Source organism: Scleropages formosus, chromosome 5 (assembly GCF_900964775.1).
Source record: "Scleropages formosus chromosome 5, fSclFor1.1, whole genome shotgun sequence".
Classification (NCBI taxonomy): domain Eukaryota; kingdom Metazoa; phylum Chordata; class Actinopteri; order Osteoglossiformes; family Osteoglossidae; genus Scleropages; species Scleropages formosus.
Genome location: NC_041810.1, coordinates 19,654,070 through 19,775,965, shown reverse-complemented (window position 1 = coordinate 19,775,965; position 121,896 = coordinate 19,654,070). Strand labels below are relative to the sequence as shown.

At 43.5% G+C, this 121,896-nt stretch overlaps 3 protein-coding genes across 6 annotated transcripts; 1 reads left to right on the top strand and 2 right to left on the bottom strand.

Moving 5' to 3' along the window:
* Nucleotides 1–204: 204 nt before the first annotated feature.
* srgap1a (SLIT-ROBO Rho GTPase activating protein 1a) lies at nucleotides 205–75,633 on the bottom strand. 4 transcript variants are annotated; one of them, XM_029251969.1, is made up of 22 exons: nucleotides 75,014–75,633; nucleotides 44,126–44,321; nucleotides 35,788–35,950; nucleotides 33,675–33,737; nucleotides 29,727–29,909; nucleotides 27,738–27,866; nucleotides 24,855–25,076; nucleotides 24,147–24,248; nucleotides 22,336–22,533; nucleotides 21,126–21,210; nucleotides 19,489–19,516; nucleotides 18,542–18,575; nucleotides 17,856–17,916; nucleotides 16,574–16,651; nucleotides 15,689–15,823; nucleotides 13,555–13,660; nucleotides 11,837–12,061; nucleotides 11,367–11,440; nucleotides 8,038–8,218; nucleotides 6,305–6,463; nucleotides 2,484–2,766; nucleotides 205–1,304 (listed from the first exon to the last, which is right to left on the bottom strand). In XM_029251969.1, the coding sequence occupies exons 1-22, from the start codon at nucleotides 75,087–75,089 to the stop codon at nucleotides 933–935; spliced, it is 3,153 nt and encodes a 1,050-aa protein (XP_029107802.1). In that variant the 5' UTR covers nucleotides 75,090–75,633; the 3' UTR covers nucleotides 205–932. The 4 variants fall into 4 exon arrangements, with proteins under 4 accessions (XP_029107802.1, XP_029107803.1, XP_029107804.1 ...); XM_029251970.1 differs by having other exon boundaries at nucleotides 2,484–2,763; nucleotides 75,014–75,632; XM_029251971.1 differs by having other exon boundaries at nucleotides 6,305–6,439; nucleotides 75,014–75,632.
* A 3,003-nt stretch (nucleotides 75,634–78,636) lies between these two features.
* On the bottom strand, nucleotides 78,637–84,266 carry rxylt1 (ribitol xylosyltransferase 1). The gene is made up of 6 exons (XM_018754995.2): nucleotides 84,035–84,266; nucleotides 82,904–83,110; nucleotides 82,228–82,330; nucleotides 81,126–81,440; nucleotides 80,762–80,929; nucleotides 78,637–79,677 (listed from the first exon to the last, which is right to left on the bottom strand). Exons 1-6 carry the CDS (start codon nucleotides 84,165–84,167, stop codon nucleotides 79,275–79,277), a joined length of 1,329 nt encoding a protein of 442 aa, XP_018610511.1. The 5' UTR covers nucleotides 84,168–84,266; the 3' UTR covers nucleotides 78,637–79,274.
* A 30,145-nt stretch (nucleotides 84,267–114,411) lies between these two features.
* Nucleotides 114,412–117,085, top strand: LOC108935966 (arg8-vasotocin receptor-like). The gene is made up of 2 exons (XM_018754970.2): nucleotides 114,412–115,451; nucleotides 116,415–117,085. Exons 1-2 carry the CDS (start codon nucleotides 114,548–114,550, stop codon nucleotides 116,696–116,698), a joined length of 1,188 nt encoding a protein of 395 aa, XP_018610486.2. The 5' UTR covers nucleotides 114,412–114,547; the 3' UTR covers nucleotides 116,699–117,085.
* Nucleotides 117,086–121,896: the final 4,811 nt, after the last annotated feature.

The window sequence follows — 121,896 nt, the reverse complement described above, 5'->3', positions numbered from 1 at the left end:
GTTGCTTTAGACAAATCATGCGCGTAGTACAAACACAAGTAGTGCAGGTGTAAAAATAAGTGAAGTACAAGTTGCACTAGTTATACCAAGTAGGTAAGTAGAATCAGGGGTATAAACCAGTAATTTATTCATTGTGTAAGTGTACTTTAAGATTTAAGATTCAGACTGTATAAGTTTATTATAATATTTTAATGATATATTATGATAGTTTAATGACCATCCCTACAGGGTTCACATATTTTCAAGCTGCACTGTAATATATGTTTGTAACGCATATTAAGACAACAGTACAAGATATATCTTATTATATAAGATTACACATAATATATATTCATAATAAATATCAATAAGATGTATGCCTTAGTATATAACATTATGTATAATCTTATGTATATATATATATCTCTATCTCAATAAATATTAGGATAACAAGACATATCACTTATTATAGTAGATTATATATAATCTTATATAATATGTATTTCCCACAGTCCCCAAATGGACTGACACCAGTAAACAAACTCTCTTACAACTTTCCAGTACTGAGCTACTGTTAAGAAGTTACCTTATCTAACCACGCAGGAAGCCTTTGTGATTTGTTGCTCATAATATACGAACAAGAGCAATTATCATAATGCACTGTTGCTTCGTATTCTAACTCGGCTAAATCTTTAACTACGTCATTGGTTTTCAACAGACTGTTATATGACTACGTCTTACACCTAGGATAAATGCTGTCGGCACGGCGGCTAGCGGAGCAACGTGACGACGCCTCGTCTAGGCTAGCGGATGCGGCAATAACAGCGAGACACAAGTTTTCTACAAGTCTAGAGAGCTACTACAAAACACGTTAAGTGTCAAAAGTTACGCCAGTGTCCCATTTCACCAGACGTCATCGTGTTCTTCTCCGATTTGTCCCAGCGTGGGCGGGCTCACATGGTGCAGGTCTTGTCCAGCGGGCCCTGCGGGGAGGAGGATGGTGGCTGGGCAGGAGCAGCTTTGGGCAGCACCAGGGGTTTGGGTCGCAGCACGGGGGGTCGGGCCTGCATTCCCATGCGCGGAGCCACGGCGGGCTTGAACGCGGCGAGGCCGTCCACGGGTGAGCCGGGGCCGGGGGGCCGACGCGTGGGCAGGGCTGCCTCGTTGGGCCGCGGGAGCAGGCCGCGCAGAGGGCTGTGCGCCGCGGCGCCGCCCTTCACCTGCTCCAGCGCGTCCAGAACGACGTCCGGCGCCGGCTTGGCCGAGCTTTGCCGCTCCAGCTCCCTCAGCTCGTTCAGCGCCGTGTTCATGGTCTCCTCAATGTCCTGGAGAGACACGGACAGCGACGTACTCGTACACACGTACATGTGCGCGCGCGCCCGTACAAGCGACGCGCACATATACGCACACGCTGTGGAGCTCCTTATATTCACACACAGGGGTGGAGACGCATTCTGGGATCTGCTTCCTCAAGGATTTCCCGCTAAGCACCTGGAGCACCGCGTACCACAAGGGATACTGATCCGTAGCTCATTATATATGAACAACAACAGTCGCTATAATGGTTTGTTGCTTTATATTTTAATAATAACTACTAAGTACTGGTGGTCCTCCACTTATGATGGGGTCATCAGACCGGGCTTCGCTGTAAGCTCAGAATCCACCGATGCTATATTATATGAACCATAAGGTCATATGAACAGCATGCATGAAGGCTGTGCTGTATAATGGGACTTTGTAATATTTTTTACTCTAATTTCACATGTTCACAACTAAAACACTAATATATACAAATACAAAATAAAAACAAATACAGTACAGTAACTATGAAAAAATCCAGTACAGGTACTTATGAATACTGTATAGTGTTCATTAATGAGTAGCGAACACTCACTTGTTTGCTTGCAACTATTTTATGTAAAAAGCAACTGAAAGGGAATAAAAAAAAAAACATGTTTTGTAAACAAATGCAATCGCTGCTAGACACCCAAACGCTGACTGAGAGCCAAACAATAAGGAATACGGCGCCTTACGGCAGCGCGACCAGCCTGTGTTATCGTGTAGCGGATGGAGCAGTCGTCCTTAAACGCTCCAGCCAAATGCCGTGAATCAAAAATAATAGCCATCGTAAGTTTAATGGGACGACCGCCATAAGTCCGGGTAGCCCGAGGACCACCTGCACCTCACTGATTTTCAACAGACTGTGTCTTCAAATCACTGTCCTACTCTCCTACTCTCTTTGCACGATGGCTAACTGAGCAACATAACACCACCCTTTGAATGGTGGTGTTAAAGTAATTAAAGTATTTTTTTATATATAGTAATATAATAATAATATAGTATAATTTATTATAGTAATTTTTACACATATACATTAACATGTCTATAGGTTTTATACAACAGATATCAGACCCAACGGAACCTATAATTTTCACCCGTGTCTACATTTAAATGCTCCGATGCGCTGTGAAGGTACGTGACCTCTGAACCCTAACTCTGCTGACCTGAGCAATGACCTCAGGGTCCAGGGCCTTGGTGAGGCCGCAGTACTGCCCGGAGGAGGCCGAGCGGGGGATGGGCGGGCTCTCCGTCTTCCTGAGTGACTCGTGACGGCCGATACGGTCAGAGCGACGATGCCGTTCCGGGCTGTCGAGGGCAGGGAGGTGGCGCTCGCGCAGGAGGTCCCGGGGGCTGCAATGGCCCCCGCTTGGCGAGCCCGTCCGCAAGGGCGAGGGGTGGGGCCCAGGGGGCCGGCGAGATGGGGGCTCCGCCCTCTTTCTGTGTCTGCTTCAGAAGACCAAGAAAAAAAAGAGATACATCACCTCCAGGGTACAGTGACCAGAATAAACCGATCAAGGCTGAGCACCAACTTCATTTAGTGAAATACAAGGGGCAGCAGGCAGCCTAGTGGCCTTCAGAGCTGCTACTTTTAGCTCTGAAGGTTGTAGGTTTGAATCCCACCTGCTGCTGCTGTGCCCTTGGTCAATGTATACACCCTGAATTACTCCAGTAAATACTGTCCAGCTCTATAAATGGGCGAATAAAAGTAAACACCTCAACAGTGTAAGTTAGTTTGGGGGAAAAGTACCAGTTAAAGAAATAAATGAATAAACATGGTCCCTATGGCAAAGTGAGTCAGATCCATTTGCATTTCCATCTGCTGACGGCATGAGAACTAAATTTAACTTGACACACTTCTCCACGCTTGCAGAAAGGGGGTCCAGCTTTTCGGCAGCATGATTATTCTGGGTTTTATTTTGCACTTTTCCATTAAAACATAACAAGAACAAGAGAAACAACAAACAAATAAGACCCTCCCTACCCCCATCTGAAAGCTCCAGACACCAGGCAAGGAAAAAACAAAACAAAACAAGGGGAAACAGCTCCCCAGGTTTCTGAGACAAAGTCACGGCATCAATGGTAAGAGGTGGCGAGAGGATTGCAATTCCCCTCGTGAGCAGCAGGTGACGCTCAAAAACAGGACGATGAGCTGAAGGCCAGGTCATGGAGGAGGTACTGAATGAATGAATGAATGAATGAATGAAGACATCAATAAGCAAGAAAGAAATTCTGTTTCGCTGCAGCAACACATACACACAAACATACATACAGACACACACTGAAGACAAGGATAAGACACCAGCTCCACAGTGAAGAAAGCCCACCAGTGTCTCTAGTTTCTGCGAAGTTTGAGAAAGGCCCATCTCTCATCCTCGTCATCACCACATTCTACAGAGGGACTATCGAGTGCATCCTGAGCAGCTGCATCAGTGCCTGGTTTGGTAACCGCGCCGTTTCGGATCGCAAAACCTTGCAGGGATAGCGAAGACAGCTGAGAAGATCACTGGGGTCTCTCATCCCTCCATCACAGATAGTAAAGCCACCAGCTTTGCTGATGACCCCACACACCCATCACCCTCCTGCCATCTGGCAAAAGGTACCGAAGCATTCGGGCCTCACGGCCAGACTAACATTTTCTTCCCCCGAACCATCAGACACCTCAGTACCCAGGGACTGGACTGAAGCCAACACACACACACACACACACACACACACACACACACACACACACACACACACACACACACACACACACACACAGCCCCTCATACTCCACTGAACACCATTCCACTCCCTTTGCAATTTTTTTGCACTGTTCCATTGTACTGACCAACTGTATTTTTTGCTGCTAATTAGTATATCTATATTGTAATATCTCTTTTTTTTGTTTTCTGTAGGTAGCTTTTGTGTTATGTCGCACGGTCCCGGAGGAACGTTGCTTTGTTTCACTGTATACTGTACCAGCTGTATATGGCTGGAATGACAATAAAGCAACTTTGATAAGTAGATAAGTTATGTACATTATATTTACGCATTGATTTAGTTGTCACCTTCTCCAAAGCGACTTACAGTGTTAAGCTACTTACAGTTATTTACTCATTTATACAGCTGGGTAATGTTACTGGAGTGATTTAAGGTAACTACCTTGATCAAAGATACTACAGCTGGAAATGTGACCTCTGGGTGCAAAGGCAGCAGTTCTGACTACTATGCTACCAGCCGCCCCCCATAGAAAAGCATAAGGTGTCATTATGAATCATAAGGTAAATGAACTGGGTAGATCAATCGAGTGAGAAGAACTACGCCACTAGTATTCTAACTTTAAGCTGAAAGTGACACAAAAATGGCACAAAACATTTCTTGCTAACTTTCCAGGTACAGGGGGGCGCGGCGGGCTCGGCTGGGTCCTGGTCTCCGGTGGGTCTGGGGTTCGAGTCCCGCTTGGGGTGCCCTGTGTCAGACTGGCGTCCCGACCTGGGTGCGTCCCCTCTCCCTCCGGCCTTACGCCCTGTGTTGCTGGGTTAGGCTCCGCCTCGCTGCAACCCTCCTTAGGACAAGCGGTTTCAGACAGTGCGTGCATGCGTGCGTTTCCAGTTGCATTCAGTTCTATGTCTATATGGCTCAAGGCTGGATTTGCATCAGTAGTCCCTGGGCGCTTTCGCTCCATAACGTGCAAGCGCAGTAAACGTTAGTTGAATTACACTGATTGACACATTCAAATGCTAAACCATGGGACTGACAGAGCAGCCGAAGAAAGGAACTTTATCAGGAAATGCGCCGAAATTCTCAAATTGTGTTTCTCAAATGCAATTTTGACATTTTTGCTGCATATAAGTGTTTGCACAAAATGTTTCCCTTCATTTTTCCTAACTTCACTTTTTTCTAAATTTTCCCCTCCTTTGAAGGCCCTAGAAATTTCGTGGGCCCCAGGCACCGCGTGTCCAGCCCCTAACGGGAAATGCGGCGTCGTCCACATCCACCGCCAATGGTTCTTTTCAAACTTGACGACTGTTTCTATATCAGGACATCCCTGGTCTGCGTCAGCGCTTGACGTCCTTCCTTGTGGCACAACGGCGACAAAGTTAACATGACAGGTGAAGGTGAAGCAGAACAGAACTCAGCAGAGGATCAGATGGAATGAGGTGAGAATAAGGATCAAAGTATGAGATTACATGAGAATAATATCCATCCATCCATCCATCTGTCCATCCATCCCTCCATCACCACAGTAATCTTACCTCCACCCCCACATGTGTATTCAGGGACAGCAGCTGAGGAGACTGTGACAATTCTACTCTTTCTACACACACTGTTGAATAATTTAAAAAATTCAGGGCTCTGTGTCAAAATCCATATGAGAAAGGATGACGTTGGACTTTTGAATCTCATATCTTGCACCTTTCCAACACAATCCATTCAACAAAAAGTTGATTTGACTTTTCACGAATATGGTTTCTTTCATCTTATCGTCATAAGACGTCAACATATCCTCTACACTGGGCATCTGAACACATAAAATTACTGATCGCTACACCTGGGTTGTGTTCGGTTACATCTGACTAGGAAATGAATGGGTGGAACTACAGTGAAGTTGAATCATGTCAGGTAAATCAGGTCTATGGACCATAAATTCCAAAAAGAAGTGTAGTGACACTGGGTTAGTGTTAGTGTTAGAGTGTTAGGGTCACTGAATGAAAGTTGGTGCAATGTTGTAACATCATCAGGTGATAATGCATCTTTTATAACTGCTTTATGAACAGTTACAATAGACTGTCATGTTTTGGGTGGGAACACTGCAACACTGCACCATCATTAAAAATGAAGCTGCTGCTGAAAGTGGATTTTTTCAGCTGAGCGCAAGGTTCGGGTGTCGGCAGGAAGCTTAGTCACTGCGGGCCGCGTCCGAGCAGCCAACGATCGGCGAGCGGCAGCAGGTGACGGGGAGACTTTTCCGGGTCGGGAAGAGAGCCGTTGCCTTACCCACCTGCTCACATAGGCCTCCGCGGGTCTCTCTGCGGGGGGGCTGATGTCCTTGGCCGAGCCGTTCTCCTCCACAGCCAGCCCGCTGCCGGCTTCGCTGTCCGCCTTCTGGCTCAGAGTGTCCGAGAACGCGTCGTCCCTGAGGCACAGGATCAGGTCAAAGCTACCAAAAGCAGCAAGAAGCGCAGGCTAAAGGTGTCAGTCCTTTGAGCAACCTGTCACTCAGTCCAGCTGTTCTCCATCTTTGTGCTAATTTCCCTTCTATCATGCACCAGGCGCATCTTCAGTGGAGAATATAATACGTGTGTCTAACCCAACCTTGCAAAAGGTCATGTGATCCTAAAAAACCCTTCATGAGGTGGATTCTCATAACTCCAAGACAATCATCATCGTTACCAAATCTACGCGTTCTTGAAGACACCGATTTGTGCTAAAATATCACCAAATCACATAAAAATGGGCATAATTAGCACTTAATATTAGTAATCATAACACAAGACAACAAGGCGGTTTCCCTTTATCAGTTACTCTATGATGTTATATGCGTGTCTACTTGCGCCTGTAGCTATTATGTCCTGTACACTTAGCAAAGCGCTGGTTTCCTCTGGGTGCCCCGATCTCGTGTTTCAGGTGGATTGGTGAATTGCCCGTAGTGTGTGAATGTGCGCACGTTACATTACTGTGCTGCTGACATCATGTGTGAAGTCAAAAACCGTGTCTAACCCTGTCACCACAGAAATCTTATGGGATGTGTGTACATAAAAATTAAACACTTACTACTAATAATCTATAAAAATACACAGTAATCACAATTAAATATAAAGTAAGACATTGCAAAAACAGCAACATACGTAGAATAAATAAACTTTAATGCCCCCACCCGGAAATAGATGCCTTCCATTTTATTGCTACATGATAACTTTCATTTGCCTTTTATTTTCTTATTTCTAGGCCAGTTTCTATTTATTCATTACTCTGACTGACACTTTTCCATGAAACAACTTACAGTGTTAATCTATTTACAATTATTTACCCATTTATACAGGTGGGTCATTTTACTAGAGCAATTCTTTAGGGTAAGTACCTTGCTCAAGGGTACTACAGCAAAAGGTGCGATTCGAACCTGTGACCCTTGGATCTAAGGGCAGCAGCTCTAACCGCTACGCTACCAACTGCCCACAACTTCCCAGCATTCCACTCTTCACTAGTCAAGCTTTCTGTGTCTCCTACTAAGAATTCCACCGCTGGGCTGGAACTCCCTTCTCCCCTTCAATTAGCTAGAGGAACATTGGTTGTTGGCAGCTCCACCGTCAATTATTTATGCACGTAGTACAGGGGCGGCTGGAAATAGCTGTGTCACAGCGGAAACATGCTTTCGTACCCAGCCGCACATAACCCAAGCTCTGGCACATTTTGATGCACTGAGTGACCAGTGAGGGTCACTGTACGCCACGACAAGTGTCTGCTGCTGCCAAAACAAGACCCTGTGCCCGTCAAAATGCTTTATAAAGACTCCAGAGGACAATGTGCCGCACACTCGTTGCAAGAGGCGGGTAGGAGAGCTCTGCGTCAGCGCATCTCAGCCACCGCCTCATCCAGTAAGCAGGAAACGTGGTAACTGGTCCAAAGGAGGACTCCCACGTACAAGGATGCCAATATTTTTGACCACGAGTGTTTGGCGTGTATTTTAACACATGTGCCTGGTGTCACTTGAGAAATACACCGGGCTCCACTCACACATCCTGCACCACGATGTACTGGTGCGGCACCAAGCCGTCGACGCCGTTGTGTCGGCCTTCCCACCAGTCATCCGACGCTCTCTGGTACAGGAGCAGGGAGGCGCCCTTCTTGAACGAGAGCTCGCGGGCAGAGCGCCCAACATAGTCGAACCTCGCAATGGCTTCGATGGGTTCGCATTCTGAGAGAGAGAGAGAGAGAGAATCTGGCACAGTCCTAGAACAAGAATGTCATGCCAGGTCGCAGTGGATAACTTTGTTCATTTAATAAATGCAGTAAGAGTTTTGTTCTTTTTTTTTTTTTTTTCCCACTCAGGTGCTGTTTATCTAATATTACATCTTAGTTAAATCCTGAAAACATTTGCAGTCAAAGATTTGAAATACACACACACACACACACACACACACACACACACACACACACACACACACACTTAGAGGAAATACCTGTCATGGTACTGTAATCAAACTGTTTTATTCTATATAAGGTGTATTTAGTGCCCGACCCCACTAGGGTTGCGATCATGCATTTCACTTATTGGGGTGTACCCCTACGTAGGATGTGCATCTGCACCCAGACTCATACCAGACTGGGGTATCTAACCAGTCCCTGGGGCTACTCGACGTACAAGTCATCCCTTTATTTTGATTTTGATCGCCTTATTGAAGTAATTATTTGGATATCAAGTAATATCACCTTTCTCAAGGTTGTGTTTATTGCAGCGGCTAACGGACTGGTGCAGAGCCAACAACCTGCCCATGAAAGTGGACAAAACAAAAAAAGGTGGCGCAACCGCTCTGCGCTGAACATCGACGGTTCCTCCGTGCGTGGAGATCGTCAAGAGCGCCAAATTCCTCGGTGTTCACCTGGCGGAGAACCTCACCTGGTCCCTCGACATCACCTTCAAGTCAAGAAAGCCCAGCAGCGTCTCTGCTTTCTGCGAAGGCCCCCCCCCCATCATCACCACATTCTACAGAGGAACTACTGAGAGCATCCTGAGCAGCTGCATCACTGCCTGGTTTGGTAATTGTAGTGTTTCAAATCACAACACCCTGCAGGAGACAGTGAGGACAGCTGAGATCATTGGGGTCTCTCTCCCCCATCACAGACATTTACACCACAGACGGCATCTGCAAAGCCACCAGCATTGCAGATGACCCCACACACCCCTCACACAAACTCTTCACCCTCCTGCCATCTGGCAGAAGGTACCGAAGCATTCGGGAGCCACGGCCAGACTGCTTAACATTTTCTTCCCCCGAACCATCAGACTCCTCAATACCCAGGGACTGGACTGACACCAACCCACACACACACACACACACACACACTCACTCCAGTGAACACTATTCCATTCCCTTGCCAATTTTTTGCACTCTTCTTTCTTAAATTACTGCTAAAGACCTAACTAATATGTTTACATTTACAGCATTTATTGTATATCCATCCATTGACAACAACTGCTTCTCCCAAGCAGGGTCACGGTGAGCCAGAGCCTTGCCTGGAAGCACAGGGCACAAGGCCGAAGGGGGAGGGGACACACCCAGAGCAGGACACCAGTCCATCGCAGAGCACTCCAAGCAGAGCTCAAACCCCAGACCCGTCACACAGCGGGCGCCGGCCGAACCCGCCGCGCCACCACCTCCTCCCATTTTATTGTATATTTACTCTTTTTATCTATTATGTTTATATGTATAAATAAATATATATTTGTTTATTGTGTAGGTAGCTCTGTGTTGTTTTATGTAGCACCATGGCCCTGGGGAACGTTGTTTCGTTTGACTATGAACTGTAGCAGCTGTATATGGTTGAAATGACAATAAAGCCAATTTGACCTGAAACCAAAGTATAATAATAATAATGATGATGATGATAATAACAACAACAATAATAATCTGTAATACTACACCTGCCTGGGTACTGTTCAGTAATATTTAAAGGAGAATTTCAGAAACAACTACTTATTATGGCTTGTTACATAAATCAGAGAAAAATCATCTCTTTGCTCTACTCAGCGTTTCTGTTTTCCTCTTCTTTACCGCTACATTTTCTGAAACACTCTGCTCATTAATGCTGTGGCGGCATGCGTTTCCTGCCAGCGAGGCTCTCGGACATGCGAGGGCTGCCGTCGAAAGGAAGGCGGCCGTCATCCACACGCAGGGTTGCTGCGATTCAAAGAGGGGAGACCACTGCGGAGGAAGACGGAGCGACACTGAACGAGGCGGGACTGTCACAGAGAGAAAGGAACGATGGGAACGGGAGCAAAATCGATAGGAGCGTCTCCAGTCGGGGCAGCGGCAGGAAGCAGAACTTCCTTTAATGGACAGGGGTCGCGCACTGGAGCTCATACTTTAATGCGTACCCACAGCTCCGGGGGTTTCGTATCGCTCTTTTGATGGAAGATTGCATTTCTGGGATGACATTATTGCTGTTGTCTTACATTATTGCTACATTGCTGCTTTACTTTATTGTTGGGGCGGCACAGTGTCCCGGGTGCTTGGGTGTAGGTTCCATCTGGATATCAGTTTGGATACTAATGTGGTATGTAGACTATATATTTGTCATTTTATCAACCACATGACAATACAGTTACTGTTAGACACACACTGCCCCATAAATGAAATTGAAACAAATTATTTTTCAGTTGGGGGTGCGGTGGCGCAGTGGGTTGGACCGCAGTCCTGCTCTCCGGTGGGTCTGGGGTTCGAGTCCCGCTTGGGGTGCCTTGCGACGGACTGGCGTCCCGTCCTGGGTGTGTCCCCTCCCCCTCCAGCCTTACGCCCTGTGTTGCCGGGTAGGCTCCGGTTTCCTGTGACCCCGTATGGGACACGCGGTTCTGAAAATGTGTGTGTGTGTGTGTGTGTGTATTTTTCAGTTTAGACATTCAAGTATGTTACTGTGATTTTTACACAATAATGAATGTGACCCTTGGACGAGAAAGGCTGGAGAGCTTCGGTGTAAGAGATGAGAAGCTTTAGAGAACAAATGATGCTTTTATTCCTGGAACCTGTGCTGTGATCCCTCAGCAGAAGGGAAGGATGAGCCGGGGTGCACCGTAGGAGGAGGAGCAACCTATGCCGTTTAAAGCTTTCATGGTGTCTTTCTCTCTCTCTCACACACACAAAATACCACATATATTGTGTACCAGTTATATACCCACTTACCACTTACCCAGGAGCACAAACAAGCACAACCAGGCAATTAAATTTCAAGACCCTTACAAGCTTCTTGGAAAACAATACACACCCTGTGTTACCAGTGGTGCATATACAGTAGAACACGGTGAGGCTGGTGGGGGTACCGGTGGTGGTACAGGTGGGGGTACATACCATCCTCACTTGTGTGTGTGTCCCCATCCTGGTCCAGCTCCTCCAGGGGCCCATGCTCACTGTAGGGACTATCACTGTGCAGCACACACGTACAGGGGAATCACACAATTCTCAGCTTTGGGCCACTTTACTATCTACACAATCAAAAAACAGCTTAATAAATTTGTGAAGCACATCTGAAGCATCAGCTATAACTCCCAGCCCTCTATTATTTCCCTGCTGCCATCTGACTGAGTGGAGTAATAATCACAATTGGGCCAGAGTAGCACACACTCCTGTGTGGTACACGAGTCATATGACTTATTACAATATTGAACAATGCATCTCCTGCTTGTATGTTCTTTAAAATTTTTTGAATCGCTCATATAAAACAGCACTGTATGTATTCCAAACCAAAGATTCTTCTACCTCCAAGTCCATTTCCTCCCAGTCCTAGATTGCCCTCCCCCAGAAGTCTCATAAGCACTCACCAGTAGTCACCCCCCGTCATGCACTTCTCATATACGGGCCCATCAAGCTCTTTGGCGTCTGGGAAGATGGTCTCGTGGTGAATGATGATGGTTTTGATGACCTCATTGACATGCGCCTGGCAAGACACTTGGTCCTGGATGTCAGGTGTGGGCATTAGTGTGGGTCCGAAACAGATGGCAAGGTTATAGGGATCCATCATATTCTCGTCGCTGTACTGCGACAAGCTGCAGAAACATCAGGGCACAGGGGTCAGTAACTAAGACTATACTACAGATTAACCTCACAATTAACCGATGGGTTGTCACTTCCACGTGTGCCGGAAATCCATTCGCTAATGACCCTCTTTTCTTTCTTTAATCTGATTGTATATCAAAACTTTAGTCTCGAGGCACTGCAGCCACTCTAACTGCAGTCACTTCAGAAACATTCAATCAATCTAATGTTTTGTGGTGAAGTGAGTCACACCCCAAGACTGCTGTTGCTACATTTATAAAGGTGCACATACATATATAAGAATAGCAACACATCTTTTTTTTTTTTTTTTTTTTTAAATTATCTTACATGTAGCCACATACAAATGTCAAAGAATGAAATTTATAATTTGAATGTATAGGTCACTTTCTATGTAATACCTTATAAGACCTATGTGAACATCATACATGGGCAGAACACAAATTTATACTTTAATGACTGGAATTGGACTCTAAACTAATCTGATTTTCAAGACAAAAGTTTGTTAAGGGAACAAAGAAATTATTTACTGTGTAGACCAAGAGTCTGTTTCATAGAAAATCTCACCTACAAAGTCGCAACATTTTAAATGCACGGGACAGCAATGTGTCATACCATGTTAACATTTACATTTATTCCCTTAGCAGATGCTTTTCTCCAAAACAACGTACATCTCAGAAAATACAATTTGAAACACAGTTGCAGATGTGCGATTCTTAAGTAAAGTTAGTTTGTTTCTTTCCACTTTATGCACCGATGTTCATCGCATGAGTAGGTGCATAAAACTCAGAACAGACTATTCCTGATCACCTTCCGACTTTTTTTTGAGATACACAAACATTTACGTACAACACAGGAGTAAAGGCTGTGTAAAGGCTCATCTGGGAATGATCATAAAGTTACGGTGCATGAACATTTACACCTTACACGAGCTTGAGAGATCACGGGCAAAGTGAGTCTGGAAGAGGTGAATAAACTTACCCGAAATATGACGAACTGCAGCGACAGACCTCCAACGCAAAATATAATGGACATTTACATCTTATATAAAGAGGCAGATTTTAGATTCTGTAATAAATCGTCTATTATTAAGTGAGGATTTTTATTAATTCTTCCCAAGATTACAATTTATTTTTTTTTTTATTTCAGTTGCAAAATTTTGGTGGCCCCTATGCCATTGCTTAGGTTGGCCTAGTTATAAAACTGACCCTGTTTTACATACAAATTAAATCAACAGCGGCTGGTTTCCAGCGGAGGTCAATTAAATGGGTGTAAGTCGTTCCAGTTCTCTACGGTCATGTCTCATTAGTCGCGCAGCATCATGATATTTTCCTTCCTCTATTTAAGGCCATCATGCTGAAAACACAAAGTTAGCGCCACCTTCTCACCCAACACCTTGTCAGAACCCACTTCATACACATGATCCACGTCATATGTGGTGTTGTACCTCAACGGGAAGAGTGTAGGACGTCTGCGGGGGACTTACTGGTTGAGGAAGGCAAAGAGGTAGCGCATGAGCACGAGGACAGACCTCGGCAGGGTGAGGAGGATCTTGCGGATGTACAACGCCCTCTCGTAGAGGTTCTCTATTCCTGTCAGAAAGGAAGGCGAGGGCCTGCTGTTAGAGACGGAGGCATCGAAGACCACATCCAACCCCCTGACAGAGGTTCTGGCTCGGTCACGGACCTGGAACTCATCGTTTGACATTTCTGGGTGCATCGGTGAATAACTGAATATTAATAAGTGGGCAAGTGAGAGAAACGGTAAGTGACTGAGTGTAGGGCAGCTTGTCTGAGCTGATGATCAAACGTGGAGTGAGTACATCCTTTCCCTACTGAACGGAGGCAACGTGTTCCCAAAAAACCCTGTGTAAGGTCAGTTCTCATGAGTTGAAGATGTAATCTCATCTTACATAATTAGTTTTGATGCTAAATATTTCACCGTGTTCCCGAGTCACAAAACTGACATACGTTTAAGGTAAAATATTTTAAAAATCTATTAAAATGGACACAACGCCTCAACAGCTGACATCAGTAATCAAAACATAACAAAGCAGTTCTGTCACAGTAGACATATAATGGTGTTTGCTGAATACTTAGATAAGTCACTTAGTTGCTTTGGAAGAAAGCAGCTGGTAGCATAGTGGTTAAAAGGTTGAATTTCACCTCCAGCTATAGTACCCCTGAACAAGGTACTTACCCTAAACCTAAGCTGTAGTAAAATGACCCACCTGTATAAATGGGTAAATAATTTGTAAGTAGACTGACACTGTTTGTCATTTTGGAGAAAAGGGTCAGATAAGTGAATAAATGTAAACGTAAAGCAAAGACGGAATCCAAATTCGGTCTTGTAAATGCAGAGAAACGTGTCCTAAGTTGAACGGGGGTATGAAACAAAAGCCCTCTTAATGTCGAATTCTTGTAACTGGAACGGGCAAATCTCAGGGGACAACCGCATGCGCACGTGTGCTGATGCTGGAGTGAGAAATGGACCGACAGGGTCGGCAACACGTAGAGCGGATTCTCCTCAGCCAGGGAGTTACATGGCTTTCAAGGGTGATTTATCAACCCAGCTCCTGTACGGCTGTTTGACTGACACATCACTTTGCCGGGTTGAATATTTAATGATGGTTATCTGTCGACAGCAGACCTTTCACAGAGACCCATGGAGTCCTCGTCCGCACCTATAAATAGCGCAGGATGTTGAACGGGAAACCATTAAAAACCAGGATTGGCTCTGGAGATCCCAGACCAAAGACTCCAGTAGCAGAAACGAAGGTGTTTTACCACAAGTATGAACTGCTGTTTGACAGAACTCAGCTCATTGTTAAGAAAGGGTGTAAAAATTTCATTACCAGAAGACAGTGACATAAAGTATCAGGACCGTCCAAAAGTGACATGTATGTTCACGTATGGTACTTAAGTGGCTAAATCCTGTCTGTCGCAGTATGTGTCCGTATGCAGTCTCATAGGAGATGGTCATCTAATCATATCTCTGAGCAGATGTTCAAATATTAAGGTCCAGCACGTGCTGAGGTAGCAGTGCTTCTTAGGCCATCCATGATGGGTTTTCCAAGTTATGCCAGGCATTGGTTATACAATAGGTCTCAACATCCTCAAGAAAGGTCTGTATTTATCTTGTTACAGATTCTGCTCTGTGATTTGTTAACCGGGCAAACTTTCCACATCATCTGGTCTGGTTGAAACAGAGGGTTAGGGTTATATATACTAGGGAGAAAGTGTTTTGCTTATATAATCTGATTATACATTTTAAAAAGCCTGCATAATAAAACCTAAAATCTTGCAAAGGCTTTGTAATGACATCTGTGTAGCAAGGACTGCAGCAGTTAGACACACTTGCTTGTATCCTGAAGGGTGTTGGTTCATGCCCCCTTTCCTTTTTCCCTATAGTGCAAGGTCAGATACTTTAAATAAAAGAGCAGCAATGGAAAAAATGCATAAAAATCATGATCATTACCTTGTAGACCTTTAGGACTGATGCTACAGTGTGAGACACCACTTCCCCACACACACCCAGTCAGTTCCCAGAAAAGTTACAGGTGATTCCAGATTTCCATTTGAAAAAGGAAGGTAAAAGCAGACAGTGCGGACGCCACTTACTGATGCAGGAAATTAGGTCGTTAAATCTTTCCTTGGGAAAGAGGGGGTTCTCCAGGCCCCGGAAGTAGAGCTTGAGGACCCCGGCAACCGAGTTGATGTCATGATTATTCTCATCATCAGTCAGCGGGTCGTTACCTGTGAGACAAAGCGGTCTGGTGAGACCCAAAGGGGTTTCTGCATCCTACCCATCCCCCATTAACCCTTAGTTCCATTTTGTTACAGCGTGATGAAGTTTAATTTAATAACTTAATCTTATTTAGGTTTGGTTTTTGTTTGATCGTGTCTCCTAAAAAGACCTGTAACAACCCCGAAACTGCAGGTTGCTTCGGAAAAGGGGGCAGGTCCGACAGACAGACAGAAAGAAAGAAACAAACAAGTAAACGGATATATAGATTCTTTTGAGGGAAGCTCCTCACTTTAATTACAACAGATACACCTTCATGAATGGGCAACACAGATAAACACATTAATGTGAAAGTAAGTGTTCGGTAGCTTAAAGTGTCTGCCAAGAAAAGCAACGATGGCATTACGCATGAGTCTCGACAATGGAGAGCACGTTTCATACAGGCACTATTATTTAACAGAATTATGCAGTAACCGTTTGATTTGCCTGTTGTTGTGCACACGTTTTGCAGTAGTTATGTCACCGGCTCTACAGTCCTGGAGCTAAATGGCATATCAACTTCAAACGGCTGAAAAAAATTCACCCTCTCGCTTTATTTCCTTTATATCAATGCCATTACAGAAACCATTACTCAATATAACTCCTCAAACGGTCCCATCAGTCACACTGGTGAACACTCTGCAGAGTACAATACCTCATAGCACAAGAGCAGGACTTTACGGCCTCTTTGTACAAGTGGAAACCCGTTTGCCTTCGCTCACCTCGCTCAAAGGAGTTCTTGATGTCATTGACTTCCAACTGTGACCCAGACACTCGGAATATCCCCTGGTGCTGGAGGCCTGAGAGCAAAGAACATGTGGTGAGGGTGCCATCCCGATGGACCGCTGGACGCACCACTCTGCACCACTCAGAGCCTCCTTGCTAAGCCACATTCGTTGAAATGTCCCCCCACTCCTTAATTTAAGGTAATTAATTAGGAAAGACAGCACAATCACATCTGGCAATGAGGGCGGTCACGGTCAATGCTGACCTAAATTAGCCTAACCCTTCTCCGCTGCTGTCCTGTTCACCGAGTTAGAGTGGTAAAGGAGCTTACAGCACGATGTTGCAAGTGTCTTCACTGCAAATTATAAAAAGATTCCCCTTGTATTTTGTCTTAGCTACATGTAACGAAGTGAGCAGCGCACATCTTTCTGCCTATTTCTGGGGCCGGTTCAATCATAGAATTGACCACGCTATTATTACTTACGGAAAAATAAATAAAATACGTAAATAAAAACCTTAGGTAAATAAATTTATTTTTGAACAGTATCACTATTCAAAGTCGAATATATACACAATGTCCAAACTTTACAAAAAACATTTTTTTATTTTGCATTACGCAATGCTAAGGCATTAATGACACACATAAAAAAATAAATGAAATAAAAAAGTGCATTAATCAGAGTGTTGACATTTAGCTTTGTGCCGTCAGATGGCAGAATTATTGAATATAGGTTCCTAGCAATGGAAAAAAGTTCCCTCTAAGTCGAGGATAAATATACCAATAAACTTAAATTTTATAAATATTTATATCAGTACTTGGGTTCACCTAAACTGAGCTGGCCACACATTTTTTACGAAATGCCCACTCGTGGCGGTTAGCCTGTGGGTTTCCCACTACTGACATATAAAATAGCTATGAATAGTCCACCATAATTTGTGTCTTTTCTTAGTAATTCATTCAACTTCTTCAATAGTTAATATTTTAAGCTAGTATTTTTCTGAGGCTTTTGTACACAACAATAAGCTACTTAGAATTACATGCTTACCCATATTTTAAAACAATTTAAAAATGTGTGCGCACACACACAAAACAATTTAGATTAACCAATTCACCTGTAACATGTCTTTGTAATGTGGAAGGAAACCAGAGTACACTGAAGAAATCAGAAGCCAGATCTGAACCCATTACCCAGGAGCCACAAAGCACCAGCGGGACCCACAATACTGCCCACATGCATAATCATAATCCCACAACCCCGGAAAATGTACATAACTTACCATAGAGGTTTATGAATCGGATACAGCTTTCAACAAGACGAGGGATGGCCTGACCAGAGTCCTTCACAGGAACAGATAGATAAAGTGTGAATAACTGCACTGACTCCTCAATTGACAAACACACTTGGGACTCGAAGTCTATTGATTAGTCAGTCATCTGTAACTCCAGAGTCAGTTTCACCTCCAAATACAAAATGAATAAAAGTGACATAACATAGATATGATATACAGATAATATCACTCCATTTATTTCTGGATTACATTGTGTGAAGACTTTATTAAAGCTGTAATAAATTTTAAACACATCCAGTCTAACTCTTGATAACACTTCCTTCCATCCATCCATCATCTCAGAAGCATTGTGCATAAGGCGAGGTGTGTCCTGGATGGAACACCAGTCCAGTGCTACTGTTAATTCATGATGTTTTATGAAATTCTCTCTCTCTCTCACACACACACACACTTTCTGAACCGCTTGTCCCATACGGGGTCGCGGGGAACTGGAGCCTACTCGGCAACACAGGGCGTAAGGCCAGAGGGGGAGGGGACGAAATTCAAACTACATTAAAATGAAAGATCATTTAAAATGCAGCACATCCACAAGCTCCTATTTAACATTTTTGAATGTTCACCAGTTCACAAACAAACAGTGTGTGTGTGTTTCCTGAGCCAGAGCTCAACTTCACCTGGTTTCTGGAATGCGAGTTGCGTCGTCCACGACTTTGTGTGTTGAGGTAAGCAGCGAAGAAGGAAAAAGGGAAAAAAGGAAAACATATCAGACTTTCTTTTCATGCCAACAGGGACTGACTCAGCTTTGCACCCAACTGAAACATAATGTTCTCATGAGTGGGAGACACCAGGCTTCTCCTCGCTGACAAGCAGTCTGGGGTCTAGCAGGGGGTAGACGATCAATGCACACAAACAGAAATAACACCATGCCTCAAGAAATCAATAGACATAAACAAAGAATAAGCAGCAAATCCATATGGATTGTTGTCAAATGATGAGCGAGACAACAGGAAGTATGACTGACGGCCCTGTCTCACTTCAATCACTTTTATTAGATGATCAATCATTCATTCTAGGCCAAGGAACATTGACTGCAATATCATTTTCATAGGAAATTGCACAGCCTCACAATAAACAACTATTAAAACCAGGACACACAGAAGTATTGCCTTGGAAGCGGTTCTGTGTTCGTGCCCGTTCATGGCTTCGTGACCATTTAAAGGCCAGATACAGGTAGAAAATATCTGGCCAATAGTCATATGTTGAATCAACTCTTATTTGCTATGCACAATGACAGAATGAATTTAGAAAAAAAAAAAAAAAAAAAAAAACACGCACATGTTCGCTATTTGCTCTCCCAGTATCTGGTTTTGCATTGTTTGGTCCAACATTATTAACAGCATTTATTGTCGAGTGGTCCGTGTTTTCATATTTATGGTCTGCAACATCCTTTCTGGGCCGCGACGATAAAAGGGGACCACATTTGAAAATGGCGCCAAGGAGCTGTGGGAGAGACCGTGAGCTTTTGGGAGAGGAAATCCCACGGCTCCTCACTAGGACCGCATAAACGGTCTTTGAAATGAGTGACTTTTAAAGCTTTAAAGAGAAAACAAGCGGTGGTTACCTGGTAGTCATGTGCTCGGGTCGGTGACCTGTGGAGAGGAAGGGTGAGATGGAGCGTTATTTGCGACAGAGAGAGAGAATGCAGAGCGGAACGCAGCCCCAGAAAAATAGTCGTTGACAATCACGTTTGCATGGCCATACCAAATAATCGCACGCTGTATACACGCAGTGATGCATACACACACCGGAACACACACTCGCACAACGGCTTCTGTCAACACTCACCTGTATACCCAATTACTCATTAAGTGAAAGAAACACTTGTACAGACACCCCTCGACTTATGCGGATAGACTGTTCAACCTCTTACGTAATTCAAAAGTCACGTATGTCAGATTCCCCCCTCCTCCCCCACCATTCAACATAGGCTGGCCTACTCTACCCTAGGCATTTGTTGCAAACACGGGTATAAAAAAAATTACACAAGATATTTCTTGAGTAAATGTCAGACATATTAAAGGTCTGTCACATTATTATTCTTGTTTTCATGCTAGCTGTTCCTTTCACGTGCTCCTTTATACGTGCAGCATCTTTCACTATCGTATTCACAGTCGACAGGGCTAAGCTTGGTTCCCGTGCTATAGACGATAATCTTCTTCCATCTTCATACTTCCTTATTATTTTCAATTTCATTTCCAAATCAATTACTGTAGGCTTGCGAGACGGTTCTCGTTTTCCTTCAAGTGCACTTTTACCACCAGGCATTGTGAATAACAAAACACACAGGAACTGGGAAGATGCAGCATCCTCCCTTGTCTGGCTACGCTGACTTGCGCTTAACGTATTTCAGATGTTTTGTGTAAGGGCTGTCCGTAAATAATGTGGATGCTGGGAATTTTAAGTAAATCCGGACTTACGCAAGTCAAATTTACGTAAGTAGAGGGGTGTCTGTACATCCCAGAGAAGTTGTAAACTCAAATTACAATATATAAGTGGTATAGTTCTATGCAGTCAATAATTCTGATGTTAATTCTGGAAACATTACTTCTGTATTAAATTATTTGTTTATTTAGCTGACACTTTTCCACGATATGACTTACAAATTATTTAATATTTATAATGATTGACCCCTTAATAGAGCTCGTTGAATATTTACCAGGGCAGTTCAGGGTAACTGCCTTGATCAAAGGTAATACAGCAGGAGGTGGAATTCAAACCCAGGCCCTTTCAAACACAAAGCAGCAGTTCTAACCACTACCCAACCTGGTGCATTCAGCAGAGGAACATCTTTGCAGGAAGCATAAGAAAGTTGAGTTTTATGTCACCGCATCCCTAATCAGCATTGACAATAGATCATTAAAAGACAAAGAACACTGTCAACAAGACAAACAAAATAAAGGCTTTTCACAATGAAGAGAGTTCCTTAAAAAGGACGAGGCTGAGGTTCGAATGCCACCTCCTGCTGTAGCACCCTTGGGCTAGGTACTTACCCTAAATTTATTTAGTTAAAACTGGTTAAATAATTATAGGTAGCTTAACACTCCAAGTTGCTTTGGAAAAAAAGCACTAGCTTAATTAATGTAAAGGCAAAATATGCAAATTTAAAAAGACAGTTATTATAACCTGGCACAGCAACATGCAGCACAGGTGCAGAATACAAGGGAAAGGCATTGTGGAGAAGAGGAAGACGACAGCTACCTTCTCCTAAAGACTTCTTTAGAAGGTCATGCTTGGCCTGTAGTTTGGAGATGAGATTGCTGCCCTCCAGAAACTCACGGAACTTCTGTTGGGAAGTCATACAGTGGGGAATGAGGAGCGCCACAGCATTGTCGTCAAAGAAATCACAAACACCAGACCCATCAAGGACGTAGGGAACTCTGTTCAAACCTTTACTCAAACAAATCCACTCATCAGTTAAAAAAAATAAATGAATAAAATGTACCTTGGAATACCAAAAAGCTTCCCCTAATTATAGCTAAATTATAATTGGTTCCCTACTTACAAAGTTAACTGGGGCCAAAAATTGGTTTGTTACTGAAAAATTCTGCAAGTCTCGTGTGACACGGAGCAAACGAGGGCCTTGTCATCAGTTCTATAACCAGCTACTCATGTAACGCGTGCCAACAAAAACAGTGGTACTGGACTCATTGACTGCGCTTTATGAACCACGTGCCTGTATCTCTTTGTCTGTGGGTCAAATGCACTTTCATTTAGTTGGTGTTGTGTGTCACTTTGGAGAAAAATTAATACTTGTAATGTAGATGTCAGTGACCCAGTCAGCTAGCAGCACAGCTGAATGGCTCTTTCTCTCCCAGCTCCTCCATCTGGGGAGCTGGGATGCCTCATGCACCTGAATCCCCTAACAAGGGTATTAACAACACGTTGTACACGTGAAAGCGCAATAAAAACCATGCCCAAAGCTAGACTAGGGTGTTTGTGCCCATCTTCAGGTCCAGGTTTCCTTTTTTTTTTTTTTTTTTAACCCCACTCATAACATAAAATCCACGAATGCTCAATAGTATCGTAATGATAAAAAAGCATAATTTTTAGGAACTGAAAAATCACTGCAGGTTGTTTGTTATTTACTTGATGATGCAGGATAATTGAGAGTGGGCACCGCACTTGTTCACCTGTGGTTTGCTTATTTTCCACCTTCTCCAGTCTTTTGAAACACTTGAGGCAGTGCTTACTATTTGTAATCACTATCTGTCGGTACATTGGGTGGCGTTTGGGCGCGCAATTCAAACTGGTATGCCACCTCTCTTTATGCAAACATACAAACTAAATACCTCTCAGGAAAGTCTGTAACGGCAAGAAATGTGTTACTCAAAAATTCTTCAGTCGGGGATCCACTGTATTACTGAAATTTTGATAATGTGACATTGAAGCACCACCAGGGAGCACCCACCATGAAGTAGAATTGCTCTGTCTCCTGCTGGTTGGCTCGCCTCTTGGCCATGCTGGGTTTACTGAGGTAGGTCTCCGACACGCTCGACTTGACCGACTCGGTGGAACGGCTGTGCTGGAAGCTCTCCGACACATCGTAGTCTTCCACAGCCACCATGTCCTGGACGGTGGTCAGCGTAGCTTCCAAGGTCTTTTTGATCTGCAAGGAGATCAGAGGAGCAACAGGGGAAGAATAAGCCTGTAATTGCTTGCTGGCCACAGAAAAACCCACTTTACAATTTATTTTACTATCCATTCCTATATGCAGCTCAGTGCTCTGGCACCGCAACTTCCAAACTCAAACAGGGCTGGGAAGGTGGTCATAGCTGGTTTTGTTTGTAACGCCAAAATGAGATTTACCATTAAGGCACAAACAGGAAAAGCTTAATAGATGTTCCTAGATTTATTAGGTGGTTAAGTTCAGTAAAAATCTTTGATATACAGTAGATACTTTGCAACAAAACCAAGACTTTGTGATATTTTTTCTTGTAATTGTTATTAGCTTTGAGCTACATAAACATTAAGATAAATTTAAAATGACTGGGACTAAAAACATGTTAACCCAACAGGCTCAAACTCAATCCTGACTGTTGACTGATTCATCACATAAATATGGACAACATTTGTAGTTATTATTTTAATCACGTGAGGTGAACCATACAGACCTGTTCTCTTTAATAGCAACAATACTTGGTCACAGCAACATAACATAACAGCAACATGACCTGATAATAAATAAATAATAATACTATAAAAAAAGGATTCACTACATCCTTGCTGTCTGGGCTTTATCCCAGAGCCCACCAACAAGGACACTTCTCTCAACCTAATCTCTCGTAATCATGACCATCTGCCCGCTGAACAGCGGAAACAGCGGCAACCCTCTGGCAAGCGCAGCCTGAATTTTTAAAACATTTTTTTAAAGTTATCTAGAACGTGTTAGTCGGTGCACTGAGGCGGGATGGCAGGACACAGATGAGGAGTGAGGTCAGGCGTGAGGTGCCGGTTGTTCCAGGTAGTTGGTGGCAGGATACAAGCCCTACTCAATCTCCTTAACTAAGCATTCAAGTACAAATTGGTCAGATTAAACTGCTGGACTCAGCATTGAAGTAAAGGGTGAGAAAAGTTGTACTAAATTATTAAGATTTCATTTTGACAGTTACTTTGACTGTCCTCAGTTTTGGATGACTGGGAAAGTTCAAGTCCGGTATGGCTCTCCCTATTTTGACAATATATTTAGTAATAATATTTACAATATATTTATTCACTTAGCTTAAGCTTTTCTCTAAAAGTGACTCATAATTCTCCTTACAATTATTTACATATTCATACAGCAGAGTGATGTCAAAGGGAGCAATTTGGGCCATGTACCTTGCTCAAGGGTACTGCAACAGGATATGGGATTTGTACCAGCAATATTCAGGTGGGATTTGAACCTGCAACTGTTCCAATAAAAACAGCACACGCACCCACACAACCGATTGCCCCGAGTGGGGTCACGGTGAGCCAAGGTTCGGGATGCCAGTCCGCCACAAGGCACTCCAAGCAGGACTCGAATCCCAGACTCACCTTGGAGCAGGCCCCGGCCAAACCCGCTGCACCACCGCGCCCCAGTAAAAATATCTTAACATTGTAATGTGCTTCAGAAAAAAGTGTGAGCTAAATTAATAAATATATTTGAACATTTGTAAAAATACCTTTTAAATGATGCTAAAATGGTAGATTGGGAACAAACAGCCGGGTTTGACTCCAACCTTACAGAGTACGACTTACCTCCTCATTCTCGATCTTCAGCGTGGCGAGGCGAGACTGCAGCTGCTGGAAGCGCAGCACGAGCTCGGCCTGTACTGCGGGCTGGGCTGTGATCTGAGACACCTGACAGCAAAAGAAGATCCGATGATCTGACAGGAGTTGCTAAGCAAATTATATTATTTTCCACAGCTGTCAAACGTTCCTCAAGTGGCCGAGTCCATTTTTTTGCTATTATTGCTAGTAAATGCTGTTTGGAAGAAAAAATAACTTCAAAACAAAGAAAGACTTGGTGTCCTCTACCACTTAGTGAAGGCACATGAAAGCATTTTCAGCTCAGGTGATAAGGGTTGTGTTTTGACATTTATTCAGTTAGCTGATACTTTTTCGCCAAAGCAAATCTATTTACAATTAGTTACCCATTTGTACAGCTGGATAGTTTTTAATGGAACAATTATTGCTCCAATTGCTCAAGGGTACTACAGCTGGAGGTGAGATTCAAACCTGCAACCTTTGGGTCCAAAGGCAGTAGCTCTAGCCACTACACTACCAGCTGTCCTGCATAACAATATACTTGGGCAGGAGGAAAGCCTCATTAGTCTTAGATGATACAAGTCAACCAAAAACCCTTAGTTAAATTATGTTAGAGCAAAATCAAACAAAAATAAAACAAGGCAGAAGTAAGGTACGAAAGCAATGTCTTTGGGCATTTAGACAGTATTAGTGACTGACCTCATCGCCCATGTGAGGCTGGAAGTCAAATTTGGTTGGTGGGCAAAAGGCAGTGGGGTACATTTCCATGAACCTCTGGCGGTCACTGCGAGGGTCCAAGCTGTCCACTGCATTCTCAAGGATGTCCAGGCCCTCGTGGCGTGACGTCTCCAGGTTGTATTCCGCTGAGAGGTAGGTGCGTAGAGCTCGGTTCAGACTGGCATGGTAGCCCAAGTCACAGCACTGCCAATACAAAGAGAAGCTTCAGAGTGACACCCCGGGACTCAGCATTGGTCAACAAAATGAGAACTCAGCCCATGTTTAGTGCTACCAAACACAATGAGGAGGTACAGTGTGGAAACCAAATCAAATCATCAGCACATTTTGATTTTGACAAATATTTTCTGCTCAAGGAACCTTGGTGCATTTGGTCTGCACCAGGCCAAATATGAGACTTTGGTATCTTTTCCAGCAATGGGACATGGAAAAATTTAGCAAGGGAAAAGGTAAGGCAAAACCCCAATTTACTATCGTAATTCTAATTTGGTTTGTCCAAGATGTGCTGTGTATACATAGGGCCTTTACCAACCTCCAGCAAATATATTACCACACAAAGACAATGAGAGCAGGAACCTATATGTCTCTCATATTGACTACTGACTCCCACATGAGTCCTGTGGTCGAGGCTTGGAAGTTTAAAGCTTTTACATCAACTATGACTGCAGAGGGGGAGGAGCTCCTGATGAAAAACACAGGTGGCCCCTGAAGACGCTCTGAAGATTTCTGACACCTGACCAAAGAGGATCTGTCCAGCACACAAAGACCTTGACCATCTTCAAACTCCTAGGATTCGGCAGGAACGACCTCCATCTGGAAGCCAAGACTGCTCTCTGATGCACTGCAGTAGTAAAGGCTTGGGTGAACGTTAACTAATGAAAACCCAGATGATGTCAGTGCTCTCATCCCTGTTGGGAACAAAGCAGCTAATGTGTAAGTAATGTAAGAAAAGGCATATGTTTCCGAGGTGGAGAGCAATGTGCTGGGATAGAACCCGTTTCCACTGACCTATTTATTGGGCCTGGTTGTCTAGTAGTGAACAGAGACCCCATCTGGGACTTCGTCTCTACAAGGCAAACCATCGTGACCAGAAACATCATACCCTGAGCAGAGGGTTTTCTGGGCCAAAGCTTATTTTTACTGTAAGCGAGGGAGAAAATTCCAGGTAAAATAAGAGCACTATAAATTACCCATGAACACCAAAATCAGGCTCTAGATTCTTTCACGGATGAGTTTGTCACTTCTGAGCTCCACTGCAGGAGAGGTTCTGGCAGATACCAGCAAGGAGTTCAAGAACATTTCCTACATTTGACTGCTTTTCCTTCACTGTCCTCATATTTTGATAATAGTTGTAAATGCAGATACTGAAAGAAATGTAAAGTCTTTCAGAGTCTAAATGCTGGAGTTTCAGGGAGAAATTTTGGACATAATTAAGTTTGATTTATTGTAATCACTTGTTTTGCAAAGTTATTGATTATTGTCAGTAAAGGGGGTGACACTAGTTACTAAATAAGGGTTCACACACTTATGTCAGTAACCTTTTATTTACTAAAGACATGGGGATGTAAAATGTGTGTGTAAAACATGACTACCTTTATTTATTATTACGACTGATGAAGCAGATGACACTTCAGGAGATTCATAAAGAAATGCAAACAATTCCAAAGGCATCCTTTACTTTTTCCCCCCCTCAGTCGTTCTCTTCATCCCCAGTAACCCTGGGGGAAAGGTAGCACACGATCCCCTCCTTCTCCCTATATTCCTGTTTCAATAGGGATAAATCACCACATGCTGCTCCTCATCTATTCATCGTACTGTAGATCCAGCAGTTGAAGTTAGATGCTACGACCAAATTTCAAGACTCAAAAAATAAGTTAAATGGAATGTGGTCGTAGGTTGAGGACAACCTGTACTAAGAAAAGTAGCTGTAAAGAATTAATGCCAAATATACATTTATTGATTCAGCTGAGGGGGTGCGGTGGCGCAGTGGGTTGGACCGCAGTCCTGCTCTTCGGTGGGTCTGGGGTTCGAGTCCCGCTTGGGGTGCCTTGCGGCGGACTGGCGTCCCGTCCTGGGTGTGTCCCCTTCCCCCTCCGGCCTTGCGCCCTGTGTTGCCGGGTAGGCTCCGGTTCCCCGTGACCCCGTATGGGACAAGCGGTTCTGAAAATGTGTGTGTGTGTGATTCAGCTGATGCTTTTATACAAAGCAGCTTACAGTATTAAGCTACTCAACTATTTATACAAGTGGGTAATTTTTACTGGAGCAGTTTAGGGTAAGAATCCTGCTCAAGGCTATTAGAACAGAAAGGGGGATTTGAACCCAAGTCCTTCCACTGGAAGGACTAAAGCGCTAACCACTAGACCACCTGCTGCCACAACACATAAGAAACACACGTGACCGTCATATGCAAATGCCCAAACTCATTATTCCTCTGTCACTGAGAAGCTCTGGCAAGGTTAACAAAGGACCCTTTTCTCTAGAATAAATATTGCTGAGTGACTCAGTTTCAGGCCTCTAAGTTATGCTCTGAGTTGGCATAATCTACTGGAATCAGTTTAGGTACGTGATGAAAATAGAACGGCGCTTTAATGAAGCCGCTGTCCATGTGGCGTAGTCACACTGAAACTTCCCGTGAACCGAGAATCTGTAGGGGGGGGGGGGAGTGTGTAGCGAGGAATTTTTAACGAGATTTTTAATTAACGAGACATGCAGCGGGCGCCCCAGACGGAAGCTGCCGGATTTCTGCCTTCAGCAAAACAAAGGCGTCAACGGAATAAATAAGTGCTCTTCTTTGCTGCTCCTCCGAACGTGAAGGCGGCGGCAGCTGGCGTCCCGCTCCATACTCACGTCAATCAAATGAGACAAGTCGTGAACGTAGTACTTGAACACGGATGAGTTGGTCGCTTCCAGCGTGAGGAGGTACTCATTGCGGGCTTTGATCAGCTTCAGCTTGTTCTCGGAGTACTTGGCTTGGCGCTGATGAGAGACGGAAGAGAGACAGAAAGAGGGTGTGTGAAAATCAGACTAAAAGCAGAACAAACAGCAGCTGTCAAGCAGAGAGGCTCACGGGTATCAAAGCGTTGATGGGCCGTTGAGCGTGATGTTGGCCTGCTGAACGAAGCTTCCCGAAATATCGCCAGTACAAAGCAGCGATCCGGGGGCAGAGGAAATACTTGACCACCACATGTGCTGCTGTCGAGCTCACATCCTGCACAACGTGGCTAAGTTTGTTACTCACCACCTGAATCACAACTCGAGTGGTCTACGGTCGGTGGAAGGGGCAGAACTACTGCTGCCGAGAGACTCGCACACAGAAATGTGGAGGGCAGAGCTGGTGACACACAGCACCTGCACGGTGCAATTGGACATGGCTTTGATGCCCACAATGTCTACGTGGAGCTTGCATGTTCTCCCTGTGTTTGTACAGGCTTCCTCCGAGCGCTCTGGTCTCCTCCCACAGTCTGAACACACATGTTGCAGATGAAACAGTGAATAATTAGCCTAGAGTGTATGTATGTGTTTTACATTGCTCTGGTGCACAGATGTGTGAAAAACTATAGGGAATTCAGTGCAGTGTATTTAGCACCTTAAGTAGCCTTGGATAAAAAAAAGTGTCAGTTAAATACTATATGAGAATCACGGTATGTCACTTTGCAAAAAGCATCTGCTAGAGAAATAAATGTAAATGTAGTGTCAGCATAGAAGAAATTGCTGGGAAGATCTGTGAACATGTGGCAACTATAACCATAAAAAAAAAAAAAAAAATGCCTGCTGGAGTTCAGCAGAACATGCCTGGCTGCATCATGATGAGTAATCCAGACTTGCGCGGTCTTTTAACGTGACGTCGGCGCAAAGCAACTGGGCTGCTAAGTCAGGACCGTTTCATATTTTATCTGTTAAAATACATCATGTACGACTCTCCTGGGATGAAAAGGAGCAACCGTTCTGCTGTAATGCCAGTATATTGCTCTCTCACTAACTCCCATCATTCACTTCACCATCGAGGCATTTATGTCAGCAGAAACTCGAGCCTAATCATGAACTTCTTAATGTGTTTGAGACACGATGGACCCCACTCACTTTTCATATTATTTTCCTTTATTATTATCATTTACTATTTATTATTGGGGGGGGTGTAGTGGGTTGGACCAGGTCCTGCTCTCCGGTGGGTCTGGGGTTCAAGTCCCGCTTCGGGGGCCTTGTGACGGACTGGCGTCCCGTCCTGGGTGTGTCCCCTCCCCCTCCAGCCTTATGCCCTGTGTTTCCGGGTTAGGATCTGGCTCCCCGCGACCCCACTTGGGACAAGCCGTTTCAGTCAGTCAGTGTGTGTATTTATTCTTATATATTACTGTGAAACTGCACACAGAAAGTTCTGGAATGCAGAGCACTTCTGTAACTTGGTGAATTTCCACACACAGCCTAGCTTCCATCTGAATAAGACACTGATAAGAAGTAGGTTTCACGCAGTAGTAAAAGACGGAGCAGAGATGTGCTGCCATGTGAGCACACAGGGAACACGCATGAAAAGCATTAACACCAGAGAGGGTGTAGATCCATTGCAAGTCTTCACAGACATCCTTTGAGAAGTGTGTACATACATCAGTGGCAGGTAACACCTGGTGAAATTCTGCACAAGAGTAATAAAACCTTTTTTGGGGGGGGGGAAATCATGCCTCATCATTCAGACTCCAAAGAACCTCCAACTGTCTGAAGAAAGATGAGTTCCAACAAAACACCTAAGAATTTCAGTATCACGCGCCCCAATATCGATAACTCTACAGACAATGCAGGCAAGGGAGAAGAGTCAGGTTGCAAACTGTCCCCTCTCTGGAGTACCTTCTCCTTCATCTTCTCTATCCGTTTCACAGAGCTTCGTCTCTGGTACTTGTCCTCCATGCGGATACTGAAAACGGGATCCCCGCTGCGACCCGCTTGCTTCTCCTCCTGCTTCTCGGCCTCCTTGAGCTTGAACTCCGCACTTGTGCTCTCCGTGTGGTACATGTGGTAGGTCTTCATCACCTGTGGGGAAAGGTGGCAGGTCACCGGGGAGATGTAGAGGGTGCAGGGGAAGAGTTTGCCTTTAAATCCTCTTTCTCTTCTGTCCACGTGGCAAAATTCAACAACCAAATCCAAAACAAAAGACCTCATAATGAGGCAGAGCGTTCTCTCTCTAAATCAATGATACTATTTGGCATTTAAAAGCACAATTCAGCGCAAAGTTATTCTGCCAAGGACAAAATTCTACTTCCACAGTTAATCTATCCCTGACTTAAACTCCCTATTATGCAGAAGACGACAATGCCAGACTGAGCACAAGCAAAACCGAGCTCTTTAATGGGCCGCTGAGGGAATTCGATCCACCTACGGACCCCTCGTGGCGAATCCCCCCCCCCCCACGCAGGATGGGATGGCAGGTGTTGACGGATACAGACTGAGCAGCTTCCACACATTTCCTCCTTTCTCTGATGCTTGAGCTTCTACGGCGATGCACCGTAGAACTGATGTCGAACATCGGGGAGCACCTTGTGAAACCAGCCGACTCAAAGCCTGGTCATTGACATGTCAAGCAATAGGCTTGCGCTCTGTACGGCTACAATGTCATCACGCTTCTTTCTCTGGCTGACACCAGATGGACTCACGAAGGAAATGGATAACTCTACAATGTGGTTATCACACCGATAAAAGATATATAAAGCCCAAGTGAATTACTCACTTCCAGATGACCTCAGCATGCTCTACGAAGTGACTACGAGAGAGCAGCAAACAGCAATGGCAGCATGATTTCATCGCAGTTGGACTGGAGTTTGCACTTCAGTATACAGGTAGTTCTTGACTTGCGATTTGCAACCACTCGGACTTACGACGACCGCTCCATCTGCTGTACGATGACAGTGACTGACCGCCCTGCCAAACGAACCATATTTTGTTTTTCTTGGGTCTCCGTCAGTGTTTGGGTGACTAGCAGTGGTTGTGTTTTGTTGGGAAAACTTCTCGTTTGATTTCCTTCATGTTGCTTTTAATGTAAAATGGCTAGAAAGCGAGATAGTGAGTGTTCTGATGGTGAAAATAAAAAGCAAAAGACAAAAGATTTAGAACCGAAAGTGAAAATGACAGAATGGCATGAAAGTATAATTAAAATACTATACTGTTCTCATAATATTATTCTTCTAACTGTACTCTGTGTGGAATGGCAAGACAGCATCTTCAGGAAGACAAGAATTCTGGGAATACTTTGCTAGCCTCCCTTCACCTACAGCGACAGAATGAACATGTCTGAGGAAATATGGGAAATATATTATTGCTAATGTACGTAAGAGCCACTAAATGCGTAAATAGGCGGAAATGCACTGAAACCATTTGTGTGCAACAGCACTTCCTTTCACTTCCATTTGGACTGAAGACAAGCTGTTCAACCACTGCTCTCCCTAAGATCAAAATCACTAACCTTTTCTAATAAGTGTGCTCCCTTTGATGCGTGTGCTTTTATTTTTTTTTTTTTTTAATAAAGTCATTTCTAATTCGGGGGGCTGGGCCAGACGTCCCGCTCACCCAGGGAAAGTGCACGTCCAATACATCATCTCTGCTTCCCAATCGCTGCGTGGCCACTGTCAGGTTCACCAGTGGCCTCTCCTACACTACTGCGTCCATAGCAACACCTTCTCGTCGCTCCCCCCCATTTCCACAGAGCTTGCTACGTCATGGCGCGACCGAGTGTCCGGCGGTGTAACTGGATGGGTAGGCCAGACTCGTTAGCCTTGGCTGGCAGCCAGCCTAAGAGAAGGACAACTCTGACTCCAAGTCCGGGGAGATGAAGCTCGTTAGCCCTGTCAGGCCATCCATCTAGGAGAAGGACACTCCGACATAACACTTACGACCCGGGGACCTCGCTGTCACCGTCGCGGCTTGCTCGGCCACAGCAGATGAACCCCCGGTATAAAGGGTGGGGTCGGTAATGCGCACACTGCACTCCGCTTAAAAGCTCCACTGTGCAGGTTTGAAGGGCATGCCCACGGACTTTCCCGGCCGGACCTGCCTGTCCCACATTGGCCTCGTTAGCCACCAGCGAGCCTGCAGCAGACGTGGGCAGCCCCTTTCCTAAATCTTCATCTGTGAAGCCAAGCCATGATTTCTAAGTAGTCAAAAACCAAGATATACACCATTCAATGATTGCAACTGTACCTCCCTCTGCTGCAAGGGCTGGACGTTCCAGTCCACAGAGCGTAGTGGGTGGGGGAAACGCCGATCTGGAAATTGCTTTCATTTTGCCCACAGGAGCTTCCAGAGGTCATGGTCCATGTTTGTCGACTTTGCACTATTGACTAGAACCATATAATTGGACAACAAAGTGCTACAAGCTACAACTAGCGGTCATCAATGATATGAGTTTCACCATTCTAGCCTTTTCAGATGAACCAATTCAGGAAGGATCTGACCTTTTCCTCATCTGGAACAATTTCTCTGTGATACACAACCTATTTGACTTTGTTCACAGACTTAAATTAACTCAGTATATATGGACAGAGGACAGGAGTAAGTACAAACTGAACTGATTAGTTCCATTAATTCACTCAATCATTGCACGAATATTCAATATGTTCCTGCAAAGCACCCTGATACACTGCAACTGGCAAGACAGTTACTACTTGAGAGTAACTATTTAATAATTACTACTTCATTATTGCTTACATTTACTTTTACTCATTTAGCTGATGCTTTTCTCCAAAGCGACTTATAATGTTAAGGTACCTACAATTATTTACCCATCCATATACCTGGGTAATTTTCAGTTGAGCAAATTAGTCTAAGCACCCTCTTCGAGGGTACTAGGTACAAGGATACTACAGCCCACTAGGATTCAAACCTGCGACCTTTGGGTTCAAGGGTTTGACCAACCTTAACATGTATCCTTGTACATTCTCTTCATAGTGCTATTTTAGTAAAGCTTGTTTTGTTGTGGCATCCGTCCGATGCCCTACCGAGAAGGTAATTTAAAAGATTCATGGAAGCTTTGCATAGATTCCCTGGCATGAATCGGTGATTTGTGTGAACGTTAGTCTCAGGACTTCAGTCTCCCCAGACGCAAAACCTCATATCTTCTAGCAAGGCATACATTAGCATGCAATTATGGGTCATGGTGACACATGATGAGCGTGAATCTTCCTTGGCGCTGTGCCACGTCAGACAGCAGCAATTAAGGCCATGGAATTAATTATTGATTCGTAATTTAGGCACCCATTTCTGACAAGGTCATAGATCTGTGAAAGTGTCTGCAACATGGAGAGGGATTTACAAGCCTGATTATTAGCCGGTGAAGACAGTCTAGGGTCAAAATTATAGTCCCCCCGATATGCACATCCTCCGTTACCTGTCTGTCATCAATATACAAGATGAGCTTCAATTTTGTTGGGAAAAATCAATCCAGCTGATTTATTCAAGGCTGTTGCTCTGACAAAGGCAAAACTTTATATTGCAACACAAACTTCTTAGTGGCACATAACGTGTTCAGTACTTCATGAGATCTGTATGTAAGTGAAAAGTCGAATGAAACATAGTCCATCCATCCATCAGCAACACCTTATCCAATCAGTATTATGTTGTTCTAGCACCAATCCAACCACAGGGTTTATGGCACGCAACACCAATCTTCTTAGAATACTAAACCCTATACATTGAGAGCTAAGGGTCACAGTAAACCTACAAGCCTTGAGCTTTGAGGCCACAGCTTTGCCCACAGAGGCACTGTGACCCACATCACAAACAAACAACTGAAATGACCACACTTACAGTATACAGCTCATTCAAGACCTTCATCAAGTCTTCCTGGAGTTGAAAGATGATCTCTTTGCTCTGAGGAAAAAGAAGAGGTTACGTCATGAAGAATAGCAGATCAAGACAGTATAAATCATTAGAAAAAATAAAACACTCGTTTGTAAGAATAAAATATCACTAAGCAAAGCTTTTAACAGGAAGTATGAAAGATCGGGAAGTATAATTAAAAATGTAGAACTCATGCACACAAGCAAACCTTAACCCCAGTAAACAGAGGGCTGGAAACTGCTGGCAATGGTCTGTCTGAGAAATTGAGATGTATCGGAGATGTGTGTGTCAGGTTTTTAATCAGGCTTTTGACAAAAAAGACCTTTCAAAAATAAGTGACTGGTAATCCTACAATGGCTGACAATGACCATCCCAAACATCAATTAACCAAGTGGTTGAGCTTTTAACCGCACCGGTCTGTGTGGCAATACACATTATGGCAATCATTCCACATAGATTTATCAGAAACTAACATCTTTACACAATAACACAAGCATAATAAACAGTCCATCAACAGCTATTAATGTCTCAGCATTTATTACGCTGTGATATTTTGTTCCATTACAGTAAACTAGCTGAAAACCAGCCCAGTTACAGCAGTCATTGTCAGTGAGAATATCAACTCCGTGTGCAATTAAGGCTAATGAACCTTTAAAATCCATTATTAGGAGTTGCCATGGAGCAGAAGCGGTGCCTCCTTGTAAAAGACTTGATGCCATCAGTGTCACTAGGAGAGGAGACTACTGTGATCGGTCTGCTCCAATTTTTTTTTTTTTTTTTTTTAAAAGAATACAGCTATAGAATGTATAACTGTGGCCGCTATGCCACTTTTTCATTTTTTACATTTTTTTTAAACAATACAGAATGTAAAATACAGATATAGGATGTATTAAATAAGGTTTCAGGAGAACAGTCAGCGTCATAAAAAAGAAATTCTGTTCAGTCGGTATTAAAGTGGCTGGTGTCATTCTGGATGGGGGGTGTGGCTGAAGGGGTCGGAGTTCAAAGTCAGGTATGTTAAAGGAGACAGGGAGAGTTCAGGATCCTGACAGCTTGGGATTTAAGCACCTTTCACGTAAACTGTGAGCAGTTCATAGGATTGTTTAATAAAAGCTAGGCTTGTTAGGCAGTCAGCTGCCAGCGTGGCTTCGGGAAAGCTCCGAGCATAAAGGAACCACAAGTCACAGAAGATTAAGACACTGACAGCAATGGGAAGTAGACGATCTCTTAATGGAGAGGAAAAATACATTCTCTGGGGGAAAAAAAAAGGCACTGGGAGGTGTGTGAGATAATTGCACTAATTGCCTTTCACACCTTTACATGTGTCACATGTCCAAGGCTGTTCAAAAGGCTAAACAATGAGTAGAAACACTGACACGCTCAACCTTAGCAAAGACATGAAACGAGAACTGGTGGAGGACGGGGTTGCTGTTTGGTGTTCTATAGGCCCTGGGTGCTTTCACTCCGAAATGTGCAAAAAAAAAAAAAAAAAAAGGGGGTAAATTATGAATTATGTTAACTGACATGATGCAATGTAATATGTGTCCAGCCAACACAGAAGCTGGCCTGCGGTCCATTAGACACACTCTGTACTCTTGCTGCAATAGGAGTTCCGCTGAGGACAGGGAGCACAAAGCAAGAGCATACTGTCCTATAGATGCAGCATCCAAGAAAGTGTCCTTAGCACAACGCAGCAGGTATGAGCATGGCTATGATGCTGTGTGTCATACAACTTTTCACTCATTAAAACTCAGCAAGGACTTCAGGCTCAACTAGTACCAATATTTTGACATCTCTGAAGACTTTGTTAAATTTCTTTGTCCGTTTGCAGCTGGTTTGTCCTGCGGGATAAATTTTATGACTCTGAGGCGGTGTTGTGTGCAGGATGAATAGTGATGTCAAGGTGATGGGGTGGGAGCTGTTAAGATCTTTCTCTTGGCTAAACTGAAAGCCTCCTGAAGGGACAGGAAACAGTGACATTTTGGTCATAAATCTAGACGTTTAGTTCATACTGCACACAGACAATGGGGTTTATTTGTTTAGGGGATGAAAGGGCAGGAAGTAAATAACCAGCTCTCACCTTCTTGAGGAGTCGTGTGGAGTCCTCACCAATTTGCATGAAGCGTATGATGACATTGTTCAAATAGATCTCGCTGAGCGTGGCGTGATCCTTGCTCTCCCGTCTCACCTGGTTCAGTAGCAGGTACCAACAGTTGACAGGAGACAGCAGGTTCTGGTCCTTCCTGAGAAAGCACGAGGGCAAGAGAGACCGACCGATATGACTCATTGTTTGCCTCATTGGCCCAACAATTTGAACCCAACCGTGATGACATCGCAGACGAAAACCCTGTTCCTTCCCCCTCTGTTCCAGCTCAGTATGAAGAAATCAAAGATTCATGAGTTGATCTTCTTGGAGCAGGATGCTAAAGTGCCTGATGAAGCAGATCAGCACACATCTCAGAAGCATTAAGGGGGTCTCTTTCATCCCTGCCCAATGAGAGGCAGCCTAAATCGCAGTCAGAAGCTGCAGCTGCCCTACAAAAACACTACAGCGTGGTGTGTCACAGATGTTTCTGGGGCACAGATGCAGAGATATTTGGGGTCAGGGAAACTTCTAGCAGCCCAGAAACTTAACACAAAGTCATTGCAGGGTGTGTTGGGGAGCTCCTAAACTGTACACCTCAACAAAACTCAACTTTCGCACTCCAACTTCATATACGACATGCAAACAAGTTTAAGAAGAGGGTACGGAGGGAACAGTGCTGCCTTCACACTCCACTCCACTCCGAGGACATTCTGCAGTGAGTCACGAAACCCTGTCCATGTGACGCTCGCTGCTTTCGCACGCAGAAGCCACCCGAACCTAACCACACTGCCCTTTCTAAGCCCTTTTAAGGGTACAGATCCCACACAGCAGTTGTCTTAAGCTCCTCCCCAAAGCCACATGTGCCAGAGGTTGAGGGATAAACCACTGGGCGAATGGCTTTCAGTGAGTCTTCTAGCAATAAATGATAGCTGTACAGCCCTCACCACTGAAAATGCAGTATAGCCACTGAAATCATATATTGATAGTTTGAAAAAACTGCGTATGTACAGAGATCTTATGGATGTTTTCCTGTATCCCTGTGAATGGGAGTGAAGACTTTAAAGTGGCTGAATATACTGAAATGCTGTGTATGAAAGGTCCTGCAGCATGTAAGTGATGACAGCTCCTCGGTGCATTTCAAATGAGCTTTGGAAATAACCGCTTGTCACGGACGTCTTCGGCGGGACAAATAACTCCAGGCTGTCGAAGGCTTTGAAAATCTAAAACGCATCCAACAGAGGCACAAATCAAATGTGCGCAAGTCACCGAAAAATCTTATTTAAGTTATTTATACACTCAGCACTTGCTGTTATCCAGGCAGCTGACACAGTTTTGCAAATTCTCGCTGTTCCCGTTTCAGACGCACAAGCAACTTAGGTAATAAATCATTCCAAAGGGTACAACAGATGCCTCCCTTTTAGGACCCGCACCTGAAAAACAAGCTATGAAGCCGCTGCGCCACTTGCCGCCACGCAGTAGCTAGATTTAGCCGAAATGAATTATTCCAGCTGAACTGAGTACAGCCGCCCCCCGTGGAGCAGATTAGAACATTTCAACAGTCTTGTGCCTTCGTCATGCTCTTGACCTTGAACAAAAGTAGCTGAAGAGCAGCCCTGTGCAGCCAGCTGTGAGCCTCGTGCTGTCGGAGAAGAGTAATGAACTAATATTGGACTCAACAGCGGAGACATCCGGGGAGGGCTGGCATACCCTGCAAGCCCCCCGATTTCTTACACACCCAAGGCATAGTGGTTAGAGCCGCTTCCTTCAGACTGAAAGGACCTAGGTTCGAATCCTACTTCCTGGTGTAGTACCTACAAGCAACTGCTCTAATAAAATGAACTTGCTGTATAAACGTGTAAATCATTGTAAGCCGCTTTGGAGAAATGCATCGGCTAAATAAAGAAATGGAAATAAATATAAATACCGTCTCTCGCTGCTGGCAATTTGCACCTTCCAAGAACCACATAAGCAATGGTCAGTGGTGTACTGTACAACAGGGAGGATATTACCACCTGCTAAAAGATACATCTAGTTCAAAACGTGGTTGGAATTCTGCTCTGTCATACTGGAGGCCCAACCGCACTTCCCTCCTGAAGACTTGGGACCGTCAACCACCAAGCTGGAGAGACGGTAAAGCTGCTGCCCCCTCGGTCTTTCGTGAAGCAGCAGCGCTATAGTGGACGTCCCATTTTGGAGAACGACGCCACAGCCTCTGCTGGATGGAGAACACAAGACAGCCATTTGTGGGCCACCTCAGTGGATAGCAGCTCACTCAAATATTAGCCTCTCTTAGTAAACAGAAAAGCAAGAAACAGAAGATCTAAATACAGCTGCACTATATGAATCAATAATCAAATGAAAACGAGAACATCTCGTTTCAGATCTCATTAGGTTAAAACATAAGTGATTCTAAGACATGGATGAAAGAAAGAAAAAAGAAAAAAAAGGTGGTGTGGTTCCAGACTGCTGGTGTGCAGTGCTAACAGCCTCTATGGGACAGCGATTAACGCATGTCCTTTCGCTGCCCTTACAATACAAATCAATACTCTTATGCCTTTCTATTTCTTTCAAGTCCCACGCAGCAGCGGGAGAAGCGAGTTAAAAGTAGAATTAGCTACAGACTTGGGGCTTTGGATGCGACTGACAGGTAAAAATGCCAATCGCAGGATGTGTCTTTCTGGAACGAGTGGTTGCCCTGACTTGCCTGGCTTCTTCATGCAACGAAGAGATGTGAAAATAAAACTCACGCAGCCTGCCCCCCTTGGTTATGTATGAGAAAACAGGAGGTGGAGTTAAACAAAAAACCCACGCAGATGAGGGGGGAGAAGAACAAGGGCATGTGTGGTGTGGTATGGTAGTCTAGCACTGTCCAGCGGACAGATGAGCATACCGGATACCGGAGGTCACGATGGAGACCGCCACCCCAGCAGATGAACCCCCACACTGAGGAAACTGAACTTGTAGGAGGGTCATGGCGCACTTCCTGGCAGGAATGTCACCGATTTCCCAGGAGGACATTAGGTAGGGGGGGTTTGAGCCCAAAGAGGTTAGAGTCACGGGCCCATAGATAGGGCAGCACCGTCACCTCATCCCTGAGAAGACATCCTTACTGATAGAATCTCATTTACTTCTGCATGGTATTATTATTATTAACCATTATTTAGCCGACGCCTTTCTCCAGAACGGCAAACAGAATTGTACGTGACATGCAATTATTTACTCGTTTACAGCGAGGTCGTTTTTACAGGAGCACTTCAGGGTAAATACCTTGTTCAAAGGCATTACAGTCAGTCCTTTGTTTGCAGGCTGACAACACTAACCATTACAGTATCACTGGCCCCTGCCCAGGGGTAAATTGAATTGAATCGAACTGAATTGAATTGGACTGAATTGAACCGAATTCAATTTTCACTGTCTAGAATAGGGACAAGGGAGGTGTCCAGTAATGGCAGGTCTAGGGGCTTGACCAGATTCATGGTCAAGTTCTTTCCAGACAGAGGGGATGGCAGGTTGACTGCTAACAGTGCAACAAATACGACCTCTGACCTTTGAATCTGACCTTTATTCAACCCTACTCCTTTTCAACAGCTTTCACTACACTGACATCTTCACTAAGCAGTAAACCACTAACAATGACGGGGGGGGGGGGGGGGGGGAGTGCTTTTCAGCAATAAGGCCGCCATTAAACTCACCAAAATCCCCAAAACGGCAGACTAATCAAATCTTTTCATTGTCAAAGGGCTCCAATGTCAGTCATTGTGTGCGCCCGCTTCGGACCTCATTGTATTTTGACATTCGGTATTTGTCCCATTAAACCGGTCTGCATTAGTACACCACACAGACCGGACTGGAATTTACAGAAGTATGGAAGTGTTTTACACTGGTATAAAATGTAGGGCTGCCATATGAATAAAACTGCTGAAACTGAGTGGCCTTCATTACCTAAAATACTGTAATGGGTATATCAGGCAGTAAAATGTAATACGCTATAAAAACAGCAGTGGCGTAACCTCACCTTATGCTTTTATTGTTCCAGCGACTGCAGTCGTTACTTAAACACACCAGCTGATAAGTAGCACCGTGAAGACTTGACAGTAAAATCCAGCAGATTACTACAGGGCAAACAACATGAAACCCGTCGGTGTAATGATTTAAAGAGCAACCCGGCCCTGCGGGCATTTGATTTTTCTTATTCAACGAGAATTACTCATTGAAGGGTGCTGATACAGCACTGGCCACTTATTGATTCCGCATGTCTCAAAACACACGCTCATTACACGCTCCTGGTGGTGGCGATGTCGTCTTCATTCAAGCTCTACGTGCTCTCGTAGCAAAAGAATCGGTGACGCTCTACTATCTTCAAAAGTGCTGGGGTAAACGAATGCTTTCACTGGCGAGACACGGAGCGGTACATGGATCAGATGGGCGAACAGCACAAAAGAAGGCATTACTGTTTGACTGCATGGTGTCCTAATCTTCCACAATGAGCAACTTAATTACCAAAGACTTCCCCTCCGGCTGCCCTAGCCAACCCCCGAGGATACCATGATCTAAATGGTACAGTTACCCCAACACATTCCATGGAGACACACCCTAAACAAACAGTTTCAACCAGCAAATAGATATTGCTGGGCTGCCCACCACCTTTGAACCACAGGGTGGGGAAGGAGTAACCAGGGAGAAGAAATGTAGGAAATGGTTCTGGGCACTCCAGAGGAACCAGATTTTCCAAGCAAGACTTCCACAAAAGCACTGACAACACGTAGAGTTGTACACTTGAGAGACGCCCATCTGGGTTACGACAATTTTACTTTACAAGGAGTTTCATTTAATGACCCTTCCTTAGCATGGAAGGCATTTCCTTGCATTTACAAAGACACAATTTGAGTTTCTCACGTCTCACAACAGCTAAGCAGCATGAAACCAGAGCCACCAAACAGTCCTCTTCTCAGTTATACTTTGGTTCCTGCGGCATGAAGTCCTCACATCGCATTAGCCATTGTTTGCCCAGTTTCACCTTTTAAAATGTCAGCATTCATGGCCCCAATTTGGACTGTCCAAACCATGTTCACTTTCATTGTTTTCATTGATTTCTATTCTTTACTGCTCTGTTTTTTTGCATTAAAGATTGAATAATAGTGATGTATTACCAATCACTGATAATCAATGAATAAATCAATGAGTATCATATGTATGAGAGATATTTGTTTGTGCACATCTGTTAAATGTACAGTATACTTATTTGCTATGAAGGAGTTGAATCAATCCAGGCAGACAGCCGTACGTTATTATAGAGTAATGAAGGGAAACCCTTGTTATAACGTTGTGTTACGATGACGTTAACTACTGAAGTAACTGTGTCCTTTTTAATGGTATTTGGTGACATTTTAGCATAACCGGGAATCAATTTTGTGGCTCAGGAGTGCATAAAAATTCAGATTTTCCATTACCATCTTCCAATCTTTCGATTTATGAGAATACAATTACTAAGGCAGGGGAAGACTACTCACGATATTTCTCATCATGTCTTCCCATCTACATACTCTGCTGCCATGTCTTACAAACTCCTGTCACTTAGAAACATCTACAGAGGATTTTTTTTTTTTTTTTTATTTTTTTTACTTAAAGGTTCTAGTGGAAGAATGACACTGTCCACATTTGTGTGCTGTCACCGCTGCAGCAGTACGAGCCGTCCGTCATTCTTCCAGCGTTTGAAAGCTGCCGTACACAGATGGCTCCACGCCTATGAAGCAGCAGGAAAAATAAACAGAGGAGACGAGCCTTGGAAAACACCCACAGTCTCTCGACTTTCCAAGCTAACAAAGTACATCTGGGTATTACCCTGTTGTTTCTACACGAGGGCCTCCAGCGGAAGCTCGGAAGTTCAAATCACCGCCTCTAATTTCAGGACCCCATACAGCCAAAGTCTTTATGTCGGTGTTGATCTGTAATATTTTACAAAATAATAAGCTGCTAGTGTGATGAGAGAGGATTAATTCTCAAGCCGCATCTACCTCTAAACCCACTAAGAAATGGAAGGTTGTCTTTTTTTTTAAAAAAAAAAAAAAAAAAAAAAAAGCCATACTGTCTTTTTCCCATGTTTGACAGTGGTAATGTGATCTGAAGACGGAAAGAAACATATCCCAGCCTCAGCAGAAAACCACAAATGCCGCCCGTCAAATCCCAGAGACAGCAAGACGCGGGCAGGTTTTGTGTCCTTGCGTCTCTCAGCTAATCTCCAGCCTGGCAAAGCGGACCTATCAGAATTTTCCCTTGTGAACTCTCCCACGCAGAAACAAAAGCTAATTAAGGTGCAGGCTGAGTGCTGGTTGTTTGGTTAATGCAGCTTCACGCACAGAGGAATGAAGCCTGGTAGAGTGGGATGGAGACCAGGGCATTCATGTCTTTGCAGCCTTCAACAAAAGGGAAAAACACAGAAACACAGATAAATAAACTGGCCATCACAGTATTATTCAAACTGCAGAAAACAGGCATTCAATTGTTAAAATTGATCTTTTCAGACAACTGCAGGTTCTTTGGAGTCTCAATAATGAGGCACAAAGAAGCCTAAACAATGGTTTAATAGCATTGTGCAGAGTCTCCTCAGATGTAAACCCATTGCAAACGGCTGCACTTGCACCATGTTTATGTACCTCCCTCCCCACGCTTTGTTCTTTAACCCATAACACAGACTGTCCAGAAGTGCTTCCAGAAATACCCACAGGACACAAAGGAAATGAGGGCACATTATTAAGACATATTGTAATAGATTAATAAGACAAAGATAGAGGATAATTAAAAGTAAATCTCTCACACACACACACAGACAGAGTCTGAAACCACCTGTCCCAAGCAGGGTCGCGGTGAGCCAGAGCCTAACCCAGCAACACAGGGCGCACGGCTGGAGGGGGAGGGGATACACCCAGGACGGGACGCCAGTCCATCACAAGGCATCCCAAGCAGGACTTGAACCCCAGACCCACCACAGATCAGACACAGGCCAAATCCGCTGCGCCCCCGTGCCCCCGAAGTAAATGGTAAAGATACAATAAATAGTAAATATGGTAACAAGTAAACTCCAATCCAGAATTTCAAAAATGCGGTATTTTCTGCTCTCACAGAGTACATGCTATTTTTCTTTTTCCCTCTACACCAGCAGATCGTGCCAAATTAGCCTAAAGTGCAAACGCAGACGGTCAGCATTGTGGCTTTGTTGACATTATATTAAACACAAAGCCTGCGCTTAGATGAGCATGAGTCACATAAACAGGCTGTGCGGATATTGCAAACTCGGTTCCCGGAGTCCCCTATCTGAACGCTTAAGTTTCCCCTGAGCTCTGCTCCGCCTAACACACCTCATACAGGGAAATGTGCAAAAAAGCTGAGCATGCTGGGTAAAATCCCAATCTACATGCTGACAGTTGCCCTTTATCAATAGCATCACGGGAAGCAAGCGAACCGCTGCAGAAGGCGCTCTGCGAGTGTGCGAATGTGTATGTGGGGAGGTGCGGACGTGGCTGTTTAATAAACAAACACACCCAGGCAGTCCCCATCTGCCCAGCTCTCACAGGATATTGCTTCTCAATAATTCATCTTCATCTCTTTGCATCTGGCATAAATCCACCCTTAAACATGGCAGGTAATACCGATCTTAAATAATTTCTGACGTTTAACCTCCGGAAATATGCAGCTAGTATCACTACGAAATTGCTGAAGGAGGAGTTTAATCACACAAAATGTATAAATATTATACTGAATTCATGTGCCAAGTGTATTTGAAGGGGGGGGGGGGGGGGGGGGTCCTCTGGGTGTTTCCTGTCTCTGTGACAAAAAAGGCCATTGGGGATAAAATGAGGTTAAAATGGGGTCCGTTACAAAGCGACCGACATCATACACTAAAATAACCACAGTAAGTCAGTGGACACTTCACCCATGGGAAAGAGCATCTACACATTACATAAATATGCAAAAAAAAAAAAAAAAAAAAAAAAAAAAAAAAAAAAAAAAAAAATCAACCAAGATGCAAGAATTGTCAAAACCATCCAGCCGTGCAAACTTTTCCCGCATGTACCTCCAGCATCGTCACTTCCCATCGCGTCGCGCCACCCCCCCTCCACATTTGCATTTATTAATTTAGCAGACGCTTTCCTCCAAAGCGACGTACATCTTGGAAATGCTTGGAGCAACAAACAGAGATGCTTGTGTACACCCACCCCACTCCCCACACACAAACACAAACACACACCCACACACCCCCCCACACACACACACACACACACACACACACACACACACACACACACACACACACAGATTGGCGGAGGAACCTCACTTGTACTGTTGGTGGTCCTTAGTGCTGCGGGTCTTGGCCATGAAGCGTTCGGCCAGCTTCTCCAGGTTGCGAGAGTACTCCACCTCGATCTCGGCCTTTTTGCGGAAGAAGTCCTGCAGGTCCTGGAGGAGCTGAACCCGCATCTCTGTTTGTTGCTCCAAGCATTTCTGCTGTTCCACCAGCTGGGCCCGGATCTCTGCGGGGAACCAGGACGGAACCACATCAGTGCCCGGCTGCAAGCACAGCCAACGCAAAACCAAAGAGAAGCCGCAGAGAACCGTGCGGAGCAAACAGAAAAAAATGCGTTACTAAAGATCCACAGAGCAGCCCACCACCTGAAAAACGTGAACCACTGAGGTCATACGCATTTAATTTCATAAAAATTATATATAGCTTGCTATCATCCACAATCATGAAAAAAATGCATGAACTGACAGAATTTTGCCATTTATTTGTCACTTCCATTGTATCTCCTGTTCATCTGGGTTGCATATATGTATAGGGAGCGTAATTAAATAGATGAAAATAGCAGCTGAATAGTTCTGTGCAAACTTCGAAGATGAACAAAGTGCAAAGCCATTGCGATTTTCAAATATTCATAAAAACAGCAGAGCCTTTTCAGAGTGAATGTGCTGCATTCACTCCGAAAGCAGAAGTCAAGCAGAAAAAAAAACACCAGGAAAGCAAAGCAGTGCTGGCAGCCCAGCTACCCTGCTGAAAAACCTCACGGAGAAACCACAGGGAACTCAAGAGTTGTCTTTATGGACTGCTTAGGAAGGTCGGCAAACGCCACGCAGATGGAACCGGACTGCTGGAAGTCTTGACGGCGACGAGATTCAAAAGCGATGTGAGAGATGTACCAGTCAAATATTTAAGGGAAGAACAAACTGCAGGAAACGTGGAGTAAGGACTTAGGGACGGGACAGGATGAGAGTTAAGCTAAGAGCTCACCTGTGTGGAACATGGACCTCATCTTAAGAGGTTCCACACTGATCTCTGGAAATACCATACCAATACTCATGTGTGCCCTAACCCTAACCCTAAATAAACACAGGAAATGCAGTTACCCACATCTGGCATCCAGTGGGTCTGCTTTGCATGTTTGGGAACAGTGAAAATAGAGAGGACGTTGTCATAATCAAGGTGTGTCTTTTATAGAAATCTTATGATCATGGGAGGCTTGGCTTCAGATTCCTGCGGCACCCTGTCCCCCCACCATACCTGTCACGGTGCATGAATCTTCTTACATTTACAAGCCCCACAGAGGGCCTGTGTGCGGTTCCTCGGCCGGCCCCGTGGGAAGCCACCCCATGCATAATTCATCGCCCCCCCTCCCACCCCGGCTCCAGGCTCAGATGGTGACATTTCTCCTCTCGACAGCCGTAGGTTAAACGAGGATGCCCGAAGCCACACGCGCTTCTCGCATGATTTTATTTAAGCCGCAAAGCCCCCAATCAAAGGACAACTATGTCTACAAACTGCCAAAGAGGATGGTGTGCCCATGGAAAAGTTTCCCAAAAAGTTTTTGCTCCAAATTTAAATAAGCATAATCCATTACTGAGAATCAAATGCAAGTGGGAATTGTGTATATGCTATTAAAAATAACTCCTTTACCGTAACACCTCTCTTAGTACAGTAATGGGATGGACTGCGTATTTATGACCAAAACATTTGATACCACTGGATAAAAATGTTAACAATGAGGTGCCTGCACAAAGGAAAGGGGAAGCTGTGAAATCTGACCCAGCAATCACTGAGCGAACTGGTCAGAACTTGTCAGATGGAAACCATAGAAAAAACCCAAGACGCTGCTTAATGACAACTTGCAGGAAAACATTTTTCAGTGTGAGCTTAGCAAGAGCTTACGATGGACCAACAGCATGGAAGCAGTCAACGTCAGTTCCACCAAAATTGGTGGCCAGCTGTTCGGAGAACCGAGTTGGACGTTGTTGAAAAATGTGCTGGTTCATGGAAAAGAGATCACTGACTCAGGGTTTCTGGATTCAGTAGTTTTTACTCTGGAACCCTTGGTTTGGACGAGGGTGTTGGGAAGAAGGGGCTGGAACTGGTCCTAGTAGGTCTCACTCTAGGGCGAGGACTTCTCACTATTGAACAGGAACTTAAATAGGGAGTCATGGCAACTAGATGTTTGTTAATGGTATCTAGGGGTGTGTGTTAGGGTAGCATGACTACTGGTTTGGTAAGCAGATATAGGTGTTGGTGTGTGTGTGTGTGATGTTCTATATATTGTGATGGTAATGTGTTGTGCTCCATTCTGTATATACGTGCCTTGTGTTGTGAATACTGTACACACATACGTCATAATAATTTCACATAATTTCCCACGTCGCAAAGGTCTGAATGAAGAACAAATCCGGAATTATATTTCCGCAGACCTACTGACAGTCTGCAGACTGAAAAGCGTGTCACTGCGGCAGCAGCACACGTACAGATGTGCATGTGATCGAGAGCTGCATGCATCTAATGGAGGACACATGGTAAAACTACGTCCGGCTTTCTGCTCTCCATGACAAGAAACCAGACCAACATATTTTTAGCGACCAAAATAATTGTGTGCTCCGATTTAACCAGTTCTTCCACATGCAAGAGACACTTCTTTCCCCCCTCATATTAAACGCCTCTAGTAATGCCACCATTCAATTTCCCAAAAAAAGTCATCCAAATTTTCTGAACTCATTTGAGCAACTGGAGTTTGACTCCCCAACGGCAAGGACAAAAACAGAGGAAAGTGAATATTTAAAATACTAATCTCAGTTCAACTAGGCAATGCAAAATAACTCTTTAAATGTTTAAGTACAATCCTTGAGACGAGACTCTGCCACAAGAGGGGAAAAGCATTTATTAAGCTGCGTATCTTGACGATATCCCTTGGGGTCCATATTAAAGGAAGAGTCATTAAAACATGGAATTGGCACTCAAAGGAGGGCACAACTGGGGAGCAAACGCACCACCGAACAGAACGGATCGAACAGCTAGTTTACCTCCAACAAGACTTGGAACGTTGGTTTTCATTTCTGCAGAACTTCATTTACAAGTGACATGTTGTCCTCACAACCACAAACAACTAATCTTTGCTCAAACGGGATCAGCGCCCGCAGCTTAGGGATGGGATGAATCAATGGATTTCATAGCCTTTTCCACTTAAGCTCAAGATTAGTGCTAAGTACCTCAAAGTTATTAGTCTTCACCGCTGGCAGCAGGACCGTGTCAATGTCTGCAGCCACCAGCAACTGCAGCTTCGACATCTTGTTTGCTATCAGGACTTGTATGGTTCACCCTTACAACAGCTAGAGGATTTGCTCCCACTAATATAGTGAGAGGAGGAAAAGAGGAAAAGAAAAAAAAAAACATTTTTATAAGTTTTCAGTTTTCAAAACAGATTCCAACGCAGACTATTACAGTTAATATTACCATGAGTGCCTAAACGCTTTCCTGAACCCTGATGGAAGCAGGATGGGCTGAGACATGACAAGCCCATTGTCATAGTTACAATCTTGGCTGTGTTTGAAAAGGTCATCCTGACGGGATGTTGTCCCCGTCTTTCTCTCAGAAGACCACGGCAAAAGTGACAAAACCCACTAAGGATATCAGTAGGCAGATTGTGCTGACAAGCACCCCAGTGGGCCAAGCGCCATTTGTCATACCACGAGGAGCATCTCACTGCAGGACAACAGGTCACAAGGAGACGACAGTGCGTCATCAGCAAGGACACGTCTGCGGTGGACAGAAGTTATGTTGCTTTGCTGAACAAATCCCAGGTATCATCTAAAAATTGTGGAGATCAGAGTTTAACCAGGGTGGAAAAGTGTGAAAAACTTGCCTCCTTTCCATGGCCACCTCTGCTTACTTTGAGACGTTTCAATGCAGTACGGTTTGTCTAGGTTCTGCGGTAGACTACACAGATCAGCTACAACATTAAAACCACTGACAGGTAAAGTGAATAATGTTGATGATCTCGTTACAACGTCACCTGTCAAGGGGTGGGATATATTAGGCAGCAAGTGAGCAGTCAGTTCTTGAATTTGATGTGTTGGAAGCAGGAAAAATGCAAAGCATAAGGATCTGAACGACTTTGACAAGGGTCTAATTGTGATGGCTAGATGACTGGGTCGGAGCATCTCCAAAACGGCAGGTCTTGTGGGGTGTTCCTGTTATGTAGAGGTTAGTACCTACCAAAAGTGGTCCATGGAAGGACAATTGGTGAACCGGCGACAGGGTCATGGGTGCCCAAGGCTCACTGATGCACATGGGGACGAAGGCTAGCCTGTCTGGTCTGATCCCATAGAAGAGCTACTGTAGCACAAATTGCTGAAAACCTTAATGTTGGCCATGACAGAAAGGTGTTAGAACCCACAGCGCAACAAACATTGCTGCGTATGGGGCTGCTTAGCCGCAGACTGGACAGAGTGCCCATGCTAACCCCTGTCCACCGCCAAAAGTGCCTACAATAGGCACGTGAGCATCAGAACTGGACCATGGAGCAATGGAAGAAGGTGGTCTCGTCAGATGAATCAAGTTCTCTTGTAGATCATGTGGATGGCCAGGTGCGTGTGTGTCGTTTACCTGGGGAAGAGACGGCAGCAGGATGCAATATGAGAAGAAGGCAAGCCGGCGGAGGCACCGTGATGCTCTGGCCAATGTTCTGCTGGGAAACCTTGGGTCCTGGCATTCGTGTGGATGTTACTTTGACACATACTACCTACCTAAAGATTGTTGCAGACCATGTACACCCCTTCATGCAGGTAGTTTTTGTCCTGGGCGCTTCCCTTCGGAGGTATACCAGGCAGGGCCAACTGGGACGAGGCCCCGAGGTCAGCCCAGGACCTGCTGGAGGGATTATATCTCACAGTTGGCCTGGGAAGGGCTGGGGATCCCCCAGGTTGAGCTGGAGGAAGTTGCGGGGGATGGGGCGGCTGGGCCTCTCTACTCTCCCCGCCGCCACCACGACCCTTTTAGGACAAGCGGGACAGAAGATGGATGGATGGATGGTTTTTATGTTATGGCTGATCGGTGTATGATCTGCCTGGCACAGTAAAGACATATACTTTGGCTTTCTTGTGTATCAAAAGTTTAAAGTTGCTTCTGCCTTGTTCAAATCTTTTAAACTGTAACATCCCCTGCCAACAGTTATCTAGGACATGCTGTTCTTTATCCCCACATGTGGCGAGTGTTATCAGCAGCACCTGAAATAGCAGCTAATGCTTGAAGGTCAAGCTGTGATGCCTGTTTGTCCTGCCTCCGTGTTCCACATTGCGGAGCCTGAAATGCAATGACTGGCAGAGTGGACCACTCTTTGGTGTCCTTTCTTCACTGCTACACAGCTAGCATTCATCTGAGCGCAAAAAAAAAAAAAAAAAAGTGACTTTAATGGCCACATCCCATGAGCGATGACAGAGAAATGGCCACGATGCCAATCAAATGACCATAGAGACCGAAAAAACCTGAAATTGATGCTGACAAAGTAGTGTGCAGCTACACCACATAAAGTGTTTTTTTTAATCAGTAAAATAAATCTACACCCTCATTTTACCATACCACGACACTGAAAAACTACCGTTGGGTGAGAACAGGGAGACCTACAAATTGGCAAAAAAATGCAGAGCAGCCTGATACCAGCCAAAAAAAAAAAATAAAAAAAAAAATAAAACCTTAGTACATTGTTCATATCTTTTTTAATTCATGTAATTCAAATTTATAACTTCTTTCATATATAATGAATGACCAGCTTCACCATTACAAACCAAACACTTCCATCATGCGAAGAAGGTGCATTTCATTTTGATACCACAAATTACCAGGACCACAGAAATAAGGAGACACCCTCTAATGAATAGCAACAACTGGGCCAACCGATCCAAAAACCAGTGGTCATTGTCAGTGTCAGTTTTCTGTTGCACAGTGATTAATGTTATTACGTTTCCGCTAGTCAATGTATCCGGTTTATACACGGTCCTTATTATTTGAACCAGTAACCTCAAGGTGACAGGAGGACACTCAGCAAGAAACACACCTTGAACCAAGAAGGGAACTTATAATATTTAGCATAAATATGCAAACTAAAATGTTCTTACTTTTTACTAGAACTTTTAAATATAAATATTACAATAAATACAATAATTACAATGGTATAGGGATTTTAACTCACATTATATAAAAGCATACAGTAAGCAAATACATAAATATATACAGGGCAAAAAACTGAATTGTCCTGAACACAAATCTGTGATGCAGAAACAAACCGCAAAGGGTTTAATCCTTGCATAAAAGTGCACGCTCATATTGCCATGAGTAGAATTAGGCAACTGTTACTGTACAGAAATCCGACTGCAGGCGGATGGGAGCTCTGCACTCATTTGCAGCCCGTGTAGCAATAATACCTTCACCGAGGCACCTGACACAGCCGACACATCTAGTGTGGTTGCCAAGACAACTGCGGGAGGCTAGCATTCCCATGGCGAGATGCTGAGCCTCTGTTGAAGGCTCCTGAATTGGGGAACGTAGACTCTGCTAAGGGATGATGCTCACCCAACCACTACGGAGAGCTGTGAGGATCCAGGGGCAGCTTGTTAAGGAAAGGTGAGGTCTCAACAGAGCAAGAGCGCTGACGTTTATTCCCTGCGATCCGTGGCTGCCTATTTAAAGCGTGCAAAAGCAAACTGTGGTGACCTACAGTTTGAAATCCAGGATGCGAGCCTCAAACTGCAGCCAGTCAGGCTGATCCTGTGAAAAGGCGCAGTGGGTCAAAAGAGCTGTGGAAAAAGCACCCTAAAAAATTATTAGGGACATGATTCTTGTTATCGTTTTGCTTCCTTGACTCTGTGACATATGAGGGGCTCCTATTCGGGAGACAGTTCTACCAACTGAAACCACAGTGAAACAAAGGACTGACATTTTCATGGGAACGATGTCGTACTCGGCTACAGGGAGCAGCTGAACCCGCACGGGCACGCAAGGTGTGTTTGTGTGTGTTCTGCGTACAGGGAGGCGACAAAGTTACCACTTGGCCCCTGACCTCCAGGAAACGGCAAGCCGGCCCCGTTAACCCTTGAAGAGGGAACGTTTTGGCTTGGAGTGAGGCGTGTGTAAGTGTGCGTACATGCTTCCGGAAGCACTGGTGAAAGCTCGGCTCAAATGATATTCCCTTTACTGACTCTAAAAGGAATCAAAGCACAGCCGTAATCATAGTGCGATCATATTGGGGGCAGCGGGTGGCGTAGTGGCTACAGCTGTCAAGTTTGTACTTAAAAGCTGCACATCCAAGTCTCGCCTCCAACAGAATGATCCTTGAGCACAGTAGTTACCCTGAATTGCTACGTAAAAATTACCCAGCTATATAATGAGGTCAGCGAAGGTAACTTAACACAAACTCATTCAGGAGATAATCAACTAAAAAAATTAAAAAAAAAAAAAAAAAAATGCACCCAACAGACCCGCAATGTGCAAAAATATAGTAGAGACAACCATAAACACACACACACTGCCTGAAACCGCTTGTCCTAAGCAGGGTTGCAGTGAGCTGGAGCTTAACTCGGCAGCACAGGGCGTAAGGCCGGAGGGGGAGGGGGACACACCCCGGACAGGACGCCAGTCTGTCGCAAGGCACCCCAAGCGGGACTCGAACCCCAGACCCACCGGAGAGCAGGACCCGGTCAAACCCGTCCCGCCACCGCACCCCCTTCTGACAGCCATTAAGACATGGCATTTCGTCAGGGTGGAACCCCAGCTTATTCCCTGTGTTCCTGTACGCACTCCAGGTCAGAGTATGAGTGCACAGATCGACAGACGACAACATCTGACTGGTAAGACAACTGACTCTACTGCGTTGCTCCTACATAGAAATCAGCTGCTGGTTGCCACTCCTCACTCCGTCTCTCAGCTGCACATACAAAACACACAAACACACAGACATACACACCCAGACACACGCAACAGGAAACTCCACTACAAAGACATTGTTCTGCATGCAATTGTTTACTGGCCCAGAATGCCTCGGTTCCTTCCCGTCCCCCAGTTTTCAGTCAGCTGGATTCTCTAAAGCTCCACTTGTGCACGCTCTGCAAACACGGCTATATTTGGAATTGGCGGCAAAGATAATATTGACAATGTCTGCTGTCTTCACATCAACGTCAAGAGGTTGGCTATACGAGTAAAGCGTTCTGCGTTCGGAGCAGGCAAGGAAGTGTATCGTGTTGTCATTTACCGAATAGAAGAGATATTGAGTTTTACTGTCTACAACCATATGGAAATGCTTTGTTCTCCTTGTCCAGCTACAGATGTGAACGACAATGACCTGAACTAAACAGAACAGGGTGTGGTGTCACATCTCCTCGCTGAGAACCTACATCACAGCCAACCAGGAAAAGAGCGGGAGTGTCAGTCATCAGGAAGAATTTTGGAAGCCAGTGCAAGTGAACAAGCTGGTGTGACTACGGTGACCCATGGGGGGTCAATCGAAATGCACGACTACAGCAGTTCGTGGGGGTCGATCGTCACGCCTGACTTGAGCAGCTCGCGGCCCTACCTCAATGACTGCTTTTGCCTGCTGCAGTCTGGGAGAGGAAGCATTTATCCATCATCTAAGGGAGGGTGGTTACCACACCATCAGTTCCAGACAGCTGGTCCCCGAAGCTCTCATCTTTGACCAGGATGTGGCCGTCGGCTTTATCCACATGGTGGATCGAAAAGAACCTCTCTATCTGCTCCCTGAAGGGAACCTGATCACAGACAGTCCAGGCAGATACCGAATGCACTCCACCCACCAGAGCTCATTCTGCTGTAGTAGCCTTTGTCAAGTTTCCCTGAGCTGCTACAGAAGAATTACCCTGCTGTATCAATGAGCAACTGTACGTAGCTTTACGTTGGCAAGGCACTTTGGAGAATTAATAATAGTAACGGTCCCGAGTCGTCTGTTTCAGCTGTGATCTACAGCTACCGTAACTGATGGTTGTCACTGGTTGAAATGGCAGTGCCAGTGTTAAAAGAGAGGAGTCCAACCACCACTGTTCGTTTGTACCCTATTTGTACACCAGTTGTCATTTTTTCAGGGTAAATTTAGAAGTTAATGCACCAGACACAGGAAGAAAACAGCCAGACTCAACATCGTGAGAGGCAGAAACCGTACGTTTGAGACACCGAATGAGTAAATCTGTCCCAAAACATGTGATACAAGTGTCTCTGGTCGTGGACTGTGTAGCAAAAAATAGCATGGTACTCTATAGTAAAAACTGCTATGGAAAAAAGGTATATACTTACATAATCTGTTGTAGCAGTTTTTCCACTGTGCAGGACCCCATTATATAAGAAGAGTGTATTAAATATTTGATATACTCGACATAAATGTACTTTAGTCAAACTGTAGATAAATATTTCATGTACAACTTTAGTAAATCAAATATAAATTAAATATTTTCAGTCACTTTTTATAAAGTGGAGCCAGCGCACAATCATACCGAGTCTGGGACTACGGGTCCCGGAAGGGAAGCGAGGGTCTGTTTGTGGAATCCAGGCCAACATAAACCCCTGCATGTATCACGCTCTTATGGTGGACAGAAGGAAGTAGCTTGGAAGAGGAAAAAAAAGTGTGAATGATTATATCTAGAGTTGGAAATAATGTGCCGGATTGATTCTTGCCTGGAGTCCCAAAAATGCCCTAAAACTGGCCCTACATGTACATCACATCTGTCTGGAAACACACAGCTGGCCACCACATGTGCCTGAGAGATGAGGCCCCAGGCAGGTCTGCAGAGCATCACGTGGGGTCTTGAGCCAAAACAAGCGTGCACATGTAGCAGAGGCACACAGGAGACAGGAACCACTCTTTAGCACTTCATTCCACACCCATTGAATGCTTAACGGCAGTGAAATACCGTCACTCTACGAAAGACTTCCCCCATTTTGGTCTTCTCCTCACCCACGCCTAGTTGGTGATAGATGAGGACGAGCCAGGAAAAAAAAAAAAAAAAAAGAAGAAGAAAATTAAATTGTGTGAAAATGCACGCATATCAAGAAGTGCGCATAGGGACTGAAACAGCCTGGAATCAATCAGTGACCACAAGTTGGACAAGTACATCAGAAGAAGAGCAGTCTCGTGGTAATGAGGCATCACTCATACAGCATAATAAGGTCCAACTCTCGGAAGATTATAAATTCAGTTAACCCAACTCACCTGAGATTCTAAGACCAACACAGCATTCCAGCTGCTGCCAAATAAATCATTTTTATTAGTTTTATGAACACCTCCGAGTCACAGAAACAGCAGAATAAGGAATTGAAAATACATCCACAGATATAGATCAAGGGCAGAAGGTCAAAAGGTTGCACTGTTTCACAGGTACGATCATGTGGAACCACCTAGTAAGTTCCAGATGGGTGTCCAACATTCAGAATTAACCTTAGCTGTCAAACAATCAAATGTCAGTGTTATTGGATGTTTTGTTCTGTGTCCCTCTTTGCGTATTTTGATTCTTTTATAAGTTCTCCGCAGAGACTTTAAACAAAAGCATGTATTTCCATGTCCTTATTATCATGGCACAACAAGAACTTTGTTTTCTGACCTGATCTCACTCACACACACACACACACACACACACACCGTGCTTCACGTTCTACCTCCACTGAGCCCGCATTGTATGTGTCGATGCCATGTGTCATGTTGTGGAAACAAGCACAATGTGTGGCGGTGGCAGTTGGGTCCGTCTATTGGCCAAACGCAAAACTCATTTCCTGCTTCCATTTCTAATCTAAATCCGCACACTTTTTTATTTCCCCTTGTCCCTGTGCTGGCCAAGGAGACTCATACGCTGCACCGAACCAGAGAGAACTAAACACTTTCAAACCCAAACAACTGTGAGATTTACCACTCAAATTTCTGCATCGTCATCTGGATGGGTTCATGTTTACTTATTTGTCTGGCTTATTTCGAGGATGGACACGCACAAAGTGCAATCTCTCTTCTGAAAAAAAGGAATGAATGAATGAATGAATGCATGCATGCATAAATAAATAAAACTTCTTCACAAAGGAAGTGTGCTCCATAGGACACCACACACACTTCCTCTGCCATTCTTCCCTCTTCCTTAATAGCTCCTCTGTAATCCAAAGTCTGCCTTTACCCAAAAAATACATACACCACGTACACACACGTATCTCTCACTGGAGAATGAAGCGAAATACAGTTCTTAAGACACAATGCCCTCTGCACTAGAAGATCATTTTGGGCTGTGTTAGGCCAGGGGGAGAAGGTTCCAGATTCTGCAGGATTTCATGATTTGTGATTTATGGCCTACCCATTATAACAACCTGCACTTAAATAATAAATCTGTCTCATTGAGGCATTGTCAAATTGAATATTCCATATAATGTGCCCTTGCCTTAACCATCATCAAACAGACTCAAGAGTTACTCCTAACAGGTCAACTCTACCGATTACTGCATATGTTGAGCAGTCAGCGCAAAAGTGCAAATTTTAAGTTGGATGTCACTAAACTCTACTGCTTTTTAATGGAAATAAAAAGGTATGGGAAGGCATACCGTTTATGACTTTGTTACAGCCTAGTTTCATTGTCTCATTCGTCATCCATTTATTTCCACATAATTCCTTGTTAATTAGAACTTCAGACTATGTTCAATGGCTCTAACAGCAAAATGTACTGTAGGTCCTTGTCTCAAGCTAGTCTGAGCTAATCCATGGTCAAAATGGGGTACTTACCTTCCGGACATCACTATGCACACACCTATAGGATAACACACAACAATGTATTGATGCTCCTTAAGGTCAAACCAACACACTCAAGCATCAGACCTTACCAAAACATCAAAAGACAATGTAGGGTGCTCAAACAACTCAAGACCACACATCATGTCTTGAATAAGTCAGGAGAACACATCAAGTTTTGAACAACTCAAAAGTAACACACTACATTCCTAAACACTGAATTTCTGGAAACAACTCAGTTAAACAATGCATCACATCCAGGTCCACCAGGAACGTTTGGATCCCTTGCAGCAAGGATGCTATGGAAGAAGAAGCAGGACACAAGGGCCAGCCTGCTTGTGTCTCAGCAAGTTGACTATTTCAACAAAGAACCACATTGTTCTGAGCCATTAAAACGCCAAGAGGCGATTTAAAATAGCCTGCTGTGGGTCATTTTTGACGTCAGGAGAGTCATAAGCCTGTGTATCTGTGTAAAAAAGGGTTATGGTGTGGTACTGCAATGTGATGGTCCATTGACACCTTCACCACTCATAGGAAATTTATCTTTTCTTATTTCCAACCACCACCACAAACCCAGAACGGAGACTTCAGTAAATCCAAGATCTCTAAAACTGAAACACAGCAAGTATGAATCGACATCAAGCGAATGATGTATAATTTGTGTAGTATTGTTTACATAATGTATTTGAGCCAACTGAATTGAAGCCAGAAGATATGAACACCCCAGCAAAGCAGATGGTTGCTTTATTTTAAGGAATGCAAGGTTGTGTCATTGAAAATCACATGAAATGTTAATGAATCTGTGAAGTTTCCCTACTGGCTGGTCCAAGGGGGCCACTGTTGAGCAGAAACCAGTTTTCAGATATGAATACATTTGAAAGGAATTTGCTATCCTGTTATATACTATATGACCGACTGTCAAAAAATAGCATACATACAAAAAGAAAGCAACCATTACGCCGCATAAAACATACGCAATTTATGAACACGAGTCCAGTTGACAGAGATCCCATTCTTGACCAGTCTCAGATATCACCAGCACTCGCTCACAAAAACCCACACGGAACCTTCTAAGACCCCCCCCCCCCCCCAAACAGTTTCGCATCTGTCATGTGTAAATATTCACGGTCTGCTGAAAGAGCACACCGACCTTGAGAATAAGCCAGTGAGCCCCCCACCCCCCCACCACACGAACGGTGGGGGCAGAGCACAGCGGGCAGGGCAGAAGATGCTGGGAGAGGCAGGCTCACTGCCTGCTTGCGTTTACACCTGTGTAGGCAGCCAAGAATGCAAAATACCCTCCACTGCAGTGGAGATGCCAGACTAGGCAAAGACTTTTCAATAAAGGAAGTTTTCAGGCATTCATGCACGGATGCAGAACAAAAAACAGGAAACATCAGTTAAAAATAACCCAGACTTCCTTTGAATCACCTTCTGGATTATTTGTCATATTATGTAGTATGATATTCACTGAAGTCTGTAGAAAAGCACAGCATGGTATACACGCCGTTCTTGACATCACCTGATTACGCTCCATCATAGTATTATAGATCTGAAGCTAATAACACGTAACAACCTCCATGTGTCAGCTGCCTTGAGAAATGAAAGATGATGAAGAGCATTATGAACGCTGTTGTTAATTACATTTATCTGACGTTTTTACTCCAAAGGGACTTACAATGTTAGTCTACCTACAATTATTTACCCATTTATACAGCTGGATAGTGGTGCAATTTAGAGTCAGTACCTTTGTTCAGGGGTACTACAACTGGAGATTAAACCTGCAACCTCTGGGTCGAAAGGAAGCAGCTCTAACTGTGATTTAACCACTACATTACCAGCGATCATCATTGATCTTCATATTTCATCAAAGACATGAAAGAGAAAATGCATGTTGCAGGCTGGTCTTTTTAATGTCGTTTTATTTTGAAGTCAAATACAACGATGGCTGCAGAGCGAACGCATCAATGTGTCAACCAAAGCGAAGGGCAGAAGTAGTGGGCGTTTGGCTTTGACTGAAACAGGGCCAAGATCTCCATTTCTCTCACAGCAGGTGTTGGGTTGTGCGCCTTCCGCTCCTGGTCTCCAACAGCGCAGTTCTTGGCTAAAGCTGGCATTCTGAGAGCTCTACCCTGGAACACGCCCCCGAATCCATTACTCGGGAAATGGACTGTACATAGAAGCAAAAAAGCGAACCCTGAATTTACAGTCTGTACCCATCTTGGCCAGCGCCCTCGAGGAGAGGGCTGAGGCAGACACATTTCTAGGTGTTTACAGTGGAGGGTAACCAGGAGCAGCTGATCGACATCTCCTCTCCTCTGGCTGTCTTAAAGGGAATTCATTCTGCTCTCCTGTTTTTGTTTCTTTCTTTCCATTTTTATTTTTATTTTATCAACAAAAAAAATACAGAAAACAACCATACATGTTTAACACCTCAGATGATATTAAAAACACTATATATGAAATCTACAAACCACCTCCAAGTTCCAGTAAGTTCAACAGTAAATACGTAATATACAGATTGTATATAGCAATACAACTAAAATATACTGTATACTCAATATTACACCACAGTACTAAGCCACTGAGAACAAATTGTGCTAACCTTTAAAACCTTTAAATTCTTTCACTGAAATTACACGGAACACAATAAAATTTCTGCTGTCCTGTGTTTCTTTGATAGCAGTTGGATTTTATACACATCCAGCAGGTCACAGAAAGCAAAAAAAAGGGTAGAAGGTAGCAGTGGTTAGAGTTACCGTCTCCTACTCAAAGAAAAAAGGTTTGAGTCCCACTTTCGTTCACATTTCCGTTCAACAAGGTACTTGCCTTGCCTTACTTAGCTGTAGTAAAAAAATACCAAGCTGTATGAATGGTAAGTCACTGGAAGCAGTGTAACACAGTAGGTTGCTCTGAAGAAAAACATCAGAAGATATATAGAAGTAAAAATATATTAAAGCAATGTCACATTTAAGCCATGTTTCCACCAAAATGGTACACAGAGTAAATGATTACCTGCAAATATGGAAAAGACAGGGTACGCCATATGACCTCTGCTGATCAGTGTATCTATTAAGCAACCCACCCTTTTGCTTACTGGACCAATGGAGGGGGGCAATAATTATGTAAGGACAGCTGGGGGTGGCATAGCGGTTACAGCTACTGCCTTTCAATGCAAAGGTTGCAGGTTCAAATCTCACCTCTGGCTATAGTACCCCTGAGCAAGGTACTTACCCTAAATTGCCCCAGTAAAATTACTCAATTGTACAAATTAATTTGCTTTAGAAAAAAAAAAAAAAAAGGTAAACAGGGTGAGACTATAATACATGTAGGAAAACTAGAGTGTTCTGGCCAGATCCAGGCGACATCATCACTGCTAAAGTTCAGTTAAAGACACGGTGAACATAAAACATGCTTGAACAGCTGATTAATGAAGAAAAACGTACTACTGTGTTCCAAAGGACCCACTTAACACAGCTTGTTGCTCATACAGTATTGTAAGAGATGTAATGTCTCCGTTTCCCCAAACAGAAATTGGCAAAATCCACTGTTGACACCAAATACAGCCATTCACATTTGATCAATGATTGTTAAATACCTAAGAATAGACACTGATGACAATTTCAATTAGTTAACACATTATGCAATTAAACCTAAGGGTGTAGGCATGTTCCCAGAAGGCTGATGTGTAAATGTGTGCTCACACAGTGGTTGTCATGGTGACCAAGAACCAAATCAAGTTCTCGTCTATTGTTGACATCACAGATGAAATCCTGGCTCATTATAAGAGCAAAACTGATTGAACATGACCAGACAGCAGGTCTCTCACCAGCCCTGTTTGTTGAATCTGAAACTATTAGACAAATGTGATCATGAGAAGATAAAACTGTGGCTGTAACTCTCTGATATTGACACAAGTGAGTAAATGTGGCTGAATTAAGATGCATCTTGGAGCGCTCTTGACACAAACATAACTTAGCATTTTTATACCTGCCCTGTTCCACACACTTAATACCTGGTCATGGAAAGACAAAGTTTGTACCTGACCATAGAGGCACCTGGATGAGCTATTTCTGTCACAAGCTCAAAAAGCACTGTGCTCCACTTATGATATGCTGTTGAATGTGACTTCTGCATACTGTGAACACATTTCCTTTTTTTTTTTTTTTTTAGAAAAGCTGATTTTTTTTCCCCACCTTAGTCCTGTTCCTCCTTATGAGACATTAGACACCTACCACCAATAAATAGTTATATAAGCTCGCTACCAGCTTGTGTATCCAAGTACATAGCATGTGACTACATCTACAGTGTTCTCCCTTTCTTTGTGTTTTGACCTTCTGAACAAATTGCCCTTTACCATTTAGTTAGAGTCACTTTGTCTCTGAGTTATTACGAGAATGTTCATAGTGCTGCAGTGTGGGGGAAAAAAAAAAAAAAGACTTGATCAATTTGAACCCCATTCCTGCCGTTGTTGAATGGGCCTTGAGCAATGGGTTTACCATGAGCTGCTCAAGCCCAAGTACCCTGCTATGTAAATGGGTAAACAGTGAGACATTATTTTACGGTAAAAGCATCAGCTGAAAGGCCAATGAATGATATATACATTCATCTTTGCCAGCTGGTAGCACTGCAGTTACAGCTGTCACAATTCAACCAAAGGACAAAAGTTCAAATTCCTGATCATGTTGTGGTACCTCGTTCAAGGTATTAATCCTGAATTGCTCCAGTAAAAATTACTCAGCTGTGTACATGGATAAGTAGTTGTAAGTAGCTTAATACAAAAACCTGACAGTATTTGTTTTACTAGTCTCTGTGATTAATGCTTCATTTTACTGGAACAGCACCTTTGCTGAAAAATATATATTATTGACAAGGTATGTAGATATACATTATTATGCATTAGTTAAACCTGTACGTTAGAACTGCTGGGGTTGAGATTATTAATGAGATGAATCGGAGTTAAGCGAGTAACAGACACGTGAGCAATTTTTAGTCTGATATACTCGAGTTACTCGATTTGTGGACTTGTACTTAGTGGTGAACTTGTGCATGTAACTTCCACCACCACATCTTTTGGCTACGGAGGCTACGCCAATGGTGGGAACTGTCACACGGAGGATACTGAGGTCATTGTGGGGCGGACAGAGCACTGCATGGGGGTGGATGACAGCGGAGCAGCACCCTGACCCTCAACTGCACAGAGAACACAAGTCACCCTGCCATCATTATGGTAGCTTCACAGCTTGAATTATAACATAATGATGCTGCATAAAAGCAGTTATCAGTGCTCAGTGGAACTGCAACAGTGGCTGATAAGATAAAAAATAATCTGTGCCTAAAAATACACCCAAAGGTTTTAAACCATCAATGGCATGCCTAATATGACACTGCAGGGAACCCTCACATCAACGTGCCGTTGCTGAAAAACTCAGATATGTGGTATTATTATTGTAAATATAAACCCCCAAAAGAAATCACAGCTACAGCATAAATGATGTGAGATCCAGGTTGTTTAAGTCTCGTCAGAGTCAAACCTGAAAGTACAAACTAAAGGTAGTAGGAGATTTTGGACCAAGGAATGGCAAAGTATAAGTTTATACCCCCACCCTTTCCATGTGTGTGCAGGGGCAGCACAATGAGCAGGATTTTTTGCACAGAGCCCTCCTTCCTATGCACGGCACACATCTGTGACTGCGGTGTATTCATGGCCCCTGCATCCGCTTCAAGACAGGGGTTGTGGAGAGTTCACATTGACCCCCAGAGAGCTTCCCAGTCCCCCAAGCCGACAGCCTTGTCTCCAAACCTCTTTCGATGGCAACAAAGAGCCTTTATTGTGTGTGGCGATAAGTGAAACTATAGCTGGTGCTTCCCAGGAAAGTCTTCCTGAGATTGGAAAGGAGAATGGCAGAAAGACAAAGCTGGATAAGACCACAATTGTCCAAAAGATCCATATGTCCTGCAAGTTTCCACAACTAAATGCGGAGTCGATTCTTTCCTGAAGTTGCTCTTCAGTAGACTTTGCACCGACAAAGAAAACCGCCAGCTGACCCAGCTGCTGCTTTCTAAAGACTAACCCCTGCCTCCTCAAGTTAATCTTTCTAGTATTTTAAAGGTTGGTGGAGAAGTCAGTGGTATGACCCCTTGCAAGGAATGTAAAGTTTAAGGTGAAACAAAAACTTGGAGTTCTAGGGTTAAAGAATCAGTAGATCAATGCCTTCACTGTCAGTAGGGATGAATGGAGGAGGAGGATCACAGTTAGGGCAAACCAGAAGTGAGCTACACAAACAATAATCATCAGTCATTACCGGATGGCCGCATAGCAACTTATGGTCCATTACAAACAAAATTGTCCATATGTTGCAAGAAATACCAAAACTTCAAATGAATAGACATCCCCAGAAGACCATAAATACTGACTCAGTTCATCTGAAAACTGCTGCATCCTTGAAGCAGAGCGGAGGCAGGACTGTGACATTGAGCTTAACTTTGACATTAAGACCGAAAGTTATCTCAAAGTACCATCACTTGCACAGCACCATCATCTGCATCACAGCACTGGAGCAGAATGCTGTGAACCATAATATGTCGCTGTCGGAACGCACACCATGTCCCTGTCAAGCCTCATGTCTAGGGACTGATTTCAAGAAATATGATTAGCTCTTGGTGGAGGGCAAGCATGAGTCCAAGATGCTGCCCTTTTGCCGTCATCCTTGCCAAGCTCTCCATTATTGGGATTGCTTTTGTTAAACTGCTAACGGAAGAATGGATTGGGTAAGGACACTGGGATATGGCAGAACAGCAAGGAGAGAAACGGACACATCGTTCCACAAATGCCTGCTTTGCAACTCAGGTTGTTTCTGCTGTTCACAGCACTGTCCTTAAACTCTGCACTGGAGACGCTGTGACTTAGCTCACATTCTTATCCAGGACATTCATGTAATACATAGTATTTTCACTGAAAACTGTGGAGAGTGGCAAAATAATACTAGCTATAATATCAACCAATAGATGACACCTGGACCCAGAAACACATCTCTGTATGAAGGGTACCTGCTTGAAAATAAAATTCTATTTCCAACACCACCTTCATTAAAATGACACGGGTTTCATCAACGGTCAGGACCCGCATGACACGCAGTGCATGTACAAAGAATTTAATAAGCTTTAATCTAGTAAGAAAACTGAACGACGGCAAATCTTGCAGATTAAGATGATGAATAACTGCAGTTATAAGGAATATTACACAGACAATTCTAAGGTCACTCCCCATACTGATTATTGGGGATGTTTCAATGGAAAAGCCTCCACATATTGGGAAAAACAGAGGACACGAAAGCGCTCGTCCCAACTTGTTTTCCTGCCTTTTTTTAAGCCCATGAAAGGATACTGGTTCTGGAAGAATGCTGGTACCAGCAGGGAAGTCAACAAGGCAAATGCTAGACTCCTTCCCAATAGAAAGCTGCTGAGACAGTACTCCCCCATGCCCTTCCTCTAATTAAAGACTCCTAGCAGCTGTAATGCTGGGAAAGACTGTCTACATTCCAGCACTCAATTAGGCTTGTTTCCTTTCATTTCAGATACAGAAGAAAAAGACATTTGCAGCTCTGTGATGTGTAACTGTAGGCAAAAACACACAGTCTTAAAGATCACCACTGACGGTAATGGTACAGGCTAAGAAATATACCACATTTAGAAACATTCGCAGTCGAGTGAGAACAAAGTGAAGTAACTTTCTGCAGCTCATGGCTAAAAAAACGATGACTGCTAAATCACAAACCAACGGTTTCACCGGCGCTGCAAAGTAACTGGCACATTCGACCACACGGTTTAATGTGTTGATATGGGAATAGAATTCTCCATCATTTACACCTTCTACGGCAAAAAACTATGACTCTGAAGAGACTGGAAATTCTGTGCCCACATATGCAGCTTGGACCCCTTGTGTTTACTCCACCTATACGACATACGTGTGGAAATGACCTGCGTCACTTTGAACTCTTGGCCTTGAAAGAAGCAACGCAGTGCACGGTGCAGCAGGTGGCATAGTAGTTAGTCCTGTGGCCTTCAATTGAAAAAAAATCCTACCTCCTACTGTAGTATCCAAAAGATTAGTAGTTACCCTAAAAATGTCGAGTAAAAATTACCCAGCTGCATAAACAGGTGAATAACTGCAGACAGCTTAACACTGCAAATTACTTTATAGAAAAGTATCAGCAAAATGAATAAAGGGTTTGAATCCTGCTGTAATAATTAGAACCTAGCTGTATGAATGGGTAAATCGCTGTAAATTCCTTTGGGACAACTACCAGGTAAAGACATAAATACAATATAAATGAAGGGTCTACCATCGCAAAACATCTGTTTACAAGCGCACACATAACAAAACCCTAACCCTTTTGACTTCCTTCACATTTCACCTTGAGATCCTGCTCTATGACCAACACCATCAATTTGACTCCAGACTCCACCCCAAATTCTTGCTTTTCCAGCCATGCTGTCCACTTCACCACCAGGATGACCTTGGCTCCCTACTCAGTGACAAACCCTAGGGAAGAACAGAATGTGAAGTCAGACAACCTCACCCCAAAGCACTTTGTCTCTCATTTCCCTTTCACTGTGTTCACTTCTTTCTTTCCTCCCTCATGCTTGCCAAACCCCCCAATAAGCAATATTAATCTTTACATTTCAAACAATTTGCATTTGAACTCACAGGGGAAATTTAATTGGGATTTGCAGCAGCTCTAGACAAAGTTCCCTCCCCTGTCCTTCTCTTGCCAATAAAAGACTTCAATTAGAGCTTAAGGTGGTGGCTGCAAGGGGGGGGAGGAAAAAGAAAAAAAAAAAAAAAAAAAAAGGCAGCTTTTTTGTTTTCTGGAAAGAGTCTTGCTGCACACTTTGAGCTTTGGCTATGATCACTGCCTTCCAGTTCTTTGAGATCTGTGCTCCAGATCCAAGCCCACCCTTCATTGTGGACTTCATGATGGGCCCCTCTTCCGGCCTTCTCTAGTCCAGACCTCCCAGTGGACTAAACCAAGAGCAGCTGGTTAAATTAAACCCGCAAAACTTCAATCGTTGGCTAATGAAAGAATGTGCTGTCAATGCAGCCCCGTCTACAGATCAGCAGCTTCACACCCTGGCAGTGCAGCTGTCAGAAGAGATAGCAGGAGATACTGCAGCTGTAACAGAAAGTGGGGTGGGATGCAGGATTCCTTGGCTGTCCCGCGGATTGACGCTGCGTTAACATTGTCATGGCAATATCGGCTCTGGAACACGTTTGAATCGCGGAGTCTCAGTGGTACGAGTAGAAACTTCACTACTCTATAGAACTGTGAATCAATTTAACTTGTCTAAGAACTCTTCTTGGGGCAATTTGTCTGATTATATGATGAGGACAGAGAGCAGTGAAAGTTCCAGTTAAGACACATATAGATACCTGTACGAAATGTGACACGATCTGCAACTCACTCAAATAAATGGACTAACTTTTGGTTTCAAGGAGGAATGATTTTTTTACATGTAAAAAAAAAAAAAAAAAGAAGACTTCAGCATCACTGTTTTCTGAAGCACAGGACACATTCCACAACTTATCCACTGAGTAGTAAATCATCCTAACCATTTACAGTGATGCTTTTTCAACCAATCATAACACCAAATTTCATACACCTGCAGGAAATACGAAATCTTCAGAAATCCCTAGAAATTCTTTACTGAAAACTTTGCAACTCTACCAGCCAGTAAGGTAAAACCTGTCACTGAATTTTCCTGAAAGTCCTCACTTCCAGTTGTACAATAAATTCCTTTAAAACTATGGAAAGGCAACTGAAACTGAGAATATGTTACAGTTTGGCATGATGTCCATGTTCAGTATGTAAGTCTAGATTCTAACTAAGAATACTAACCAGGAGAAAACGCAATAAAAAAAATTAACTACAGAGAGTGACCCTCCAACCCCTGAATTTGTGTCCTCCCCGTCAGAAAGTAAAATACAGCACAATAAATTAATAATATATCCCTGAGAAAAAGGCAGAGTTAAAACAGGGTGGGTAGTAACAACCCACTGCGGCTCCTCACTAAGGACACCCAGATGGGGCTTCCTACCTTGCAAGCTCTCGCCGATTAGACCTGAAGCAGTACATGTTGGCGACGACTATCTAAATGGAGCCCACGATGCTGAAGGGTGTATTGGGACTTATAGGCCATTTGGGCCTGAGATACTTGACTAGGATTCCCTCTGCTTCAGCTCCCATTCAGAACATTTCTTTCTGGTCATTCTAAAAAACAGGACACAATACAAGCAAAATATATATATATACACACATATACATACATACATACATACATATATATATATAATTATATATACACACACACACACACACACACACACACACACACACACACACACACACACACACACACACACACAGTATATTACTTTAACAAAAACCGGATGTCCGAGCGAGACATGTCAACGCTGTGTATGGCAGTGAAGTATAAATATCAGAGATATTTGGAAGAGTATTCTGAAAATTCTGATCATATCTTTACATGCTTGCAGGCATCTGTTCAGATTAAATTTATTTTTTATACAGCTTCCTTCCCAACATATTGTCTGAAAGCATTTAAGATAATGCAAAAAAACAAGTGTAACAGGCAGCAAACAGCATTAGTAAAAATAACGATGCATTATTCAACTCAATTTATCTTTAAAGAGTGCTATTCTCAGCACAGTGACACAGAGCACTGAACAAGGTTGATGGAAATGATCCAAAATGACCACTATAACCGATACAGATAGCAGGGTAAGCCTGCTGGGCACAGAGGAGAGGAAAAAAAAAAAACTCCCAATTTACAAAGAAAAGGAGAAAAATAAACCTCTGGAGGCCCCAGTACCGGAAGCCCACCCCTCCAGGGAATTGTACTGTGGTGACAATGTGAAATTATGGATCATTAGTGCCGCTTCAGAAGGAAAACCTTCAGGGGTCCAAGTCCATATGGCTGCCCAGCCCTCCTGGGCACGAAAACCTTACAGAAGTACGAAAAAAGTACCGCGTGGAAACTCGGCTCTGCTGATTTCCTCGTGAGCGCCGCAGGCAGTTACCAGTCCTGCAGGGTACAGAAATATGATGAGGAGCTGAAGGATGAGCAGAAGGTGGAACAACCCAACCTTGCCATCCAGCCATGCAGGTTGAAAGAAGCCCTCCCTACAGTAGGCATCCACCCACTGAAAAACAACCTGGAGATTTTTATTTATTATTATGTGAGCACAAACATTAGGGTTTATATTTCCTCCGGGTTGTGTTTGAAGAATTTGAGATGCATGTACAGCAGGTTTCCGAAAAACATATCACCGAAGCTAAAAACTGTGGATCAAAGTGAATCACCCTACTGACAGAAAAAAATTGCAATACCCATATTTTCAAGTGTTAGTTCTGCATGTTCTATGACTTGTTTTTTTAATAAAACCATCTCGGTACAAAAAGCCAAATTTAATTCATGGGAGTTCAATGAAGGCATTAATTTGTTTAATGAAGCACTCAAGTAGAACAAAAATTTTCATACTCTGTCTCTCCTTTTCCTTCCCTATGAGCAACACTTGAAACCCTGCCCTAACATAAGTTTCTTGCTCTCACTAATATTCTTGCATTGACTTATTATAGTTTGTATTCATATATTCATATGAATATTTTGTCTAGACTGCAGTTTGAATACAGCAAGTTTCTATAATATTTTCTCTACTTTTGTTACTATTCATGCAAGTTACTTCAATTGCTATAATAGCAAGTAACAAATTTAAGACTTTGCGATACCATTCTGAACCACATTAAAAAAAAAATAAAAAAAAAAACCAACAACAACAACAACAACAACAACAAATGATGTGTAGTAATATTAGAGCAGTTTCCAAAGGCAACCCTGAATGAGTCCAGTCTGACTCAGTTCCCATATTGGAGTAGACCCAGCTGCCGTGGTGTTCCCCATAAAGAAGAGCAGCGTAAATTTGTCCCTGAAGGTTGGCCGAGCCTCCATGAGCCGCCCGTGACCCCCCGGTGAGTCATCACCCTGGACCGTGGGAGGAATGTTGATACAGGGCATAAAATCCCTTGGCTTCGCCTGGAGAAAACAGGCTTCGTGTTCTGACAGCTTTGTTTATCCCCTCCCTCAACTTGGTCAGAAAGTCTCCAAACTGAAGTCCTGCCAAATGACCTGTTGGCTTTTCTCATGAACATGAGCAAATCAGCACATATTTAAAACTTTCATTAGCTCTAGAACCCTGATGTTACAGCTCACAAGGGATGACAATGACTAAACCAAAAAGACAAAACAGGAGCAACAGTGTTACACTCGTGGAAAGCAAAAGCCCCCAGATGATCCTTCCTTTGGCAAACAAGTAACACTGTGTAAATATACCTCATTGGGATCAAAGCTTAACTGAAGCACTGCGGTTCGATTTTAGGCACTGCCCAGCTGTAAAAATGCGCAGGAAGTAATCCCAGGCCACCGCGCTCACCAACTGGCTCATATTCCATTTTATTCTCTTAGCTGACCCCTTTTTCCAAAGTGCCTCACAACGGTAGCTATTTACGATTATTTACCCATTGTTACAGCTGGGTAACTTTTACTATATCAGCTAAGGGAAAGTACCTCACTCAAGCGAACTGAAGAAGGAGGCAGGAATCAAACCCGGGACACAAGTCCGCAGACAGAACTCTAAACACTACGTGACCTTTGACAGGTGCAAGAGATGAGCTGCCCTTCCTTGTTATTCACTGGTACAGCTATAATCAAGTGGGTGTCCACAGGAACATGTCTGAAAATGGGCAAATAGTGCTCTCTTAACCCTAACCTTCACCCAATCCCTGTCCCTAACCCTAACTCTTACTCTAACTCCACTCCTGACCCAAACCCCCAACTATGACCCTAACAGTTACCTTTACCCTAAATGCGCAGATTGGATTCTGAAGCTCAGGAGTGCGTGCAACTGAAAAAGGTGTGTGGTATAAAGTTTGCATGGGAGGTGTGTTTACTCAAGTGTAACGCTCTCCTGACAACAGAGGACAGCTGTCAGTAATTAAGAGTTACGAGGGAAGCTATTTTTAGCTCTCTGTAAAGTGTTTGGGCATTTACAGTCAAGACCACACCACCGTCGTGGGACATATTTTGCTATGTGCTTTTAAGGACAGACATCAAAGGCCACCTCACACTGATGACTAAGTGCTCACCACACTGACCTTGTCCCTCATCGCTACCTGGAGGCAAAAAGACATTTTATCTGTGTCTCTGTCCTCCTCCACAGAGCTGAGGAGAATGCAGATCTGATCAGCTGTGAGGTTTTCATCGCAAGTTATTTTAAGCCCCCCCACGCCCGTGATCCCAGTGGGTGTGACGTGCCGCTGGCAATGCGGACAGAAGGCTGACAGTATCGCTTCTGCGAAGCCTCATCCGAGGTGCCCCTCGCACCCACGTGGCTTCGCTGCAGGGAGCTTCCCAGCTCAGACTAGAGCAGTAAACACCTGCAGCCTTTCTGGAGTCTCCCGTCACACTAGGGTGTGTGCACACGCCCACAGGAGCCGTGCTGCTGTTCTCCAAACTGCCGTAACAATAACAACTGATTCTTGAGCCACGGTGTAACATAAGTGTGTATCGTTCATCCGCCTGCCCCATGACATCCATACTAAGCTGCTGTTTAATATTATTTGCACACAGGGCCAGTTCTATCACCTAAACAATGGCCAAAATTTAGGGGTGATAAATTTTGCTAGAAAAATAAAATAAATTGCAATCTTTAAAAAAATGCATGAAACTCCTTACTTAATCGTAAAGAAACTGATTTATTAGAAAACTGAAGATCTGTCTCCTTCTATAATATTTAAACACCATATGATGCATCGGCACCCTGTGTATTTGAAATGGTTCACTTCGTTTTCTGTGAAACAAACTGTTGCTCTATGCATTAAATAGTACATATTTCTCACTTTAACGAACTTCAGGGTTGGAAATAAGTCTAGTTTTTTATCCATTTTGCATAACTTTGCATATACTGTATAACATTCATATTACATTTACATAGCAGACACTTTTCTCCAAAGGGACTTCCGATCAGCCCACACACCTTATTGACCAAGGTGACTTACACTGCTAGATACACTACTTACAATGGGTCACTCATCCATACATCAGTGGAACACACACACTCTGTCACTCACACACTATGGGGAACCTAAACAGCATGTCTTTGGACTGTGGGAGGAAACCCACACAGACAAGAGGAGAACATGCAAACTCGACACAGACTGAGTGGGGATCAAACCTACGTCTTCTTGCACCACCCAGATGCTGTGAGACAGCAGCGCTACTCACTGTGCCACCGTGCTGCACATTACATTTAGCTGGTATTTTTCTCCAAAGCAACTTACAATCTTAAGGTTATGGTAATTACAAGTTTACAATTATTTACCCATTTATACAGCTGGGTAATTTTACTGGGGCAATTTAGGGTAAGTACCTTGCTCAAGGGTAATACAGCCAGAGATGGGGAATCGAACCTGTGACCTTTGGACCCAAAGGGAGCAAGTCTAACTATGCTCTAGATACTATACTACCCACCACCCCATGGGGGGAGAAATCCCGTTTCCAATATAATCTACATATGTGTAATCATAAATAATTCCATGAAAAAGAATAAATTCAAAACTTTTTTTGCATTCTTCTTGATCCGTACGAAGGGGGCGTGGTGGCGCAATGGGCTTGGCCGGGTCCTGCTCTCTGGGGGGAGCTGGGGTGCCTTGTGGCGGACTGGCGTCCCGTCCTGGGTGTGTCCCCTCCCCCTCCAGCCTTGCGCCCTGCACTGCTAGGTTAGGCTCTGCAGAGTTCGCCATGACCTCGTCTCGGACAAGCGGTTTCAAAAAGTGGATGTGTGATCTACATGCGTGAATATCTTAAAAAAAAAAAATAGAAACAGGAAATGCTCTTTCGTGGGAGGACTTTTATTAAATCAGAAACAGAAGTCCAAGCGGTGCTGGACCGAGTCTCACCACAAGGTGCCAAACACGCAGGCATCTGCATAGCTTTAAAGCATGTTGCTCCTGGAAGAGGGAGCTCAATGAAAGCAAGCGCAGGAGAGAGATGTCCCTGCATTCAGAACAAGTTGTTCTGCGTGTTCTCAAAACACAGACATTTGTATTTCCCTGCTGGGTGGCCGGCGAATCTGCGCAGAAACACAGAGAAGAGCTCCGACTGTCAGTCCTCCTTAGATGTGTCACAGTACAAACTTTTACATTAAGCTGACACTTTGCTCCAAAGCAATTTACTGTGGTAATATAGCTACAGTTAGGTACCCATTTATATAGCAGGGTAATTTTGACTACACTCAAGAGTGCTACAGCAGTACACAAAATTCAAAGATGTGACCTACAGCTCCAAAGGTTGCAGCTGTACCCACTATGCTTTTGTAGCTGGTGAGCTGAGTTTGTCTTTAGTCACCAGCTCGAGGGGCGATGAAATACACCACGTTCACCCCAATAAAAATCTCCAAACACACCAGCATTCCTGCCTCTGGTCACACACTCTGAGGCAAAGGCTGTGGAATTGAGTAAATGACTGTAATACGGGTAATGTGATGTCACGACATTAATCACCTGTGAGTCCTTGACAAGGCTTAGATGTGTGCGTTGCGTATCATTTCCTGTTCTTGTCCGATAACCAAGCCACAGACCTGCTCTGGGGACAGCTAAAGTTGGGACCAGGTCCAGTTGGAGGCTTTTCCTGGACCCCCCCTTCCTAACTGATACTGGATCCAAACAGTTGAGGACGTGAAACAGAGCATGAGGTGCTTTTGCTTTTTATTACATTTATTACATAACCCATGAGGCCCGGCGGTGTGAACAACATTTCTAATAAGAAAAAACAAACAGCGACGTGAGAACTGCAATTAAATTAAATATTTTTGCGGCTGACTTCATACAGGTGTAAATGATTTTCTTTACAGGTTTGCTTTTCACATTTCCATTTTTGCAGGTTCTCTTAATGCATGCAGAGCAGCAGGTCTTGGTGCCAAGGTGAACGGAGCAACAGTGCAGCACATGCCTGGAGAGGCAAACTGCAGCCACCTCTTGGGGCTGCTGCTTCCACCCCACCCTCCTGTTCCCCACTCCCAGCAGAGACACACGGTGCCAGAGGAGTGCTATTATTAGACCCTCTGCAAGCTTAGCATAGTAAAAAGACCATGGGGCGCTCCCACTGAATATTGGCTATGGAGCATCACTCGGCTGTTGAGGGTCAAAGGGTCTCAATCATCGCTGAGAAGAGCCCACATGGTCCTGACTGCTGTGGTCCTCAGCTCCCGCGTGCACAATCCGGTCCTGTCGACAGAATTCTCTCTCCACCCCCCGTGTCAAGGGCTCACAACAGAGAGATGAACAGCAGATACTTCATCCTGCTCGCGGCGCTCCACAATGTACCTCCTGGCGACAGGCCAAATCCCCATGGTTACCGCAGGCAGCAACCGCTTCTTTCTGCCGCTTGTTAAGAGTGACGTCCTGCTCTGTTTGCAGGCGCCATGGAGGAGAAGAAAGGGGGGCGGGTGCTAGACAGCAGTGGTATGGTAGCATGTGCAAACAGCTTTCCTGCTCTCAGGTGCAGTGCTTGTCATTAAAATTCAGAGTGAGTACCGCAGTACACCAGCAGAGGGCCTGCTGGTTAAAGAGCTGGAGTTGTGACCAAATGATTGCAAGTTCAAGCAAACAAGTAAGGTGCACCTGTTGTACCTTTTAACTTTTAATCAAAAATGGCATTATGAATACATATGTAGCTGTATAAATGCACGACAAGTTGTTTAAGAACAAAACGGTCAAAGCTAGTGGAGTTGCCTGAATTGACTTAAAAAGCCTCTTCAGTGAAGGTCATGAAAGAGTGGTTAGTGCCTTTACTGTGTGGTTTTCAGAACAAGTGAATCCAAAGCCGGTTTTTGAATTTAGCCAACACAGGAAATTAATTAGGGATGCCCAAATATTCCAGAAATATTTTTAAAAATTTATAAATTAAAAAAATAAAAAATTGTACTGTTGGGAAAATAAAACTTTAATAAAAAAAGTTTAATTAGAAAACTGGAGATCTGCCGCCTTATAATAATGTAAGCATAGTACGATGCGTTGGTGGCCAGAGCCCAAAATATTGCAACTTTGTAGGTGACATTTTCTATGAAACAAACTGTCACATTTTTTATCTATTTGTTCCCTTAAAATTCAGTCAAATACATGCAACTGCCAGTCTGTTTTCAACAGCTAAAGTATAAATTTATGTTCTGTGCATATATAATATTCATATTTGCATTATGAATTATGAAAAACTTACATTCAATTTTATTTCCCTTTATTTGATCTGTGTGTGTCTATATCTGAAATAAAATTTGTCACATGTATGTACTGTATGAGTGCCAATATTTACTTAGAATAGTGAAAGAGATAGAAGAGTAAATGGTGCTGGAACAATTCTTGCCCAGGGGCACCAAAAACCCAGCGCCAACCTGCCTGAACCCTGGACACACTGGAGGCCCAGTTGTTTCCAAACAGAAAAATTTGTTCTGGCCTGATCTGCACTCAGACACTGGAACCAAAGAGCTACAAGATGTTCAGAGTCAAGTAAAGAAACTAGGGGGTTGGTTGGGGGGTTTTGTCTTTCTTCCCAAATTCTAAAACATACCCTAATGTAGCCATATGCCCCCCTCCTAATAATCACACTCTACATTATAGAGCTATATGAACACATTGTAAGTCAGAAAACAGGGCAGCACAGACTTCGGGGAGGTTAGGAAAAAGAAAAAAAAAAAAAAAAAAAAACCAAACATTAAAATCCAGGCCCTAAAAAGCAGACTGAGGGGAGAAGCACCCCTGCACTCTCACAAAAGTTGAAAGGATAAAAGCATAACATAAAATGCCATAAGCTGTCACATGTGAAGGCATTCTTCTAAAAAAATGCAATGATTTCATAAAAGGCACAGCAGGTGGTGCAATAGTTAGAGCCTCATCCTTCCAATCAAAGGACCCAGGTTTGCTCGTACACCACCTCCAGGCATAATACTCTTGAGCAAGGTACTTTGCCTGAACTAACAGTAAAAATTACCCGGCATAAATGAATAAATTGGTGCAAGTTGCTTTGGAGAAAAGCGTCAGCTGAAAGAAAAACAAAAAATGGAAAAAACTATGTGGATGAGGGCGATGATTGTGCAGGGGATGTACATAGAGCTTTATGGAGCACCTGGTGCCATCGAGGTGTGACCACACCTGGAAGACCAGCAGAAACGAAAGGAGTAAAAACGGTGAAAGGGATCGAGGGCCACAGGAACGAAAGAGGTCTGAGAGCAGGACGTGCGCAGGACTATTTCAGGTGCCTTCTTCAAAAATCACTGAGGAGGGCTTCTCAGTTCGGGGTTTAAAGACAAAATCTGCTCAAAATAATATCTAAAATATATTAGAAACATTTTAAATGATAGCCTTAAAGCTGTCACACCATATAACTGGGTGATTACAAATACAACTGACCTCAACAACTATTATTTTGAAGCATGCATCATGATTCTCATTGCCTTAATTAAATTTATTCTAGCATTATTACACTTGTAGTTGAAATAAATGTTCTAATTCAATCATGAATATAATATTCTGTTCAATATTCTCCATGATGATCACGTGGAAGAAGAATGCAACTCACCGAGGCTCGTCGGACACAGGTGAAAAGAATAAATATTCTTTTACATGATGTAGTGAAATAAATCTGACGTGATCTGTGATCTCAAAACAAATTTTTTCACACATTTAGGAACCGTCACGTCAGACTTAAGAGAACACCGCGATATCTGTTTCTCTAGTATTATTAGCTCAATTGAATTGTTGTTGGGTAGTAGAAATCACTGATATTGTTGCATTGTACTATAGGAATGGCTCGTCAGACAGGTGAAGGAGGTGAAACAACACATATTAAAAATAAAAAAAAAAAAAAAAAACACTAAAAGAGCACAGCAGGCGCGTGGCAAAACTCTGAGGCGATTTCCTTCAGTGGTCTCCACAAGCGCGCGCCGCGCAAAGAGCCGCGCGAGACTCGGCGAGTTGCGACGCTCCGCCGTTGGTTCCGTTCGTTCGCGGGAAGTTTCCACTCACCCTTCACCTGACTCTCGTACTCGGCCACGATTTCTTTGTCCTTCCTGAACTTGGCGCCGCTCGACATGCTGCTCATCTTCGCCGGGGACTTGTTGCAGTGCGCGCGATGTTAGCCGCTGCGCGAGAACATCCCAGGGGCGCGCCCGTCCGTCACGTCGGGCGCACGAGGAGGAGCGCAGCCTGGGCGCGAGACCGCGGAGAGGTGCTGATGCTGCCGCGCATCTGCGTTCTCGCAGCGGCGCCGCGCGTGATCGGGCGACTGACAGCGCGGATCGCGGCGCTCAAAGCGGTCCGCGGCTAGAGGCTCCCGCGAGGCGGGCTATCGGAGGCGAGCGGCTGCTGGAGGCGGTACTGTCGGCGGGCATGTCCGGCGTAACACTCCGCCAGCGCGCGCGTTACCGTTTCGCGCGCTCCGGGCGCGTGGACACCAGCGTGGAGGAGAGAGCACGCGCGGTCGCGGTTATGTATATGTGTGCGTGTGCGTGCGATCTGCTGCGTGAGACCGACTCGGGATGGGCGGGGCGGCCAGCTCACGGCGGAAACGCGCACAACGCGGACGAGCGCTCGCGTGCACGGCGAGCTGGGAGGTGACACAGCGATGAGTAATAATGCTTCACGTTTTTAACATATCCTGTGTATGACCGTTTCTTACGAGAATCTCCTGAAAATATCTTCTTCAGGCCATGAAGGTGGCTGTGTAGAAAGTGTCCGCCCCCCCCCCCACGGGCTCGCGCTTGTAGAGCGTGAAGGCAGAAGCGACAGGTTATCAATACATGATCCGCATCAAAACGGACAGGAAGGATGAAAAAAGTTGCAACATTTGGTCTTATTGTATTGCTGGAGTTATACCACACTTCAGTTTTTTGCGGTTTTATCGCTTTTACTTTTTAATATGGGTTATTTCATTTTTTTTCCCTTGGCCCTGGTTGTCAATATAACTACAGCGGATGTTGTAACAATTCTTGAATGGACAAAAAAAAATAAATAATTTGACCTTTCATTCGCCACCTTTTTGGACAGCGCAGTTGTTCACACCCCCTGTAGAAGGTAAAAAAAAAAGAAACAAAAAAACAGCACCCCACCCTCACAACTGAAGTACAAAGCACAGTAAAACACTATAAAAACAGAACCCCTTTGTCTTTCCTATGTTTTATTGTTTTAAAACAAACATTAAAGCACAAGGCGTTTAATCAGGCTTTTTTGACACCAACACAAAACTCTCAGAGGGCCAAAGTAAAGCCACACTTCTACAAATTAATTACAATAATGACAAACATAAAACACAGTTACTGCGAGAAGATCCCAGATTTCTCCAGTCCTCCTCCTGACAACAACTTAAGAACAACTTAGCTGATTGGAATAAACATAATTGATTAGGAAGGGTGCACTTTTCACGTGACTTCCGCATGTTGACATTTTAAGTAGCATAGATAATGAAGTAAGACCCGTTACGCGCTCTCACATAAGGTTCGATTATGGAGATAAGAGGCAAATAGGAAATGTGATGTTACTTTTCTCAGGTTTGGATTGAAAGGTCCAACAACGAGTACCTGCAAACGCGCCGTTATTTATAGCGCAGACGTGCGCAGCTGCTGCCCCCTAGTGGTGACGTGCTGTACAACAGCGGCTGGCGCAGGCGAAACGTGCGAAGGCGCCACTCTTTCACCATCATTTCACATGGTTTCAGAACAGAAATATTTTGATATTCCAAAATGTGCCTCTTTTCTCCATATACCTGTTTTCAAAAAACTTCTACTTTGTTTTCAGCAGAAGAGCATAACCTGTCTTCTTCTCCCCAGCCAGTAGATGGCAGCAAACTGCACCAAATGAGGAAAGAATAGACGTTGCTGTTCCTAAAATAGAGACAGTATTTTTGATTTCAAGAATTATAACTGTTTTAATTTCAGTTAAATATTTTTAATAAAAACGTAAAATTAAAAGTCTTAAAGTGTTTTGTTACAGCTGTAAAGATTTGTACAGTCCGTAACTTTGTAACTAAACTGAGGGACAGACATATGAAGTTTATTAATAGGCTGTGGTGATAATAAAGACCCTTTAAAGTGACTGAAAAGAAGCTGAAAAATACTCCGTATACTTTAGTGATGAACTGGTCAGCACTCGGTATTGAATGGATGGTCATCTAGATGTATTTCAATTTTGATCAATTTTAGCATAGTCTGAGATTAAAGATTGCATCCAATCCAGGGTTCACCCTGATTTATGCCTAAGTTCGAGGACAGGCCCCAGATCACTGTTTGTTCGGAGTAGTTATTGATGATGGACAGATTTATTGATTGAAGAGTATTTTTAGTATTTACAGTTTTATCTGCATATATATTTTTTTAACCATACCAATGAGTAAATTGACATATCTATATTCCACAGCTTTTATTGACTTACACTTACTGTTAAAAGTGACTCTAGAATTAAAAACAAATCAAGTTACAGACAGACTTCTGGACCAAATTATGTCTAAGTTGAGGAGACAGTGTAAACTTTTTGACAACCTATAGCTCCCTCTGTTAAATGTCAAAAGATGTAAACAAACTTCTGGAGCAAAATCACGTTTATTCTACAGTGCAATGTTTAGTTTAATTACTCAATCTCCTAATTACATTATTTCATTTTCACCTGGCATCAAAAGCCTGAAATACTTTAAAGATTTTATTTACATCAAAGTACACATTTACAGCACACATTTCACAATTTTCTGAGGAAAAAAAGTACAGTATCCAAGATCATTAGTGTTATGGCCACTGAAACGATGGCAAACACAAATTATACGAAAATCACTATTTTTGTCAGTCACACTACACAGTAGCTAAAGGGCAGACCCCTTTAAAACACTGAGATACAAATCAGCCAAAACATTAAAACCACTGACAGGTAAAGTGAATAACGTTAATTATCTCGTTACAAAGGCACCTGTCAAGGGGTGGGATATAGTAGGCAGCAAGTGATCAGTCAGTTCTTGAATTTGATGTGTTGAAAGGAGGAAAAATGGGCAAAGTATAAGAATCTGAGTGACTTTGACAAGGGCCAAGTTGCGATGGCTAGACGACTGGGTCGGAGCATCTCCAAAACAGCAGGTCTTGTGGGGTGTTCCCGGTATGCAGTGGTTAGTACCTACCAAAAGTGGTCCAAGGAAGGACAACCCGTGAACCAGCAACAGGGTCATGGGCACCCAAGGGCTCACTGATGTCTGTGGGGAGCAAAGGCTAGCCTGTCTGGTCTGATCTCATAGAAGAGCTACTGTAGCACAAATTACCAAAAACCTTAATGCTAGCCATGATAGAAAGGTGTCAGAACACACAGCTCATCGAACATTCTGCGTATGGGGCCGTGTAGCCGCAGACCAGATAGAATGCCCACGTTGACCCCCGTCCACCGCCAAAAGTGCCTACAATGGGCACGTGAGCATCAGAACTGGATCATGGAGCAATGGAAGAAGGTGGTCTCGTCTGATGAATCACGTTTTCTTGTAGATCGTGCGGACGGCCGTTTAACTGGGGAAGGGATGGTAGCAGGATACGCTATGGGAAGAAGACAAGCCGGTGGAGGCACCGTGATGCTCTGGCCAATGTTCTGCTGGGAAACCTTGGGTCCTGACATTCATGTGGATGTTACTTTGACACGTACCACCTACCTAAAGATTGTTGCAGACCACGTACACCCCTTCATGGCAACGCTATTATTCCCTGATGGCTGTGGCCCCATCACACTGCAAAATTGTTTAAAAGTTGAAGGTGTTAGTTGGCCTCCAAATTCCCCAGATCTCAATCCAATCGAGCATCTGGGGGATGTGCTGGAAACACAAGTCTAATCCATTGAGGCCCCACCTCACAACTTACAGGACTTAAAAGATTTCCTGCTGACGCCTTCGTGCCAGATACCACAGGACACCTTCGGAGGTCTTGTGGAGTCCATGCCTCAACACGTCAGAGCTGTTTTGGTGGCATGAGGGGGACCAACCCAGTATTAGGCAGGTGGCTTTTAATGTGTCGGCTGATCGGTATACACCACAACGGTTCATAGTGTTCAATAGTGTTTTCCCATGTTTTACATTTGTGTGAAAGGTGATAAGCGAGAACACAGGAGTGCCAGACTGTGTTCCAGGTGTAAACACTAACAGGAATAACGGAGAAACGAAACGGTGATGAGAATCGGAATATAACCACTATCCATGTTTTTGAATTTCCTGTACGCCTACGACACAGCTGCTCTTCCTCCGTACCCGGGTGGTGCTCATGCGAGCCACCGCTCAGCCCTGTGTGAAGAAGGCCTCCTCCAGGACCTGGGTGAAGTGCTCCTTCATCCACCGATGGAAGTCTGCGTACCAGGTGAGCAGCTGGCGCCGCCTCTCCGCCTTCTCTGCCGTCGTCCTGCGCATCTCGCTCTCCAGCAGGCCAGGCAGCTCACGCCAGTCGCGGAGGAAGATGAAAGGCGCCCCCCTGGCTTTGAGCAGCCGCAGCGGGGCACCAGACTCGGACCCACAGCTGCCCGGCGTGGTCACGTCCTCCACCACAGGGACGGAGCCATAGGAACAGGCCTCGTAGATGCGGTAACTTTCCGTGTTGACCCCCACCGGGCACAGCGTGAGGTCGCTTTGCGCAAGAGCCGTACGGTACCGCCGCATGCTCTCTACCGACTCCAGAGGGAGCCACCTGGCGAGAGAGGGATGTGTACAGAGCACATAGATTCACGCGCAGCTACACTGACTCATACTCGGCAACACCTGACGTTACGCTTACGACTAGGCTAACAATCTCACATTTGTTATTTTAGCAATTCAGGCTCTAACATTGTCATTTTTTTCCTTATTACTTCATTTATTTGGCTGATGCTTTTCTCCAATGCTATTTATAGTGATTTACTCTTTTACAGTTGGGCCATTTTACTGTATCAATTCATAGTAAGTACCTTGTTCACGGGTACAACAGCAGGAGAGGAATTCGAACCTGGATCCCTTGAGTGCAGCTTGATGGCTCTAATCGCTACACTAGCTGCCACTATTATCATTATTATTCTCATTATTAATAGCACTACTATTATGTTGCACATTATTTATATATTAAATTATAGCTGATATTTCTTTGTTATATTTATATTTCATTTTCCTCTTTCAATTGGTTGTTAAATTCAGATCTCAACAAGAGGCCAAAAAAACATCATCCCAGCACTTATTTATCCTGCTCTGCTTGGCTAGCTAAGCTTAGCTTTTTTGTACCACCTACATACCTAGATATTTAGGCTCTGTACATAATTGCAGAGTCTCTCTTGGGACTCATAAGTGTTCCTTCATATGACAAATTATTATTGTCCTTTACCAATAATAATATGAACATATAAACACCGGGTGGCACGGTAGCACAACGACTAGCACTGCTGTCCCACAGTCCCTGGGTAGTGCAAGAGGACGTGGGTTCGATCTCCGCTCAGTCTGTATGGAGTTTGCATGTTCTTCCCGTGTCTGTGTGGGTTTCCTCTGGGTGCTGTGGTTTCCTCCCAAAGTCCAAAGACATGCTGTTCAGGTTCACCCATAGTGTGTAAGTGACAGAGAGAGTGTGTTCCACTGATGTATGGATGAGTGACCCATTGCAAGTAGTGTATCTAGCAGTGTAAGTCACCACAGAGTTCATTGGAAGTTGCTTTGGAGAAAAGCATCTGCTAAATAAATAAAACCATCATGTTCACTGGTACTTGTTTAATTTAAATTAAAAAAAACAAGAACAATAGCACTCTACATACTTGTCCCTTGGTGCGATGAGACACTCCTTCTCCCATACCGGCTTGAGAATCCCCATCATGATCTCTCGGGAGGAGTTCTTGTACACTGTTCCCATGAAGTTACACAGGTAAGGCCTCTCTGCGCTCTCCATCTGGCTGTCGGGGATGACCAGCGGGAAATCCCTGTATCTGCAGGATAAAGGAAAAGCCCTCATTTTCTTTTATCATAACCAATATTATAATCACAGCCTTCAACATTTTCAAAATTGATGGACAGCCTCAATTATTTAACGGAGCAAAAATTACAATACTTAACCATGGATTATATTTTTTTTCTACAGCAGAATTCCTGGAATTTAAGAACCGGACAACTGGAGTAACTTACGTGGCTACACCGAGCGGCCACTGGAAGATGTCGCGACCGTTAACCCAAGGGCTGTCGTACACGAGGAAGAGCCGGTCCACGAAGCCGCCGTAGCTACGCAGATAGGGCTGGAACCAGTCATTGACGCAGCGCTCGCTGCCCAGCAACACCACGGCGACATGCAGTAGCGAGCCAGAATGCACCAGCGCCTCCACGTGCTGCAGCCATCGGGTGGCATAGGAGACCTTCTGTTCCTCGCGACCGTTCAGGACCAGCACCACGCTGTCTGTTTCTAGAGGCACGTGACCCTGGACCACAGCTGGACCCGTGTAGAAACTGCAGAGGAACAGGAGTCCAAGTCAGGAGTCTGGGAATTGCAGTCACTTGAACTCCATGTTGTAAAGTCTGGAAACTGCGCTTATCTTGAGCAAAAGCCCTGTTTCGTGTAGCTTTGGAGAATTTATTAAAAAATCGTCACTGTAAGCTCTTTACATAAAGCATCTGAAACTATTTTACAGGCACAAAACAGCTTGCCATGCTTTTGGATTTTTGTGAACACTGCCTTCTGGTTTTGTCTTTTACGTTTAATTTTACTCATCCATGGCCAAGAAGACACTAAAAATATAGCAGTAATATAAGTCTCAGGCTGTATTTTTTCTATTGTTCCAGTTAAACACAGGACATCAACAAAACTATCTTAAACCTCATTGTGTACTTTATTACTGCAGCACCTGAAGCTGAGAAGTGCTGTCCTGGTAGCTGTGAAGGAACCAATGGACCATTGATGCAAATATTAGAATAACTGTTGCCTTTGTACAGCACAACACTGATAAGAACAGATACCTTGACATCTGCTTCCAGCTGTCTGCAAAGCCAGCAAGAGCTCACTACCACATAACATAAAAATGAAAAGTGAGGCCCTCAATTAGTTGTCAGCAAAAAGTATCTGTTTATTCGTTAGCAGATTGAGGCACAACCTCTCTGTATTGCTTATAGCAGAGATGACAGTTTTTCCACAAAAATGAAAAAAAGCCACCAAAACAGATCCATCAGAAAACATGCGCGCACAAATGATGCAAAACCTTAATAATGTAATAACAGTAGTAGTAATACAGACACCTACCTGAATGTGATATTTCCAGACACCACCTCCCCCTCTCTCCACTGCGCAGTCCTGTCCAGGGGATTCAGTGGCCCCTCTAAAATATGTTCCCAGAGGTACAGCCCTGCACATGAGGAACATGTTCACTGGAGCTTGTTCAGACAGATCAGTCAGATCAATACGTGGTCTAAGCTACGCATGTCAGTCATCATCTGGTTAACCAGACAGCTGGGGGGAAAACAATAAATCAGCCAATTGGCACAGTGTTTTTTGTTATTACTCTACTACCAAATTAACTTATGTACCTCAGTCATTTCAGTACTTATGCTAGAAATACGAAAACAAATGACCAAACAGAAATCCAACAGCTTGGACTGATTAAAAGAACATATATTCACACAGGCATCAGTTAACTAATATATTAACACTGTCTCTACACAGGCTGCAAGAACCAGATATGTTCCACTTACACTTGGGTTGCAGGAAAGAAATTAAGCAAAATAGAAAAGTGGCCCTGGGAGCCGGTATGTATATACTCTCAAGCCAGCAAAATGGCAGGAGTTACATGATGTCTATGCTCTATTCGACTATGAAATACAACCTACTGACAGAGGAAATCACAGTGAAGCAGAGAGCAGAAGAGTCTATACCAGTTCAAACTGGACCATGTAGGGAGACCTGTTGGTCTGCAACTCACCGATGGCGGCTTTGCCCCAAATCTGAACCCTGTGCCTCTTCAGCCGTTCCCTGGCAACACGTTCCTGGTACACCTGGAATGCCCCCCTTCGCCTCTGTAAGTCCGCAAGCTCCTGCTTCTCCTCTTCCTCCCATGGGTCCCACTCTTCCTCATCCTCCTCCTCCCTGGGGAGGACGGGGCTCCTGCGCTCCGCTGCCCGTGCACTGTCTACAGGGCATGGTACGAACACAGCGAGTGAAACAGAGCCATTTGTTCTCATCAGTTCACAATCATTCAGTCATCACACTACGAGGGTGGTTTACAGTCACCATGTCTCACACACATTTACATTAATTCATTTATGTGATGCTTTTCTCAGAAACAGCAGAATGATGAATTGAAAATACATCCACAGATATAGATCAAGAACAGAAGGTCAAAAGGTTGCACTGTTTTACAGGTACGATCATGTAGAACCATCTAGTAAGTTCCAGATGGGTGTCCAACATTCAGAATTAATCACAATTGTCAACACAGATCAAATGTCAGTGTTACTGGACGTTTTACTCTGTGTCCCTCCTTGCGTCTTTTGGTTTTCTTTTTTTTTTTTTTTTAAAGTTCTCTGCAGAAACAAAAGCATGTATTTCCATGTCCTTATTATCACGGCACAACAAAAACTTTCTTTTCTGACCTGATCTCTCACACTCACTCACACACACACATACTGTGCTTCACTTTCTACCTGCACTGAGCCTGCATTGTGTGTGTCGATGCCATGAGCCATGTTGTGGGAACAGGCACAATGTGTGGCCATGGCAGTGGGGTCTGTTGGCCAAATGCAAAACTCATTTCCTGCTTCAGGCTCTAATTTAAATTTACTTTTACATTTATTCATTTAGCTGATGCGTTTCTCCAAAGCGATTTTATACTGTTAATCTATTTACAATTACTCATTTATACAGCTGAGTCATTTTACTGGACCAATAATATCATGGGTATGTTAGTACCTGGACTGGATACAAGTCAAAGGATTGCGGCCCGACTAAGCTAAACTAAAATTACTAACTAGTAAGCACTCTTTAAATCATAAGCAGAACAGAGATTTTGCGTTTGAAGGAGCAGCTGGATGAAGAGAGAAAATGGTTTTCTTACCCACTTTCTTCACCACCCTGTGGACTCTGGAAATAACTTTTGCATTAAAGAAGACGTTATACGCTGCGTAAAACGAAAACACGAGATACACAAAAACAATACAGTAGCAAATTTTTCTGCAGTTGACTTTCATATTTTTTTCATTTCAGGTTATCATTCTGGTTTTGTCCAGTTATCCCGTACAGGTTGGCTCTTGACGACAGGTAAAGATGTTGTTACCAGTGAACTTGCAGTTCCGGGTCCCGGTCGCAGAATGATGACGTAAACATCAGACTTTGCCGCTTCCATGCATCGGGTACACGCATGCAGAGCGTATGAAATGTAACTGTTAGAAATATATGATTTGTCCGGAATGTGGTTGTAAACCTTCACAGAGAAGTAAAAAGGAAAGTGAAAAAAAGAGGCGATTAAAGTTGCATGCATATTTTTTCATCATGTGTATGTATTGTTGTTTTGATCATCAAACATTAAATTGATGTTGAATTAAAATCCCATTGAAATATAAAAATAGTATATTACACATTATGAAAGAATAATTTATTATTACATACTTTTTGTTTAGTATAATCGTAATTTGTAAATGTTGATTTTCTCTGTTTTCGTAATTTGTTTCCATATGTATTCGTTATTATTCGGATTACTACTACTGCACTTTCTTGTTATGTGTCACGTCTGTTATTTGTGTGAATTTCCCTGTAGGGATTAATAAAATATGAGCTCTGTCCTGTCCTATCTGTTCAGTATACACGTTTTAAATGTGTCACCTAAAATTAATTATAAATGTAACGACCCGAGTTAATGTGAGTTTGAACGGGAAAGGTGTTTATTAAAGTTTTAGGGAATTTAAGTAGGAAGAAACCCTGGGGGCGCTAAGCAGGCTGGGAAATCTGGCTCGAGGCGCAGGTCCCTGAAGAAAAGGTGTCCTCGACCCGAGAGCATCGTTTCCCTGTGTGCCGGTGCTCTGATAAACATTCGTAATGAACACTGCCTGTGCATTTTTCTTCAACCAACCCCATTTGAACCCAGGGTGCTGCACGCCACATAAAACCTACATTAAAGGCACTTTTTTATGCCTGACAACGCAAACACACACACACACACACACACACACATTTTCTGAACCGCTTGTCCCATATGGGGTCGCGGGGAACCGGAGCCTACCCGGCAACACAGGGCGTAAGGCCGGACAACGCAAACATATTATATGATATATAACGAAGTATTTTTTTTCTAATTCATTCAGAGCGCATGCGCAATGTAGGTTCACAGTGGTCCAGAGTCTACGTCGCAGACTCGGGGTGTGAGACGCAGTGCGCAGCGCAGCACACTGAAAAGTGACTTTTTAACAACTTGGCTCCACACTCTTTATTATATTATATTATATTATATTATATTATATTATAAAAGACACGTTCAGTCTTTCTGCAAAGCACGTGGATGCTGTGCTATTAGAGGTGTTGCGTACAGTTACGAAAATGTGTGTATTAACCAATGAATGCTGGAGGATCTTCATTTGATCGCGAGATTAATATTAATTATCAGTGCTTGTGTTATGCTTTCAATGTGTGCAATTTAATACTTAAGATGTATACATAGTTTTGTAAAACTTTATTATTATTTTTACTTTCTCTTAATCATAGGGCAGTTAATTAAATTATATTTATTGTTACGTTTCTATATATGGGTATATTTCAAAACTTAAAATAAAAGCAATGTTGATTCTATGAAGTAGTTATTTTTACCGTTTTACTTTCATTTAATCATTAGACAGTTAATTACATTTAATTTATTATTAGATTTCTACATGTTGGTATATTCAAAAAAAATAAAATAAAAGTAATATTGATAGTACAGAGTGGGTTTATAATTTTATTTTTTTAATAAATGTTTTACTTTCTTTTAATCATTAGGCAGTTCATTAAATCTCATTTAGTAATACATCTCTACATATATTTTTAAAAATAAAACACAAGTAATATTGCTGTTATATGTAATGCAAAGGTACACATTTTCAGTCCTGTCTCAGTTTTAATAATAAGATTCATGCACAAAGCCTATAAATGAGAAAGTTCCCAAAATTAACTGTTCTTCACCCAGGGGTGGCGCTATGGGTCTTTTCATGCTGCATGTCCTCCACCCAAGGGTTGTCAAGTGCTCTGTGGTTGGATCACGGTCGCTCGCACATTACTGCATGACGGACTGCAATGTTACATTCTGTTGGGTCCAAACATCCGGATCCTTCACACTTAATACTTGTGTCACTTTGAACCCAGAGCTAAAACACCTAGGCCTCAAGGTCATGTTGCATCAGGAAGTAATTTCAGGCCTTTGTGGGTTTTATCCCCTTTCATTGAACATCTACCTGTATCGATGGAAGTTTTTGTTCGGTGACATCAAGCCGATGTTGACCTCGCAGACAGAGTGGCCTGGTGTGTCCTCAGGTGTGGACACGAGCACCTAGACTGCTGCCTGTGAAGACAAGCTTTCTGCATAATTTTTCTTTGGTGTCACTTATGCTTTATACGTAGAGCCGCTACCTTTGCACCCCGGAGATCGCAGGTTCGAAATCCACCTCCTGCTGTGGTACCCCTGAGCAAGGTACTTACCCTAAACTGCCCCAGTAAAATTACGCAGCTGCAAAAATGGGTAAATCATTGTAAATAATTCCCAGAGAAGATCAAGGCTCACTTGTTTGAAGACTGATGGGAGATCGGTTTCGTTGGGACTTGTTTTCTGTTGCCGGACCAAACATGGAGCCCATAATCCAGGATGCAATAACCGTGTAACACTGGGTACTGAAAAATGTTTGTAGGACCTTGTGATGCTTTATGTAATTTAATAAAAGGGATGAAGAAAAATAGCAGCAATATGAGTTTGCTCTGGTCTTAACACTTGCCCTTGGGTGGGGTATCCTACACCAAATAAATCAGTTTCTGAGGCCTTGTTTACTCTGTCTCATGCAGCAATGGGGCTGAATTAAAGAAAAATATATATTATTATTATTATCCGGCATAAGACACTGTGTTGCATTAGGAAGCTCTAATGACTCATGTGGAGTGTTATGGAGAATGGGGGAAATTAAACTTTGCATACGTGACAGGAGGTCAGTGGTGATGGAGTGGAGCCGTCCAAACCTCTAAAGCGTGAACAGTTTCCGTCAGATCGATTTTGATTTTCGCGAACTGATTTCGGAAGCAAATAAAAGCCGTAAAGGTCCCGCACATCCAGTTTACATTTACATTTATTCATTTAGCAGATGCTTTTCTCCAAAGCAACGTACATCTCATAGAAAATGCAATTTCTATATTATATTAGCAGAAAGAAAGACAGTTCCAGATGTATGATTCTTAAGTGCAGTTTGTTTGTTTCTTTCCACCATATGAACCAATGTTCATCACATGAGTAGCTGCATAAAACTTCATCTGAATATCCACGATTCCAGATTCCAAATGAGTGAGAGAGGGAGGTCAATCCACCACAATGGAGCCAGAACTGAGAACCTCTGTGCTTTACCTTTCGTGCACGGGACCACCAAGTGAGCGAAGCGGTCTGGTTGGTGTGTAGCAGTTGATCAAGTCCTGTAGATATCTGGGAGCAGTTCCATTGATGCATTTGTAGGTCATAACCAGGGTCTTAAATTTGACACGGGCAGCTATAGGAAGCCAGTGCAGAGAAACGAGTAGAGGAGATACATAGGAACGCTTTGGCAAGTCAAACACAACGCATGCAGCAGTGTTCTGTATCAGCTGTAGAGGTTTGATGGCAGTAGCAGGAAGGCCAGACAGGGGAGAGTTGAAGTACAAGTAGTCCAGACGGGAAGTCACCATGGCCTGGACAAGTAGTTGGGCAGAGTCTGTTGTGAGGTAAAGTTGGATCCTGCGGATGTTGTGCAGGATGTATCTACAGGTCTGGGTTGTGGCTTCAATGTGCTGAGAGAAAGACCAGACTCATGTCAGTCGTAACTCCCAGACTCTTAGCAAAGGAGCTAGGCAAAATGAGTGAGTTGTCCAGTTTGATTGATAGATCGTGACAGGAGGACAGGCCAGCTGGGAGATAAAGAATCTCTGTTTTGGAGAGGTTGAGTTGAAGGTGATGATCAGGCATCCATACAGAAATGTCTGACAGACAGGCAGCAATGCATGCAGAAATGTCTGATGCTCCAGATGGAAAGAAGAGGAAGAGCTGGATATCATCAACATAAAAGTGGTATTTGAATGCATGAGAGGCTATGACAGGGCCGAGGGAGGAAGTGTAGATCGAGAAGAGGACCCAATACCGAGCCCTGTGGGACACCGGTTGATAGAGGCAGAGGAGAGGGACTGGACCCCCACCAGACCACTTGATTCGCTGCGACCCCATTTGGGACAAATGGCTGTTGACATTGGTTGGTTGGCTGGTTTTCTCCAAAGTGACTTATGCTTTTAATTTAATTTAATTTACCCATTTATACAGCTGAGTAGTTTTACTGGAACAATTTAGGGTAACTACAAGCTGGAGGTGAGATTCAAACCTGCAGCCTTCGGGTCCAAGGCATCAGCTCAAACCAGCACCACACTACCAGCAGCCCCCTACCAGCTACTGAAATCTATGAGACAATTTTACTACAGCTCACAGTCATGTTTTGTTCATTGCTGTCTCTTCCATCGCATCACCAGCCCTTTGTTCGTCCTATACCATCCAACCTCATTTCTCTTCCATCCCACCTCTCTCCTTTCCTCCTTCCCTATTTCCACTTCAGCTACAGGTGCAACACCTGCAGTGGCTTCTATCACAGGCAGACGTGCACCTCAATTCACACCGGTACATACACAAGCACAGTGTGAAAAACACCTCCACTCAGTGCTCATCGATTATCCGATGAGACCAGTGTTCCAATCAGATATAAAATTATGACATGATTGGGGGCGGAAGGGTCGGCCGTCGGAGTGTCTGTAATGACGTGTCAAAAACTAAGGAAATCACTGCACACATTGTCAGCAACAGATAGTATCACTTCACAACATTTTTTTTAACTCCGCCAGTAAAACCTGAAAGTTACAAGTGAGTCACAAAGTGCTTTTGTGAATCTTGTAATCTACTTCTGTTTCAGTTCATACATTCTTTAATTATATTCCTAATCTTTCTTTCTGCATGACTGGGTTTGGACTAAATGAAGACGCAGAGAGAAGAACAATCAATGTCCACTCTTTGAATCAATTTAGAAATTTACACCATCTACTTTATGACACTGAACCATACTAGAGCAAAATGGGAAAATGATCAATGTCCATGTATTTAGCAAGCAGTGCAAGTATAGCCCAAGATAAAAGCATGATCAGAGTCCATGGGGTAAGAACAAGACGATCGTCTTATTGGTGTTTTCGACATGACGAGGGTTAAGTTGTAAGAGTTACTTCATGATGGTTTGACACCCATTTCTAGAGCTTTGCCTTAAAATTTCTACATGAACATGACTCATTGAGTCTTAAAAAACACATGTATTTTTCTTGGAAGGAATAGTTATGGACCTTGATCATTCTTCTCTCTTTTTCCAAATTCGTTTTCAGACTAAATTAGTATTTTGGATTGTAGCCCGGTGTTTGTTGGCCTTATCTTGTACAGTGTTTATTTGTAATAACCAGGCTGTGTATATTTTATGCCACGAAAGTTTTCAGTTCAATTTCCCCAAGAGGAGCATGATCATTATTCTCTTTTGAAACTTTCTTAACCTGAATTGCCTTTGAAAATGTGTTTCTGTACAAATGAACAAGTGTTGAATTGCACAATAAACATAATAAACACCCACTTCTGTTACTATCCAAGCTCATTCAAAACTGTTAAAATTTACGGTAAACCACTACATTTTTTTTAATGGTATTATCCCACTCTACCAAATAACCAAAATAGCCCTGGTTTGCTTCATTTTCAAAGTATGTAATTGATCAGGTTCTACATGTCGTCTTTTATCATTTGCACTTTGACAAGCTTCTATAAAGGATATGATTTTGTATTTCCATTTTATATATCACATCATCTCTTGCTTATAGTGTCAGGGGTCACCATTTATAATCTATATATTCAAATGTAATGATGACACATCAGCTTTTCTTGTATGTCTTTTAGAAGATTTACCCACATTTACATAATGGGATAAGGGAGAAATACTATATTTATAAACATTTATTTTATATTTATAAACCACATATAATGTATTTTGCTCTATAACCCTATTGTGTGCAAAATACTACAGACTGTGTTATTTGCTCGGTTTCCAAATGATTTTTTAACGCATTTCCTTTTGGAATAGAAAAGGAGAAATTAGCCATTTATCACAATTATGGGGAGAAAATGAAAAATATTAATTAGTCATGAGAAGATATAAATCAACTTTGTACAAATGTCATTAGTTTCAGAGACAACAAGATTGAGGTAAAATTAAACCTGTTTCTCAAGCCTTGGGCGCTCAGACTAATGTGGTTATGGAATTGCCCAGGAACGGCACGCTGCAGTGAAATGGATATGAAAACGTAGGGGTCCCCTAAGGACACCGGGGCCACTGTGCATAAGAGAAAAGACAAACATGGGCATTATTTACCACCGTCTGGAGATCTTGTGTAGCCTGGATGAATGGTGTGAGGGAAGAAAAGCTGCAGTCCACAGAACCTCCAACATCTGGAGGTTGTTAACGTGCAGCTTCTCGGGCTCAAAGAGGAGAGACACAGTCTTGCTACAAGTGAACTATGAAGTAAGTGATGGCTTGAAAATGTGTGTCATTAAAGGTTAATATTTCCTAAATAAATTAAGATCATATTGTTGGAAACTGGTAACTGGCAACTTCACACAAGTATTATAATAATTTACAGCAGAGATTTAAACTAATTGAAGAAAACTATTTGTCAAGGTAGGAAAAAATTTCTTCTTAAAATATATAAATATAATATACAGTACTGCTTGAAGTATGTAAACCCCTTGTGCCCCTTCGTTTTACCATGAAATGGCTATTTAATGAGCATCAGTGTTTCTTATGTGGCATAAAATGTGTGTAATGACCATTTCCATATGTTGTTTTAGAGGGAATTGTGCGTGTAGTAGAAACACACAAGTAGTGCAGGTGTGAAAATAAGTAAAGCCCAAGTTGCATTGGTTAATCAAGTATGTAAGTAGAATCAGGGGTGTAAATCATAGTCATTTATTCGTTTTATAAGTTTATTTTAAGATATAACATTTAGAGTTTGTACGTGTATTTCAATATTTTATACAAAAAAGAAAGACCATCCCTGCAGGATTCACTTACTTTCAAGCAGAGCTGTACATATTCTAGATAAATGCATAATATACAATATATTTTATAAATGAATATAAACCTATAAAACATAAAAAAATGTCTTGACCGAATCTATAAGTAGGAAAGCATGTTTCAAGAAGCAAAAACTGCACTGTTCCCTGCCAGTGGGCTGTTTTGACAGAGCGCAGATTGAGCAGATGTCACTTCCACTGTCAGTCATCAGCTTCGCTGTCACGCTGCAGACAGCGGAACTCAAAACACTCAATCACTAATAAAATCCGCTCATTCATTCCTTTAATAAGTGGAAAAGACCCGCTCCTCCCCTCGCCACATTATTCTCACCCCCTCTATCATCACGGCCTCGGATGCTTCATTGTGGCACCTGGTTCATTTTGCTCATTATATGCCCATATTATAAGTCATCCTCAGCCAAATACCTCAACACCAGGTGTTAGGAGAACCAGTGACGTGACATGCGCACCGAGAATATACAGAACATAACAGGTGACAGACAGGTCCCCAAAGCTTTTTTTGGACTCAATGAAATATGGAAGCACCAGGATTCGGCACTGCGAAACTCAAAAATTATTATTGCGAAGCGGCTGACGTGGCACCGGAACCTTGGTGAACAAACAAGGGGACGTAACACATCTTTGCTCGTCATTTGCGGAATTACAGATGTAATGGTTTTGTTTTTCTTGGCAGAAATAGATGCCTGGTCTTACTGGTGAGAGGTCAGGTGCAGAGTTGTAAAAGTCCATTATAGAATAGAAATATATGACTATGAGTTCAATTATTTCATCCTTGTTTTAAATAATCAGCGTGTTGTTATATCATTTTAAATGTATTTACCATCGGGTTTTGATTCGGACTAGATGAGGTTGGTTATGCCTTTTTTTTTGGTGGATTAGATGTGTTTTAATATCAAAAAAGTCAAAGGGCTGGTGTCAGCATCATGGTACCTAAAATGCTCACATCACGATCCCGTTCTTACACACTTGACTTTACTCCATCATTAAAGTACAGGGGATACAGTGTAGCTGTAAAAAAGAGCAAAGTACCCTTTTTTTACCCAAAAGCACCCTTTTGCTCCAAGGTGAACTGTTGGTAATTTATGCGATGAATGGAACAAGTGAGGTTATTATCTCACCTGGAGTTCAGCTGGTCAGGGTGTTGCAGACAAAAACAACCGTCAGTTCGAGGCGATAAAACCAAGCTGTCAAATGATCAGACAAGCCCCCACTGAGAGCGGAGCCTGGCTACATGCTTACTGCCACAATCCCAATTATTAGGAAAGAAAAAAGGGAAAAAAATGTCTCTATGGAAAAAAATCTTATTACCTGGTCATTTAGGTTCATTCTTAGATGCATCTACCCATCAGAGCTGTTGCTCCTCAATGCCTCCCTGTTTCTAGGGTTCATTATGTGAAGAGGGGTTTCTGGAAATTGACCCCTATGGGTATCGTGTGACACGACTTCCCAGATTTCCTTCTCCACACCTGTCTGTTTTGGGAATGTCGAATGATCAGCAGCAGTTCGGTACTAGATAACAACCTCCAGTGAGTCTTAGCTCACACCACGACGTAGCCACTTTTTCAAACTTTGTAATCTCTAATGTAATTCCCCTTTTGTTTGCTTATTGTCTGTGTAATAAACAATATGCGGCACGTTACCTGCTCATAGTGTCAGAGGTCACCATTCCATCCAGGGTGTATAGTGTTTCGTCTAGCCCCCTGTGCTTCGGCGATGGGTTCGAGAACACTGCAGCCCTCACCTGGACCTGCGGTTACAGACGTAATACAATGGTTTGGAAAATGGGATAGTTATGGCCTTGGATTACATGAAATTAGTCTCCAGTTATTTGCATGAAAAGGTTACTTGTGTTAATTGCATTTGCACAAGCGCTGCGGTATTTGAAAAACAATTACTGGGTTTTACAGTGATGTAGGACAGTAATTGCTGAAGGAAAGTGAGAGGAGAGACTTGCCCGTTACAAGTGCCCTTAACCGCCTCCTGAGTTCACAGACAAAATTACACCCATTTAGAGAAAGAAATAGAAATAAGATTGATGACACTTTGCCTGCTCTTCATCATGAATTATAAATGTGTTAATAAAATGTTTTATTTACTTCACAGTGCATAATGGTTCATGCATAATGCTGCAAATTAACAAGTTTCTCAATAATACATCAAATATTTTGTATTAAAAGCATAATGTATATTTTGTTGTTGTGTTGCATATATTTTGTTTTTTATTAGTAAATTTATAACGTGCTGCACGGATGGTATTGATGGAAAACATGTCCGAATGGCAACTTTTCTCGATGGCCGATCAGTGTCCTGTTCTGACCGCGTGCAAATGCTGTACAGCAAGAAATTCATATTTCCACTCTTAACCACAGCTGAAGCCATCATCACAAACTGAAATCAAAAGGAGGCGTTTCTGCAATAATTAAAAACGGTTTTAATTTTTTACGAGGGGAAAAAAAAAAATGGAAAAAAAAGTGGCAGAAAAGAAAAGCTGCAGCAAACCATGATTTTTCTTTACTGCATTGGTAGCAGTGAAAAGAGTAGTTTGTATTTCCCAGATATTAAATCGATATTTCTGTGCTGCTTCTTACTGAGAGGAAAAGTTTGTAGCAGAAAAACTCTCAGGTGTCACGAAGAAAAAAATAGTGAAAAGCAGGTAATAATGTGGTGGCTTTAAATTAGATGACGGCATTTTTTTCATTCTCCAAAATCCACTGTGCGTCGATCCAGAAGAACCCAAGAGGCACAGACGTGTCGAGAGAACTCCCGCTGGTACCCTGGCATCTCACATGATGTTAACAGACTCATGCGACAGTCACCATGGCATCATGTCCCACGGAAAACGGTGCAGTGTAATTTTCGCTAAAAAATCCAGCCGGTTCTGTTTCAGCCTTCGGTGCGCCAGCTTTCCGGCGCCTTCTGTCGTCATCGGTTCAGGTTAAGGTCACATTATAAGAAAAGACACACACACACACACACACACACACACACACACACACACACACACACACACAGAGAGAGACACACATACACTGACATGAGACCTGAGACATACACTCACTTGTCCAAGTCAGGGTCACAGTGGTTTGGAGCGATCCTAGAAGCACCTCCCAGGCCACCAGTAAGTAACATAGCGACCTCCCAAATTCCTGGCACCCTTGATAAAAATTAACACACACACCAAGAGCCAGTTTTCATCACGAGGGGCCGTGACGCCATGCGCCACCTCGCCCCCTCCCGCCACCAGGTATACATAGCACCGGACTCCCACGCTGGACCTTGCGGGTGGTGGGCCCACATGGCCCCCCCACGATGCCTTTTCGGGCTGAGCCCGGCCGGGCTACGTGGGCCGCCCGGCCACCGGGCGCTCGCCGAGGAACACTACCCCCAGGCCTGGCTCCAGGGGTAGGTCCCGGTGACCCTATTCCAGGCAGGGTAAACATTCTCTTGTATACTTTTTTCATGGAGGTTTTCGGATCATGTTAGTCTGGATCTTCACTCCAGACCTGTTCACCTTGGGAGACCCTACCAGGAGCATAATACTCCCGACAACATAGCTCTGGAGATCCCTAGATCACGCAAGCCCTTCCACCACGCCAAGGCACCGATCCAGGAAGGAAGGCGACTCCTTCACATTGAGAGGAGCCAGTTGAGGTGATTCGGGCATCTGATGAAGATGCCCCCTAGGCTCCTCCCTTTGGAGGTATACCAGGCACAGCCAACTGGGACGAGGGCCTGAGGTCGGCCCAGGACCCACTGGAGGGATTATATCTCACAGTTGGCCTGGGAACAGCTGGGGATCCCCTGGGCTGAGCTGGAGGAAGTTGCGGGGGACGGGGAGGCTGGGCCTCTCTGCTCTCCCTGCTGCCACCGCGACCTTTTTAGGACAACCGGGACAGAAGATGGATGGATGGATAGATGGATGGATGGACACACACCCACACACATAGAGAGTCTGAAACCGCTTGTCCCAATCGCAGTTGCGGAGACACAGGGCACAAGGCTGGAGGGGGAGGGGACACACCCTGAACGGGATGCCAGTCTGTAGCCAGACATCCCAAGCGGGACTCGAACCCCAGACCCACCAGAGAGCCGGACCCAGCCAAGCCCACCGCGCCGCCGCACCCCTAGTGAGTGTAAAGGTAGTGTACAATAAAACTGTGTTTCATGACCTAAAACAATCAGGAAAACTTTTGCGTAAAAACATTCAAAGCAAATATTCATAAATAAGAAATGTTGTTTTCATCTGAAAGATCAGTCTCAAAATTATTGAATTCCATTTGTAATTTTTCATATTTTTTACTTGCATTAGACCAAAAAAAAAAAAATATATGTAACGGAATTCAAATTGTACAGCTAAATCCTTAGGGACCGTTTTAGGGAGGATTTTTTTCGAAGTAGTAAAATGCATGACAAAACTTTTTTCCACCATGACCATGGGAAAATGTAATTCTTTACCAAAGAACTACTTAGAATAAACTTAGAATTTAAATTCATCATGGATATCAATATCACTGTTAGGGATTAGTTGAATGTTATGAAGTTAACGTAGATTGTCTAAGAAAAATAAATAAAATAATCATAATAATGACACAATGTAACAGAAATTTTTCAGTTGATTTTTTTTCCACATTCTTAAAAAAACAAATCTTGGCACCAGATTCCAAGCACTGAATATTCCAGTATCTTTTAAGATCTGATGCTTTCTAGAATGATTTGAGACTTTCTACAGTTCTGGTTCCTTCTAGAATCTTCCAGTGGCTGTAAAGTACCAAAGTAAAACCGACACTCTAGAAGACCTAATCATAATCAATGCAAAAATCGACATAACTAAGAATTTTGAAAATTTTGGTTACGCTGTGTAATAATAATAATAATAATAATAATAATAATAATAATAAAATGTTCCAGTGAAAATTTACATTGAAGAGGTTGTTGCAGTAAAACTGAGTGGTGTAAGAGAGGGGTGAACATTGCACAGTCAGATGAGAGTATTATATAATCACTTTTTCCCTCTTTTGTTGCTCAAGAAAGCTAATGGACCGTTATGATGTTTGCTGCAGACTAATACTGATTATTATTAATATGGAGCCTTTTTCAGCTGCTCTTAAGCATCTTCTTTCTGCATCTGTGCTGTTTCTAATATCTCCTTCTGTTTTGCATCTGCAAGACCCAGAAGGAGCACTGAAAGCACTGACTTTGATATTACCGAAATGGAAAACTACAAGTAAATGCTGTGGCTTTCTGACAGTTGTTAATGGGTGTATTAAGAGAAGGGAAAAACTTCCAAAGTGAATAATTTATTATTTCTAAGCTTTTTGCATAATAACTTTGCGGTTGCGGCTTGACGTTATGAAAAAGTACTGCACCACAAACCACACACACACATCGTCTGAAGGGCCACCGGACCTTTCCGTCTCAATCAGATCATTTAATTTCCCCCCAAACAGCATCAGTTTTACTGAGAAACGACAACCCCTCTGAGTGACGCGAAAGGGAAACGGTCATGTACCACACTCTTACTCAGTGAAGTGACACATGTCTGCAAAGCAATTTACAACTATTTACCCCGTGGTACGGCCGAGTGATTTTACTGGAGTAATTTAGGGTAAGTACCTCGCTCAACAGTACTACAGCTGAAGTTGGGATTCAAACCTGCAATCTTGAGGTCCAAAGGCAGCAACACGAAAATTGCACTACCAATCACCCCCTTTGAGAAGCGGCCTGAGTCACGCAGCGAGTCTCCTGAAAATACATAAATATTTTATTCCCAAAAGGTGTATTTTCTCTTTGCAAAAAGCAGTTATCAAAACTCCCGGAGCAGAGAGAATTTTTTTAGACACTTTTTAGACGAGTCTTGGACTCGGAGAACAAACTTGTCATTTCTGATGGGGAGAAATTGCTGTTGCTGTGTATTGTTTAAAAAAGTTTGATATTGGACAGTTGCTGGAATGGACAGCTGGTCCCGGGGGGCTTTATTAGCTGTGCTTTGCTGACCTGGTCTGAGAGACCAGCAGTGCAGCCAAACTCTTCTTATGACACTTAGTTGGGTTTATTGAAAAGCATCACATTAATATGTTTTAAAAATGAAAACCCGTTTGTGTGTTTTTAGTTCTGATTTATTTGAACGCCAGAAAAATTGATCAATATTTATACTCCGTTTAGTTCATTTCAGGTGTCAGCTGAAAACTGCAGTGGGGTAGGGAGTTTGGGGGGGGGGGGGGCACTGAGATCCTCCGTGAACTGGGCTGGAATTTTGAAAGTTTTGAAAGTTCCTATTTCGTTTATAAATCGGTTTGTCAGGAAAATAATGATCGGAATGTGCGATTAACAGAAAAAAGCGTTCAAATTATGACGGTTCCCCCATCCTTTGACCACAATCCTGGAACGAAGCAAGTAGGCTGATTTCTAAGATTATTTTCACATTTTTCCACATGTGGCTACTCTACAGTTGTTACTGCTAATTGTATTTCTTTTTTTTAAAATGTTCAGCTCCCTACAAATTCTCTATGCAGGTACCCATGTAATGCACTCTGCTATAAATGGAGACGTCAGACAAAATCACTGCACTTCGACAACTGCATGTGTGCACCTACAGTGCCGCCAAAAGTATAAGAACCCCTTATGTGCCTTAGTTTAATCATGCAATGGTTATTTAATGAGAATCAGTGCTTCTCATGTGACATAAAAAGTGTATAATGACCAATTCCATATGTTACTTTAGAGGGAATCGTGTGTGTAGTAGAAACACACAAGTAGTGCAGGTGTAAAAATAAGTGACAGGTTTTAACAGATTTTATACATTTATTTTTATATTTTATGTAAGAATAATGACCATCCCTACATTTACATTTACTCATTTAGCAGACGCTTTTCTCCAAAGCAACATACATCTCAGAGGAAATACAGTTTGTGCATTACATTAGGAGAAAGAGAGACATAGCTGCAGATGTGCAATTGTTAAGTAAACCTAGTTTGTTTCTTTCCACTTTATGCACCGATGTTCATCGCTCGAGTGCGCAAAACTCAGGATAGTTGAATCCTGATCACATTCCTGCAAAAGGGTACACATACATTCAAGCTGCACTATATATCTTTCCATCTGTTGGAAAAATGCACTTTTATTTTTGCAGAGTTCTACGTCTCTTTGGAGAAAAGTGTCTGCTAAATGACCAAATGTAAACACAAGTTACTGTTTGTGCCCTATAGGGATATGATGCTCCAAAGTCCATAAATCCCCAGCTGGCTGATGCACCAGTTACTCTTTCTGCTCCTTTTATTCAAAACCTGGAAAGATTTTATTGTAATTTAAAGATGTTTTCTGGTGGATTAAAATGACACGTAAACCTTGCTGGGCTGAAGGCTGTTGTGCTCGGCTCCACAGGGTCTCCCTGCCGATATTGTATAACGTTGTTATCATTATAACACTGATTATCAGTTGCTTAGCAACTAAACTGAGGCAGAGACTTACTTTGATTGCAAGTATACTTTGCAAGGAAAGCTGCAAATAAGTAAAGTTATTTAGGTTATGTAAGCTTGTTTGTCAGTAGAAGAAGAGGGAACTTTCCAGAACTTTTATTTCATGTACTCGGTTTTTTTACCGTTCTGGGTCTCGGGTGTCTTGTGAGAATCCTTTTTCTCTCCTCGTCACCTGTGCTGCCCCATGGAGCTCATTAACTGAGGTGAGTACCTTGGGTAGCATCAAAGAAGGCCCATTCCGGAAGCTTCTCGCTCCGTTTCCGTTGTCTTGAGGCTGGAGCACTTTGAAGTGCCCGTGGCATCCGAAATCACTGCCTCTCGGTGCTCTTTGCCAGGGTTCCTGGGGACAAAACATATTAGAGCAGAAGACATGGAAGAAGCTGAAGCTCACGGCTAAATCGTTGTCATTGTTCATATGTGAAGTTTCCCTGAAACCGGAAACAATGAACTTGGAATGAAAGGAGATGTGAAGCATTCACTTATTATTCACTCATTCTTCATTTATGGTTCACTTATGATACAAATGGTGACGTCAAACAAAATCACTGCACTTCCACAATCGCGTGCCTGCATCTACAGTGCTGCCAAAAGTATAAGAACCCCTTATGTGCTTTTGTTTTACCATGCAATGGTTATTTATTTTAGTCTTCATTTATGGTTCACTTATTGTTCACTTATTCTTCATTTATGCTTAATTTATTATTCACTTATTCATCATTTATTTTTCACTTATTATTTGCTCCTTATTCACCTACTTGCTTATTTTTAAGTTATTATTCACCTATTATTCACTTATTATTTACTTTTTGTTCACCTATTATTTGATCATTGCCCTCCCCCCGGAGGGGGGTGCGGTGGCGCAGTGGGTTGGACCGCAGTCCTACTCTCCGGTGGGTCTGGGGTTCAAGTCCCGCTTGGGGTGCCTTGTGACGGACTGGCGTCCCGTCCTGGGTGTGTCCCCTTCCCCCTCCGGCCTTACGCCCTGTGTTGCCGGGTAGGCTCCGGTTCCCCGTGACCCCGTAAGGGACGAGCGGTTCTGAAAATGTGTGTGTGTGTGTGTGTGCCCTCCCCCCGACCTGTGCCTTTCTGTTTTTCAAAACTTGTCTTTCAGACTCGGGAGAAACGAAATTTTTCTTTGACGACGTCGATGAGGAAACGACGGAAGACTCGAAGAGCAGAGACATTTCCTCCGCAGCAGGAAACAAACGTCTCACAACAGGTGAGGAAATTCCTCCCAGCGGCGCCTGGAGAGAGAGCAGATATTGCGTCTTGTCGAAATAACTCATCCCACGATGTCACTGGCGGCGTCCAAATTAGTTTGCGTGAGCCAGGAAGCTCTTACCCTGGTATTATTGAAGCGGATTCTTCCCAGTCACGAGCTGATGGATCTCCTGGTGAAAACCAGGTCTTTTCAAGCTATGAAGACCGCAGAGCCAAAGCGGTTCATCCCGAAAGAGTACAAGTTATTTGAAGCTGTTCTGAATTCGAGTCCCCTTTGTACTGGCTGTCAGCTGGTCCCAGTGTAGCCGGGCAACAAGACAACTCACGTGTTTCAGCAGAGTTAGTGTCCTGCTGTGTGAGCAACGCTTTGTAATAATCAGGAATGGTAAAGCGGGGTAAAAGTACAGTAAATGTCCGCTCTCGGTCGACTCCTGAAACTTTTTGCCGAACCGCTTTTGAAAATGTTATCACGCAAAGCCTCAACAGTTGCGTTCCACGTCGTCTCTTGTTTCCGCTGCTCCCGATCTTGTAGGCCACTTCGTTTTTGGGGGAAGCCGCTGAGGGACACAGCTGAAGCTAAAATCCTGCCACCCTCAAGAGGTGTAGACAAAGGATTCCACCAAAAGACAAGAAACAAACATGTTTACATTTATCTGATGCTTTTCTCCAAAGCAACGGATAATTATTTACTCATTCAAACAGTTGGGTAATTTTACCAGAGGAACTTAGAGTAAGTACCTTGCTCAAGGGTACTACAGCTGGAGGCAAGAATCAAACCTGCAACATGTGGATCCAGCAGCTCTAACCACTATGCTATGAGAGAGAGAGAGAGAGAGAGAGAGAGAGAGAGAGAGAGAGAGAGAGAGAGAGAGAGTATAAAAACACACATGCAAACAAACACACATCAATTCTGCATTCCAGCTCTACATCTTATATCCCCAGAATCTACAGTGAAACCTTCCAGACCCGCAGCCAACAGGGTAGCAACCCCACGACCTACAGCCCGCTTTCATAAACGCATAATGGCTCGTTCATAACGGTGAAACGATCTTATACAGGAGAGGATTTTCTGGAACGGTCTGCATTTTCTCCGTCGGGATTTTCACCGCAGCCAGAAACAGCATTGCATCAGTATGTCTTGGACAAAGACGGAGACACGTCCGTGGCTTCCGGGACCAGAGTGTCCGTGGCTCCTGCCAAACGCTAATCCCAGCTGTTCTGTTAGAGGTGGCAAAGGTCCCTCGGGAGCAGAGCTTGCCAGTGTGTCTCTGTGTCATAAATAATTACTTTAAACTGGTCTTTCAGGGGACTGCAAATCTTTGTCAAGTTTACCACCAAAATTTAAGTACAACGCAGTAATCAGGGAGGAGGTGTGGTAGTGCAGTGGGTTTGACCGGGTCCTGCTTTCCGGCGGGTTTGGGGTTCAAGTCCCGTTAGGGTGCCTTGCGACGCACTGGCGTCCCGTCCTGGGTGTGTCCCCTCCCCCTCCAGCCCACTGCCCTGTGTTGCCGGGTTAGGCTCTGGCTCCCCATGACCCTGAATGGGACAAGCGGTTTCAGTTGGTATGTGTGTGCAGTAATCAGGTTGTTCCAACATGGAGAGAAAAGTCACAACTGAAACATTAAAACATATTGTTGAAGAAACCTTTCATCTATTACCGAAAAGCTTAAAAATGATTGATATAATAAAGAATAAACAATTAAGATCCTACAGGACACGCCAGAGCCTGCGCCACACTAAGAGCTATATCACAGGAGGGCACTTTTAATACTTGCGCCGTTCTAATCCGACACTAAATCTTTAATGCGACCGTTTGTGAACAAGAATGGAGGGTGGCTAGATTCCTAGAACATGTCGTTATAAGCAGGAACAACGTGTCTAATCCCCAGGGCTGACCTTCATGCCACTTTACTCAGACACAACCCGGTTCTTTGGTTGGAACTGCTTTGTAGCACAGCACTGCCACGGACGGCGGTCCAAACAAACTTCATGCGCAACGAACAGATCAGCGAGACATACAATTTTATTTAAATATTAAATATATTCATTTGGTAGGGGGCACAGTGGGTTTGACCGGGTCCCGCTCTCCGGTGGGTCTGGGGTTCGAGTCCCGCTTGGGGTGCCTTGCAATGGACTGGCGTCCCGTCCTGGGTGTGTCCTCTCACTGGGGTAATTCAGAGTGCTTTAAGTTCCTCCCTCGAGGGTACTGCACTAGGAGGTTCAAACCCAGGAATCAAGGTGACAACTCTCACGACTATCCCTCCTGCCCACCCCCCAACAGGCTCCCAAACAACCGAATAGTTAGTGCACCCTACATAGACACTAATACTGAGAAAACACAGGTGTGTGTCCCGTGCTTGCGTTTCAGATAAGACCAGGTTTCGTGCGGTTGGGTTACGTGTCACCAGATGCTGAGCGAAAGCTACTACGGATCTTCAGCTGAACTTTCAGAAGCGAAAGGTTAAGGAAGGATTAGCGTGCACAGCTCGGAGCCCAGGGAGCGCTGCTGTGGAGCCACCGCTGGAACTGGAGCTGAGAACCTGGAATCTCAAGCAGCAGGTGGACTTCACTTCGACACATTTCACTCAGTTTCGTTGAGTAACTGACCATCCAAAAAGGAAATGCTCCATTAAAACATGGACAATGTTATTCATTTGTTGCTGATCTGTAGCTTTTAGTCAAAGCTCCTTACACTATTTTACACTAGGTACTTTCACCGGAGGTTTTTAGGCGGGGCATTTCGCGCAAAGGTACCGGCAAAGTAGCAACAAATCCATCCTGAACCAGCAACGTTCATGCGCCAAGTCCTTGGCCTTAACCTCTGCATTACCTGCTGAATTCAGATGTAAAAAGTCCCTATTTAAAGGTCAAAGCAAATCACATACTTTAATGTGTAAGAGGATTTCTTCCCTGTTGAATGTAAAAATAGATCCGTTTACCCAGAAATAATGCTGCAGTCGTCATTATACAAAGAAAAAAGATAAAAAATACTACAGTATATTCAAACATCCATTGAATTACTGAAAAAAAAGAAAGCTTTTCCTCTATTAAAAACATAAACTATTTCTAGCAGAAATGATGGACTCGCTTTTAATGCAGCAGCTATTGCATAAATTTACATTTGCATTTATTCCTTTACATTGATTCATTACATTGATTTATTTAGCAGGCGCTTCCTCCAAAGCAAAAGACAACTCACGGCGAAAAAAAAAAAGTGTATTTCACCACCAGGCAAGAGTTATAGTTGCAAATATGGGATTCCCAGAGCACAGCGACTTTATCCAATACCACCAGCTGCTTGTAGAACTGATAGGAAATACAAAGGCAAGTATAAAAAATAACATAATGAACATCTATGAAGTAGTTATGAGATCCTGAAAGAAGTGAGTCTGAAAGAGATCTTCTTTGAGACATTTTTGGAAAATTGTGAGGGATTCAGCAGTACTGAGGGACACAGGGAGATCATTCAACCACACTGGAGCCAGAACCTAGAACCTTCTCGCTTTTGACTTTAGATCGCTTGTGTGTGGGACCACCAAGCAGCCAGACGTGAAGGAGCGTTGGAGACAAGTGGTTCAAAAGAGATGCATTTTGAGAGCTTTCAAAACTGTAAAACCTTCTGCCTTCTCATTATACCAATTTTGCTGGATTTTAAGGGTAATACAGTAATATTGCCCAGAGACATTCAAATGTTATGTTTGCATTGTTCATTCTAAGTTAGGTCAATGAGTGCACAGTTGAGATGCCAAGGATATTTCACCCTTGACTGGACCCTTTATGCATTCACTGTGTCTAAATCTGTCTTGAAGATAATTGCTTAAAATGAGCAAATGAGAAGACCGTATAAACGTATGGTCTCATGTCATCACTTGATCCATGAAGGAATACACAGGGATTTTTGCCCAAAGGACCACAGGAGGTTAATCATCACGTCTGTCTCAGCTTTCATCACGTAAAAATCCTGTGTTTGACCACAAAATTGACCCTAACTTGTCCCTGTAGTTTCACTTCAGTTCAAAGATTAATTGTTTTCTACATATTAACCTCAATGTTACTTCACTGCACAGTAATGGAGGTCATTTTCAGGAGACCCCTCCCCCCCTCACTTTGATTCCTGTGAGACTTTTGGATCTCCATGGACATCCATGAGATGACTCAAATTTACGTGACTTGCAGATGTTCCGTGACACTTGGAATGCCTGCGGTAAATTGGCTCCATAAAACTGCTCCAGGGTTCAAATGCCTTAAGTCCCTCTTTTAACAGCTGATTTAACGGATTAATACAAGATGATCTGAGGGAATGAAAATTTATATTTTATTATTTTTATTATATTTACTAACGAATTGGCCAAACTGGAAATGCGGCCCTTTTCTTAACTATCACACAACCCCAACATGTCCTCTTGCGGAATCATCCGCTCATCCATTATCAATAACAGCCTTTGGTGACATTAAAGGTTTTGAACAAATCTGTCCTAATGTGGTCTCGATATTGTCCTGCAACAGCTTTTTTTTCTGAAAGGTTAATTTGCACACAAAATGGAAACAATGCCAGCAAGAAGGACTCCATTGTGGAAGAATGAGCTCCCCTTTTCACTCAGAGCTGCTGAATCCTTCTCAATATTTACGAAAAATCTTAAAACACATCTCCTTCTGATGGAGTTCTCTCCTGATCACCTGTCTGAAGTCGTACTGCTTTATCTGCCACAAAAATCTTCCTACCAATTATATAGACAGTTTAGCTATACACTGTTTTTTAGGTTTGTATCCTAAACTGTTTACAATTACATTCATTCTTATGTATAATAGGGTATTCTCACCGGGGTAATTCAGAGTGCTTTAAGTGCCTCGCTCGAGGGTACTGCACCAGGAGGTGGGGTTCAAAGCCAGGAATCAAGGTGAGTAAAACTGCTCCAGTTTAGCTATAGCTGCAGTATAAAGATGTCAAAGGCACTGGTATTGGACTGTACTTTGTGAATCGGATGTCTGCATCTCTGTCTGTTGGAGAGACGCTTTTTTGTTTACTCTGAATTGCATGTCACTTTGAAGAAAAGCTTCTGTGAAATGAATAAACGTAAATTTAAATGAAAATGTCAACGTAAATGCAAATGTATTGTCCCTGAATGCCAAAACACACGTAGCTGACTGTTTCTTTCCGGAAGCGGCAGATAACAGACGGGAACGTGTGACCAAATTCGTGAAAACTGAACGCGCTCTCTGACCCTCGGTCCTTTCATTTACTATGCTAAATGTGCCCCGGAGCACCGCGGAAGGAAGCTGAAGCCTCCCCGTGATGCTCATCCTAATTGGGTTAGCAGAGGGTGCAGAAGGGTAAGAGCATGGTGTTTGTAGGCAAGATGTCAAAATACTCTCCTGGCTCCACTGTGTTTTAAGGGGATGCTCAGGACCAGCACGGTACTCCTCTTTGGAGACACGAGTGGCACTGGCGCAAATTTCTCCAAATGGCCCGGACTCTGCCCATCTCCCTTTCGGAGCAGACATTGAGGTTTATCTCACAAGCCCCCGTGAGGTACTTGTGGAACATGTGGGCAGTAATCCTTCTCACAGCGCTGTGGGTTATGAGCTCTTTTGGACACCCGGAGGAATGTGGGCTCAGAGGGGGATAAATCCAATAAAATCATATGAAGGGCTGTACAACTGCCAATAGCATCACCACCAGGTAGCAGCACATGGCCTGTAAGAGCGGAGTGTGGCGGACACCAATTAAATAAGTAAAATAAAACTAAACAACGGAAAAAACCTTTTCCTCACTGCTGCAGTGCTGGATTTGGGGATTTCAGGGATAGAACCACTCCTGGCATCCTTAAATTTGTATAATTTACTATGATTTTCCTCTGGTTTAAGGAAATAAAACCAAGCCATCAGTTCACCATAGCAGAGATGAGCTCATCAGGACAACCGGTAGCGTAGTGGTTGGCGCTACTGTCTCCTGGATCCAAAGGGCACAGGTTCAGTCTCCATCTCTAACTGCAGTACCCTTGAGCAAGGTACTTACCCTAAAATTGCTTCAGTAAAATTACCTAGCTGTATAAATGGGTAAATAACTGTAACCTTATCACCGTAAGCTGCTTCGGAGAAAAGCATCAAGTAAATGTAATGTCACTATCTTAAACTTGTTGCTTCAAACAACCAAATGTTCCACTTAAAACAAAATAAGAGTTGGAGAAGATGAAATGAACAAGGGTGACATGTTGGGCAGCAGGAAATGCTCCCGTCTCACAGCACATGGGCTGTTTGGGCATAGAATTCACGGTACATTATAGTATCGTTAGCAGTAATTCTGGTATCATCCTCATGTACATTACAGCTCTGCTCGAAAGTATGTGAACCCGATAGGAATGGTCATTATTTGTGTATAAAATGTTAAAATAAACTTATAAAATCAGAATGCTAAATCTTAAAATAAACATAGAAAATTAATAACACGGGCAGCACGGTAGCACAGCGAGTAGCGCTGCTGTCTCACAGCGCCTGGGTGGTGCGAGAGGACATGGGTTCGATCCCTGCTTAGTCTGTGTGGAGTTTGCATGTTCTCCCCATGTCTGTGTGGGTTTCCTCTGGGTGCTCTGGTTTCCTCCCAAAGTCATGCTGTTCAGTTTCACCCATAGTGTGTGAGTGGCAGAGAGAGTGCGTTCCACTGATGTATGGATGAGTGACCCATTGTAAGTAGTGTATCTAGCAGGGTAAATCACCTTGGTGAATAAGGTGTGTGGGCTAGTAACACTACATAGGTTTCATTGGAGAAAAATGTCTGCTAAATAAAAAAAAAATGTAATAAATGACTATGATTTACACCCCTGATTTTACTTACCTACGTGGTTTAAGCAATCCAACTGCTTGCATGCACTACTTGCATGTTTCTACTACGCACGATTTCCTCTAAAGCAACATATGGAATTTGACATTACACACATATTATGTCACATGAGAAACACTGATTCTCCTGCGACGATCATTTCGTGGTAAAACTAGGAGACACAAGGGCTTCAGTTATTTTCAAGTCGCACTGAACATATTCAGTCCAGTTCCTCTAATTTGTTCTTTACTTCTGCTCCTACGGAAAAGAACAGGAGTGTATAATCCACAGGATATTATTTCTATGCACAGCAGACAAGGGTGATTTAATACCACGTGAGACTCATTCAGGTCCAGAGAATTAATTTCACACACATTACTTACCCCAGGGCATCTTGGACAATGTATTACATAAAAACACCCACATGAAAAAAACACACTGTACATTAGCACAACAGGCATAAATGCATTTCAGGTGCAGGGGTTCATTACAGTGTATGAGGACCTGTGGAACGGTTCAATTACTGTATGCGCAAACATCATTACCGGCAAACGCAAAGATCTCGTAACAGGAGCCTGCAAAGACCCAACAAGGTGCCGTGGACAAGCTGGTCTCACTTGACTTAACAATGTCTGGAATAAGGATCATGTAAGGTAAAAAAACAGGTTCTGAATCACTTTGTATGGTACATTATAATTAACTATTTATAATTAACTCACCACACTCAATACACTTCCACAGTTCCAATGTTACTCTTTAATTATAGGTACATCGACATTTTTTAGGACTTCCTGAATTTCGCCAATACTTTAGTTTGTTTTACTTCTTTGGGCCCATAATGAAAGCAGCATAAATCAATGAAAATACACAGAGGAACACAATGCAGCGTTTCATTTGAACAAAAATTGTGATCGCACCTGTTCCCATCATCCTCAGCCTGCATGAGCTGCTGTTCGTGAGCTCATCTGCTGGGGCTGGTTGCCAGTCGGAGCAAGACGACGAATCAGTTTGTTTGGCTGGAGACCTTTCACCCTACATCTCGTGCATTTACAGACAACCATGGACGTGTTTGAGTGCCATTCCGTCCAACCATCCAGTCATACTTCAGCACAAAGTTGACCGGGACAGTTGTACTTCATCTAAGACCATGTGATGCTTGCAGCTGTACAGCTTAGAACTTTTCAGGCGGTCTACGGTTGGCTCCCTAAATAGGGAATGGCTCTGAGTAAGATCCTGGCTGTTTACCGCATTGGAATGAGGTAAGGAAAACAATGCCAAAATCTGCCCATTAGAGTGTCTCGGGGCTTCTGCAATGCGTTGCTCTGTATACATTCTTCATCATGCTGCTGTTTCTCAGCTAAATTCCATGTAGTGCTGAAAACATGACTTGGCTCCTGCTACTTTCAGATGCAGATGGTTGAGGTTTGGGGATGTGGCCTAAAAGGGAGGATTTTCACCGAAACAAAGAACGAAAAAGAACAACAGAAATATTGAATCAGACGAAAACCTGGAAAAAGAAAAGTTCTTCAGTCATTTCTAAGCGAACCTTTGATGGCATTTTTTCCAGTCGAAACAGCAACATCTTCGCTGCGAGAACTTTGCCATCATCACTCTGGCTTTTTTCGCCACGCGAGTCAACGATCCCGCGCTTAAACCTTTAATTTTCCGAAAAAAAAAAAATCCAGAGAAGCTGCATGGTGAAGTTCACAGCAGTTGTTCTGCGCTGGAATGAAGCCTGCAATGTGTTTTCATCGAATCTGAGGGAAAATTCCAAGTGCAATTTGGAAAAATCAGGAAATTCTGTCCACAAATGGAGCTCTGGGTCATGGAAATAGCCAGGCAATATGGCCATGTGGGCCCCGCATGTGTTACAAGCGGAGCCAATCGAGTTTTTTCACCAAGTTTCCACTCGCACCACTCGCGTGTTTGCCCACATGTGGGTTAGTGATGGGTACTTATGGAAAGGAGGTGAGGCTCATGCGACCAAACCGTGCCGTACCCTCGGTCTCACATGTACTCCTTTGTAATTTAGCATAATTTGAGGCACAGAGCACGCCACATATGGCCCATATGGGAGTCAAAGGACACAAGTGAAATAAAGTATTGTAGAGAGCAACGAGGGAATCGCGCAATTTCCGCTCCGAACACTAAAGTCGCATGAGAACCAGAACCGCACTGACACGAGCAGGGTATTCTGATTTTCCCTAATACATAAACCATTAATGAAGAGTGCTAGCTTTACGGCATGCCTATTCTGCTGGCTGGCTAATGATAAACCGGGATGCGGCTCGGTGCCATGGAAACGGACCACACCAGGGAAAACTTGGTGAAGAGGCTCAGCTTGATTGTTGATAAGGGTGATTCTTAATTGGTGGAAAAAGTACTTGGTGGGGGGGTGTTAGTGTTAGTGTAATCATAAGGACCGTTCTGTTTCTGTGATTCCCTCTCTGGTGAGTGAGGTGTCCCATTTTGTGGTGTCGCTTGATAAGGAGATTTGAGAACTTCCATGGGATAATAAGGATAGAGATGAGATTGTGTTGCTGACACCATGAAAACCTCAAGCAGTTTCTCAACGGGTCTTGAAGAAACATCTGAAGGTCTGACACTCACCTATAACTCAATGAAAGCACAGGCCTGGTTGTCCACAGAGATCAGCTCCACCTCCTGGGATCTTCAGCCCAGGAACCTGGTTCTCCAGTCCGTCATGGAATTCTTGAGGCAGGATGAGCATTTGCCTTCCAGATGGGCAGTTGCTGGTGGTATTAATCAGTGAAATAAATACAGTACAATAAATAAATCAGCCTCTGTTAGTGACTCTTTCTGTACTGAAGTGGTCTGTGCCACATTAGCAAAGCACGGTCTTTAGAATAATAAGTGGGAGTTAGAACCCGGAACTGAGACTCTGAGGCATTCATATTTCTCTTATTCGACTTATTGACAGCACCTATTTGAAATGTACTTTATAACAAAAACTCTTACAAGTCAACAGATTATGAAGTTTATGAAATACCACATCGGAAACACGAACGTCGGAGAAACAGACATTATATAAGAAACATCCCACAATTTATTCATTTGGGGAGGAAAAGTGGGAAATGTAATACATTTTGATAAAAATGTCAATAACCGAGAGTCTGGCATCAGCTGCCGTGTCCGCAATGGAAACGCCTCTGCGGTTAGAAAGAAATGGAGTTTGTCGGCTCCTCTGCTCTGCTCTCCAGGCTCCGGAGCGTTAGCTGATCTCGTGCCATCGCAAAATGAGCCCATACAGCTTGATGGGATAAGGAGTGAAAGTTGTGTCGATGACAGTAAGGTATTCCAGATGTGTCTGCGCTGAAATGGAAACCTCCTCCTGAGTCGGACACTAATGTTATTTCAAGAAGAAATTCTCAGAAACCAGTAATGGTTCAGGTTCTAATTAGTTTCTTCTCTGTGATACATGTGGACTGTAGTTATAGCAGCATAAGCATTTTGTTTACAACCATATTTTTTTAACACAATTGTACAATACGGTCCAGAAGTCACATTGTTCTCAACATGTCACTTTGTTTCAGAGATGCTGTTTGTGCCCTTTCGTAAGGAACAATTCCATTTGAATGCACGCACACGCGCACACACGCACACACACATTGTCTGAAACCGCTTGTCCTAAGGAGGGCTGCAGCGAGCCGGAGCCTAACACGGCAACACAGGGCATAGGGCTGGAGGGGGAGGGGACGCACCCAGGACGGGACGCCAGTCCATTGCAAGGCACCCCAAGCGGGACTCAAACCCCAGACCCACCGGAAAGCAGGACCTGGTCAAACCCATCACACCACCGCACCTCCCTCCACATACGAACACCCATAGACCAAATATATTTTGAAAATGTCGACATCTCTGATAAACTCACCGATAAAATGACAAAAGCAAAGTCAAAATTTACATTCCTGCAGAACAACCTTCTCCCTGGACCGAACAGGAATGACCCCGCAAACGTCTCATCTGATTACCCTCCTTGTCCTGCCATTTTTTTGCGCGTTCAGTCGGCTCACTGTAATCTGGATCCTAATCTTTCACTTTCTGTCACATTCTCATTTTCTCCGGGGCGCTAAAGGGGCGTTTTATTGAGCCTCCAACTCAAAATGCATCATTTCATTTTCTTTCACCACCGATTTAAATGTGGTAAAAAGCCACTTCACTCCAAAGCAGCTTACAGTGTTCATTAAGCTACTTAGAATTATTTAACCACTCATACAGCTGGATAATTTTTTACCAGAGTAACATAAGGTAAGTACGTTGCTCTACCCCCTGCCCATATTGCCTTATGTTTAAACTCCTTTCCAGCAATAGCACATAACAATTCTGTTTTAATTAAAAATATGTTTTTGATAAAATGATATCATTTTTTTCTTCAATCCTGTTGTATATGATGAGCTATGTTTGGATGTCTTTACAAAATAAGAATACTGAAGGCATTATTTTCGTCAGGATAGCTTTCATCCACTAAAAAACCAAAAGAATGCAATGACAGCTATGAAGAATTTAATGGCAATGTTATTTAAAAGATATGTTACATTTTTATTGAAGAAAAATTGCCTACTTTAGAAACAGAATTTATGTAATTTAAACTTCAATCTGTACTGAACTGCCCTGGACTGTATTATAATTGCACATACTGTAAAAGCAAATTTTTTGTTTATTATTATGATTAAGTACAGTTGATATAGTTTCAGCAAAACAACCCGAGTTTAATGGACTTTAAGTCTTATAATTTTAAGGATAATTTACCAGCATGAAGTAAAGTAGGGAAATTGCACAGAACAAAAATAGTCTCAACTGCTGGAATTGGCGTGTGATTTTATTCGTGTATTGGCTATTGACCCAGCTTGACCTCGATTTTTTATATCGTTATAATCATTATATCGGCCACTGCTCGGGTGTTGATTTGTTCCTCTGCTTTTCTTGAAATCGCTTCCCACTGGAAGACTAAATAAGGTTTAATGTTTAATTTATATGCAACAAGGCAGCATCAGGCCAGTTCAGACTCTGTACTTCACATCGGCTTTATATTCCTTTCACTTTAGTGCTATAACGGTAACAGACGGTCAGTTCTCAGGAAAAAGGAACATCTTTAGAAAATTGTTTTGCTGTATATTCTTTTTTAATTATCATATCACAGTTTCATATTCAGCTCTGTGACAGAACAGCTGAATTGCATTTCCTTGGGTTTGGAACCAGGCAGATCTTCATTGGTGGTGAGGTTTTGTGCTTCGAGATGTTAGCATGACCACGGAGCAGTAACAATTCTCCTTCCAAGGGGCCTCACAGTGTTTCACACTGAGTCTTCACCCCCCCAGGGCTTCTCTCCTCTCACACATGCAGTGCAGCTGGTAGCACATATGAGTGGGTACTTCACTTGATACCAAAAGCCTGCAAGTTCCAGTGGTTCGACAATCTGGAATTTTTTGCTGTATCAATATTAAAATATGCAATCCTTATTCGTTTGCATGGTTAGGATTTCCCACTACATTATTTTTGCATGGTAACAGCACCATGATCACACCCCACCAGGCAGCCTTGTTGTAAGACGAGAGCTCAAGTGTATTTTGAGTCATATTGTTCACGACCTGTGATTTTTTTCCATTCATTACAACCCTTAAGAAAATCTATGTATATACGTGTACATATGACACATGTATGAGACAGAGAATCATAATTAATCTGTCCAGAGAACAGAAGTTTTCTCGAATAAACATATGGTCTAATATTTAATTTTTTGCAACATCCTGAGAACATTTTTTACAAACTTTTCATGCTTACACTCTTTAGAGTATTTTGACACAAACCAGGATTTAAGCGATCGTTCCGTCTAGAATGCAAATTCCCCAAGAATTCTGTTCTCAGGCCTATTTTCCGATTTGTTGAGCTTTGATTTAATTTTTCTGATTTATAATTTTAGAAACATTCACTGGGCCTCGTTTGCGCGTAGCTTCTATTTGACATCCATTAAAGCAGTATCCATTTCGGGGCCAAAATTGTTGCTGGAACTCTTGATACTGAGGAATCCAGTTGCAGCAGAAAGTGACCGATCAGATGCTGCCAGAGAGCTGCGATTAGTGGAAGCGCCAGCTTGGAATCACACGCCACCATGTTCATAACACGGGTCAAGGTATAACAGCTCTCAGCTGACTGTTTTCACTGAAGTGGCCAAAGGGGGAAAGAAGAAAAGCACGACAATAAAAATCTCAACCTTCCTGCTTAAATCGAGGACACGAAACATCAATATTTCGCATACCCCAAATACTTGTGCACAGGTGACAGCCAACTTTGAAAACACGTAGTGATTTAGTTATCTTGGTGGAAGAAAGCCCTGCTTGAGGATAGCTTTAGTTCATTACTGAAGCAGGTAAAAATGTCAATGATAACCAGCTTACCTCAATTAAGCCGAAAACAACACAGAACTGTTTTGTGTAACAATAAACGGTACGGATGGGTCGTGGATCATTTACCAGCACCTTGACGAAGGCGCTGCTGTAATTTATATGCAGGGTTAGGGACACGATCCCACCGCCTCCTTTACTACCCTTAAGCAGGATCCCTAAATTGAGTTTCTCTAGTAACAATAATAATAATAATAATAATCCCCTAACTGCATAAATGGCTAAAGAAATGTGAGTTGCTTTGGATGAACGGGTCTATTGAATATATAGAAGCAATACTGTCATTCCTGGATTACCTTTCTCGCATTATTACGTGAAGAGTTTGATTTCCCTAAACTCGGTCCTGACATAGGTCAGTGAATGCTGTCTTTAATATTCCTAGCCTGTTATTAATTTAATGTCTTTTGAAATGTAGCATTTTGTTATTTATCACATTATGGTCATTTTGCTTAAACTGATTTCTTTTAACTTTTCAGAGTCGACCATTAAAAGAGCACTGACCAGAAGGTACAGGGTGAACATATTGAACCACTCATCGAGACCTACCGTCTTTCTGAAATATTATTTCTCCAGAAAATAATATTCCATTCAGTTGAATTTAAAGCCAGCACCACACAAAGTTGAGTAAGTAGGCCTTCGTTAAACAAGGCCGCAATTGTTTCTGTAACAGTTCACTTGTTTAAAAATAATGACTATTCGAGCTTCTATACAGTGAAAAGAATTGCACTTGTTTTTCCCCGAATAAATTAAACTGAAGCAATGCCGAAAAAGTTGACTGGAAATCACTGCCCTAACAGTGACGTCACGAAAACTAACAAAGAATTTTTCAACAGCGCCTCAGCGACCAATCAGCCGAAGACGTATTTGCATATAATGAATAGAATACTATATTTCTATTCATTAATTTTTCAGACGCCTACCTCCGCGGCCTCTGACAAACGACAAAAGAGGACAATGCCAATGGAATATTCTCGCTGCGAACTCGTAAGAAAACACGCGTCCGTTTACGCGTATGTAATTGCCGGGTCGATAGCCTGCCGGCGCCGGGCGGTGGGCGTGGCTCGTCGAAGGGGGCGTGTCCGCCGAAGAGGTGCGCTCAGGCAGCGCTCCCGCAGCGCGCGCCGCGTTTAAAGCCGCGGCGAAGCGGAGTGGAGCGGAGTGGAGCGAAGCGGAGCATCCCAGCCGCGTTCACACGTGGGCGAGGAGGAGGCGCGCGCCGGCCGGCACTCACGCGGGATGGACGCAACCTGACAGGTGAAAAAGCCGCCCCCGCGAAGCCCGATGGCCGCGCGCCCCGCCAACGATCCCAATGACTCGTCTCCGCGCAACGAGAGCGACCCGTTCGGCAGAAACGAGCAAGTGGCCCAGATAGAGATCACGGTGCTGAGCGTCACCTTCGCGGTGGCCGTCATGGGCAACCTGAGCGTCCTGCTGGCCCTGCACAACACCAAGAAGAAGACGTCGCGGATGCACCTGTTCGTCAAGCACCTGAGCCTGGCCGACCTGGTGGTGGCCTTCTTCCAGGTGCTGCCGCAGCTCTGCTGGGAGATCACGTTCCGCTTCTACGGACCCGACTTCCTGTGCAGGATCGTGAAGCACCTGCAGGTGCTCGGCATGTTCGCCTCCACCTACATGATGGTCATGATGACCCTGGACCGCTACATCGCCATCTGCCACCCGCTCAAGACCCTGCAGCAGCCCACCCGCAGGTCGTACGCGATGATCGCGGGCACGTGGCTGTGCAGCCTCGTGCTCAGCACGCCGCAGTACTTCATCTTCTCGCTGAGCGAGATCCAGAACGGCTCGGGCGTGTACGACTGCTGGGGCCACTTCGTGGAGCCGTGGGGGGTGAAAGCCTACATCACCTGGATCACTTCGGGCATCTTCCTCGTCCCCGTGGTCATCCTGGTCATCAGCTACGGCTTCATCTGCCGCAGCATCTGGATGAACATCAGGTACAAGACGAAGACCAAGAAGAAGAAGAAGAAGAGCGCTTCGGGAGCGGCTTGCAAGTCGAGCGGTCTGGTCGGCAAGTCTTCGGTGAGCAGCGTGACCACCATATCCCGAGCGAAGCTGAGGACCGTGAAGATGACCTTCGTCATCGTGCTGGCCTACATTGTGTGCTGGGCGCCCTTCTTCATCGTCCAGATGTGGTCGGTGTGGGACGAGAACTTCTCGTGGCATGGTGAGTGCGCGCCGCCAGGGGGCGTGGTCGTCCTGGCTCGAGCCTCGCTCCGCTTGCGTCCTGACTCGTCGTGGACACATATATTATTATCAGCCCAAATAAGCCTGGGCGAATAACTGCAAAATCACGGTAAAGTGCCGGTATGTGACACAGACAGAGCCGCATGTTACCCCATGTAGAAGTACAGTAGGGTCTTGTGTTTATGCCAAGTGGGGTTTATGAGTGAAAGACTGAAATACTCAAACTCTGAAACATCTCTTTTTTTGTGGAAGTTACCGACCGAGTCAGTGTGGCTCTCGAGGCTCTGCAAGCAACCCGTCAAAATATCCAAATAATATATTCTTTTATTTTCGCCAAAAGATTATATGTGACGTTATAATGTTATAAGTACTATAATATCAAAATATTGTCTTAATTATATGTCGCATAACATTTGAGGAAATGTGTATAACATGCAGCTTTACACATTGCGGGGAAAAAAATCGACTGGTTCGATATGTGGTGTAATTGTTATATTTAGGATTTGTGTAACTATGACACGTGAGCTATGCTTTATAAATTAAGCCGAAAATGATGAGTGAACATAACGCACATTGATTGCTGAACGGCGTACATCACTGTATAAATATATGTCAAGCACAGATGAAGAAATAACGATTTCGGAGTGCTGAAATAATAATAATAATATTACAGTTTCATTACTTGCCCTGCTCAGGGATGCGGGATAATAATAATAATGATAATAATAATAAGAATAATAATAATAATAATAAGACAGTTTCATTACTTGCCCCGGTCAGGGTTCGCGGAATAATAATAATAATAATAATAATAATAATACCGTTTCATTACTTGACCTGGTCAGGGTTGCGGGATGATGATGATGATAATAATAATAATGATAGTGATAATAAATATAATGTGAGTCGTCTTGGTTGATATGACGCTTATCTCTGCGCACAGATTCCGAGAACACGGCCGTGACCCTGTCGGCGCTGCTCGCGAGCCTCAACAGCTGCTGCAACCCCTGGATCTACATGGTGTTCAGCGGTCACCTGCTGCGCGACTTTGCGCTCTGCCTCCCGTGGCGCCAGGCCTCGCGCTACGCGCACGCGTTCAGGAAGGAGGAGTCGGACAGCAGCATCAGGAGGAGCACCCTGCTCACCAGGATCGTCCACCGCAGCCCCACGTGCAGCCCCACGTGCCAGTCGTCCAAGTCGGCCAGGTCGGGGACAGTGGATACCTGATGGTGGACCGAGGGGACGGTCATCGGTCATCAGAGGGAGCGGTCATCATCAGTCATCTCCAGCAGCGGCAGGTGGAGAATGAAAGCATTAGGAAGCCTCACCAGAGCACTGCAGGTGTCTGCAATGAGCGACCTTGGAAAAACGCACTTAAAAAGTTGTTCTCTTGATGAGTTTGGAAATACATTCACATTTATTGATTCAGCTGACACTTTTCTCCAAAGCTTCCTACTGCTCACAGTGAACAAAAGTACATTTCACCCCAAAGTACCATCAATTAGTCCAATACCATCGTTTTTGCCAGCATTCGCATCACCTGTAGCTACACACAGAGCTGATAGGGAGTACTTTTTTAACAGGTAATGTAAGTTTATGGAACAGACTGGAGATCAGGGGAAAAGTAGGACTGTTTTGAGATTCTTCTCGAAAGTTGAGCAGGATTCAGCAGCTCTGAGGGATGGAGGGAGGTTTATTTCACCACATTGGAACCAGAACTGTTTACCTTCAGGCTTTTGATTTTGGACCTCTTGTGTGTGGGAGCACCAAGGGGCCAGAGATGGAGGAGCATAGCAGTGTGGGAGGGGTGTAGTGAGCGATCAGTTTCTGTAGATACCGCGGTACCCGTTGCTACTCTTTTTGGCTATAACCTGCGTTGGACTGAAAATACACAGGATCTGCTTAGGTCTGCGCAGCAACGGTGGATCTCTTGAATGCTAGTCTAACAGCAACGGCTGAGAACTTCACCATGGTAACATACTGTAAATGTATTATAACAGCATACATCCCTTCTGCTCCTTTTCTACAGCATCTCCTAATTAGAAAATGATCTGTTTAAAACTTAACAACCACATAATAAAACATCTGCTACTGTATTCAGACATAGAATGCATGAAAATTAACTTGGTAAATGTGGGTAATGACAGGGCTGAAATATTTTTCATATAAAAATTTGCTATGGCTGGGAAATTTCAGTGTTTCAGCTGTATGCTTTTGCTCACAGAGGCCTAATAGTTTATTGACATGTTGATTCATTTTTAAATGTGCTATTGATTGTGACTGTTAGCTTTACATTTGATACCATGTAAAAACAACGTATGGACGCCGTATCCTGGGGACAGTAATACAGTAATTCTTGTACTGCATTTCATATGAACTTACACTTTTTACGGAAAAAAGTTCTCAAGGAGTTACCTGGTTGTAAAATTACTGCAGGCTCCTTACATCTTACCCAGGTGTTTTAGCCCATGAACACGATTTCCAGCTGTTCATTAACTAATACACTTATTATTATAATTAAAAATACAATAAACTAATTAGGTCACACTGTCACTTCAGCGATGCCCTTGACCTCTAGAGTAGGACACGTACCGCTTTGTGCTGTTCCTCTTTGTACCACGGTTAGATTTCAGGAACCCCAAAGTTGACTTCTGAGGGCTTTTATGTGTTTACAATTTTTACAGCAGTTTTAATATAATACAAATATGCAGTGAGCATGTCTTTTTGTTTTCCTTACATCCAACACATGCATATGTATGTACCAGATTTGTTATTATACTGAAAGTGGAAATGAAATGAAAATTCAAGTGGAAAAAGGCGATGACATTTGCCAGTTATGTTCGGCAAGGATACAGTGGAGGGTTTGACTGTTATTAGAGCTTGTAATTTACCCTTTGGGGTTGCATCTCTCTGTGATAATATCAAAAGGGTAATAAACTGGAAAAACGACAATATTTCTGCGGACTTTGGGCGGAGTGGCAATTGCAATGTGTCACTTTTATGTCACCTTTTACGAAGGGTTTGTGCAGCTTTGTGATTTTTATTATCTGGCGTATGTATGGTTCACACACAGACAATATCAAATAAAACATAAATGTTAATACTGAGTCACAGTTAATCTGTCATACAGCATACTGCCAGCAGTAAAACTTCCAACATTTTTGAAAATATCCAAATTGGCACTTGAGTTTGTCTGCAGAATTTACATTTGTACTGGTGAACAAGTTACTGGAGCAGCCGGTAGTGTAAAACTCTACACCTTACTCGTAAGACACAGGTTTGAACCCAAGTCCAACCGCTATACCCTTGACCAAGGTACTTACCCTGAACTGCTCAGGTGAAAAAAAAACAGGGCCCCCATATAAATGGCTAAATAACTGTAAATATCATAGTACACAAACCTAACGTCGTAAGTTACTTCAGTAACAGCTGAATGAAAAATAACTGGATTAATTCTTTTATTGAAAGACATTGTCTGGCAAACTCGGGGCTGTGGATTTACGTGAAAAAAAACAAAAAATTGTGCTCTTTGAGGTTATTGATGACTTTGAGTTAGACTCAAGTGCTTTCATATCCTCATATTGAGTCCAGTCTGTACCCAAAAAACACGCTCCGTGCTTCCAGGATTGAGGATCTATGCAACCCCAACTGGATAATCTTTTTCTGAAAACAGATGGATAGGCTGTGTATCTCGTACCGCGGTGCAGCAGAGCAAAACCCCGATAAACAGGTCACACCGAGCAGCTTATCACATCATCTCGGTTTAATCATCTTTGGTCTTGTGATTTCGACGGTTCATCTCCAGTTGTTGAGGTACAAATTATCATGGACTTGAAGTTTTATCTTTTCCAAATTAGATTCCACTCTACAGACAAGTGGAGGATAAAACAAATCAATGGATATTACTATTTCTGACTTTGTTTTGCTACCAAGAAAGACTTTGAGCGCAAAGTGGTTCTTCCTGCTGCTTGAGCTCGCTGAAATTCTGCAATAAAAGTGACTGATAGTCGGCTATCTCGCCGACTCCAAAAAAACCTTGTTCTTAACTGGGATCCAGATCTTTTCGATATGTTTTATTAGAGTCAGTGAGTGTCAGATGAAAGGTAAGCCGGGAATATATGACGGGTATCAAGTGAAATGTGGTAGGGATCGACACGGGAGCAGTGGCACTTTTCGGTACTCTTAAATATAAAGAAGTAAAGACTTTAATCTTTCCTCCATCATCGCTAAGAGCTTCTGTCCAGTTAAGCTAATCGTCTGCGGTATGCCATCAGCCTGATACACTCATCTTTTTTATGGTTGCAGCCCGTATAATGAAAAACTGCTACGATGGCTTAGGAAAACATACATCTTTTTTTCCACACTATGGTAATTTTACTGAGCACAGTATTACTCTTGCCTGATTACACATTTTACTTCTACAGTGGGTATCTTACTCTGTACAATGATGCTGCGACTTCAGACGTGTTGGGACAGAGGTGAACACATTGTGTGTCAACCCCAGACAGTTTCTTTTCCTGGCATCAACCATGCTGATATTTGGCAAAATCTTATGTATTAACTTCTACGTTACCCTGGAAACAATGATCGCTGGTGTACAGCAAGCCCTGGATGGAGATAAATATTCCTTCAAGCACTTGATTAAAAAGTCGCACCTTCCTTGACAAACCTACTGCGGAAACTTCGTGCTTCAAATTGTCGATCCCGACCGATCACAACTAACGATTACGGTAAATATAAATCACAGCTGAAGGAGTAGATTAAGAGCTATTATTTAGTATCTGCTGGTGCCCATATGCAAAGCCAGTCGTCCCACAGAATGCAGTGAATTATGGCTAATCTCTTCATTTCTGGGCTCATGCTTGCAGTGCCCTGTTGAGATGTCTTTGCACCGTTTCACGGCGGTCTTTTTCCATGATGTCACTCCTTGACACCAAACGCAGCTATTCCCTAAGATTTATTAAGGTGCTGAGCTGGATGTCGGCCTCGCTGAGAAGGAGGAACGTCTAAGAGGCTGGAGTGGTTCAGTCGGAGCCTCGCTGCTCTCGGACGCACTTGGTCCACGGTTCCAGCCTCTTAACTGCTATGCTGCCTGGATCATACTGCTTCAAGTCAATTTTTCCTGATTGGTTTAGTGGGTTATGGGAAGGTCCTTTTTTTCCTCTGCCTGGACATAAATGTCACAAACTGTGGTAAACAGATCCTGGACCCTTTTAAATATTGTGCGTATGATGACATAGTTCATCGCAGACCTCTGCAAGCAACTTAAATGTAATAATGGCTAAATGCAGGAACACAATCAATCAATCTGAGAGACGTTATATGAGCATTTTTATGAAGACCGTCCCGCTTTCATCCTACTACTGTCAGCGGTGCTATCAACAAACAGGAGAGTGTCACACATTTTGCAGCATTGTCAATTATCACACACATATTGTCTGAACCACTTGTCCTATACGGGGTCACGGGGAGCCAGAGCCTAACCCGGCAACACAGGGCGAAGGGACACACCCGGGACGGGACGCCGGTCCGTCGCAAGGCACCCCAAGCAGGATTCGAACCCCAGACCCACCGGAGAACAGGACCTAGTCCAACCCATAATTATATTGTTATTTCTATAATAACAAATTGAATTCAATCATTAGTGTATGACAAACCTGAATCATCGGGGCCGTTTCTCTCTGGGTAGCACTCTCGGCATTAAAAAGCTTCTGCTTCATCTCGGCTACTCAAAGAAAACACGGTGCGAGATGATGGACGAGTCACATCAGCAGAGCAAATTTTGATACAGTGATTGCTTTAAAAAACCCGCTCGCAAAAAAAGACAGAAGTGCTTTAAATAAATAACATGGTGTGAAGTAACATTTAATTGTACATCTCTGAGACAGAACTTCTTCATGCCGTTGTGTCTAGTATGTTTATGCTATTATTTCATATAGGAACTAAACTGTAGGTAGTTGCTGTTTCTAAGAAACGTCACATTTAGACAACATGCACACACATGCATGATATGTGCGCATGTTGTGTATTTTTATGCTGCTGCAACTGAACTTTCCCTGCGGGGTTGAGAAAGTTTCATGCGTTCCTTTATTCGTATGATCTCAGTCTTTCCCTTTAATTCCAGAAAAAACTGTGACGTAAGTTCTTCCCGTGGCAAAATCTTTTTTGGGAGGCAGGGCAATAAAGCCTTCTTAGAGTCCCTCCCAAAAGTAAACAACAGAGTTCATCACAGGCAGCATTCACAAACTTCAAAAAGTGTACATTTATTTCACCGGGTATGGAGGCTATAATGACGCCAAAAAGAGCAGCTGGTCAACATGCATCCATAGTTTGCATAAAATAATTTTACAGTTTTATGTGTTTGTGGGAAGGGGGTTGTGGTGGCACAGCAGGCTTTGCCAGGTCCTGTTATGTGGTGGGTCTGG

What these genes read in the sequence shown, in the direction of transcription:
- srgap1a (XM_029251969.1), bottom strand. Translation starts at nt 75,089, where the DNA reads ATGAGCAGCATGTCGAGCGGCGCCAAGTTCAGGAAGGACAAAGAAATC. An exon ending in CTCTTTGCCTTCCTCAACCA is followed by an intron (nt 12,062 to 13,554) that starts GTAAGTCCCCCG and finishes ATGTTTCTGCAG; the next exon opens with CTTGTCGCAGTACAGCGACG. An exon ending in ATGACGGGGGGTGACTACTG is followed by an intron (nt 11,441 to 11,836) that starts GTGAGTGCTTAT and finishes TGTGCTGCACAG; the next exon opens with TGATAGTCCCTACAGTGAGC.
- rxylt1 (XM_018754995.2), bottom strand. Translation starts at nt 84,167, where the DNA reads ATGAAAGTCAACTGCAGAAAAATTTGCTACTGTATTGTTTTTGTGTAT. An exon ending in TTGGGGCAAAGCCGCCATCG is followed by an intron (nt 82,331 to 82,903) that starts GTGAGTTGCAGA and finishes CCTCATGTGCAG; the next exon opens with GGCTGTACCTCTGGGAACAT. An exon ending in TGGCCGCTCGGTGTAGCCAC is followed by an intron (nt 80,930 to 81,125) that starts GTAAGTTACTCC and finishes TTTATCCTGCAG; the next exon opens with ATACAGGGATTTCCCGCTGG.
- LOC108935966 (XM_018754970.2), top strand. Translation starts at nt 114,548, where the DNA reads ATGGCCGCGCGCCCCGCCAACGATCCCAATGACTCGTCTCCGCGCAAC. An exon ending in CGAGAACTTCTCGTGGCATG is followed by an intron (nt 115,452 to 116,414) that starts GTGAGTGCGCGC and finishes CTCTGCGCACAG; the next exon opens with ATTCCGAGAACACGGCCGTG.